The 144,179-nt window shown below is 33.9% G+C and overlaps 5 protein-coding genes and 1 long non-coding RNA gene across 8 annotated transcripts; 1 reads left to right on the top strand and 5 right to left on the bottom strand.

The window, feature by feature from the left end:
* Positions 1–5,969: 5,969 nt before the first annotated feature.
* Positions 5,970–11,317, bottom strand: LOC140046583 (uncharacterized). Its single transcript, XM_072091277.1, has 7 exons — positions 11,146–11,317; positions 10,476–10,750; positions 10,075–10,196; positions 9,209–9,602; positions 7,114–7,630; positions 6,571–6,698; positions 5,970–6,377 (listed from the first exon to the last, which is right to left on the bottom strand). The coding sequence occupies exons 1-7, from the start codon at positions 11,315–11,317 to the stop codon at positions 6,048–6,050; spliced, it is 1,938 nt and encodes a 645-aa protein (XP_071947378.1). The 3' UTR covers positions 5,970–6,047.
* Positions 11,318–24,338: 13,021 nt separating this feature from the next.
* On the bottom strand, positions 24,339–26,805 carry LOC140048012 (uncharacterized). Its single transcript, XM_072093026.1, has 4 exons — positions 26,591–26,805; positions 25,483–25,999; positions 24,940–25,067; positions 24,339–24,746 (listed from the first exon to the last, which is right to left on the bottom strand). Exons 1-4 carry the CDS (start codon positions 26,606–26,608, stop codon positions 24,417–24,419), a joined length of 993 nt encoding a protein of 330 aa, XP_071949127.1. The 5' UTR covers positions 26,609–26,805; the 3' UTR covers positions 24,339–24,416.
* A 16,641-nt stretch (positions 26,806–43,446) lies between these two features.
* Positions 43,447–44,114, bottom strand: LOC140047564 (uncharacterized). The gene has a single exon (XM_072092605.1). The coding sequence runs from the start codon at positions 44,095–44,097 to the stop codon at positions 43,447–43,449; it is 651 nt and encodes a 216-aa protein (XP_071948706.1). The 5' UTR covers positions 44,098–44,114.
* Positions 44,115–45,675: 1,561 nt separating this feature from the next.
* Positions 45,676–46,852, bottom strand: LOC140047011 (uncharacterized). The gene is made up of 3 exons (XR_011844895.1): positions 46,813–46,852; positions 46,359–46,468; positions 45,676–45,797 (listed from the first exon to the last, which is right to left on the bottom strand). It is a non-coding gene; the product is annotated as an uncharacterized lncRNA (long non-coding RNA).
* A 16,672-nt stretch (positions 46,853–63,524) lies between these two features.
* On the bottom strand, positions 63,525–111,532 carry LOC140046686 (uncharacterized). 3 transcript variants are annotated; one of them, XM_072091394.1, is made up of 16 exons: positions 111,361–111,532; positions 97,320–97,371; positions 96,865–97,188; positions 95,406–95,492; positions 94,251–94,505; positions 93,879–93,921; positions 93,442–93,589; positions 91,705–91,792; positions 88,935–88,953; positions 87,306–87,325; positions 85,456–85,584; positions 84,995–85,309; positions 82,273–82,593; positions 80,911–81,240; positions 70,522–70,851; positions 63,525–63,699 (listed from the first exon to the last, which is right to left on the bottom strand). In XM_072091394.1, exons 1-16 carry the CDS (start codon positions 111,436–111,438, stop codon positions 63,653–63,655), a joined length of 2,586 nt encoding a protein of 861 aa, XP_071947495.1. In that variant the 5' UTR covers positions 111,439–111,532; the 3' UTR covers positions 63,525–63,652. The 3 variants fall into 3 exon arrangements, with proteins under 3 accessions (XP_071947495.1, XP_071947494.1, XP_071947493.1); XM_072091393.1 differs by lacking the exons at positions 63,525–63,699; positions 88,935–88,953 and adding exons at positions 67,147–70,059; positions 90,972–90,987; XM_072091392.1 differs by lacking the exon at positions 63,525–63,699 and adding an exon at positions 67,147–70,059.
* Positions 111,533–119,897: 8,365 nt separating this feature from the next.
* On the top strand, positions 119,898–120,401 carry LOC140047563 (uncharacterized). The gene has a single exon (XM_072092604.1). It carries the CDS (start codon positions 119,898–119,900, stop codon positions 120,399–120,401), a length of 504 nt encoding a protein of 167 aa, XP_071948705.1.
* The last annotated feature ends 23,778 nt before the right edge of the window (positions 120,402–144,179 follow it).

The raw sequence follows: 144,179 nt of genomic DNA, 5'->3' as shown, positions 1-144,179 counted from the left end.
AAAGATACAAAATAATATAAACAAAAAGCTAAATCTAAACGATACAATTTAAACAACTAGACAAAATTAGCAGAGCTTTCGGGCAAAACTAGCCCTTCATCAGTGTGTAGAAATCAAGCGCTGCCTGAGTGGACTGGAATAAAAGAAATAAAACAAAAGAGGCATAATGCTGGTGAAAAGAGTGAGATTAGAAAACAATAAAGATAGCTTGGTATATATAAACAATTTAGAAATTGAATTAAAAATCAACTCAAATGGTGGTTAATATTGAAACATTAAATTTAGGTAGTCGATGGAATAATTTTACCGATCTGGGAATATGTTCCTAATGTTAAGTCAAAATATTTCGTGGTTTTAAGTAGTAATTCCAAGTGGTTTTCATGGTCTGCCCTGTCGTGAAAGAACGTCTCAATTGACACATTTTAAAAAAGCTTTTTGGGCAATTTAGGGAATGATACACCTTGTGGTGCATTCGGATTTTCAATTACTTGCAATTATTGTTCATTCCGGATGATAACAAAAACACGTTTGGTTGATTATCTGAAAATTATGCAGTATGCAGTTGAGAGGTTATTTCATGACGGGGCAGAAATGTAGGCTAATAATAATTTGTTTTGCACAATGCATGGTTAATATTAAACATCTTTTTTATGCGATTCTTCCTTATTACTTTCATTTAAACGAAACACAATTAAGTCACCTATGTGCGCTCACTTTGCTTTTTCACTTTGCAATGTTATCGATAACTTTAAACGAAGGGAGCCAACCGAAGCGCACCCGCATCATTTGGACGCAATCATAATGGGTTTTTGGACCGATGTCTTATTAACGTTTCCTTTTGTAATGAAAATTATGTATAAAGGGTTTTTTTTCGGACCGACATAAAAGTAATTCGAGATTCATGACATTTTTCGTTCTTTAATTTTTAAATGCCAAGGAGAACTAAAATTAGCAAAAGTATAGTCACGCGAGGGTTTATGAGTGCTATAGGATGCAAGTACAGCACGTTAGTAAATCAGGAAAGGTATGGATGATTTGTATAATGATATTGTTTGTGCTCTATCTAGTGCCTCCAAAATGTGTTTTAAAAATAAGAAAATAAAAAATGGGACCCACATTCCAGGGTGGAATGAAAATGTCGCAGAATGCCATAATGTGGCTAGAGAATCATTCCTTCTATGGGTTAATAATGGAAAGCCTAAATCTGGTTCATTATTTGAGGCGATGCGTTTTAAATGACAAGATCTCAATTTAAAATGAGTTTACGCTAGTGTAAATCAGAAGAAGAACAGCATAGGGCTGATTCTATGGTTAAGTCTTTATTAAACAAGGCCAACAGCCATTAAGTCGCGTGCTACAATGCATAGTGATACCGGACCGACAGACAAACAGACCGACAGACAGACGGACCGACCGACATAGTGAACTATACTGACCGAAATTACTGAACATGTTTAAAAATGTTGAAATGTTTAAAAACATTTATATTTTTTTAATTTACACGTGCGTAGCCTGTCACTTTTGACGTGCTCGTATAACGTAATTTCGAGTTGAAAAGTAAGTCAAGAAAACAGAAATCGGGCAAAAAGAGTGCGCAATAACATTTAACGCGCAGTGCGCGCACAAAAATCTGCGCACTCATGGCAATTTTGTAAACGCTTAAAATTTCTTGAAACGTACTCTTATTTCATCGAAAATAAATTTTGAAAATTTTAAGTGCGCGTACGCATGCGTTACATGCACTACGCACGTAATTGTATTGCCATATGATGATTTATGCCCTGAAATTTATGAGTACCAAATTTTATTTAATTGTGATTCATGGTTGTTAAGATATGATTACAAACGTGATTTCGTTAAATCGTGCGTAGACCGCGTAATTTTTTATTGCGCACCGTGAAAACATAACCACATCGATTCCTGGCCATAAGGAATATTCTGTGAACAATTGACTTAGCTAGATTTAACTGATATCAAGATAAGGTCATAAAGCGATAAAACGCATAGTGATACCGGACCGACAGACAGACAGACCGACAGACAGACCGACAGACAGACCGACCGACCGACATAGTGAACTATAGAGTCGCTTCCACGCGACTAAAAATGATTATGCTGATTTGTGGAAAAGGTTTATAAGTCTAAATCATGTACTCCTGTTCTTACTTCTTCTTTCTTGGAAATTTAAGAAATACTTACAGAATCTTTGGATAATGTTAATGGTGAATATGATAATTATAAGTAACCACTGGGCAGCTCATTTTGAGGAGCTGTTTAATTGTGTTCATAATGATAGTAATAAGGATTATGTTCACAGTATACTTGTTAATTGTAATGATGATTGTGGTTGTGAGGTAAATGTCCAACAGGTAGCGGGCATTATTAAAGATTTATCTAGTGATAAATTGTTCCGATTTTAAAATCTAAATCAGGTGATATTACGAGTAAAAGCAATTAGGCCTATAGCTTTAGCTAGTGTGGTATCTAAGGTACTAGAATTTGTATTAATTAAATTGTCCGGAGATAGCCTTAAGTCATCTGACCATCAGTTTGCGTTTAAATCGGGTCACTCCACAGATACATGTATATTAATCTTAAAACAAGTTGTTGCATTTTATAGTCGGCAAAATAGCCCTGTATATGCTTGCTTTCTTGATGCCTCTAAGGCATATGACAGATTCAATAACTGGACTCTTTTTTAAAAATTGTTAAACAGAAAGATGCCAACCGCAATTGTAAAATTGTTATCGTGTTGGTACTCACAGCAACAGTTTTGTATTAAATGGGGAAGATCTATCTCCCGATGGTTCTATGTAAGAAACGGAGTGCGACAGGGTGGAATCATGTATCCGTTAATGTATAATGTTTACATTTCCCAAGAACCAGTGGGAATATTAAAAGAAAGCCGATCACGCTTACTAACATCTTTTAAACGGAGTTTTGGACGACGATATCAAATGCCTGTTGCCACTGAATTGGACTGTGACTTTCATATCTTGTTTTTACGTGATATTAGGATTTATTGCTAAAAATCATATACAGTATAACCAAAGTTAAATATAAACTATGAAATATGAGCCTATGAAACATTTTAATTAACGCTTGAACTTTTTTTAAATTAATGTGATTGTAAATAGGGGCCTACCTGATTTGTATTAAAATGTTTCTATAATTATCAATTATTCCTTATATTCATCTGAATATAAAACAAAAGTCTACTTCCGAATTGGCAGGGTCGGAGTCACTATAATGTAATTAGCTACCCCATTTGGACGGAAAATAATAATAATAATAACGTTCAAATTACTAGTATAATGTTCAGATACTTTAGTCTAATACCACCTCAGCCCGACCATGGGGTTGGTTAGAGCATTTTTTAGGAATATGGACATAGCTTAGATTGCTAGCAATTCCACTATTAACTCTTGATAATATCACAGATAAGTTTAAAGTTTTAAAAAACCGCTGATTATAGTTTCAAGCAATAAATAGATAGGACTGGACATGCCCTCTAGAGTAAAACTAGGTAAAACTATAGGAATCCATCCCAAAAACGTATTGGATTTGTTTCCGTTTAAAAAACTTTTCATTTACAATAATTTTTAGTTCATACATTAAATGCCAAGGAAAACTAAATTTAGCAATATTATTTGTTTAGGGGTGCAAATAAAAGTGAAAACTATAGACAAGATGTAAAGTAGTCTAATGTACCGTTTCTTCGATAATCTTAATTTTACCTATACCTATACTTTTATTCAGACATTCCGGATTTTTAATCCTCTCAAAAATAATGTTAGCTAAAAGTAAGAGTGCATTGCCTGGTCTATATTCCTGAAAAAAGTTTTGTCGTCTCTCGATTTTATGATGCTGTGTCCGATTCTATAAATACGTTTTATATTAACACTGGCAGCATTTATCTATATTAACGAACACATGCCTTTTTACTTTCCCTACTTTTGAACCTTCTGAACATAGTCTGGTTATACTGAGATTGTTTATCTAATTGAATTCGTATCATATATTACGTAATATTAGGATATATTGCTAAAAATCAAGAAGTAAATAATTGTTCGGGTTGAGTGCTATAGGATAGAATTACAGTTATGAAAAATGTAACGAACAATACACTTTAGAAGTTGTTTGAATCCCATCTAGTCTACACGCTTTAAACTATTTTAATTTGATCGTAAATACCTATATTCGTGTCATTGATATTACACGATTGCGACATGAATTTTCATCAAAGTATCATACATTAAAAGTGATGCTGGTGATTGTAAATGAAAGCTCTTTTAAATGGCAACCATATACCATACGTTTCTTATAGACCTAATCCGTTAGAAAATTAAAATACTTTTAAAACTTTTAATTTGCATCTCCTATTTAGGCATCAAAACTTATTGTGTGTTGTCCCTTAGATGGAAACCAGGCAATCTAGCACCAAAATAATTTCGTAATTATATACTGTAGGCCTAGTGTATATATTAATAAAAATCACTCGAATAATTACAATACAAGTTATTGCCTATTCCCTATCGAAGTTCAAAGTTCTTCTGTATGACTAAGATACAGTCACTAAAGGCAATATTGTATGTATGTTACCTATTAAATACAAGCCCGTACTTCATCATTCAACATAATTAATAATTTCGCCATGCAAACTTCGAAGTGTTTTTTTGTATACTTTACTAAGTACTTTCCATGTATTTTAAATAGTCAATTAAGCTAAGAATATAGAGCACCGTGTTTTTATAGGTTCAGCTTTTAAATGTGTCTCGTTGTGTGCTTTGCATCTGTTTAAAAAAAAAATCGTCACATTTGTCTTTAAAACACGATTTTGTGCCATAACGGATTTCTACAATCCGCATTATTTATAGAATTTTCCTAAAAAAAAGCTATCATTAGAATTAAAAATATTATTTGAAAAAACAGATGTGGTTGTAAGATTTGTTTAATTATTGAGAAACATCGACAATATGCAAATCCTTGTTTATTCTATAAATTTATAATTCGCTATCATTTTTATAATTATAGAAAAAAACATACTAGCTTTTTTAGGTTAAAATATACTGTCCGTTTTCCAAAACAACAATAGACATTACACAATGAGTTTTGTTCGGATTATGAGCTTCTTATTTAAACTAGGTTTAATGTGCAGAAACTGCTTTTTTTAATAAAAAAATAAATGGTATGGGCCAAAAAAATCTTTATAATGTCCATTTTTTTCGCGAAGTACACACAAAGCAAAGAAAACAAATTTTAATAACTGCAGAATATTTTTAATTTTTAATCATTCATTGTTTTAATACAACTTTACTATAAAGTTCATCTACATGGTCATAAACATTATGACTACAGTATGGTTGAGCTATTGTTATAAAAACTACATGGTCATAAACTTGACTACAGTATATGGTTGAGCTACTGTTATAAAAACTACACGGTCATAAACTTTATGACTACAGTATATGGTTGAGCTATTGTTATATAAACTACATGGTCATAAACATTATGACTACAGTATATGGTTGAGCTATTGTTATATAAACTACATGGTCATAAACTTTATGACTACAGTATATGGTTGAGCTATTGTTATATAAACTACATGGTCATAAACTTTATGACTACAGTATATGATTGAGCTATTGTTATACAAACTACATGGTCATAAACATTATGACTACAGTATATGGTTGAGCTATTGTTATATAAACTACATGGTCATAAACTTTATGACTACAGTATATGGTTGAGCTATTGTTATATAAACTACATGGTCATAAACTTTATGACTACAGTATATTGTTGAGCTACTGTTATACAAACTAGATGGTCATAAACTTTATGACTACAGTATATGGTTGAGCTATTGTTATATAAACTACATGGTCATAAACTTGACTACAGTATATGGTTGAGCTACTGTTATATACAATTATGAAATTGGTTGAAAATTAAATATTTTTTTTAGATTCATTATACATGTAAAATTCCATTAATGTGCACCCTATTGTGACAACCAGTGAGTTGTAAAACTCCCTGCATTAACTTTCATTTAAAAAGTCATCTCTTAATTCTTTTAATTTAACAATAACATTGGTAGGCAATCTACTAGTTGGTGTTAAATTAAATATACTTATCACCTCCTCCTTCGATATTATTTCTCGCCATTCTTGTCCATCTTTTTCACACAGAACAAACCGGGAAGTATACGTTCCAGTGTACCACACTACTTCTACCTCATTGTTATTTATGCTGAATATTTTGCCTATCCGAGGCCATTCTGTGGGATATCTCCTTAAAGCTGTTGCTACCATAGCACCAACATCGAGTTGCTGTGGTGGCTTACGCTTCGAAAATTTACCAATGTGTACCTAGTAGTGTGGGAGAAAGCATAGAAAAGTCATAATCATTTTTCTTACAACCCTAAAAATATAGAATTTTCGTTGATGCATTTGCTTGATGCGATTATGAGATCATATCCCAAATATAAGCACTGCTTTAAACTATGTTGCATTACATGTTTCAAAGATGTAATTTTGAAAATCTATAATATCTTTATCATACCGGTCTTATTTCATTTTCATTATCCGAGTCACTAATGTCTGTCTCGTTTCCATCAGATTCCTCCCTCATAGGGCTTGCATTGTTGTCATTAAAAATGATGTCATGGAGCAAAAATCGCTGTTCATTTCCTAAAAAAAAAGAGTACGCATTAGTTTTAAAAAGTAAATAATATACATTCATACAAAATATCATGATATATTTATGCTGAGGTGTTTGTTGCATAAAAGCTGGGCCAATACATTGCGCACCATGCTAATCAGATGCTGATTGATTGATTTTATCTTATGAATTAATCAGGAGGCATGTTTCTCCAGTGTACTCCACTAGATATCGTTCATGTTATTTGATAATTTTAGGTTCTCACATAAAATTATCAGTGGAAGCATGCATTGGTGAATGTGACCCAACATAGTTGTGTGGAGTAAAGAGTTGAATTTTGGTATAGCTGCTGAATCTATACTAAAATCAAAATTCTCTTGTAAACCAAAAAATATATGTGTAAAATGGTGAAACATCACACATGCAATGTAGTACAGTACATACCTTCTGTGATCTCTTCTATATTATTTAAAAATTCCTCCCACCAGTCACGTTCTTCTATTCGCAAAAAATTTGCAACAGACGCCAGACTTTTTTTTAACTTTGGTATATCTGCATTACTAAAATCAGGAGTACACAACACTGGTATATCAGCAGGGCTTTCCTTGAGCAAATATGGAAGTGTGTCCATTTCTCTTGCACATTCACACCAAGTACAATCCGTTGACCAGTTCTTATAGGACATGATGCATTTTCCGGTTTGAGCCAAAACAAACTTAAACTGGTGTGGTTTGCTGTGGTAACGTATGTCTTGCATGTATGGTACTAACCAGTTCTTAATGTCATGCAGATAGGAAATGATACTTGATGTAATCGGCAACTTTTTGTACGAGTTTTCAACAGCACTTCGAAGATGATCAAGTGTAGATGCTCTATATTTGTTCAGGTATTTGGCCACACATGAAAATAATTGGTCAATATCCTCGTGAGTGTGACCCACCATTAAAAACCCAATCTTTATCTGAAAGAGTAAAAGAAGTAATGATTTAAAATTAAAACTTTTCAAAGCAAAATAAAAAAAATACATTTTTAGTATATTTCCATTTTTTCCTCAGGCCTAAAAAAAAAAATTGTTTGTTTGCTGTCAAGTTTTTTTATTTTGGTAGGGGGGCGGGTGGAAAAATTTTTTTTTTTTTTTTTTTTTAATGTTAATTTTTCTGTTAATTGCTCGCGAATTTGAGAGTAACAAAACACACTGAATAAAACAACGAGCTCAAACATCTATTCATAATTTGTTTCACACTTTAATTCTGTTTTGGGCGCGTTAGGCCCCGTGTCTAAACTAGCCTAGGCTAGGCCTACTACTACACAGTAGGTCGTTGTTAGCAGGCCTAATTAAATATTTTAATTTTTAGAAGTTAGTGTACCGTATATTTCGGTGTATAAGTCGCACCTGTGTATAATAAGACGCACCCGACCCCTAACTGAGAGTAAAATATCGGTATTTTGTATATCGTCGATGTATAAGACGGCCGCGCCCAGTAGCCTCAACAAGAAGGGAAGTCCCCCATTCCGTTAGTTCTTTCTAACTTGTTATGAATGAGTTTCGCACCCGCAATATCGAGTGCATGACCACACGTGTGTGTGGGCTAGCCTCGCTCGATCCTTTTATCGAGAGGCGCACGTTTTCACGGACAATCGTATTCGATTAGTATCTATGTATCCTGAAGTGTGTACGCTAGGTCTATGCTATAATCAACTGGAGAATATACTAGTCGAATACTGTGTAAACAATGTGGTTGCCAAGAAGGGCTCGCTCGCGCTGGGGGTACGACGGTCGTGCGTATAACTATATAATACTATTCCAATCGTAAACGTCGTTTTCAAATGAAATTTTATCGGAGCGCCTAAATCTTTTCATCATATTTAGTACAAAATCACGCTAAAATGCCTTGAAAACTAGCAGGTTGCTGTTACGCTAGTACACTGTAGCTAGGCTAGGCCTACTCTTTAGACTTTAGTAATACTAATAGGCCTTACCTTAAAAAGCCCAGGCCTAGCCAACGAGGTGGCGATATCTGTGTGTTGAGGCATTTATGTTCGGTGTATAAGACGCACCCTTAATTTAGAGGTTAAATTTGCGTGTCAAAAGTGCGATTATACACCGAAATATACGCTACGTTATTATTTTTATTGTTTCATCCTCGCACACTCGATTTTTACACCTTTTCGGCCAAAAAAAATTATAAAAAAAAATTTTTTTTTTAAAGCGCCCTCAACGTAAAAAAAAAACTTTTTCTTATTTCCGCCCCAAATTTTTGGCGAAATTAGGGGCGGCGGATGACAGCAAACAAACTATTTTTTTTTTTTGGCCTCATCTATTTAGACTAGAATGTTATTGAATATTTTATGTCTTAATAGATAATTACCAATAGTAAATTAATTAATGTCCTATTAGGCTGGTGGAAATCACCCAACACAGGGGATATTTTGTGGTGAACGAGAACAGGGTAAATGAATGATGAACTGGGTTCTTTAAAGTGCACTGTGTATACTGTTTTATTATTTATATATCATTTATAAATGTATAGTCATTTACCTTTCGAAAAATCTTTAACTCTACAAGAAGAGCACATAGGGCAAAAACAAATCTGTTTTTATTTTTATCCTTTCCGCTATTGTCCAACTGCAGATATAAGACTGGTGGTAGAGGTTGTATCTCTGACAGCACCGTCAGTATAATGTTGCAGGTTAGGTTTGAGTCATGTGGAAACTGCTTTAGGTCAATGAAGCAGTGCCCATGTCGCCCATGTACCAGAACACCAGTTACATGTGTGGCTAGTTTCCACATCTTCGACGTTTCTTTTGATTCGCAAGCAAAAGATGGTAAATCAGTCTTGCTTTGGTCCATTCCATCGATAATTATTGACAAATACTTGTTGGGATTCTGTCTTGCTTTCTGCATATGTTTATAGTACTTTCGACGTTCAATACTGAAAAATTAAAATCATATGTTTATAGTTTTATTTTGCATTTAATAATAAATTTTTGTTTTGTTTAGTTATATGTTATCTATTAGCCGAAGACAAGATGAGACAATGCTTTACTTCTAATCTATTAAAATTATTGATTAAATGTAGAGGTTTTTTGTATAATAATGATTTTGTTTATCTTTTCTCTTTTTTTGTTTACAACCACTTTTATTCATTCATTGTTCATACACAATAATTATTTTCATTTTCTACCATTTTTCCCCGTTATTTTCTGTTTTATTTCAATCACTCTTAATTTTATTAAGTTAGAATTATTTTTAAAAACACTAATAATACTATAGAGGAGGTATACAGTGGAAGCAATAATTATTTTTCCTATCTATGGTAATACCGGGTATACAAGTTCAACAGAATTTCTTGTTGAAAGGTTTAAACTACTGGTTTTGTACACAAAATAGGTAGGCATACTTACTTTTGTTTTCGTAAATGCTTCTCTCTCTTCATCATTAGTATTTGCCGTTTTTGCTTTTGATTTGTCTTGTGCAGCTCAAATTTAATTCTGGTGCATTTGCTGCATTTTGCAAAACGATTTTCCTATTAAATAAAATTGAAAAAATACAGCACGTAAAAATATAAAATTAAACAAATTTTGCATTCAATATAGTGAATGTAGGGAAGGAGTTGTGAGGCCCATCATACATGCATCTGGATTGTACAGTATGTTTTTCCAGTATTTTATTATGAATGAAAATTGAACCTACAGGACTTTCTGCATAACATTGAAAATACGTTAAAAAATACTTCAGTCAATGAAGATGACATGGATTTTGTCCATTGGTACAAACCATAATAAGTGTAAAAACGTAAACATACCTCAGGTATTACAATATGCTTGAATTCAACACACCAAAACTTGTAGAATGTCGCTAATGCACACACATCTTCATTTCTTAGCTCAAACTCATCTTTCATATGCATGTACACATCATGTTTGGTAAGCGTTGATGGTAGATGGATTTGTCCATTAGTTGGCATTTGATCACCGTATTCATTACAAAATTTAATAAACCAAGCCCGACACTGTTGAGTTGAATTGCTATATACCATCTTTCTGGTGAAGTTGGGTGGTAAAAGATAACAGCATCCTTCTAAAAAGAAATAAAATGTAAACTTCAAATATTAGGAATTTCAAATACTGTACTATTTTATTATTGTTTGGTTTAATCCATTGATTAATGACTTATGATCATTTTGCATTATCTTTCTAACATAGTGTTAAGCATATTAATTTTATTGTGTAAAAATAATTAAACAATAATCAAATGCATTCTATTCATTTAAAAAAAAGTTATTCTCCACTCCTCGTCAGATCCTGCCTATGTCCCTGTATAATACGACTATAAGTATAATGGAAAGTAATCTTCACACAGTCACAGTAATCTTTCCGTTTCAGCAACATTTAAACACATACATTAAAAGTAATATTAACAGCATGTAAAATTAAATAATGTAAAATGTACTGTAAAACTAAACAATTAATTACCAATAGCTTGCTTCCTTATTTTGTAAAAAGTTGACCGGCCAATACCATTTACTAACATCCATGCTTTTGCACAAACTTTGTTAGCACCAACTAGTAGACAGATTTTGGTGGCACCTCCGGATGTGCTGAGATGTTCATTGAAATATTTTAAGGATCCAACAGCGTTGTTCATATTCGGTCATTGCTTGAAAAGCTTCCCTTGTTTGTTTTATTTCTCTAAAATTTAGCATACCAATGCACATTAATGCACAACAGCAGGTCAAATACAAGTTGTGTATTGGCTGTAGGTGATTCCTTTTCCTTTTTTCTACAGAAAGAATAAACTTACATTATCCATTGGCAAAAAAAACAAACAAACAAAATAACAATTATATGGTACCAATTGCGGAAAATGTGATCAGTCAATACGGTTTCAGAAGTTTTGGAGGTTACGTAAAACTAGGTGACTAATTCGCATTAATATATAGATACTTTTAATTCTTTGACAAACAATTTTTTTTTCGGTTCAGATAATTCAATTTCAATTTTCGAGTGTTCAATTACAGGTTGTGCAGGTGCCTTGTTCATTAGACAGTCGTACCTATTTACATACCATACAGACATAACATTAGAACCTGACCATAGAATCAGACACAAATGGAAACAACCAGCAATGTCCATATCTTTTAGGTACAGCACAACCATCAACATCAAGTACTATTTAATAAAAGTAGTTTTAAAAATTAATGACATATCAAACTTACCACTACGCTTACTTGTGTGATTAGAGATTTTAATCTCATCATCACTTGATCCAGATGAATTAAGGTAATTAGTTTCTACAGTCTCTAGGCCTCCTGTATTTCTCTTGCAGGCTAAATAAAAATATAGTAGTTTAATATTTATAGCAGCCTATGCAACATACATGTACAGTAATTCTTCATTTGGGGTAACTGGTGATTGATAGCAGACATTTTCAAATTTTGGATAGTGGAAGATAATATTTTGATCCAGGAGCTATAGGCTTTATGGGAGGTTATTACCATTTATCCTTTTTTTTTCACCATTATTCTCATCGTTATTAATAATGAGGTTTTTGTTGTATTTTGTTATTTCTGAAGAATGCACCTTTGTAATTATTAAGTATGCTAATGATTTAAAGGTGTAGTAGGGAAGTAAATCTAAATAAATAAACTAGCCTCTATAGAGGATACTAATATCTACTGGCTAGTAGTAGTAGTAGTAGTAGTAGTAGTATTAGGCTGGCTGCTTAAAAGGTAATTCCCTATCCAAGCCTAGATGAAGTTTTGTATAAAGTTGGTAGGAGCCCTACTAAGAAAGGTTAGCAAAAGCTCATGGTTAATGTTATTGCTACTGACCTGCTGATATGTCATCATCGGAAGTATCAAACATCGGAAGTATCGACATCTGTTGTAGAAACCTCCCATGCTTTTCTCTCTGCTGCTGGAGGAACTTTGGTAGTTGTTACTAGACAAACAGAGTCTATGTTGTAATCAGAAAATGTGCAATTTAAACTATTATCATAGAAATAATTAGATACATTTATTGTTTAAAAGGGACTGCTAATTTCAATTTTTTATTTTATGATTCCAGATCAATTATTTATTTTACATATCAAAATAATTTCTTTTTTTTCCAGTAAAAAACCCCTGCCAAGGGGACATTATTTTGTTCCTGAAGCCTTAATAGGGGTTATACTGAACGTAACTAGAGGTGGTCCAGTGAAATAGAAAACGTTAACAATGCAAACTTTTTTGTTAAGAACAATCTCAACGCACACAATTGTGTTATAAGTACGGAAAGGTAAATCAAAACAAAAAAAACTATACTCAACGATAAATGTCCCAATCGAATACGACATTGCTACCTCCCAGATCGGGCCCATAAAAACATAGGGATAGGCCTAGAGGCGGCCTCTACTCTAACCTAGTAAATAACTACATAACATGTCATTGTATTGTTAAAGTTACTGACCTGCTGACTCTGTCGGTATGTCATCATCAGAAGTATTGACATCTGTTGTAGAAACCTCCCATGCTTTTCTCTTTGCTGCTGGAGGAACTTCGGTAGTCGAAATCCCAGTAGGTGACCCTTCTGTATCATCAACAGCAGAACATCCATTATTGATTGATTGAATTGAACCGTTCCCACGTACAATTAGGCCTACTTCATCATCTTCACTTGAAGAATAGTAAAGCATACGCTCAGTTGGATAAGCAGTGCTGTGTGTTGTTGTTACTTGACAAACAGATTCTGTATCGTAATCAGAAAATTTGCAATTTGATTAAATTATTATCATACATAATTAATTAGACTAGATGGCACGCTCGCTTCGCTTGCGTACCATCTAGGGGTGCTCACAGATGGTTCTCGAATACAGTAGAATCCACGGACGGGGACTTTTTTGGGACACTAAACAAAAACGGAAGTGTCCCCCTAATTGGGGTATTCAGAAATAGAGACAACAAAACCAATACTGGATTCCATAAAGGACAATTAATTTATGTGGATTAAAGAAATTAGGGAGAAATGGAAATGTATGTACGGGAATTGGGCGGCGGCACGTGGTGGTGGTGATGGAACCGCAGTAATAAAGTTGATTGTATTTATATATTATAAGAACCAAACTAAATAAATAGACCTAGACATTCTGCGAAATGGAAATCGGAAATTCAAGCTCCTATTCAGTGAAAAATTAAACTGTAGTCTACCTAAATATTTAGGGCAAATCATCGGTTGTGGTGTTGAACTTCCTGTAAACATTTGTGTGAACCAAACTGGGTCGAATTTCTGTCATGAGTACTGATTTGTTGGCCTGTGATTTATGACGCCTAAGGGATCTATCTAGACTTATTTTTTAGAATAATGTACGTACCTGTCAGATACAATTGTCTTGTGTCGTATAATAAATAAGTACTGTAATAGTTACTGAAGTTACTATTACAATCTCGTCAATGAAAACACGAAAATGTATATGCACTTACTTATGAAAACGTATACAGTATTATACTCAGTTATTGAAACAGTAGGTTTAAAAAAGTTTCGTTTGTCTGTAAAATGATGTAATCAAGCTGTTTACATGAGTCTTAATTTATAAGCACATCAATAATAAAATAGTTTATCTATCCTGTTATTGGCGAGATTATGGTCGCTGTTGAATGAAATAAAGCCAATCGGTATCATATTTGTACAGAAACGTTTTCGCGGCCGAAGGGTGTAACCTAAATTCGTTGTATTATCGTCAAGAACTAACTGTAACTAAACTTACATAGAAAGTAGGGTATCATAAATTTGGCCTTAGCACTCGGGGGAGTGGCTAAGATGAAGTCCGTGGGACTACTAAATATAAATTGTAATGAACCTCGAGGGACATAAATAGGAATATTTCATGTTTCATTATCAATGTATAATAAATGGAAACTGTTTACCGATTCAAATAATAGAAATTGGTTTTTAACATTTTCCGAACCTATTGCAAGTTTATTCTCAAAGGGCCCATATATTTACCTACCGTATGTGTTAAACCAAGGGCTCATAAATTTACCTACAGTACTTGTGTTAAACCAAACTGGATGTTCCATTCATCGCAAATCAATACATTTGTATAATCGTATATTAAATCTATCAAAATAGTATTTTTTAAAGAAAATCGGCCTGTCTTCAACATTATGATGGTGTACTCTAGCAATCTATCAAAATAGTATTTTTAAAAGAAAATCGGCCTGTCTTCAACATTATGATGGTGTACTCTAGCTGTTCAACCGGTTTTCAGCTATTAAAAACAATTATCGTAGGAGGAGATAGAAAAATGCGAAGCCTCCTCGCATTTTTTTGGCGGGTATTTTTCAAGATGGACATCCATTAGACAGTGTATACCACGATCGGAAAACACCCCTATTTGGGGCAAATCTTTGAACCTAAATTCGTTTTAATCGTCAATAACTAATTATCTAACTCAATTTAATTAGTAAACAGGGTTACATCAGGCGGTTAAAATCAGTACCGAAAGTACGAACCAACTTTACATACCATCGAGTGAAAATTCTAGAAGTAAGGCGCGATTTACCGAATTTTGCCCTTACGTAAATTTATATATAGATATTAAATCAAGAATGATTCCACCGAAATTTTGAGTTAAAATAACGATAGTGAAGCATATGAATAGGCAAACTGCCTAAAAATTGACATGTTTTGAGAAACTATTCTCATCTTCCACCAGAACAGAAAACAACGCCTAGGCTTAAGATTACTTATATACCAATAGGACAGGTTGTATGTAAATGAGGAAGTAATTAGCATGATAAAACAACAAGGAATGTAGGCAACAAACAATCATATGGCAAGCGTGATGCCTATTCATCAAATGCCTCACTATCGTTATTTTAAATAATTAATTATATGCCACACATGGTAAAATATTATTGTAAATGTGTATGTTTGATCTTTTCTTTGGGACACCCTTTCCCACAAACAAGTGGATATAGGCCTATTAAGGGGGCCGGCACACATTTTGAGTGTACCTGGCAAATGGTTGATTACCCCTATATTAAGTTTTTTCTATCCCAAACACAGTACAGTACTACATACTAAAATTTCCATAGGAATAGGCCTAGGCTAGAGCCTATCTCTAGCTAGGCTTAGTAATAAGTAATATTTACTAGGCCCAGGCCTAGGGCCTAGTACTAGTAGTAGTAAATAACTAGGCCTCTAGCTAGGCCTAGGCCTACCTAGGTATGAACATTCATTGTTGTAGGCTAGGCCTATTGTATTGTTACTCACCTGCTGCTGCTGACTCTGTCTGTATGTCATCATCAGAAGTATCGAAATCTGTTGAAGAAACCTCCCATGCTTTTCTCTTTGCTGCTGGAAGAACTTCGGTAGTCGGAAGAACTTCGGTAGTCGAAATCCCAGTAGGCGACCCTTCTGTATCATCTACTCCTAGGACTAGGCCTATGCCTAGGCCTTCTTCATCGTCTTCACTTGAAGAATAGGCCTAGTATAGCATACGCTCAGCAGTTGGAACAGGGTGTTCTGTCGTGCCATCATCAGAAAATGTGATATTCATAATGTTATTATCGTAGAAATATGCATCGTCTTCGCTTGAGTATTGAAGCATTAGCTCAGAGTCGCTTATCATGTTCATGATTTAACAAATTGATAAAAGAAATGAACAATATACGGTTTTATGTTCATTTAACCGTCATTCGCATCTAATCTTTGGAAAAAGCGCGAACGAATTTGATTGGCTGCTGCAGCTGATCAACGTTATATTTCATGTGACTACGTCAACGTCCAATGCAATTACAATACTGTACTTTATTCATTTTAAAACAAACCGAAATTGTCCACTTTTCCATTACTGAAACTGATTTAGGATCAACCTGAGTTTTCGGCATGTATTGAATATAGGACTATTCCATTATTATTTATAGGGGTGTTAGTCAATATGTTGGGTTGGGTGTGCCAGGCTTGTTGAGGCTTCTATTGTTCGTGTCATTGTGCCAATTGTTTTGTATTTCACTGTGTTTGATAAAAACAAACAAAAAACTGCTGCTATGGTTAGCCTATGTGTCTGTAAATTATATCGTATTTTACACTATATTTATATAGCCTATAGGCCCTAACATGTTTTTTACCGTCAACAGTTAAATCATATCATGTTTTATTTTACATTTCATGTAATATTATTATATGTTTTTTTTTCTCAACAGCCGAATCAAGTTATAGGCCTATAGCCTCTTACAAATAAAAAGAAAAAATACATTCAAACGTTATTCACAATAAGGAGAAAACATATACAACTTATTTAATTAACCTAAAGCCATAGAAATGTAAACTAAAATATGCGTAGTGCATGAATATAGAGTAACAGTAACATTTCTAGTTTTTAATCTTTCTCAGTTTACTTTTAATAATGCTTTGTTTTTTTACGTTTTGTTTTATATTTGAAGATATCAAATTTGTCAGTGGTTTGTCATGACAAATTATACTTTTTAAATATTTTTTTTAATGGTTTTTATGTATATATTTTTTTTAATATAATTATGTTTATTTACTCTTGTTGCACATCTCCCTCATTGAGACTGTGCCTCTGATAAAGAGATACAAAAAAATTCATAACATAATTAACTGTACGCCACATTAAATCTTAAAAAAAAAGTTTATATAAACTTTAGATTCTATCATCAAAACACTTCCCCTATTATGATCAAATCATCTTTCATGTAAACTTGGCCTATTTTTCAGAAATGAATATCCTTATAGTAATACGATGAGTGGTAAGTTCAGAGCTTGGGATTTTTTTAGGAAACAATGAGTTTGAAAGAATCCCAATTTGATTGGTCAAAATTATCGCTACTTATACGTCCGCTATAGATGGCGCTTTTTTCATACAGATAACTACATAAACAGAACACAATTGTTAAAGAATAATTAATAATATTAAAGAACCAATTCTTTTAATTATTCCTTGTATAAAAATTGTCCCCATGTATGGCAAGATATTCCTAATTTTATCGTATATCATCTTTAATTGTCTGTACACACGAACCATGTTATCTGTATATTTAAATGATTGTTCACACAATTTATTATATCTTATGTATTTTTATTGTTTTACTAAGTTTTATGATTGAAATGCAGTATAGATAACCAATTCGATAGTGCTTAGCACTCAAGAAAGGAAATTCCCAGGTTGCTTTGTTGCGTTGTTTGACTGCATGAAAATTTAATAAAATAATTCTGTTCGATCCTTTTCCTTCATCTATATGGCTTGTGTTTTTGTAATTTCTGTGTGCATGCTATACATGTTGGCTTCGTCTATGAATTTGTTACCGATTGGCTATTTCCTTTGATTGTTAATGCGTTGGTGGTTGGTTACAATCAGGCCTGCATATTATTTTTCAAAATTATAACATTTTAAATTTTGTTGTAAATTGATGCTTTCAATAATGATTGTAGATCATTTTCACTATTCCCAATGAGAATTATATCGTCGGCCAAGAATGAGTCTTTTTATCAATAAAAAATATTAATCTCTTTCTCTTTGAAATCTTTTGTAAGTTCATTTATATAATTATAATATTAACAGAATTAGAGAGAGAGAGAGACAGCCTTTGTGGGTTGAAAAAAATGGATAATTTTCAATATAAATCCAAATTACTGAAAAAAAGACAATGCTGTGGGTATCAGTGTGGCTGTGGGTATCAGCGGCTTGATCTTAATAAAGATACAAAATAATATAAACAAAAAGCTAAATCTAAACGATACAATTTAAACAACTAGACAAAATTAGCAGAGCTTTCGGGCAAAACTAGCCCTTCATCAGTGTGTAGAAATCAAGCGCTGCCTGAGTGGACTGGAATAAAAGAAATAAAACAAAAGAGGCATAATGCTGGTGAAAAGAGTGAGATTAGAAAACAATAAAGATAGCTTGGTATATATAAACAATTTAGAAATTGAATTAAAAATCAACTCAAATGGTGGTTAATATTGAAACATTAAATTTAGGTAGTCGATGGAATAATTTTACCGATCTGGGAATATGTTCCTAATGTTAAGTCAAAATATTTCGTGGTTTTAAGTAGTAATTCCAAGTGGTTTTCATGGTCTGCCCTGTCGTGAAAGAACGTCTCAATTGACACATTTTAAAAAAGCTTTTTGGGCAATTTAGGGAATGATACACCTTGTGGTGCATTCGGATTTTCAATTACTTGCAATTATTGTTCATTCCGGATGATAACAAAAACACGTTTGGTTGATTATCTGAAAATTATGCAGTATGCAGTTGAGAGGTTATTTCATGACGGGGCAGAAATGTAGGCTAATAATAATTTGTTTTGCACAATGCATGGTTAATATTAAACATCTTTTTTATGCGATTCTTCCTTATTACTTTCATTTAAACGAAACACAATTAAGTCACCTATGTGCGCTCACTTTGCTTTTTCACTTTGCAATGTTATCGATAACTTTAAACGAAGGGAGCCAACCGAAGCGCACCCGCATCATTTGGACGCAATCATAATGGGTTTTTGGACCGATGTCTTATTAACGTTCCCTTTTGTAATGAAAATTATGTATAAAGGGTTTTTTTTCGGACCGACATAAAAGTAATTCGAGATTCATGACATTTTTCGTTCTTTAATTTTTAAATGCCAAGGAGAACTAAAATTAGCAAAAGTATAGTCACGCGAGGGTTTATGAGTGCTATAGGATGCAAGTACAGCACGTTAGTAAATCAGGAAAGGTATGGATGATTTGTATAATGATATTGTTTGTGCTCTATCTAGTGCCTCCAAAATGTGTTTTAAAAATAAGAAAATAAAAAATGGGACCCACATTCCAGGGTGGAATGAAAATGTCGCAGAATGCCATAATGTGGCTAGAGAATCATTCCTTCTATGGGTTAATAATGGAAAGCCTAAATCTGGTTCATTATTTGAGGCGATGCGTTTTAAATGACAAGATCTCAATTTAAAATGAGTTTACGCTAGTGTAAATCAGAAGAAGAACAGCATAGGGCTGATTCTATGGTTAAGTCTTTATTAAACAAGGCCAACAGCCATTAAGTCGCGTGCTACAATGCATAGTGATACCGGACCGACAGACAAACAGACCGACAGACAGACGGACCGACCGACATAGTGAACTATACTGACCGAAATTACTGAACATGTTTAAAAATGTTGAAATGTTTAAAAACATTTATATTTTTTTAATTTACACGTGCGTAGCCTGTCACTTTTGACGTGCTCGTATAACGTAATTTCGAGTTGAAAAGTAAGTCAAGAAAACAGAAATCGGGCAAAAAGAGTGCGCAATAACATTTAACGCGCAGTGCGCGCACAAAAATCTGCGCACTCATGGCAATTTTGTAAACGCTTAAAATTTCTTGAAACGTACTCTTATTTCATCGAAAATAAATTTTGAAAATTTTAAGTGCGCGTACGCATGCGTTACATGCACTACGCACGTAATTGTATTGCCATATGATGATTTATGCCCTGAAATTTATGAGTACCAAATTTTATTTAATTGTGATTCATGGTTGTTAAGATATGATTACAAACGTGATTTCGTTAAATCGTGCGTAGACCGCGTAATTTTTTATTGCGCACCGTGAAAACATAACCACATCGATTCCTGGCCATAAGGAATATTCTGTGAACAATTGACTTAGCTAGATTTAACTGATATCAAGATAAGGTCATAAAGCGATAAAACGCATAGTGATACCGGACCGACAGACAGACAGACCGACAGACAGACCGACAGACAGACCGACCGACCGACATAGTGAACTATAGAGTCGCTTCCACGCGACTAAAAATGATTATGCTGATTTGTGGAAAAGGTTTATAAGTCTAAATCATGTACTCCTGTTCTTACTTCTTCTTTCTTGGAAATTTAAGAAATACTTACAGAATCTTTGGATAATGTTAATGGTGAATATGATAATTATAAGTAACCACTGGGCAGCTCATTTTGAGGAGCTGTTTAATTGTGTTCATAATGATAGTAATAAGGATTATGTTCACAGTATACTTGTTAATTGTAATGATGATTGTGGTTGTGAGGTAAATGTCCAACAGGTAGCGGGCATTATTAAAGATTTATCTAGTGATAAATTGTTCCGATTTTAAAATCTAAATCAGGTGATATTACGAGTAAAAGCAATTAGGCCTATAGCTTTAGCTAGTGTGGTATCTAAGGTACTAGAATTTGTATTAATTAAATTGTCCGGAGATAGCCTTAAGTCATCTGACCATCAGTTTGCGTTTAAATCGGGTCACTCCACAGATACATGTATATTAATCTTAAAACAAGTTGTTGCATTTTATAGTCGGCAAAATAGCCCTGTATATGCTTGCTTTCTTGATGCCTCTAAGGCATATGACAGATTCAATAACTGGACTCTTTTTTAAAAATTGTTAAACAGAAAGATGCCAACCGCAATTGTAAAATTGTTATCGTGTTGGTACTCACAGCAACAGTTTTGTATTAAATGGGGAAGATCTATCTCCCGATGGTTCTATGTAAGAAACGGAGTGCGACAGGGTGGAATCATGTATCCGTTAATGTATAATGTTTACATTTCCCAAGAACCAGTGGGAATATTAAAAGAAAGCCGATCACGCTTACTAACATCTTTTAAACGGAGTTTTGGACGACGATATCAAATGCCTGTTGCCACTGAATTGGACTGTGACTTTCATATCTTGTTTTTACGTGATATTAGGATTTATTGCTAAAAATCATATACAGTATAACCAAAGTTAAATATAAACTATGAAATATGAGCCTATGAAACATTTTAATTAACGCTTGAACTTTTTTTAAATTAATGTGATTGTAAATAGGGGCCTACCTGATTTGTATTAAAATGTTTCTATAATTATCAATTATTCCTTATATTCATCTGAATATAAAACAAAAGTCTACTTCCGAATTGGCAGGGTCGGAGTCACTATAATGTAATTAGCTACCCCATTTGGACGGAAAATAATAATAATAATAACGTTCAAATTACTAGTATAATGTTCAGATACTTTAGTCTAATACCACCTCAGCCCGACCATGGGGTTGGTTAGAGCATTTTTTAGGAATATGGACATAGCTTAGATTGCTAGCAATTCCACTATTAACTCTTGATAATATCACAGATAAGTTTAAAGTTTTAAAAAACCGCTGATTATAGTTTCAAGCAATAAATAGATAGGACTGGACATGCCCTCTAGAGTAAAACTAGGTAAAACTATAGGAATCCATCCCAAAAACGTATTGGATTTGTTTCCGTTTAAAAAACTTTTCATTTACAATAATTTTTAGTTCATACATTAAATGCCAAGGAAAACTAAATTTAGCAATATTATTTGTTTAGGGGTGCAAATAAAAGTGAAAACTATAGACAAGATGTAAAGTAGTCTAATGTACCGTTTCTTCGATAATCTTAATTTTACCTATACCTATACTTTTATTCAGACATTCCGGATTTTTAATCCTCTCAAAAATAATGTTAGCTAAAAGTAAGAGTGCATTGCCTGGTCTATATTCCTGAAAAAAGTTTTGTCGTCTCTCGATTTTATGATGCTGTGTCCGATTCTATAAATACGTTTTATATTAACACTGGCAGCATTTATCTATATTAACGAACACATGCCTTTTTACTTTCCCTACTTTTGAACCTTCTGAACATAGTCTGGTTATACTGAGATTGTTTATCTAATTGAATTCGTATCATATATTACGTAATATTAGGATATATTGCTAAAAATCAAGAAGTAAATAATTGTTCGGGTTGAGTGCTATAGGATAGAATTACAGTTATGAAAAATGTAACGAACAATACACTTTAGAAGTTGTTTGAATCCCATCTAGTCTACACGCTTTAAACTATTTTAATTTGATCGTAAATACCTATATTCGTGTCATTGATATTACACGATTGCGACATGAATTTTCATCAAAGTATCATACATTAAAAGTGATGCTGGTGATTGTAAATGAAAGCTCTTTTAAATGGCAACCATATACCATACGTTTCTTATAGACCTAATCCGTTAGAAAATTAAAATACTTTTAAAACTTTTAATTTGCATCTCCTATTTAGGCATCAAAACTTATTGTGTGTTGTCCCTTAGATGGAAACCAGGCAATCTAGCACCAAAATAATTTCGTAATTATATACTGTAGGCCTAGTGTATATATTAATAAAAATCACTCGAATAATTACAATACAAGTTATTGCCTATTCCCTATCGAAGTTCAAAGTTCTTCTGTATGACTAAGATACAGTCACTAAAGGCAATATTGTATGTATGTTACCTATTAAATACAAGCCCGTACTTCATCATTCAACATAATTAATAATTTCGCCATGCAAACTTCGAAGTGTTTTTTTGTATACTTTACTAAGTACTTTCCATGTATTTTAAATAGTCAATTAAGCTAAGAATATAGAGCACCGTGTTTTTATAGGTTCAGCTTTTAAATGTGTCTCGTTGTGTGCTTTGCATCTGTTTAAAAAAAAAATCGTCACATTTGTCTTTAAAACACGATTTTGTGCCATAACGGATTTCTACAATCCGCATTATTTATAGAATTTTCCTAAAAAAAAGCTATCATTAGAATTAAAAATATTATTTGAAAAAACAGATGTGGTTGTAAGATTTGTTTAATTATTGAGAAACATCGACAATATGCAAATCCTTGTTTATTCTATAAATTTATAATTCGCTATCATTTTTATAATTATAGAAAAAAACATACTAGCTTTTTTAGGTTAAAATATACTGTCCGTTTTCCAAAACAACAATAGACATTACACAATGAGTTTTGTTCGGATTATGAGCTTCTTATTTAAACTAGGTTTAATGTGCAGAAACTGCTTTTTTTAATAAAAAAATAAATGGTATGGGCCAAAAAAATCTTTATAATGTCCATTTTTTTCGCGAAGTACACACAAAGCAAAGAAAACAAATTTTAATAACTGCAGAATATTTTTAATTTTTAATCATTCATTGTTTTAATACAACTTTACTATAAAGTTCATCTACATGGTCATAAACATTATGACTACAGTATGGTTGAGCTATTGTTATAAAAACTACATGGTCATAAACTTGACTACAGTATATGGTTGAGCTACTGTTATAAAAACTACACGGTCATAAACTTTATGACTACAGTATATGGTTGAGCTATTGTTATATAAACTACATGGTCATAAACATTATGACTACAGTATATGGTTGAGCTATTGTTATATAAACTACATGGTCATAAACTTTATGACTACAGTATATGGTTGAGCTATTGTTATATAAACTACATGGTCATAAACTTTATGACTACAGTATATGATTGAGCTATTGTTATACAAACTACATGGTCATAAACATTATGACTACAGTATATGGTTGAGCTATTGTTATATAAACTACATGGTCATAAACTTTATGACTACAGTATATGGTTGAGCTATTGTTATATAAACTACATGGTCATAAACTTTATGACTACAGTATATTGTTGAGCTACTGTTATACAAACTAGATGGTCATAAACTTTATGACTACAGTATATGGTTGAGCTATTGTTATATAAACTACATGGTCATAAACTTGACTACAGTATATGGTTGAGCTACTGTTATATACAATTATGAAATTGGTTGAAAATTAAATATTTTTTTTAGATTCATTATACATGTAAAATTCCATTAATGTGCACCCTATTGTGACAACCAGTGAGTTGTAAAACTCCCTGCATTAACTTTCATTTAAAAAGTCATCTCTTAATTCTTTTAATTTAACAATAACATTGGTAGGCAATCTACTAGTTGGTGTTAAATTAAATATACTTATCACCTCCTCCTTCGATATTATTTCTCGCCATTCTTGTCCATCTTTTTCACACAGAACAAACCGGGAAGTATACGTTCCAGTGTACCACACTACTTCTACCTCATTGTTATTTATGCTGAATATTTTGCCTATCCGAGGCCATTCTGTGGGATATCTCCTTAAAGCTGTTGCTACCATAGCACCAACATCGAGTTGCTGTGGTGGCTTACGCTTCGAAAATTTACCAATGTGTACCTAGTAGTGTGGGAGAAAGCATAGAAAAGTCATAATCATTTTTCTTACAACCCTAAAAATATAGAATTTTCGTTGATGCATTTGCTTGATGCGATTATGAGATCATATCCCAAATATAAGCACTGCTTTAAACTATGTTGCATTACATGTTTCAAAGATGTAATTTTGAAAATCTATAATATCTTTATCATACCGGTCTTATTTCATTTTCATTATCCGAGTCACTAATGTCTGTCTCGTTTCCATCAGATTCCTCCCTCATAGGGCTTGCATTGTTGTCATTAAAAATGATGTCATGGAGCAAAAATCGCTGTTCATTTCCTAAAAAAAAAGAGTACGCATTAGTTTTAAAAAGTAAATAATATACATTCATACAAAATATCATGATATATTTATGCTGAGGTGTTTGTTGCATAAAAGCTGGGCCAATACATTGCGCACCATGCTAATCAGATGCTGATTGATTGATTTTATCTTATGAATTAATCAGGAGGCATGTTTCTCCAGTGTACTCCACTAGATATCGTTCATGTTATTTGATAATTTTAGGTTCTCACATAAAATTATCAGTGGAAGCATGCATTGGTGAATGTGACCCAACATAGTTGTGTGGAGTAAAGAGTTGAATTTTGGTATAGCTGCTGAATCTATACTAAAATCAAAATTCTCTTGTAAACCAAAAAATATATGTGTAAAATGGTGAAACATCACACATGCAATGTAGTACAGTACATACCTTCTGTGATCTCTTCTATATTATTTAAAAATTCCTCCCACCAGTCACGTTCTTCTATTCGCAAAAAATTTGCAACAGACGCCAGACTTTTTTTTAACTTTGGTATATCTGCATTACTAAAATCAGGAGTACACAACACTGGTATATCAGCAGGGCTTTCCTTGAGCAAATATGGAAGTGTGTCCATTTCTCTTGCACATTCACACCAAGTACAATCCGTTGACCAGTTCTTATAGGACATGATGCATTTTCCGGTTTGAGCCAAAACAAACTTAAACTGGTGTGGTTTGCTGTGGTAACGTATGTCTTGCATGTATGGTACTAACCAGTTCTTAATGTCATGCAGATAGGAAATGATACTTGATGTAATCGGCAACTTTTTGTACGAGTTTTCAACAGCACTTCGAAGATGATCAAGTGTAGATGCTCTATATTTGTTCAGGTATTTGGCCACACATGAAAATAATTGGTCAATATCCTCGTGAGTGTGACCCACCATTAAAAACCCAATCTTTATCTGAAAGAGTAAAAGAAGTAATGATTTAAAATTAAAACTTTTCAAAGCAAAATAAAAAAAATACATTTTTAGTATATTTCCATTTTTTCCTCAGGCCTAAAAAAAAAAATTGTTTGTTTGCTGTCAAGTTTTTTTATTTTGGTAGGGGGGCGGGTGGAAAAATTTTTTTTTTTTTTTTTTTTTAATGTTAATTTTTCTGTTAATTGCTCGCGAATTTGAGAGTAACAAAACACACTGAATAAAACAACGAGCTCAAACATCTATTCATAATTTGTTTCACACTTTAATTCTGTTTTGGGCGCGTTAGGCCCCGTGTCTAAACTAGCCTAGGCTAGGCCTACTACTACACAGTAGGTCGTTGTTAGCAGGCCTAATTAAATATTTTAATTTTTAGAAGTTAGTGTACCGTATATTTCGGTGTATAAGTCGCACCTGTGTATAATAAGACGCACCCGACCCCTAACTGAGAGTAAAATATCGGTATTTTGTATATCGTCGATGTATAAGACGGCCGCGCCCAGTAGCCTCAACAAGAAGGGAAGTCCCCCATTCCGTTAGTTCTTTCTAACTTGTTATGAATGAGTTTCGCACCCGCAATATCGAGTGCATGACCACACGTGTGTGTGGGCTAGCCTCGCTCGATCCTTTTATCGAGAGGCGCACGTTTTCACGGACAATCGTATTCGATTAGTATCTATGTATCCTGAAGTGTGTACGCTAGGTCTATGCTATAATCAACTGGAGAATATACTAGTCGAATACTGTGTAAACAATGTGGTTGCCAAGAAGGGCTCGCTCGCGCTGGGGGTACGACGGTCGTGCGTATAACTATATAATACTATTCCAATCGTAAACGTCGTTTTCAAATGAAATTTTATCGGAGCGCCTAAATCTTTTCATCATATTTAGTACAAAATCACGCTAAAATGCCTTGAAAACTAGCAGGTTGCTGTTACGCTAGTACACTGTAGCTAGGCTAGGCCTACTCTTTAGACTTTAGTAATACTAATAGGCCTTACCTTAAAAAGCCCAGGCCTAGCCAACGAGGTGGCGATATCTGTGTGTTGAGGCATTTATGTTCGGTGTATAAGACGCACCCTTAATTTAGAGGTTAAATTTGCGTGTCAAAAGTGCGATTATACACCGAAATATACGCTACGTTATTATTTTTATTGTTTCATCCTCGCACACTCGATTTTTACACCTTTTCGGCCAAAAAAAATTATAAAAAAAAGTGTGATTAGAAAGGTTAGCAAAAGCTCATGGTTAATGTTATTGCTACTGACCTGCTGATATGTCATCATCGGAAGTATCAAACATCGGAAGTATCGACATCTGTTGTAGAAACCTCCCATGCTTTTCTCTCTGCTGCTGGAGGAACTTTGGTAGTTGTTACTAGACAAACAGAGTCTATGTTGTAATCAGAAAATGTGCAATTTAAACTATTATCATAGAAATAATTAGATACATTTATTGTTTAAAAGGGACTGCTAATTTCAATTTTTTATTTTATGATTCCAGATCAATTATTTATTTTACATATCAAAATAATTTCTTTTTTTTCCAGTAAAAAACCCCTGCCAAGGGGACATTATTTTGTTCCTGAAGCCTTAATAGGGGTTATACTGAACGTAACTAGAGGTGGTCCAGTGAAATAGAAAACGTTAACAATGCAAACTTTTTTGTTAAGAACAATCTCAACGCACACAATTGTGTTATAAGTACGGAAAGGTAAATCAAAACAAAAAAAACTATACTCAACGATAAATGTCCCAATCGAATACGACATTGCTACCTCCCAGATCGGGCCCATAAAAACATAGGGATAGGCCTAGAGGCGGCCTCTACTCTAACCTAGTAAATAACTACATAACATGTCATTGTATTGTTAAAGTTACTGACCTGCTGACTCTGTCGGTATGTCATCATCAGAAGTATTGACATCTGTTGTAGAAACCTCCTTTTTTGGTGGTACAAGAGCTGGGCGTGACAAACACACTAAAAACAATCTATCATTTCCGGACTTATCATCAAACTCTCTCTTATCTAAAAACAATATTAAATTTTGCAGTATTAATACAAGATCCGTTCGGAACAAAACAACAGAATTTGTGGATTTCGTTATCGAACATAATCTGGATGTTGTTGCCCTTTCGGAAACGTGGCTTAAACCAGAAGACACATCAGTTATAGGAAATATTACACCCAACGGATACTCTCTCAAACATGCTCCCCGTGCTGGTACTAAAAGAGGTGGTGGAGTTGCACTTCTTTACAAGGAAAGCATAGCGGTTAAATGTTATGACACGGGATTATTACCAAAATCATTTGAACTGCTAAATGTGGAAATAGTCAGCAATGCATCCTCAGTTTTCCTCGTAGCAGTATATCGTCCTCAAAGCAAATCAACGGGTTGCAGTCTAAATGTTTTCACTGAAGAATTCTCAACTTTGGTTGATCACTATGTATTGAAGCCGGCTCCCATACTATTCGTTGGAGACTTTAACATCCATGTGGATATGCCAAATGATGCAGATGCAATTCATTTTCGGAATCTACTTGTAGCAAGCAGTCTTCAACAGCATGTGTCTACACCTACACACCGACATGGTCATACATTAGACTTGCTGATCACTCGTTCATCTGATCCTCCTGTTTTCTCAAACCTTAATGTCATTGATGGTATATCAGATCACTATGCAATCACATGTAATCTCCTTATCAAGAAGCCACCCGTAATCACTAAATCCATCGAAACTCGTCATTGGAATGCTATAAATTTTGAGACATTTTGTAAAGATATCACACAGTCTGATCTCGGAACTTCACTCTCAAATCTTGATTTATCAAGTAAAGTACGACTATATGTCACCACTTTGAGTGAACTTCTTGACAAACACGCACCACCGAAAAAGAGAACAGTAAAGGTCCGTCCAAATACTAGTTGGTATAACAGTGACATCTATGCTGAGAAAAGAACAAAGCGTAAGCTTGAAAAGAAATGGAGAATCTCTCATCTGGAAATAGATCGTCAAGCTTACATTGCACAGAAGAGGAATGTAAATTCCATGGTAAGAAAGTCAAAGGCCAACTACTACATTGGCTTGTGTGAAGAACATGCAGCAGATCAGAAAGGACTTTTTAAAATTGTTAACCAACTCCTTCATCATCGCCAGGTATCACCTCTCCCAGATAGTCTTTCTGACTTTGATCTTGCGAACAGGTTCTGTCAGTTTTTCACAGACAAGATCAAGATCATCAGAGACGACTTCAAGATTGATGACATGTCATTTAATGAGCCTGTGACAGCTGTTCATCAGCATCTCACAACATTTACACCAGCATCTCAAGATGAGATCCGCAACATTCTGATGAAATCACCAACAAAATCATGCAGGTTAGATCCAGTTCCTACTTCTATACTGAAGAAGTGTATAGACGCAGTCGTTCCAATAATAACGGAAATCATTAACCATTCTCTTAATACCGGCATAGTGCCAGATGAACTGAAAATTGCTCACGTTCGTCCTTTAATAAAAAAGCAAAACTTGGATCATAACACGCTGAAAAATTACCGCCCGGTGTCGAATCTTTTTTTTCTTGGAAAGACTCTGGAGCGTGTAGTGACATCACGCATTACTCCATATCTTCAAAAGCATAATTTAAATGAGAATTACCAGTCGGCATATCGTGCATGTCATAGCACGGAGAGTTCCCTTTTAAAGGTACAGAATGATTTGTTACAAGGAATGAATGATGGGAAAATAACGCTATTGGTGTTGTTGGATTTGTCAGCAGCGTTTGATACAGTTGATCACCAAAGACTGATAACCCGTCTGAGAAATCGCATTGGCATAAATGGTGTTGCTCTTAACTGGTTCCAGTCATATCTTACAGGAAGACGTCAGCTAGTCTGTATCAATGATGCATTCTCAGATGAAGCTTGCCTGGAATATGGTGTACCACAGGGGTCAGTAATTGGGCCTGGCCAGTTTTCCATTTATACGCTTCCCCTTGGTGACATTATTCGCAAACACAGTCTACATTTCCATTTCTATGCAGATGATACACAGATTTATGTGTCAGTAAATCCAGTGCAAAGGGATGTTGCTGCAGCAATCAGTAAGATGGAAGCCTGTATAGAAGATGTTCGCAATTGGATGACAACAAATTACCTAAAGTTGAATGATGGAAAGACAGAGTTTATTATCGTCGGGTCTAAATGTAACATCTCCAAAATCAACATCACACATATCAGAATCGGAAACTCTAACATCGCTCCCTCATCGGTGGTCCGGAATCTGAGAATCATGCTGGATAGTAATCTCACTATGGAAGCACAAATAACAACTGTATCCAAAGCGGCATGCATATCGATTAGGAACCTTGGTCGTATTCGCGGTAATCTTAACAAGAAAACAGCTGAATTGATTGTACACTCATTTGTCACTTCTAAAATTGACATTGGTAATGCCTTGTTGTTTGGCATACCAAAATCTCAAATACAACGTTTGCAGCGCTTGCAAAATATGGCAGCTAGAATTGTAACTTATACAAAATCAAACGCTCACATAACTCCTGTCCTGATGGATTTGCATTGGTTGCCTGTTCAACAACGTATTAAGTACAAACTTGCGTTGTTTGTATTCAAGATCCTAAATGACAGTGCTCCTGCTTATTTATCTGACCTTGTGGATCGTTACGAATCATCCCGCAGAGGCCTACGATCATTGTCACAAAACCTTCTTCAAGAGCGTAGAGCGAAAAATCAGTGGGGTCAGAGATCTTTTTACGTTGCGGCCGCAAGTGTATGGAACAGCTTACCAGCAACAGTTAAATGCTCAACTAGTCTAAACAGTTTCAAGACCAACCTAAAGACGTCGTTATTCGCTGATGTTCTCGCACGTTGTTAATGCACAAAGCGCCATGAGCGCCACATGGGTGGAGGATACCGGCGCTATATAAGTTTTCATTTATTATTATTACTTTTCATATCTCAGAAATTGTTGGGCGGATATGGTCTTAGTTGGTGTCAAAATACTCAAGAAGATACATATTTCTATTCACTTTAATGGACAACTTTTGCCAAATTTTTTTGTCAAAATATCAGTGACTGTTGTGTGAATATGGTATACTATGAATACTTTGTATCAGAAGTCCAAAGTAGATAATTCTATTAATTTTAATGAATAACATCACAGTTAAATCTCTCATCACCAAGATCATTATTAATATTTAGTATTATAATTATAATCTAAACTATATCACTGTTTAACAATTTTAAAGAACTCCGGTAAATGAATGACAAATGCTATACTGTTACATATTTTTAAACCATAGTTGAACAATAAAAACAAATCAAAGTAACCGTAGTACAAGCCCGTAGCCAGGATTTTTAAAGGGGGGTTATTTTTTTAAAAAATAAGGGCACATTGTGAATAAAAGCGAAAATTACATTGGATTAATATGACATTGATGTGTTTTTCACGAACTCCTCTTACGTTTGTTTCAGAGCGGTTGAAAATACTTTAGGAACTCCCTTGTGACATAAAAGTATAAATACAAAATCCACAAAGTTGTAAAATAACTCAAAAACAAAGCTTTAATTTCAATCGACTTCGACTTTCAACAATCCAGTAAGCACTTTAAACAACAGCTTTGTCATTTCAGGTCAAGATATAGATATATCCTTACCTGTCCATCAACATCAGGTTCAGGGACGGAATAATTTTGTTGAACTGGTTTCATTTCCTCTGCTGTACACATGATTGGTCTCTGTTTCTTTTGCAATAATAGACATCCTTGCAGCACCTTATTTGTTTAAATTTAAAAAATTATACTTTATAGCAAATTTATAGCTTATAGAAAGAAAGCCATGAAGTTGATTACATATGCACCTACTGTATTTAAAAGTTGCACTGTAAATAATTCGCAATCTATTTAACATTTATACAAAAACAAAATATGCAGATTCAATATTTACTTACCTACTGTAAGTTATGCAATTTCATTTGCAGCTCTCTATTTAACAGTCTATATTCTTTCACTTCAACTGCAAGAGAATCTTTTTCTTTTTTAAGTTTATCAGCTTCTTCTCTATATTTTGCTGCAAGTTTGATTGATTTCATGTACTCAACACTTTCGGTTTTTCTTTCAATGGTAGAGGAAAACAGCGGATGTGCCACCAGTTTCTCTTGCAAGATATCCTGCATCATTTTCTTGCTAGTGGCTGCCTTGGTTTGCTTTTGCTGTTTCTGTAAAAATTCATATTATACATAAAAAGATTATAGTATTTCTTAAAATGCCTGAATATTCGTTTGACACATGTACTGCTAATGCACATATTAAATTACTTACTAGTTCATTCCGGACTGCTATTAAACTAGGTACAATACGCTCCTCAACCTCACTGGATTCCTCTACACTCGTATCCAATACCTTAGAGTCTGTCTGTCTGTCTGTCGGTCCGGTATCACTATGCGTTTTATCGCTTTATGACCTTATCTTGACATCAGTTTAATCTAGCTAAGTCAATTTTTCACAGAATATTCCTTATGGCCAGGAATCGATGTGGTTATGTTTTCACGGTGCGCAATAAAAAATTACGCGGTCTACGCACGATTTAACGAAATCACGTTTGTAATCATATCTTAACAACCATGAATCACAATTAAATAAAATTTGGTACTCATAAATTTCAGGGCATAAATCATCATATGGCAATACAATTACGTGCGTAGCGCATGTAACGCATGCGTACGCGCGCTTAAAATTTTCAAAATTTATTTTCGATGAAATAAGAGTACGTTTCAGGCAATTTTAAGCGTTTACAAAATTGCCATGAGTGCGCAGATTTTTGCGCGCGCACTGCGCGTTAAATGTTATTGCGCACTCTTTTTGCCCGATTTCTGTTTTCTTGACTTACTTTTCAACTCGAAATTACGTTATACGAGCACGTCAAAAGTGACAGGCTACGCACGTGTAAATTAAAAAAATATAAATGTTTTTAAACATTTCAACATTTTTAAACATGTTCAGTAATTTCGGTCAGTATAGTTCACTATGTCGGTCGGTCCGTCTGTCTGTCAGTCTGTCTGTCTGTTGGTCTGTTTGTCTGTCGGTCCGGTATCACTATGCATTGTAGCACGCGACTTAATGGCTGTTGGCCTTGTTCTTCTTCAGTGACATTTCTCCACCGAACAAGATAAGCCTTGTTACAAACGAAATCAGTTTCATTAATTGGCTTAATGTGTTTTTATCATCAATATATATGATCGCCTTGGCCTTGTCTGCCAAGAATCTAACATAAGCAAATTCAATAGACCTAGACATAATTCAAATAAAGTACTACTAGGCCTACAAATTAAAAGATTCTTAAAACAAAATTAAATAATTCACTGCACGACTGAACTGTCCGGTATAAGATTTTTCATAAATTTGTGACCAGGTCAACGATGTGATTTTGGGCTTTTTCTGCCCACATTCTACAGTTGTCGCATATTAGCAAAACATCTTATTTTATAGCGGATTAAATTTATCTGAGTGAATATTTACACATTTAAAGAACGTAAAAATAGGTCTAGTGCCTAGACCTAGTAGTAGGCCGGCCTACAGTAGGCATACGGAGGCTAGGCCTACCTAGTAGGTACCTATCTATAGGCTAGGCTAGTAGTAGTAGGCCCTAGGTTAGTAGTTTATATTTTCCACGAAAATAACATGGAGGGGCATAGCCATAGCCTTGCAAAATCAGGCCTTATTAAATTAAATTGTAGGCCGTGCTACCAACCCAAAAGGCAATTTCGAACAAGCCTTTCTTGGATGGGAAAGGATAGCCTAAAAATAGACTTTAAAGCCATTATATAGCACAAAAAAAAAACAACGTACCTGTACCCGTCTTTTGAATTTTCTTTTCGGGGAGAGATCGTCTCCTACTTCCATTTAATAAAATGGTAAAGGCATTTAGGCCTATTTCGTTGGTAGTATTTTCTTGCTCTTGCTCTTTAGTGCAGTAAAGTTAGATAAGCGACATCTTTAGTATGGCCATGATGTCAACAACCTCATCGGCACTGACTTCGGTCCATCGTCCAGTTGCGTCCGGGCCTATTGACACTTTGTTTAATGTTAGGCCTACTAGGTCGGTGTTAGGCCTAATGACATTAGTGTAAACATCACGGAAGGTATCCGTAGATAGCATTCGTTTAACTATTGATCAAATTTTATTTCTACTATTTGGAACAATGCAAACTGCCACTAACGACATTTTGGTTAGTAGCAGTATTTTGGGTTTTTTGTTTTCAGTGTGTCGCGCGCACAAACACAATCTTTACGTACTAAACTAACCTAGGCTATGCCTACTACACAGTAGACCTAGCATTAGGTCGTTGTTAGCAGGCCTAATTAAATATTTTAGAATTTAGTTTACGTTATTATTTTAATTGTTTCATCCTCGCACACTCGATTTACACCTTTTCGGCCAAAAAAAGTTCCCTCAACGTAAAAAAAAAATTTCTTCTTATCTCCGCCCCTAATTTCGAAATTAGGGCGGCGGATGACAGCAAACAATGTACCTACTATTTTTAGCAGATATACCAACATCCATCCACAATTTAGAGGCAAACTTATTGCAATGATACAACATTATAACTGCTATGTCGGTGTCCGATGCTCGTATGACATATCTCCTCTCAGACCAATACTTTCAATAAACTTAGCATGCAGACATATTTTAGTATGTTCTTCTTCATGATTGCTTCTGAGGGCTGCAACATCTTCTTGAGTAACTACACCATCAACAACTCAAAAGGTAGCACTCTCCAGGTACATCAAGAAACACCTTTTTATCCCGGAATATGTCAGCATGTCTGGTCCTGCCATTCTTTTGCGAGAAATTGATGTTTTGAGATTTAAATGATCTGGATTTCAAGGCATCATTGTTTGGTCTAACTTGTTCTGGTCCTGTTATTAGGTACTCTCTTTCTTCAACTCCTCTTCTACCTTTTTCAAAATCTTTTAGTGATGGTTGTGGATAATCATCAAAGAGCAGGTGGACATTCTTAGTTTGTGTGTTTGCTGATAAAGCCTGAATCAACACACTTCTGGCTAGTCCTCCATAGTTTGGTGGAATGTATTTTTGGTAACGTGTGTAATAAGAATTGGCCATCTATTATGTAAGCATATGGATGTTGTGGATTAATTTATTATTATTTAATAACTTTTGACTCAAGTACACCAAACAGTGAAATTTTTGGTGTTTTGGTCATATAGTTCCATCTGCATTACAAAGAGAAAGCGGAACAGGCGTCAAGGGGTAGCTAAATATATATGGCAAGTCAAGCTTGCGTATGGTCGCTAACAACACTAGTCAAACCATTTGATCTCTGCAACACTTGAGCTCTGCTATGTGTTTATCTTTTGTGCTCTTGTTGCTGGCACAATCATATGCAAATGTCTTTATTGGCGTCTTCTTTATTCTTTGTTCAAATCTGCTAGGATCTTTGACACAAGACTGTACAAACTCCTGATGTCTAGACTGTCCACATTGAGGTATGTCTAGCAAACTTTCCTTTACCACAGTACTGACGGCTTTGCCTGTGTTGATATTAAATAGTTTAGTAGATGTGTCTATCAGTATCACTCTATCAAAAGGATTATGTGTATCCTCTATGTGTTTTATTACAGCAGTTAGATCCCGGTTGTCACGATGTATTCGTGCAGGTTTTATCTCTGAAGCAATGTCGTCTTTTGAAAGCAGTTTCTTGAACAATGCTAACAAACAACTCACGTCGTAGACGAGCACCATAGTTGTTAGTTGCAGATGTTATTCCACTAAGTCTAGAAGCAGCATCAGCATTTACTGTTTGCTCAAGTGTCAGATCTACTGGTATTCGACTAAAAGTATTGTCTGTATGCCGGATACTGAATGCATCTTTCTCTAATACACTCCGGAGTCCAGGATGCAAGTTATCAATATTGGCAAGATCGAGTTGGAATTTTGTTAACCATCATGCATAGTTGATGTGATTTGTGGCAAAAAAACAGACCAATATGGAAGTAAGAGAGTAGATAAAGACTGATGTTATTGGTGCGGATTGACCTCTCTAAATTATGATAGCTATGGATGTAGTCAATGTACATAAGCCAAAATTAAGCAGTGAATCCATGTGCTCCCGAACATGTCAATTCTACAAACTGTTAGTATGCTGTACATGCATGACTAAATGTAGCGGAGTTGATGGCTTTTTCATGAGTTGGTTCATTGGTTAATTCGGTTACCTGTTCTCTGTTGCTACAGTATACTCTTTCATGAATTCCCGAAAATGTAGAATTTCAAAAGAAAGAGCCAATATGGGGTGTAAACGTTTACATCTATTGAAATGTTTTCCACTTAAAAAACCATTAAGTGACCCGGGAGCAAGCACATTAGTATTGGTAAGCATATCAGGACCTCCTGAATTAAAAAAGGCCATTTCCATGGAAAGCACCTAACATGATAAATATGTCATCAAACTTTTTCTGTTGCTTGTATTTGCATAGCTGGCTTTGCTGCATTTAAATTGTAAGTCACAATTCCGAATTTCTGCTGACATTCATTAGTACATCTTTGGGTTATCAAGGGTGTCTTGTATGACATCTAACCTAGTGATTGGTTGTTGCAAATTTGGCATATATCGAACTGTCTGTTTTGGCAAATTGTCTTGATATGATGCAGCATTGTAAACCGACCCACATTGGATTGTTATTCTCTTTCAAAGCATGTTTTAACACCCAAAGGAAGTCCATATTCCATAACACATCGTTTCACATGCTCAGAACACTGTACAATGCAGTGAAAAATGTGGATAACAACTTGTGGGGCAAAGCATTCTCTTCCTTTAAATCATCCAGAGTAGGATTTTCATGAAGGTATTTCTTTTGAATGCCAAGTATGTTTTTACGAAGTAGAAAAGCTGCCTCGGTAACAATGTGTTCATCATTAGATGCATAGTCAAATGCAACACGTACAGATTTATCGGCAGTGTCAGAATTGTAAATAATAATTCTTTGTTTCTGTGTGGAAACGTAGTTTCTTACCAAATTTGTTTATCAAATTACGCATAAGACTCTGTGTACTATTTATGGGTGTTGTTTCAGAAAGTGTACACATATCAGTATATCTGGCAAACACTGATGTCAAAAGCTCAGGTCTTTTGTTGCAGATGATTGCTTTTTCTACTTAGTTATGGATATTTTATATCATGGTTAGTTTGGATGACTCATTTGAATCCAGTTCACTCTGACTTGACATCAAATATGCACTTTTACAAGAGTGGTGATATTTTGCTTCTTTGGCTACTAAGTCAATACCACTTATTTTGGATAACAGTTTAGAATCATTTAAAGCTGAAGCTGCCTCATGGATGCTCTGACCAGCTTCAATTGTCTCACAACTACCAGCTACTTCATACTGACCTTTTTTGCGTTTTCTTGCATTCCCGCGATCGTTTTCGGGTGTAGCTGAACGTAAATGTGGACTCTCAGCAGTGCTTCCTAACTTGTGTGTATGAGGTGCCTCAGTTTCTGAATGTATAGCAGTAAAAATTCTTGTAACACATCACATGATAACCTTCATTTTCGTTTATAGGAGATGACGGTAATTTTTGCACAATGTTGTGATATACAGATTCCACAAAATTATGCTTTTTTGCGTCTGCTTTCTGCTGCCAGTAAAACCGCTTCCCAATGTTTATCACTGAACGAGAGAATATTTCCCCACTTTGATTTTTGTTTGGGCTTTTTAATGTGGAGAATGCAAACGTTGGACGATTTCTTTTGAGTTTCAGCACTACTTTCAGAAGTCTGATCTGGGTCCGTAAACTTTCCATTACAATTACCGTATATTTCGGTGTATAAGTCGCACTTTTGACACGCAATTTTGACCTCTAAATTAAGGGTGCGTCTTATACACCGAACATTATGCCTCACACCACACAGAAGTGTAGTCTACATATCGTCACCTCGTAACGGCAACCTGCTTCTGCCTAGTTTTCAAGGCATTTTAGTGTGATAAAATTTCATTTGTAAACGTTTACGATTGGAATAGGCCAAGCTAGGCCTAGTATTTATTTATAGTTATACCCACGATCGCCGACCGCCGTACCCCCAGCGCAAGCCCTTCTTGGCGGTCACATGGTCTATGGTATTCGACTAGTATATTCTCCAGTTGATTATAGCATGGACCTAGCGTATACACTTCTCGGATACATAGATACTAATCGAATACGATTGCTATATTCGTGTGTCAATTTGATTACTTCATTATGTTAAAAATTGGAATAAAAGACAGGTCCCGTAATTGTACCTATGCTAAACTGTATGTAGTATGTATACAGTATATAGTGTATACTGTTTAGACACAAAATAGAGAGCACACTCGGATAACTAATTCTTCAAAGTGACAAGTTCAAATCTAGTTTGTATTATGTTTTATTTCTATATTTTCAAAGAATGACAATATAATGGTAGATTATTATAGCATACTGCATATTAAAAATACAATATTGATTGTACAGTACAGCTTCTGAATTTTAGTTATTAAATTATTTAAAAATAATACATGTTTTATTTTTTAATCATTTGTTAATTGTAATAAAAATACTGTAATAAATAGCACTTAAATCCATTTTAAAGGCAATACATGGTCCAATCAGCGGTGGCGCCAGGATCTTCCCGACGTGGGGGATACCATCACTAGGCTGGGGGCCAGGGGGCCGCCAAGAAGCAACGCGTTCTAGCGTCATTTGAGGTCATTTTAATCAGATTTAGGGTAGCCATTTTTTCCATTTTTTATAATGCATAAATAAATACTGCGTGCAAAAAAACGATGCGCGATGACTGTTTCAATCCATATTTTTCAATTGAAAAAATAAAAGTTCAAAGAAAATTTAGAAAAATAGAGTTGGAGGTCCCGGAAATTGAACTTATTATACTTCAAAACATGAAACAAAATATATAAGTCCCTATCATGGTTGTGACTGAGCTAAAAAATGTTTGAAAAATAGAGATGTTAGGTCCCGGAAAATGCACTTCTTGTACTTCGAAATATGACCAGCTTTATTGTTGGGGCTGAGCTAAGAAAATGTTTGAAACTAGAGCTGCAGCTGCATTTTATACTTTGGAAACATCAGGCCTAGAGGCTTAAAAAACGCAAGCGTAGACCTTTTTCAGTTGGGGAAATAAGTTTATTCCTCCCAAGTGTATGCGTGCGTACCATCTGGACTTCCGAGTGGTGAGAAATTCATGACATACAGGACATTGAAAATTTAATAACTTAGCTATAATAAGATGTTGGCTAAGCGAAAATGGCATGTTTTTTTGTTTAGTAATGGATGAAATATTTATTTTAGGTTCCCCACGGTACAGAAGGTTACTTTTAAATTAAAAAATTGGTGAACATACGAACAATTAACATAATTCGTTTTTGCTGTAGTGTAGCATACGTCGACACAGTACACAACGTAACCGTCGGTAAACTTCGCCTGGAAAATAACTACAGTACACATTTTGGTCCCTGGATGGAACATGATATCACGCGTCTCGACCCAACGATTCGTACAAAGGGATACCGCCAGACAAGTGCGTACCTAGCTATTGTTTAGTAGTAAGTTAGATCGCTGGCAATAATGAATGCATATAAAGTGCATAATATCACTCTGACGTACTCTCACGGTCAATGAAACGTCGCGGTTTTCTAGGCGCTGAAGCTACGAAGTGAACACGAACGCTTTTTACTGTATATTATATTCCCCGACAAAAAGTACCCGTGTTCACTTCGGCTAGGCTCCCCGACGAGGGGGCTAGAGCCCCCGTAGCCCCCCCCCCCCCCCACTGGCGCCACCACTGGGTCCAATTAGTATTTAGTTGGTTTAACTGGTCCAACTGGTATTTAAGTGGTTCGATTGGTATAGTTGGTTATTTAGTTATAACTGGTCCAACTGGTATTTAGTTGGTTTGACTGGTCCAACTGGTATTTAGTTGGTTTGACTGGTCCAATTGGTATTTAGTTGGTCCACTTAATTATTTGACATATTTTTAATGGTTTTAAAGTCATGATGTGACTGCGACCTCTTTCCATCCCACATTCATTCAACAATTGGTTAGAAAAGCTAGTTTAGGCCTTCTTCGGAAATACCAATTTACCTGGTTGCAAAACCTGTTGGATCAGTTAGGAAAAAAAACCAATTGGACCACACTAAGTTGTGCTTGAAAAAAGAACCAATTGAAAACCAGTTTAAAACCAGTTAGACCAATTGACATTTCCAATTGGTCTCAACTGGACTTTTCACCTGGGATTGGTAAGTTTAACACAGGCCCTATAAGCAAACTTTGATTTGTGAACCTATGTGCTACTGTAAACTGAAATTGGTTAAATATTGATATAATTAAATATATTTTATACTATAGTAAAGAGAATTTTGCATTGGCCTACAAAAATACAATAAATAAACAAACTACTATCTAATCTATTAATAATATTGGATTATATAATTACTCTGGAATATGTAGTTGGGCTATCTTAGTAGTACAGTAGGCCTTGTAGTACAGTGTTGGGTACAACAGTTAAGACGCTAGCTTTAGTAGTAGCATAGAGATATTAATATCTCTATGGTAGTAGTAGGCCTGTTCCCTGTTTGTATGTATAACAAACCAGAATAAAAATGTTTTTTTTTTTTTTTTTTAAATTCAATTTTTTTCACACTTCAAAAATAATACAAGTAATGTGAAACATTAAGGTAATCAAACAAATTTAAACAAAATATATAGAGAAACTTGTACAACAAAGAAGTGTGAAAGGAGGTCAAATAAGTATGGTACTTTAACAAGACTGCAGTTACGGTACATGACAAAAACAGCGCATGAAATATTGATATTTGCTGTACAAAATGCCTAGTAAAAATTGGAGAATAACAAATATCAGTAATAGTTGTGATTAAAATATAATATATAAAAAATAGAATAACAATAAATTAACATAATTAAAAATAATCATAACACCTTATTCATCATATGCTTGGATTAGAGATTGCTTATATGTAATTTTAAAACTAAAAAGTGAAGGTTTCTTTATCAGTGAATGTGAAAGACTTTCCCAAAGTTTAGGTCCGGTATAAAGTATTGAATGACGTCTAATGTGTGAGTCGCAGTTTTTAACAGTGTATACATTAGTATTGGAAAAACGGGTAAAATGTGTATGGGTATCAGAAGGTTTAGTAAAGAGTGAACATAGGTGGGTCGGAAGTAGATTCTTTGTAAGTCGGTACATGAATAATGCAGTTTGAAGTTTATTAACATCAAAGACGTTGAGAGATTTGAAGTTAAAAAATAAGTGTTTTGAATGAGATCTGAATGATGCCCCTGAACAGATTCGGATTGCACGTTTTTGCAATTTAAAAATTCGGTCAATATTGGTAGTTTCGAAACTAGTCCAGGGGCATAAAGTGCTGAACTTGCCAAGTGTAACGGCCCAGGCAATGTTGCAGTATGATATGTACGGAAGAATTAAAGTATTATATAACTTAAATAAAATGTTTGATGGAAGTGTGTACTTTAATTTGTTCATCATACCAGTGTTTCTCGCAATTGTGTTGCAGATTGTATTGATATGATGTTTCCAAGATAATTTTGAGTCAATGGAGACGCCAAGAAATTTGGTTTCCTCAACACGTGTGATTACCTTGTCATTAATTAAAACTTTTAAGTTTTGAGAGATGGATTTTTTGTTTTTATGTTTAAATATAATATAATTTGATTTGGATTCATTTAGCGATAATTTATTGATTTGGAACCAATCAGAAACTTTGCGTAATTCACTATTAATTGTATTAACTAAAATTTGATCATTTTTATGAGAATAAATAATATTAGTGTCATCCGCATAAAGTATAAATTTGAGTAATTTGGAACAGTTGGGGAGATCGTTTATATATGTTAGAAATAATAAGGGACCAAGTATGGAGCCTTGCGGAACGCCGCATAGAATGGAGGATAGTTTGGAGTCAAAAGGGAGGAAAGCAGTGAATTGTTGGCGACTGGTAAGGTAGCTTTTTAAGAGTTTAAGAGGAAGGCCTCTGACACCATAGTGCTGAAGTTTGTGAAGAAGTATCTCATGATTGATAGTGTCAAAAGCCTTACTCAAGTCAAGAAAAATACCAATGGTGTGTTCATTGTTTGAAAGTGCAGAAGTCAGTTTATCATAGAGATCAGTTATTGCAAGGTCAGTGGAAAAAGCTTTTCTAAAACCGTACTGATGCTTAAAGAGGATATCGTATTTAGAAAAAAAAGTATAAAGTCTGTAGATCAGGCGTTCTAAAACCTTGGACAGGCAAGGCAGCAGGGAAATCGGTCTGTAATTTTCAAAGTAATAGGGATCGCCTTTTTTGAAAATAGGAATTACTTTGGCAATTTTTAAAAGGTCTGGAAAAATTCCAGTTTGAAATGATAGGTTAAAAATATGGACTAAAGGCTTGGATATAAAGTTTATGATGTTTTTAATAACTTGATTGGAAAATCCATCAGATCCTGGACTCTTATTGTCCCTAAGTTTTAAGATTATATCAACAATTTCAGTTTCCGTTATTGGAGTTAAATAGAGAGAGTTTGAAATAAAGGAATGATTAAGAAATGATTTAAAATTTGAGTTGCCATTATATGAAATACTTTGCGCAAGGTTGTTCCCAATATTAATAAAATAATCATTAAATTGTTCAGCAATAAGTCCGGGATTAGTAATTTTACAATTGTTTTTAAAAAAGTGAGAGGGTTGGTTTTGTTTTTTATTTTTACCTAAGATTCCATTGATCGCCAGGTTTTATGAATATTGTTGGTATACTGGTTGAATTTTGAGGCATAATACTCTTTATTTGCTATGCGAAGTAAATTAGTTAGTTTGTTTCTATATTTTATGTATTTGTCCTTATCGGTCTGTTTCTTAGATTTGAGGTAGGCAGTATAGAGCTTATTTCTGGTACCAATTGATTTAATCAGACCGACAGTGATCCATGGTTTACGCTCTTTGCGAAAATTACGTTTAATACGTGTAGTTTTAATACTGGAATTGTTATTAAGCATTGCAGTAAGGATAGTAATATAGTAAAATAAAACAATACAAAACAACAAAAGTAGAGCTATAAAAACATTGGTTCTGAGACAGCGTATTGAAAGTATGATGAATGCTGCATTGAGATGTACCGTATGCAAATTTGACAATGTGGTAAGAGTGCTTTACAGAAGTAAATCAAACAGGAGCTCCCGGTATAATAATACGATGTAAAACTATTATAATAGTGAACAGCTAACGGAAAACGATATCATTGCATATTTTAAAATAATATAATTATATAAAGACAAGAAAAAAAAAAGTTCTTCTTGGATAGATGAAGTTGGATATAGTTCATCATTGTGCAATGAGGTTACTACTTAAACGCATGTGGGATACCAGTTGATGAACGCCATTTCCCGGCTCTGAACCTAAGCTTGATTCCTTGATCATACAGGGCTTTAACTTGGGTCTTCCACTTGTTCTTCTCTTGCCTGTCCGTGCGGGTTAAGTCGTCTATAATGTAGGCACCTGAACTAGCGAGTTTATGTCGGTTTTTGAGGATTGTTACTTTGTCCACATATGAAAGCACTTTAAAGAGTATATGGGGCGGCTTGCCTTCGAATCCTAGACCGTCTCGATGGGCTCTCTCAATCGTCGGTTTAATTTTAAAATGAGTGGCTAAGAAATCTTCAACAATGTTGATTGGGTTTTCGTTATCCGATTTAGCGATTCCCACAATGCGAATATTATTTCTCCTGGAGAAGCGTTCAGCCTTGTTCAGCTCAGCCTGCATAGACGCAATTGTGTTGCGAGCTGTATGCAAATCGTCGACGAGTTCCGCCTGCCTAGCTTCGTATCGCGACTGAGCCTTTTCCAGAGCAATAATTCTGTCTTCGTTGAATTTAATAGATTCAGCTAGTTTACTATCAAGGTTATTTTGCGATTTCATGATATTGGAAAGAGACTCTTTAACAAATTCTTCAAAACTTACGTTGTCAGGTTTTTTGGAACGTGTTGTAGCCATTATGAAAAAGTAATATCGGGAGCTCTCGTTCGGCACGTCTTACACAAGCGGAGTCATGAATGCATAAAACTAAACTAGATTTGAACTCGCTTCCATTACTTGTAAAACTCTCTAAATCTTTCTTCATGGATTCTTGGGTTATTTCTGTTGAATCAACTTTACCCTTTGAACTCAAGCAATATAAGCAAAAGTGTCGTCCTATAAAAAATATATTTTTTTTAGTAAACTAGTGTGTTATTTACGAGATATTGCCTAATACTAGGTCCCAGTTTAAGAATTACAGTACTTACCACTTGCTTTAGATAATCCATAAACACGACATTTGTATTTATAGTACTGTAGCTGAATGCAAATAATTCAATTTCTTCTCCACTGAAATAAATAAAAATAAATCAAAACATATAGTGAAATCATAAATAGTAAATACTTTTTATGAATTGTCAGAACTATTATGATATAAAGTACTTACTTCCACACCAATGAGGTCTTCAACTTGGTTACTGATTCTCTCCATCCCTGTTTTTAAATTGTAGGCGCAATCGCCTGCTTCCCATATCAAGATTGTTACGGTATATTTCAAGGAATTGGGCCAGTCAACATTGCCAATTTGCTGCATAAATTTGTAGGTTCCTCCTCCTTTATCGCCTCCTGGTTTGATCCATATTTTTATTTCTGGTATCAAACCGTTAGTGCCAAGTAAGCATATCAAGACTAAAAGCAATAATAAAAATGGTGTTTATATTTTTAATGTTTTGGAAAAAAAATCTAATGAAAAAAAGAAAGAAAATGTGATAAACATGTGTGCATTTATACCTTTGTATAGCATCTAACAATTGTGTTACTTTCACTTTCAAGCTCTTTACTACAACCAATGGCACATCTGCGAGCAACATCTCATCTGCCTTTGTATCTTTAACAAGCAATGGCACATACTCAGAGGTATATTAATGATTTCTGACCATAAATATTGGTTAAATGTTGGATACAGTGCATGCATAAGATGTGTTTCAAATTGTTTTATTATTTTATTTCAATAGTGTCAGTGTCCAGTGTTCTGCTTGAACTTCATCTTGCTGGACAAAAGCATAATTTTCAGCCAAATCCAGTATCATAGTTACAATGCCATCTGATTGGTTGTTCTGAAAAAGGATGCAATTCATTCAACAGTTCACCAACCAGATCACACTCAACCAACATGATTTTTGACACTTTTCTTTCTCTCCAAATCTTTTAGTCAGATCTACTTTGACATGCTTCCACTTTCTCCAGGGAACTGACACTTCGCTAGTATCTGCCAATAGGCTTTTTGAGTGTGCACTTAACTGATGGATTCCACATTTTTTGCAGAGTCACAATTTATGTTATGGTGTTTTAACCCCTCCAATTTGTCACATAATGTTAACTCATTGGCTTTGAAGCAGCTTTCAATCTTGCAGCCTTGACGATTATACTGGGTACACTGTTTATTCAGTACCAGCTTTGGAGTTATGTTTACACAGTACTCGCACAAACATCCCCGTAGCTTTTGTAGTATGATATGCTTTGGTCGAAGCTTAAAAATGAAGACTTGCAGAGATTAATATTTGTGTATTTGGACTTTGTGTTTTGTGTATGCCGTAGAAATTGAAAAGTTTAGCATTGCAGTTTCTTTTAAAGGTTTTCCTGCTAATTTCCTTTTTAAAATCTGTCATTATATCTTCCTAAAAGAAATATATGGAACAATATCGTAAAGGCTTGCTAAAATGTTGCAGAATATACCAATCATGTTACACACGGAACAGCTAGGTTGGTGACACATGTTTTACATTGTCTCTACCTACTGTATTCCAGAAATAAGCATAATTTATATATAGATACCAAAGTAACATTTGACTCGGTTTCTGGTGTTGCATCGGGCTAACTATCATTAAAATTTAATTTTAAATCTTACCGATCTGTCATTATTTCAAATTTCAATTGGAATTTCCAGAAGGGAAGCAAATTATTCTGTATAATATTTATAAAATAAATCATTTTAAATTGTGGACTTTTAAAAACTGGAAAGAAGCATAATGGCCTACCGATGACTAACAGTGGACACCAAAGACATTTGGCACCATTTGGTGTCTTATTTGTAATCCTATTGACATTTTCGTTTATAGAGTCAACTACAAAACTTGAATTTCACTTTAAAAACACAAATATAGTAATTATAGATATTTTAATACTAATATTAAATAAATTTAATTTAAGAGTATCATAAAATTAATTAATATACTTACATGGACATGTTGAATGAACAAATTCACAGCTTCTGATTTGGTCCTATGCTCTGCATAAGCTTGAAACATAATAGTCTAGGCCTCATAAATCAGCATAAGACGACCTAAGCCTAGTGCACAAAATAAATTATGAAACATTAGCAGTTACCGCTTTTTCTGCCTAATTGTGATTATTATACTAATTCGCATGGGATGAGTAAGTATAATAGCGTGATCAGCAGTATGGAAGCATTTGGAGATGACATGTGAAAACATGTTCCAATCATTTCATGCTCATTTAAATATTCAATCCATTCAACCCTATGCAAGCAATTCATTGTTGAGTGATTTATATTTATTAAGTTGAATTTGTTTAAATAATCTGTTAATTGATTCTGTATGATTCCTTCCAGAATTCTTGAAACATGAAAAACTACTGAAATTGGTCTATAGTTACTTAAAATATTTTTGTCACCTTTTCCTTTATATATTGGGATGGTTTTTGCAATTTACCAATCCTCTGGAATCTAACCTGACTGTTATGACACGACATCCCAATCTGGATCAAAGCCTCTATCTGAAAGACGAAACTAAATAATTTACTACAAGCAGCACAGTAAAATAAGCAACTATGTTTTGGAGGCCATGGTAGCCCTGTTTGACTGAAATGTATGTAGAGAGTCTCAAAGATGAGTGAAACTATAATGCCCTTTTTGTACTTTAAATGCCATTAAAAAAATATTTTTGTTGTTAAAATATGTGGCTATTGACTTTAATATTGCTAAATTATGTATTTGGAAATAAAGGTGCAGAACACAGTAAAATAAGTAATGGAGATGTAAAAATTATAGATTTTTTGAGAATTTTGTAAATTAACTTTCATGCATTGAGATTAAAGATAGCTTTAACAAATCTAACTTGTACTACTAGATGAAGGCTTTAAACATGTGTTCAAAAACTGGCTGTATACAACCCCCAATTTAGATCAGAGTTTCTACCTTTTAAAGACTTCTGCAATATCTTATAAGCACGGCTTTGTCTATTCATAGTTTCTTCTGAAAATAAAAAGGATAAAAAGGATAAAAAGCAGTTTGCAGTTAGTAATTAAGTCTAATATAGGCTAGTAAGTAGTAGGCCACTAGGCCCCTAGTATCTTACTATGCCACATAAAATGCCTATTTTGGTTACTACCCTGCCACAGATAACTGACCCATATAGAAAGTGTGGACACAAAACAAATGTTATTTTGCTAGTCTACAGCCTAACTCAATAACAAGATACCAAATATCACATGGAAAATTATTTTAAATAAAATGCAAATGTTTTCTTTCATCTTTTTATAATTGGTATATGCTAGACCATACTACTACTACTAGCAAATATACCGAGATATATAACCATTAGCTTTGTCCCAATGTACACTGCCATTCATAATCCGTGAATAGTCTGGTATGTATGACGAGCGAATGACAATTCTGATGCTAAGTTTGGTTATTACGTGTTGAGATGATGTACGATCTTGTATGCTTGGGTTTTTTAGGATTTTCCTTGGCTTTAAGTTTAACTATTGATTTTGCCCTAATATGAGTGGCTGCCAATTCATGTTTTTTTATTGATTCTAATTTATACTGTGGAGATCCATCAATGAACATACTGTTTTGTAAGTTTTCCTTTCTCTCTTCATTTTCCGTATCTGGCATTTAAAGAATTTATTGTGTCTTTTGATAATTTGATTTAATCTTTGACGCTTCATTTTCTTCATTACCACCACAGCTTTTTTTCCAGTCTTCAGCTGACGTACAGAATCTTCAAGCATTTTCTTCTGCTAATTTCTTGTTGACAAACTGTTGTGTCTTCTGCACAAGAAGGAATGTTTAATCTTCGTTTGATTCCTCTCCTCTTCTTATCATTTGTGTAAATGGTTTTCACACTACCAAGGTCCCCGCCTGACTTCCCACGGCATACTTGGTTGCCTCTTTGTAGATTCTGTGGGTGTTTCCACTTCGGGAATCTTGATATGTTTACTTTGATGTCCTTTCGTAGAACTTTCAGTGAACGACACTGGATTTTTCCATCCAACTAGTTATAACCAGTCTATTTTAAATTAACTGACGACTGGTTTATGGCTTGAAGTGTTGCCCTAAGCCAGCAACCAGATTTCCGACAATGTCCATTAAAAAAAATTCTTCATTTAGCATGTAATAGAATGATAATATTTCCCTGGCAGGGACGGGGTCCGGTGCTATCCCTGTTGTCTACAGGTTGGCACTGAATTCTTTTCTTTGATGATGATGATTTTGATCCTTGTGCCTATGAGAAAAACTTTTGACTGCAAAAATTACACACAAAAAATCTCTTTTGATGTCATTCCTTTACAGTAGTGGTCCTGAACTGTTGATTACATTTGGTTGCACTTCAACATTTTCTGTAAATTGAAAGATAAGAAAGTATTATTTAATTAAGCTTGTCCTGTAACACCATGTATTAAGCCGTTCACGGCAGACAGAGATATCTGATTTCTTGTACAACTGGTTTGAATTGGTTGTTATTTTATTTTTGGTGTTCCAATTATGTTTTAAGTGCAAGAAAGTCACCGCCGATAATTTAATATTGGTGTATTGTGCAATTTCCGACTTTTGTTGGTGGATGAAGAAGCAGTGTTTTCTTCCAAGTTATTGTTAATGGCTGTTCTTCTAAATATTGCAGCATCATTCCACATTTTAGAACTTGAAGCCACAATTTAATGGGCATTCAATATTGACATCTACAGCACCAATAACTGTGCTCAAATTATATTTGTGTATTCTGAACACAAAACTGTCCACAGGGCAGTGTATGTTTCTATAATAATCTTGCTAATGGTGGATTGACCAACTATATTTAATTTAAAAGACTGGGAAATTTGTGAATCGCCATTTAATATTGTAGGTGTCGTAGAGTATAATTATAAGCCTTTGTTCCGGAGTTTGCTCTCAGAAAAAGTTAAAATGAGCAACAACCAATGTGCAACACAAGGCTAGACTGTTTACTGGTTCGAAACTCCTCAAAATCTCTTTAAATGTTGCATTGTTTTCATCCTCTCACTCTGCTACGTCACCAGCCTGTCCAGCCTTGCAGACTGTAATCATTTTTAAATCTGTCCACCCATCACATCTTGATTTCTTCTTCATGACCCAATTCTCTAGAAAATTCTTTGGCCTTAGTGCAAAGTAGCATATATCTACTATTCTTAAACTGGTTAAAGTTCAAATCTATGGTTGGTTCAACCAACTCTTTATTTTATTCCTTATTTACTTTATTTTAGTCTTGTAACCAACAAGATGCTGGCTGGCTTGTTGATATCTACTGATGATATTCTGATCTGCTGGAGTTCTTTATCGTCAATAATTTTGTCCAAATCATCTTCATCAATATATTTAAACTAGGTTTTCCATTAGTATTGACCAGATAAAAACTGTTTTTTGTCGCCTTTTATAAACAGTTGACTGTTTATGATCATAAAATCAACTGGAAAAACTATTTAACAGTTATCTTCAACTTTACATTTCATTCCGTCTACTATCATTGGTTGGAACAAACCAGTAGCAAACAACCAACCAGGTTATATAGCAAAGAACTATACAAAAATATACTATAACAGGAAATATTAATTTAATAATAAATTATTGGATTTAAAATTTCTGAAAATTGTTTAAATATTTAATTCAACTGCTGATTGATTGATTGATTTAATAAGTGAAATATTTTAAAAGAATATCAGGACACATTAAGTCTGCATAACAGTGGTTGACCTATTTTCAATGAGGTCCATATATTAAATTATATCAGAAAGTAATTAAAACGTAATATAGAAATTAAAAACTAGAAAAACGACTACCCAGTTCATAAATCCATCTTGCTCATTATTCTTATATGAATTCTATGACTTATAATACCTCTATTATCTTCAGTGGCAAGAGCACCCTTAATCCACTGAAAATTAAACTTTCTATCTATCCATTTTCAATACACTATCGATGGCCACTGGTTCCTGATTATTCGTTACCACCTGATCTGCCTTAATACCAGATAAAAGAAGAGAAGGCACTAGCCTCTCATAAGGTCCAGGCAACTGTAAAAACGGACAATTCAAAACTGCAACGGAATTACTCCACAAAGACCGAAGGACCTAACCACATACAGCACAAACTACTTCATAGAGATGGCAGAGAGTGTATTTGTGCAACTTCAGAAAATGGAATTTGGAGATGTGAAGGATATTCCACTGTCTATCAAAGCCATTAAAAGGGATAAACAAAAATGAAAGGAAGAAAGACTTAATTAATAAGAGACATAAAAGACAAGAATATTTGAGACCAAATACATAGTTCTGAAGAGTTATGATAGTAATGAAACCACATACCAGGAATCATTACCACAAAGGAAGCAAAGAAGAGCCTTCATTGTCTGCAAATGCTTACACAATCAAATTCCACTGTAGTTATTTGAAAGTGGTGAAATATGGAGTGGCCTGTGTCATGTATTTTTCATTTAGTGAGTGCAACACAACAATTATGCATTTTTGTTCACAACATTTCTCAATGTATTTCTGACCCAAAGAAGATCATTTGATACATATGTAACTTTTTGTATGCTGTTTCTATGATAACCACTAATAGCATGACCAATTTAAAGAGACATATAAGTTTGGCTGTTGATCTTAAGTTATGATAGAGAGTAGACAAGAATCTCCTTTCGCCTGGCTTCTCTAACATAACATTAGGGTCACACTGAGGAGAGCAAATTATCAAGCGCTTATAATACTATGTCGGATCAGGTGGTAACAGATATTCAGCTACCAGATGGCCATGGTTGGTGTATTCAAACTGGAAACAGGAGATAATGGGATGATGAACAAGATGAATATTATGAACTGGGCAGACATATTTGACTTTGATGACTTTATATTATAACTAATAACAGTTAAATTTTCTATAAATATTATTATTTAAATAACTGGTTGCTTGCCCCTGCATTGTTTCAAACCATGATTAGTACACTACTACTATTACCAAATATTTAATGTAAATGATTTTTCAATGAGAAGTCTTCTATATATGTAGGATTTGGAACTTTTAGGTTCACAATTTGATTTTCAGCAGTATACAGCTGTATTATGGTATTGAGAAAAACACACCCAATGATTCTATTGCAGTTTGAAATCTGTATATCCTATCTCAGCCACATCGCTTGTTAATGTACTTGCATTGAATTTAAATAAACCTTGCCTCACCCCTCTACAAACTTTGAACTATTGTAAATCAGTGTGATAAATGGATACAGTACATTTTGGTTTCACTTTATTCATTCTAACAATAAAGTACAACTATTGAGATTGTTTTAAGGAACACCGTTATGAATGTTCCCTGCTCCAGGCAAGTATTTGTTGTAGTTTTTGCACTGTCATTGATGTTTACCATTTCAGAAATTGTTCACGATTCAACCTTTCAAATGTTTTGAATCCTCCCCTACAGACTCAAAGATTTATAGGTATATCAATGTATAAAATGATTTGGACCACTTCGTCCAAGTAAATGTTCTCTCAAAAAAGAGTTCAATTTTATCTGCTTTTTGTTCCATGTTTGATTGATTTATTTTCGAATTTTGCCAACTTTTGGTACATGTTAAATATACCTACATTTACAGAGATTCTTCAGACACTTGGGAATTCAGATTCAGGTACAGTAACAAATATCCATCAATTAGCATTTGGGCAAAGACGCTTCTCTCAACCCATTCTGTGTCCTTATTTAAAAAAGGTATCAGTTGAAAATTATTTGTTTTTACATTACATGAAAATTAACACAATTAAAGAGTTTTCTCCTTTTGAATGCTTTAACAACTAACATGTCCTCACCCAAAACTGCTTTATCTTGAAAGATGAGATAATTTGAGAACTCATCAACACCCATCTAAAGTATAAAAATAAAAAAGTAATAATATAGTAAAAATCACTATACAGCGTCACTTCTTGATTGACAATTAAACTGCACATTGTTAGAAAAATTTGGAAGGAACTTGATCCTGAACCATTGAATTTTTCTGATAGACGAAGAGTCATTCTATATTTGTCTATGTTTTTTTTGGCCTTGTCAACATGTTTTATACTGGTTTTTGATTTGTGGCTAGACACATACTCAATGTTTCTTGCTGCCAAACCTTCAGAAATTAAAACGTGAATTATTGTAAATTATTGTAGTCCGAGGCTGTTTATGTAAATGTTAGATGTTCCTAGTTCTTTCAAAATAGTCTGCTTTTCGGCTCCTGTGTTTTTCCCACCTCATAATTATTTATTGAAAATGATGGTTATAGAGGACGCTATCTCAGTGAAGCAGGTGTCATAAAACTATGCTTTAAACGTTCTTGGGGAAAAAACATGAATGAATCTGTCTCTTAGTGAAAATTATGAGAGACGCCTTTCAAGAAATTTAATATATTTCTATCTCCGTACCCTCCTACTAATCATAGGAGACATTAATATGTTAGGCTATGCACTCGTTGTGCCGATGTTGCCAAGCTTAAGGCAATCAAGGAACACCCAGAAGGTAGGATGGTCAGCTCCAACACAAATTTGGAAGTGGCGGTGGTGCCTCTGTATGTAAATTCCATATTCTGGAATACACAAAACTTTTAGTCCTCCATGTAATAATTGTTGAGGCCTTCTTGTTTAACCTGAAAAGTTAAACATTAAATAAATAATTTACTAAAAATGCAAATCAATGTTGTCTGCGTTGTCACTGTTTGGTGTACATTTTTATTACTGCATATCATTTTTGGGAAGGAAGACGAATAAGACAAATAATAATTAGTTAACCTCCCCATCTTTCAACAATTTATCAGCAAGCTCTTTTCTTAGTTTCTCTGTGACTTGGCATTTATTGATTTAACTGCCACTGTGGTATATTGCTCTGTTTATTGTACACTGGACAGTAATAGGTTTGTTCTCTTCCTATTTGTCTGTTGAGTGTTCCTCAGGAGTTCGTACACGAGAGGAAATATTTGGCCCTCATATCATGCATGGTCCTGAGCTGTGTCGATGCTTTGGTGAATATTTATATACTAGTGGGAGTAGAATAAATAAAGGATTTAAGTTTGGTTTTAGAAATAGAAAATAGATATTACTGCGTCAGTCATACCTTTACAAAAATGCCAGCAATCAAGCTGTGATATTTTCCAGTATTCATCCTTCAAAAGTTTTTGGATTGATGCTGATCTGTTGGTTGTAATGGTCTTGATAGTCCCACCAAAAACTCAAAACTTCTAATGAACACGTCCTTTCCCAGAGCTGGAACATTCTGTTACTTGTAAAGTTGAGCATCTATAATTTTTTCACTACATTCTTCAATGAAAGAATATGTGGAATATTGGCTGAATCTGATCGAGCGTCTCTCAAAGTTGAGATAGACTCATCATTTAAACTTCTCAAAATTAGTTTTTTCAACTTGTTGGTACTTGTATGCTTCATTTACCACAGTCAGATCAAAAATGCATATCCAGATTTATGCAAAATCTGCAGCCACATATTGGGTGTAGTCAAAGAACTTATAACACAAGAATCTCCTGTTCGTCCGAAGCGCGTAACAATTTCGAAAGGCATTGTGGGATAGAATAGAGCTAAAGGGTGGCGCCATTGTGAGCCATGGAGTAGGGCGCCCGCATCAAATTAGAAAGTCAAAATCATAGAGGGGATCTGCTAATACTCTAGGGGGATAGAGTAATTGACTTCCTAGTTTGGAGGGGGCGCTGCTCCATGCTGTGAAATGTGAACATATTGATCTGTCTTTGAAATAGACTGAAGCACAGCAGAATCTGAAGAAATAAAATGTTCTCGTATAGCATTTAAAAGCTGCACTTTCTCGGCCTTCCTCAAAATGTGCTTCTCTTCAAACAAACAAAGTAAGGTGAAAGTTCATACTTCAGTACCTCAGTGACCCAAATATACAATCTTATTGTGTTGGGTTCGAATTGAGGAAAGAATACCGACAGTATAACATAGGGTTATAGTAGATTTCACAAATGACTTCCTTTATATACATTGTAATAACAATTTTTATGTTTTTTAAAATTTGTTACATTTTTTTCTTAGGGCCTCCATACCACAAACAATTGGACCAGTGCCATACTTTAAATCTTTGTGAGTGCCTCATTTTCCTACACGATTAATGTCAATAGGCACCATTGTCTAATTACACTTCTTGACAATTCCTTGGAGCTTAACGTTCCAGACGTTCACAGCTTTATACTTTATTAGGTGATCATTTAGAATAAAATGATCACCTATTGTTATTGTATGAAATCTTTATTCTTCTTTCTTCTTATTCTTATTAGGTGATCATTTAGAATAAAATGATCACCTATTGTTATTGTACTTGCATTAAAATATATTCTTCTTTCTGTACACTTTTTGTGTAACAATTATCTCAAAAACTTGAATGGCAATGATCGCAAAAATTTCACAATGTCTTTCAAATACTTTAACTTAGTCCTAATAAGCTTTTCAGCGTGATCACTCATCCGTGACGTCATTTATACGCCATTTTGTAAAATCACATTATCAATCGTATCTCCATAATTCATTATCACATATTAATGAAATTCACTACACGTAAACTTCAGGTCAAGGGTAATAATATTAGCAAATAAAAACGCACGGGCACGTTTTTTCGGGCACGTTTTTGCGCTCACGATACTTAAAAAGCGTAAAAAATACGAATTTTTTGTACAAATCGCATGTTACCCACCATCCTTAGTACATTCAGCACATTTGAGTCCGTTATGACTTAAATTACCGCTATACGAGCAGGTTAAAAATTACAAATTGCGCACATTAATTGTATCAAAGTGCTGAAAATGGTGAAAAATAGGTCTTTTTTTAAAATGAAAATAACTTTTCAGAATGCAAGATGACCCCTAATTTTTTTAACTTATTCGGGAAGCCATTGAATTGTAGATATGAATTCATGTACATATTTGACGTACAAAATGTTGTGACCTCATCAAATGGCCACTTGAATTTAAAAATTAGGATTTTTTAACTTTTTGTGTAGTTTATCACATTCAACAGAGCGCATCTCGGTTATTTGTGCTCGAATTTCTCAAAAATTTCAGTATGTGCTTGTTTATTTATCTTTCTCATGAGTTGTCAAGTTTATTTTGATAAAAATTAGAACATGATGTGTGTCCCGTAATTTCACCTATGCTACACTGTATATAGATATACAGTATATACTGTACATATTGTATATGGCATATAATAGGCACAACTCAGCACTATAAGCGTATAATAGGATGGCATACATCAACATTTTCCGATCGTATGTTAACGTACGTGCATGTTTAAAAAAATAATTAATTTCGGTAAAATGATAAAAATGACGAATTAAATTCTAGTTTGTTTATAAAATTATATATTTATTTTAGTTAAGATCATGGGACTGCTGACTCTTGTATTTACAGTAATCATATTACTTTAGCAGTCCCTAACCAATTCATCTTAGTACATTAAATAAATGAAATGAAATAAATGAAATAACGTTAAAATAATTTAAAGTCTTCGTTTGAGTGGGACATCGCCCTCTACATATTTGATGTTTGGTAAGGTGACGAAAGAAACAGCAATACCTTCCTAATAAAAAAATTATATGAAAGTTTCTATACAATAAATAAGAATTCATATTATAAAGGTACTGTATCTTACCATTTGGTCCATTGAGCTCATACATCCTTAATAAAAACTTATAGTTGTAATGTAAAAGAAACATGTTATTTACTCATGAGGGTGTTAAAATATCAACCGCTCATTATTGATCAGCCTCACAACAGAGGTAGAAAATATCAAAAATCCTTTCTCTGCTGCATCAATTTTTATGACAAATTCCTCCAAAGAACCATGAAAGTATTCACCTACAATTTCTGATTGTCATTCTCTCATTTTACCTTCCAACTAGTCTAACTATTGGTACAGTACTTGTTGCCAATAAGATCACAGTTAGAGTTCGCTTTTGATAGGTAAATTGGATTGATTAAATTTAAGTTTAATACTGTATTTAGATCATGTCAATTAATAAAACAAATAGAAATAGTTACTTTTATTTGTCCAAAAAGAAATTCAAATTTGACATACAATTGCTCAAAATTAGTGGTGATTCAACCAAACAATCTTATTACACCTAATAAATGTAGTCCTCTCATATCGGACAGGTTTATTGAATTTTGACGCACGAACGAACATACACGCCCACGTACGTGCATCATCATTATTGGGCCTACAATTTGTTCCTATTTATTATCCAAATGTTCATTGTAATCATTTAGTATGAATGCTTATATAATCAATTGTTTGTTATGCGCAATTTGAACAATTTGTGCAATTTGAAATTTTATTAAACGTAAATAAAGAAAAGTTGGTGAAATCATTCTTATTTGTTTTGCTAAATGTATTATTGTCTAAATATTAATATTCATTAAAATTCAGAATTATTCATAGGTAAAAAAATGTGAAGAAATATTATTTTATTAATCCCCTTCCTTTGCACTTTTTGCGTTCCATACTTTAACGGGGCCGAGTTGACCGATTATTTTTTGGCCGAGTTGACGTGAGGCCGAGTTGACTTTGGGCCGACTTGACTTTGGCCGAGACGGTTTAGGGCCGACTTGGATCGAAATCATAACAACTCCCATTATATAATGTTGATATTCAGTTTTCAAAAATATGTCAAGATATGGTTTTTACATATTTTCTTCTAAATTTAGGTTCATTTGCCCATTATTCATCAATTTGTTGGCAACTCAATTTCTCTTTGTATGTTTCAGTGATTTATATACCACCTTTTTTGCAAATTGTTGGACAGGTTCGGTTTGCTATCACCAACAATATCCTGGTTTATGGTGCTAATTACATTTGTTAAAGCATGATACTGTTGTGAATTTATGTTGACTGCATTCATCATATTTGAGATATTTTGCACACAACCGAAATTGCAATTCAACAGTTTGCAAAGACTGTTGTACAAGTAACAATGGCAAACATTATGAAGGTGTTTGTGGTTTGTTTGTATGCTTTAAATTGTATGCAATTAACATGTATGACAAACATATGATGGATGAATGTTTTTATCTTCTACAATGTTAATGTTTATAAAATTTAGGGTTTGTGTTTTGATGCTTTTAAATACTGAATTTTATTTCACAAATTCTACAATATTTAATACAAATTCAGAATGAAAATATAAATATAATTTGTATTATTTGTTCATTTCAGTGTACATATGCCAAAATACCCACAACAAACGTCATTTGATTTATAAAAGCAGTCTTATTTACCAGATGTGTAGAGCTCTAACTAGTTTTTACATCAAAATAAAAAAATTTTAAAAAATTATTAGTTGCGGTGAAGCGACTACATTCAACAGATATCAGATGATGAGAGTACAATCTGAACATGCTTTCAATACAACCAAATTCGTGCTTGAATACCAACTCAATTACTGAACATAGCTGCTGCCCCATCAGAGTGAGTGAGTGGCCGAGCGATTAAGACAGTGGAACCGTAATCACATAGCCATAACATCGGCAGGGGTTCGAGGCTCACTCACTCTATGGTTCTGGTGGTAGAACGAGTCTTCTCGGATAAGGACTATAAACCGTAGGTCCAGTGTACACAACTTGCTCGTGTGCACTTTAAAGAACCTAGTACATCTTTCGAGACGAGTAGGGGTTACCCCGGTGTATTAGTACATCACAGCCACTGATCACCAACTGGGCCCTCTGGGAGATCAGTCTTTGACTGAAGAGGTCACCCAGTATAAAGATAAAACAAACAAAATAACAAACAAACATCATATCCCTGCACTCTTAAATTGGTAATTTGGTATCCTTCATCACATATGCAATTGGGGAAGGAAACAAATTAATCTTGCCGATATGTAGGCCTACTAAATACCAATAACTTTATTATATCATTAACATAGCATAACTATTACCGTATCTTCAAGAATTTGTCTGAATCCGTCAGTTCATTCTGTTACAAGGGCGACATGTACAGTACGTTGGTTATTAGGCTTATGGTTAGTGGTAGTTCTTAGTGGTAATTCTACATGGTACTTTAGCAGCGGTTTGTAAAAGGGACAATACATCTTTTAGAATAGTAATGATACATGGTGAGTAATAACAACAATATAATAATAACATCAAAAGTGTTTTATTTATATTTTCTAGAAGCCACATAATAGATAATGTATAAATCACCCTAGCTATCTATGCCTACCGTACCTGGCTAGGTTTTAGGCCTATATTCAGGGTTAGACACACAGTATGTGGTAGAAATAGCTATATTGAGATAAATATAACTAATTTATAAATGTTCTTCTTTTACACTGTCATAAGTCAGATTCTTCTGCATTCACTGCACGTAGTGTGTAAAACTTAGACCACAAGAAAGTGAAAAATGGTCTGGATGTGTTTTATAACAATTTGCCATTGCTATTTGTTTCAGAACTTGTCTGTCTTTGTTGCTAAACGTACGATACCACTCTAGATAATATAATTGAAAAAAATACAGTATTTTATTTTTATTAATTTTATAGGCTAAACCAACTATACAATTTAACATATAATAAATGTTTGTGAATTTAATGTGGAGAATATATAAAATTAAAAGGAACAGATAGTCTTTTGTGAAAGTACTGTAGGTTTACAATTAATTATCAACACTATGTTCCATGTGTAAAATATTCTAAAGCTAATACTGTACCTCAGTCTTGTTGGGAATATCAATAATTCTTTGTCAACCACTTCTATTCCTCCATTAAGGTGTGAATTAATATATTTTTTGTTACGTTTCCGGCATAAATCTGCCACAGCCTTCTTGAACAGAGCAGAATTCAATTAAACAGTACTTATTCAATCAATTTATTCATTACAATTTGTTTTATACAGCAATTTGCAGCAATTGTTATTTACTGTAAAGTACAGTCTGGACATTCAGACAGTATATTCCTATAATATAAATATATTTTAACTCCAATAATGAAATTTCATTATATGAATGTTGTGAAATATGCATACACTGCAAATCGATAGACGTTACAACTTGTGAGGTATAGTGAATGTTGTGAAATATGCATACACTACAAATCGATAGACGTTACAACTTGTGAGGTATAGTTTCTTTACTTTTATACCGGCTTCAGATTGAGCTACATGCCAGCCGGAAAACATTAATGACACAGAGTTCTTTCATGTGTATGATTTTTTTCATGTCATAATGGCATAATCTTTTCTGTGCGCAATATTGTAACGTATGACGTGCACGTGCGGATAACTAACGTCACAGTGACATGTTCAAATCTAGTACTTTACTTGCTGTTTTCATTATACGGTCAAGTTACTTTTTATTAGTACTTGGGCTATTGTACCAGACAACACAATTTAAAGTTAAAACACTAAGAATAACACTCATAATAATAATATTATAACAACAACTTTATTTCTATGCTCATCTTCACAGTTATGTGGAATTAAACCCGTAAAGGCCAATCACATAGCTTGTCACATGTAGAATCTGTATCTATCTTGGGCAGAATCCGCCGTCAGCTCCATGTTGCATGTAAATGGTCATAGGAATAAAATAAATTTTTATTGCAGTTACCGCTCGTCGGTGTAAATCGTCGTTGTGTAACAGAATCATCTGCGTACTTAACTATACTAACGTTATTACTTTCAACTTTAGTCATTTGTGTACAGAGAGAAGAGAACAGGAAAAAGAACACAGCCTTGAGGAACGCCAGAGTTAGCGTACTAGAAGAACGTCTGCCTATCCTATCAAATATATTCTATATAAAGTCCTTTCACGAGTTACAGGTTCTCTTCCCTTGTTGCAGATCTACACACGTTTTTAATAATTTTGTCTTTTTACTATCAATACTACCAGCTTCATGTTCCTCAAGAAACTTTTTAAGAAACCTTTTAAATCAAGGTGGATCAACTGACGAACCGGCAATATCTGATATTTCACCATTTGTGTCATCATCAATACAATTATTACGTAATAAATTTGTTGCATAGCAATTTTTATTTTTAAGTAATTTACTTAAAATATTCATAATCAGATACAGCTTGCACTGTCTTTCATCATTGTTGCTGCACTCTTTATACGTTAAAGCTTATTAACTTTCTTCGGCAAAGTTGTTAAATTGACTTTTAAATCTGTAATAATTCTACGATAAATTAAACCAACTACGAATTAAATTGTCCGACAGTTATACCACCTCCTAGAAATGATCGCATACACATATTTTCTGAAAATGGTATACATTGCGGGGATAATTTACACTAATATTACAGTAGAGTATTACGATAAACATGTGCACAGACCATTGTGATAATATCGGATAATTTATTTCCCCTGACAGAAACATCGAGATATTTTTTTTGTAAAAAGAGCTAATTAAATTATGCATTTAGTATTGTACCGCCCACCGTAATTGTTTAGTCGTTAGACGCATGTTAGCGTTAAAAGTCGCTTGTTTTATTATGCCTACGTACTGCTGCTGTAGATCATGTAAACGATGTATAGGCCTAGCTGCCTTTCGTCAACATTCAAGAACCGTAGAAAATTATATGAAACACAGAATTTTTTAATAAATATTATTATTACAGTATAGATTGACTAATTACTCACACATTCTATAAAGTGCACTACGTACAGTAACAGTTATAATAAAATAAATATCTTTGATCTGTAACTCTGACAGAGGGTTCTAGATGGCATATAATAAATAAATACCGATTCAAAATAATCGGGCCTTCGAGTTGTTAATGAAGGCTTATCTGTCCATTCCAACATTATCGAGAACTTGTTTGAATAACATGTTTGTATTTCTACCACGCTTCGAGCATTTTTCATCTTGGAAGAATGTTCACATTATAGGCTAGATCAACTCAAGTGTGTGCCAGCCCCATATATGCAGGAATGATGTTGTTACCAGCTTTTTGCTGAGTGCTGGTCGGCATTTTTTTCTTCGCCGCTGTTGTCGGAGGCCGTGTGTATATAACATTTTTAGATTAATTAAATGCATTTAATTTAATATTTGTTTTGATTGTGCGTCGAGGTAGTCTATGAATATAATAATTCAAATTTTAAAATATTTTAACTGTGTTAATTTTTGCCAAATTTCATTTTCTCGGTCATACAGTTTTATTCTATTAACTGTTAAACAGATTATTTTGGAAAGTCCTTCAAGTTTAATGCATTGCTAATTTACCACACAAGATATTATAGATGCCAAGTAGTACTGGTAAAACATTTCAATAATTATTTTCAACAAACACTTTTAATAATTCAGAAATGAAAAAAATAAATAAATTTAAAAATCAATATTTATATTTGTTACGATTTATTTATTAAAGAAAATTGAGTGAACTTGAGTATCTACCGTACTACATTACAATATTTGTTGTCCAGGGCAATAAGCAGTGACGTCAGAATTGTTAAATAGCGTAAACGCAGGACAAATCAAACAAACATCGGTTGTGTCCCAAGATTCAAATTGTAAAACATCATGTAAACTGTAGAAATTGTCCCCATTTTCTTCGAGCATCGGCGATGGAAATCCTCCATTAACTCGTATTTTGTCCATAGCTTCTTTCGCAATTACTGGGTACGTGGTAAAATGGCTACAATCTTCTTCACTACATTTATAAAATTCTGTAAATTTTGTCTGTGAATTTGTTTCAACATGAAGCTTACCTCATCAACAATGTCACTTTCTTTAAACTTTTTGCCACTGTTAGATGACATTATCTCATAGCAGTGTTTAAAGTCACTACCGTATATGGAGTTTCATCTTGACCGGAAGCAATGAATGAAGTTTGAATTTGATTACCAACAAACCTTAAACCACCCCAGTAATTACGTAATCGCGACATAGCAGCGTCGTACACAAGATGTATTTTATTCTGTTGTTCATTCACACACACACATCCCCATCTGTAATTATTGTCACAATAGACTTTCCGTTTTGCGTGTCCTCTTTAATTATTGGTAGGTCATTTACATGAGATGCAACATCACATTTGGTTTTGGGACCCATTTGCGCGTTGGTCCATTTCGCTGAACACTGAGTTTAAATCTCCCATGCTTATTTGAAGACGCTTGAGGTGGGTCATGAAGTGTAAATTTTAAATAGCAACACGGTGTGAGTAGACTTCCATTTCGCGAAGGAAAGTCGTGGTCTAAGTAGTTGGGTCTGTCGTTTGTCGGAAAGAAGTGGCGAATCTTTGTCCTTCTGTCGACGGCAAGTACATCTGTTCCTGTAAGAGAAGAAAACAATTTCCAGTATAGGTTTTCTAAACATGATTTTTAGAGAACAACTGATTTCACTAGCAGTAAAAAGTTTGGAAAGGCCTATATTAGCTAACTATTTAATTGCGAAATAAGTCATCTTTTCTTTGGTAATTTAATGTTATTTTAATTGTATATTATATTATGATAAGCAAAACATGCCAAAGGTACATAATTTGAGAAGATGACCCAAAAAAAAGAAGAAGAAAGTTAAGGTCATACAGAGTCTGGCCACTAAAAAAAAAAGGATATTTGAGCAGGACAAGACGAAAAAAGCAGTAAGAAAAAAATGCATATTTTGTTCTTCTTGTCAATTGAATAAAGTATAATGTGCTAAATTGAAAGGCATATTTAACTCTTGCATTGTAAAAATGACCATTGTCGTTGGGTTTCATACGGCTGTTTTCTTTTCTGGGTACTTTGGCATCAATATGGCCTTTATATCGCGATGCATTTTTTCTTCCCTCGTGCAGGCACTTAAGCATCCGGTGAACAGTGTTTATACCTGAAATAAAATTTTTTTTTTTAAATAAATGATTATACAGAAAAATGTATGTTATTTCCAAGCACATTATAGAAATTCAAGACAATAAAACACACGTCTGTCCTAGTTTTATGACACATTATTTTAAACTAGATTTGCAGTGTTTTCCGTATAATACATCCTCATCCTGGACCTCACCATTTTTAATATGAGACAGGATGCATCCATTCAAATAGTTGAGGGTGAATTGCTTTTTTTTAAAACCACAAATTGAAATATGTTTTACTGTTGCCATCTGCCTTTGTAAAATTGTGTACATGCTTGACTTAATAAATTATCCATTATTCCAGGTGAATTTTTAAAAAGTAGCTGAAGCCACATCCAATCGAAACTATTGTGCAGAAAAAATTAAGTCTTTGGATGCAGACATTGATGCTCAACCAACTGTCGTCAACTTGTTGAACATGACATTTTCACAGCTTGGACACCAGATAAATCTAAAAGATCAAGAAGTTAAAGGCTTGGTAAATATAAATAAAATGTAGTTAAATTAAAATGAATTCAATTAAACGATTTTACTACACATTTTATATTTCCTAATAGCGTACTATAAAATTTGGAACTGGACCTCTTGCTACTCAAATGGATGAAATACTAAAGAAAAACAAAATTCCTCACCAACAATATCACGGAAAGAGTTTTGTTGGAAACCATGTATACAGAGCATGTAAAGTAAGTGTTTTACATTGTCATAGAAAATTGATTAATAATAATAATTTCAAAATACAATGTGCCTTTGATCGTTATATGGAATTAGTCAAGTTTGATTATTATATAAATGATATTAAAAGAATGTGAATATGCCAGTGATGTTTATCTTTCCTGATGTGCTTGTGTTTTTAAGTTTCGATTACGTACCACTGCCACTGGCAAAAGGCTTCCTACTTTCTAGGAGTTTTATCAGATAATCTATATTGTTTTGACAACTCTTGCTGATTTTGTCATTTTTCCTCCAACTGTTACCATTTTGTTTTTGTTTTAGTTTAATGTAATAGACAAACTTGTGGATGGAGTTGAAATCACACTAAAGCAACGACTACATCACTACCCTCATTCATCATTCATCATTTACACATGTTCTCTAAAGAATACAGAAGGATAGCACAAGGGGTCATACAACCAAAGCTCCACATGCTGGAAAACCATGCCATTCCATTTATGAGGGAGTGGAAAGTAGGCATTGGTCTGTTAGCGGAACCGGGAGGTGAACTTATCCATGCTGAATTTAATCGCCGTAAAAGGGCTGCCTATGGTATCACAAGCAATCTGGATCAATTGATGTCAATGATGAAGTCACATTTGGTATTTACATCACCCGAGATTCAGTATGAAGTAACACAACCCAAGAAGTGCAGGAAAGGTGAAGAATGATATGGGTCTTTCCATGAACTTGGGTACACAATTTGTGAGTCATAAGAGTCAAAATTTCAATTCAATTTGTAGTGTGTCCAAAATTAAAACCTATAAGGGCACACCTTTTGCAATATTCATACCAAAATGCCATTTGTATACAACAACACGTGTAACATGGACACCAAAGTTAAAACTTTAACATTCCCTTACCCAATGAGAATATTGATTTTTTAAATTTATATAACATAATTAAATAAGCACAGTGTAGGCTTCTGCTACACTAGAACATAAGGTTACAGAACTTTCTTTTAACAAACCATTTTATTTAGACAGTAGATGGCTGCAAACATTGCCGATTTTCTAAATATTTGGGCATGAACAAGATTCTATATCATTTTAGTAACAAAATCATTCAATTTATTTAAAATATACTGTAAATGCATGCAGGATATTATATGTGTAAATATTCTTCACTACAACATCCTCAGTTAAACATCAGGTTATTTGAATACAATTGTTTGTTAATTGTTGAGCATTGAACCGATTTATTTCTGAAACACTTGGTTCTTAAATGCATCACTGCTTTGGACATAAAGTCGTGGACAGCATGGTGGTCATGTTTCTTGTCATTTGAAATAAAAACCAGCGACTCATTGATGATGTCATTACCATCACACTCTGTCTGTCAGCATCAAGATGAAATTCAATCTGGTTCCATTTTACAGCCCCAATACATCCTGTTGTATGCTATTATTATTATTATTATGCGAAATCCAAAACGATAGCAACGCATCCCTTTGGGAAGGTTCTTAGTGAGGTATGAAAACTGTTGGTTCTGCCAAGCTGCATTGTGGAGGTGCGCACTAATGCTTTGACTTTCCTGAGCCAATTCTTTAATGCATTCTGCAATTGTAGTTTGTTCTTTATCATATACTTTAATCACTTTTCCATTTTCTTCTAGTGTTACACGTTCCCATTTTTTCCATTTGATTGATTTAGTACATTCAGTCAACTTTTCCATATGCATTTTCAGCATTTCTGTTCCACATGTGGTACACTTGCGTTCTATGCATTTGCGCTGGTAATACAGTAGGTGCTTCCTGGTGGCTTTGGACACAGTGACCCTATTCCCTCTCCAACCCTTTCTAATACACCTTAAAACTACTGTTTCACCCCAGTGTAATCGTCCATTAAAAAAAAGCTCAAGCAAGCAGGTAAAGTTTTTTAACCTTCCAAAAGGCTGTTGCAAGAATACAGATTCCTTCCATGCAGTCGCAAATACCCCACAGAAAGTTTGTTTCTGCACGGTTTCCCCTGGGTTAAATTTGGACAGCTTTCCTCCAAGTTGCCTTTAGGACAGATCTAATGGTTGTATGATATGGGAGCAATAGCTAGAGAAACAGTATAGAATGACTGTTATCCCTACACAATTTACAGGTTTCTAGATTTGTGTAAGCCATTAACCCGTCGACAAATAATATGAGTGCAAACTTTACATTTTGTGTTTTGACAAATGGTAAAAAGTGATTGGTGTCCATCCACCCGTTATGGTTTCTCCCAAGGAAGCTGCCTCTCAGACCTGGGAACATCATCATCGGGGAACATATAGTCCCGCCGCATTACAGAATGCTAATACAGTAATTTGAGCACGAGACGAATTACCTAAATGGTATACGTCTTTACAGCCAAGTTCAGCAATCACTCTATCTGACTTAACAGCCAGAGGATTTCCAGATTCATCCTTGTCGGATCTTTCATGGCTTGAACAAGATTTTCTTCGTCTGCATATCGCCAAAAGTTTGTGAAGCAGGCCTCTATTTTTGCAAAGTCAACGATTGCCCTTTCCTTTCCAAGGTGCTCGGGGCGTCTCGTCAAATTTGGATGCCGTTTACAAAATAAATTGAGCCATTTCCTTCCCGGTTGGTTGTCTGTGAAGGGATTTGGACGTCTGTCCTTATATATAATCCTTTTCACTGTATCCCGGAGTTGCCAGTGTGTGAGGGTGTATCTGATCCTCGACATCTCCAGGACGCAGTTCACAATTTTCTAAAACAGAGTATAGTACAAAAAATTGACTGAGAATGTGTTTGTTTTTTTGTTGTTTTATTATATTACCGATGTACCGTAAGTATGTACTAACAACACTAATATTAATTTGACCTCACCTTCTTTTCTGCTGTTAAAACAGTACTTGGACCTGGCTTGCATATTATATGGTTCTTCTGTGGTGTTTATCCCACAGGGTTGAACGTGGGATGCCATACAAAGACGATGCCTTATTTTCTGAAATTTCCCCTTTCTCTATTCGTTCTAATATCGTCTGGTCTGTATACCTTGTATAAGGATGGTTTTTTGGTCTTAACTTTCCTTGCCATAGGTGCCATATCTGCCATATCTAAGACTACAGCAAAAAAATTAAGCTATTGATTTGTTAATAATTGTTTATTTCCCATGTTCTGTAGGCCTACTACTTTATCAATTTATATAATATAGGCAACAGTGCCTGTATTCACCAATCATAAGTGATATATATTTCGTTTGTCTTAAATACCAAGTAATTTAACTTTGTTAATGCTAATGATAGTGTAGTAATACGGGATATTACAGAGCATGGTCGGATGTCACAAAAAGAAACGGCAAAGCACTGGTGGGTTCATATGATTTTATTTGAATAAGAAATACAGCAAAAAGAAAAACCTGAAAATATATAATACTGTATTGTATTAAACTCCATGCAAAAATATGTAATTAAGAATATATATATAATAAACTTAATAAACTAAATTAAATTTGAGCAGCAACGCATAATGTCAACTATAATTATCAAAATTATTTCATGTTCGTATATACCACATACAGCCTATTGTGTATAAATAATTTCGTAGTTATGCAATTATATTATATTCAGTATACAGTAGGCCTATGCTGTAGTTTAAAGGTCAATAACCATACTATCGGCCATTCTTGTACAAAATGTGCCATTATACTGGATAGAAACACACATGTTTTAAACAATTTAAAAAGAAAAAAAATTCATAAGACCACAATTTTCTAAGTTATATTATTATTATATTATTATATTTGACTAATAGTTCAAAGGTCAATAGTTGTAGAATCGGCCATTTTTTGTAAAAACATTTCATTATAATAAATATGAATGTATAGTTTCTGAACAATTTGAGCCCTATTTCGTGTCTCTCCGATTATTGGTTACCGAGATACCATAAATGAAGGTCAAAGGTCAAAATGTCAGAAATAAGACTTGCATCCATTTTTTGAGAAAATGTGTCATTAAAGTGAATATAAAAACATATATTTAAAACATTTTGACACCAAAATTAATTATCTGTGACTAGTGGTTCTCGAGATATAGGTTATTAATTATAAAAAATGGCCGCCATTTTTAATTATGCAAATTAAGGGCTTAGATGGCTGAATTTCGCTTGGGATCCGCCATATTCGTAATCAGCGAGGTCGAAATATCCTAAATCAAGTGGATCCCAGCTTCTACCCAAAAATATCTTTATCTTGTTTTTTAATCTGTTATAATACTGCACGTTTTAAATTGTTGCAATATTGTTGTTTTAATCTACCAAGCAAAGTGAATTTCCATTTTTATGGACAAATAAAATTTCTTGAATCTTGAATCTTGAAATATAAACAAAGAGGAAATGTATAGCCGAACAATTAATCCATAATATGAAGGTGATGGTATAATCTTATAAAACTGCCCACCGTAATTGTTTAGTTGTTAGACGCGCGCAATTGTGACCCCCAATTTTTTAAATTTAATAAGTAAGCAGATATGTTGTAGATATGAATTCATGCAGTATCTTTACCTCTCGGATGTTGTGAAGTCATCGTATTATCCGTATTGCATTTCCCCCGATATTTTAATACTTTCTAGGTCAATCAACTATTTTTCGCATGAGTAAAAAATATTTTAATTTTTATGACGTCATCATGCATAAAATTTAAATTACGTGGGTCATTAATTTCATCTTTACAGTAATTTTTAATCTGTGTAATAAATTACCATTCCCTAACATATAGAGTAACATAGTATTTACATGAACATTCTAGAATAAGATGTTTTGATTTAATAAACCATGTATAATTAATAAGAACAATCAAGAACATTCCAGAAGTGCTATTAATAGAAACTGTAATCATGTAATAATGAGAAGTATAAAGAATGATCTAGAAGGATAGGAGCATCTTGTATATAAAGGGATGTAAACTATTGTAAGGTTGTTGGATTAGAGGTTGGATGTTATATTGTAAAGTCATTGTGAAGCTGTTGTTAAAAGTTGAAGTTGATTGAAATTAAAGCTTTGTTTTTGAGTTATTTTACAACTTTGTGGATTTTGTGTGTATACTTTTATGTCACAAGGGAGTTCCTAAAGTATTTTCAACCGCTCGGAAACATACGTAAGAGGAGTTCGTGACATCTGTTCTAGCATTTAAAAGAGCGTGCATCAATATTTCATGTAATCAAGTTTCTTCTACACGTTAATATGTTGTTGTTGAGATAATATCCTTCTGAAATTGCTACCTTCGTGTTTCATTTTGAAAGTACTGTATTACTAATATTTTTAAATAATAATAATAATATTTTAAAATATTATAAGAATCTCATATTATATTCAGACTTATTAATGTAACAATATTTTTACAATTTACCACGTGTCCATGAATCAATTAAAAAACTTAACTTAACAATAAAATCGCATACGTTTATAATTTTCAAATAGAACTGTACAGCTCAGACTTAAAACTGAGATATTATTAAGCACAAACATTACATTCCCAATCCAGGGAATCAATTTCTTCTGGCGTCAAATCATCAGCCCCGTCTAATCCAGAGCACTTGGCATTACAATGAAACCAGTGCCCACATACGCACCCTATCCACTGGACTGTGTCGTCATACTTTTTTTTTACTTATTTTGGCTGCCTTCTTTAGTTTATTGACTTCCCAGAAATAACTGGTGTGGCTGTTTCGGATATCTTAAATGCTCACTGAATATATTTAGACACTAAATCAAACTGATGGCTTTTTGATCCAGTACCAGTGGCTCTAGGAATTTTTGTGGAACTAGCGTCTGTCCTTACTTAGAGGAAATATTCTGATATTGCGTCGGACTTCGGCTCCTTCCACTTAGTGTACTCGGCATCATCACAATCATAGGCGTTGTCATATCGCCGGTTGTAGAGCTTTAATTTCTCTGTCCCCAGCAATGCTTCTACTATTGCCAGTCGTTCAGAGGCTGTAGGTGATGTATATGATGGTGCAAGATTAGATGAAGCAGGAGTTGCTGGTTGCTGGTTTAGCGGCACTGTTTCAGATATTTTCCTTAAACACTCTCGATGGTGCCACCAACTAATTTCTTCATCCTTAGTTTCATAATTGCAAGTTAAAACCACCTTTTCTCCACGTGTGTCTAAAAAACATAATAAAAAGATAAGATAGATTAGGCCAATATTGACAATGTTCAATAATCTGCAGTAGATAGGCCTACACACAATTGTGCTGAGATTCACTATTTCAATGAATGTTTCAATAAATAATTTTTATTGTATCGTAAAGAACCTTGTACAGTATTATACGTTTTTTTTTCACCATGTGCTGTATTTCTCCTATTCACCATGCTTTTTAAAGCAAATATAAATATGAGTCAGACCGACTGACTGCTAGTCTCTGTGACCAATAGTTACGAATATATGAACGCATATCTCTTGATGTGGTTCAAAGGGCAGAAATAGCATTTCCATTCATTATTAACTAAAATATCCAATTAGACTGAATGAATGCTTGTTTTCTGAACAATTTGTGACCAAAATTACCTCTCTGTGACCATTGGTTGTCGAGATTGAAAGAAAAAGCTTAATAAAAATGTACTTACATTGTACACATAGGTTTGCTGTTATTGTGTTTGCTATTTTGCTATTCGTACCATCTTCAGAAATCACATTCTTACTAAGTTTACACATGTACTCTCCAGCATCAGTTAAAGCTACTTTCTCAAACTCTAAGCATGTTCCATTAACATCACAGGTTGCCTTGCATATTTCTTGCATTGCTTCTGTCTTTTGTGATTCGTCAGAAGACCATATCAATTTGTTTCCATCATTAGTCTTCTTATACCAACTAACACCAATTTTTTCATCCTTAGTTTCATACTTACAAGTTAAAACTGCTTTTTCTCCATGTGTTGCAAAAGAATCAAGCATGTCTATAAAACATAATAAAAAGATAAGATAGATTAGGCCAATATTGACAATGTTCATTAAGTAGATAAGCCTACACACTATTGTGCTGAAATTCACTATTTCAATATGAATTATGCATAAACACAATACATGCAATTAGTAAATGGGTCTGAAAGTATATCTTGTCTACCTTTCTTGAAAATTTGAATAACTTTTGCTAACTTTAAATAATTGGGAAAACTACCTGAAGAAAAAGATGAATTAATACAGAACGTAAGGTGATTAATAATGAATGGAGAAATGAATTTAATTTATTTAATTTATTTTTATTTCAACAATATTTTATGAGGGTGATCCATTCAGCATAAGCTGATCATTAAGGCCAACTCAGACAGCGTCGTACGACGAGGCCCGACGAGACGTCTTGTCTGGACCCGTCTTTCCAAAGTCCTACCGACAGATAATCGTGCCCGACGCGACTATATTGCCTGCGCTTCTGATTGGTTGAATTCAAGATGACGCAACAAACCATGCAACGCGTATGCACGACGTACGTACGTTCGTATGATTTGTAAACACGGAAGTAATAGTAAGTTTAATTGATTAATAATAAACCGATAAATCCGTTTGTTTTACCTAATAAAAAGAACAACAAAATTTAAGCTTATATTTTGTTGAATAATTGAGACTTGGCATATGGGATCCATGTCAGTACAGAGTTGGTAGGCCCATGTATGCCCCTAGCCAGGCCTTTTAGTAGGCATATTAGTTTAGTATCTAAATATCAGTTACCATCTGATGTAACCATGTTTACTAATTAAATTGAGTTAGATAATTAGTTATTGACAATTAAAACGAATTTAGGTTCAACGATTTGCCCCAAATAGGGGTGTTTCGTGGTCGTGGTATACACTGTCTAATGGATGTCCAACTTGAAAAATACCCGCAAACAATAATGCGAGGATGCTTCGCATTTTCCTATTTCCTCCTACGATAATTGTTTTTAATAGCTGAAAACTGGTTGATCAGCTCGAGTACAGCATCATAATGTTGAAGACAGGCCGATTTTCTTTAAAAAATACTATTTTGATAGATTTAATATACGTTTATACAAATGTTTTGATCTGCGATAAATGGAACATTCCAATCTCTGTTCCACAAGTGTCTATTCCCTCAGGTGTCGTAAAGACAAGTACTGTACAGTCATAACAGAAATTCGATACATTTTTTTCCAATCTGTGGAATCTTTTTTTTAACGCAAAATGAGCTAGCCTTTCCAGTTGCCGTCTATTATGTACAATCAACTTTATTATTGCAGCTAAACCACCACCAACACCACCACCCTCCCTGGCATGAGTAGCATTGTAAAGCCAGTAGAGGACAGGCCTACAGTATGAATGATCAGTACATGCCCTAAACGCAGAACAACTTTGGTGGTTAGGAAACAACTTAATTTTCAATACAAGTTGGGTAGTGGGTAGCATAATTGGCTCTATTAAACAATTGACCATTAGGCCTACTAATTAAGTTGAGTTAGATAATTATTTATTGACGATTAAAGCGAATTTACGATTTTCCCCGAATAGAGGTGTTTAATATATTACTGACAGTTCCTTCAGAACGTTTGTAATCATGTAACTTCAAAAAAATATAAACGTCGTATTAGTGATGTATCGTTACATGTACTGTACTATTTCAATCGACTATGACGGTGACAGTTTCAACAAAGTATTAAATCGCAATGTTTTACTGTGTTTACTGGTATATTATTTGTAAAACATGAAAACAATTCATATTTCGTTACTAAATCGATAAAGAATATATTTAAAAATTGTTCGTCTTTGCATCCATCCTCTTCTCCATCCCTCAACCCAAATGTTACATACAAAACACAAATTCAGTTTGTTTCTTATTTTGTGACAAACTTCTTTTTCTTATTCGTTCCTGTAAACAACATGTATTATTGTCCTGCATGTGCATTTGAAGTCGCCAGTTTTTTAAACGCTGAAATTACTATGTATTCGAGAACCATCTGTGGGCACAACCTAGATGGTACGCTCGCGTACCATCTAGTCTATACAATTCAAGTTAAATTTATAATATTGAACACAATTCAATACAAAATTGAATTTAAATTTAAAATGTCCGATTGATAAGCATTGTTGAGAGGTAATGACCAGATCTAACTTTTTTTTTTATGTACAAAAAGTAAGTGGTTCCATTTCGTCATTAAATACATTAAATTAACACACTGTGGCAATGCGCCATACCAACTTTTTGGACATGTTAACCTAAAACTCAACTCATTAACTAGTGATACAAATAACAAACAAATAACTAAATTATTTAAATTAAACATAATTATATTACACTTTTATTTATTTACTACATGTATTTGTTATTACATATTAAATCACAACATACATCAGATTATATTGATGAAACAAAATGTAACCATTTAATTAAAGATGTATTGTCCCTTTGTCAAATTCCCCAAAAATTAAAATTAAAAGATTTCGAAAAAAAAAGTGGGTAATTTTGAACTATCATAATAGTTATTAACTTTCACCAAAAATTAGTCGAAAAAAAAAATCATTTAACTGAAATACAGACGTTTTTTGGTTAAAAAAATAACTTTGACTTCCAGTCAAAGTTTTCGATCAAAACATATCTTATAATGCAATGCGCTTGTTTGGCTACTCTGTATATATGCCGTAATCATAAAACTTCCTCGCGATCTGTGTGAAAACACCTTCTCAACAGTGTTGTAAACAATCCTAATTAGCATCATGCATAATGCATACTCATGGTTTGAAATCTTTGATTACTTTCGCTCACGACTATTTTCCAGACAAAATGTAACACAATTAATTTAGCTGTTAATTACGTAAAATTGTTGTTTTTGGCTTGAATTTTTGACTTGTGAATAACTTTAATATTACTTTGATAGGGCCAATTAAAATTTACGGTATATTTTGACCTTCATTTTTTTGTGTTTCAAGGGACAATACATCTTTAACTTAATGTTATATAATGTTTTTATGGGAAAAAATCAATACATATCTTTAAATAATATAAATTGATGGCAGCAACAATTATTGAATTACTGAGATGTTTTCTGAATTCTTAGATTTACTGAATAATGAAATTTCTTTAAAATGTTGTTTTATATATACAGTATTTACATCATGGTGTCAAATAAACGCAAATCATGTGCTGTTTTACTGCTGTTGCTTTTAAAAAGAAGGCGGCGAAGACGAAGCAGCAGAATATGGTGCAAGCCCTGGATCCTCAAAAGACAGCAACAAGGAGCATATGGAAATTTGATTCAAGAACTGCGGCTCCAGGACCAGGAATCCTACAGAAATTTTTTAAGGATGGATACTGGCACATTTGACAACCTCCTGAGTTTGGTCAAGCCCATTATAAAGAACCAAAACACCAACTGGCGCCAGAGTATTTCTCCAGGAGAAAGATTAGCGATTACGCTTCGTTTTATTGCAACTGGTGAGTAAACGTGTTCAAATCATCAAAAACCCAAATTTATTCTATCCCTTATCCTTTCTCAGGTTTTTCAAGTATACCAACAATCTGATCACCTGTAGTTGCAAATAACCATTCATTTGTCAAACAAATTTCAGGTGAAACATACAAAAGTCTGTCATATCAATACAGAGTTGGGCCCACAACAATTGGTGAAATTGTACCAGACACATGTAATGCAATATACTCTGTTTTGAAAGAACATGAAGGTAAATTACTGTGTACTCTAGGCTATAAATTTAATTTGTTATCCACTAGGAAACTGTAGTGTAAATGGAAAAATGAGTGAGGATTTGACTGGCTAGACAGTACATTTTGATATTATATATATTATTTGAAGCTAATCTAGATCTTTTATCTTTACTTCAAAAATATCATTTTGGATTTTGTTCATCAGAACTGCTTTGGTTTTTTTATTTTGTATTTGTTTAAGTTCTGATGTAACATACTGAAAAAAAAGTAAATCGGCATCTGTTTCTTCGCTTACGTTTGAAGGAGATTCTAATATTGTTGTAAGATTACGAATCAAATTCAATTCTTCATTGTATTGTCTCTCTCTCTTTTTGTTGGTTTTGTTGAACTTTTTTTTGTCTTAACATCGTTTTCTTCGCTCATGTTGGATACATCATCATCGTGATCTGCCTCTAATCCTAAATCTGACAACTGTAAAAAAAAAGCAATGATCAGTCAGTTATGATGTATTATTATTATTTTTTATTAGAAAGTTTATCATATTTTTATATTCATATTTACAGACGCCATCAACATCTGAAGAATGGATGGGAATAGCAAAAGAGTTCCAAATGAAATGGAATTTCCCCAATTGTTTGGGTGCACTAGTTGGAAAACATGTCAGTATTCGGCCACCACCCAATTCAGGCTCGGAATATTTTAATTACAAAAATTCATTCAGCCTGGTACTGATGGCCCTTGTAGATTCATCATATAAATTTTTATATGTCGACTTCGGTACAAATGGACGTGTATCCGACGGTGGGGTGTTCTCAAAATGCTCGTTGGATAAGGGCCTTAAGAACAAAGCAATTGGAGTACCAACCCCGAGTCCATTGCCTGGAACAAATACGACAGTTCCATATATGATAGTAGCAGACGATGCATTCCCATTGCGGGAGGACATTATGAAGCCACATCCTCTAAGGCATTTAACGAAACAACAAAGAGTATTCAATTATCGTCTGTCAAGAGCTAGGAGGGTTTCTGAGAATGCTTTTGGGATCTTTGCAAATAAATTTGGTGTATTCTTGACGATGATCAAAATACTGCCGGAACACCTTCAACCGTTAGTGTTGGCATGTGCTGCTTTGCACAACATGCTAAGAAGCAATAGTGCCTACAATCCACCAGGTTTTGTCGACCTGGAAAATGGGGCGCACAATGTTGTTGAAGGACAGTGGCGACAGCAACCATCCATGGTGCCTGTTCAACTTGATAGGCACAACAATTTTACATCTGCTGCCAAGCAACAGAGAGAAATATTAACCACATACTTTTCATCAAAAGAAGGATCCATTGAATGGCAAGACCAAATGATTTAGATACACAGTATACTGTATACGTGCTACAGAAATTCCAACTATTATGCTTCCTTTTATTTTCACAATTTGTTTTACAGTATTCTCATTGAGGACTCTACTTTATACAACCATCTTTAGGCTATAGTATTACTTACATCTAATGTGGACTGAGACGCCCTCTGCTTAATGTATGGAGTAAGCCAGTCACATCGCTCCAGCACCCATTGCTGCCTAGCTGTTCTCCCACTAGGCAGGCTCTTTCTGTAACGCATAAATTGGGTCCTCAGGGAATTTATATGTTTTTTGATCTCAATGTCTATTAAAATACAAATATATATATACGGTAATTAAATCATAATATATTAATAATCTATATAATCACAATCCATTTTTACCATTTATTTTACATTTACTTGGAATATATACTGTGTATATGATATATGATATTGATACAAATATTAATAATTAAATTACATTATATTTTATACAATTTATTTTACCTTTACTTGGAATGTATACTGTGTATATAATATAAATACAATTATTAATAATAAAATTATATCATATTTTACTGTTTATTTAATGTTTAAATTTACTTGGAATATATACTGTGTATATGATTATATGATATTGATACAAATAATAAATATTAATAATTAAATTACCTATATAGGGCATATAATAAGAGGCGCAGTTTTGCTTATTTATTTTTCTTGCCAATGAAAGTGAATGAATTCATGTGAATGTTGCTGATAATTTATAATATGCCTAGGGGCCTCTCTCTAGGCTAGACCTAGTAAGTAAAGACAAAGTAGTAGAGACTAGTTTATTTGTGGAACTTTTAGGGCCTACTAGGCCTAGGCTAATACTAGCCCATAATATTAGGCCTACTATCTATATATTAATGCTACTACTACTAGGTAGGCTAGTTAGGCCTATAATAATAATATTTTACTATTACTACTAGTACTAACTAGTACTAGGCCCAGGGAATAATTTCGCCAGTGTAGCATAGCAAAAAGCTATATAAAACAACCTTATTGCTACACATTTCTAAAATTGTGTAGCAAAAAATACAATACAAAACTATGTTTCTCGACTAAAAAATCAGTTTGATTAGCAATAATTGCTAAACAAAATTTTAAAATGAAATTTCCTAGTTTAGTCTAGGGGCCTACACTACGCACAGTACAGTATAGTAATAAAAGAGCCTAGTCTAGTAGGTAGGCCTAGTCTCAAGCTTAATATTTAATATTAGCCAAACCTAGGCTAGAGACTAGCATGCCATAGGGACCTAACTAGGCCTAGCCTAGGCTTAGGCCTAGTTAGTTAATTAATAATATTCTAGGCCTAGGCTAGGCTAGGAGTTGTTGCAGGAAAGTGTTTAGGCTAGTGAGTCGAGTGTGGGTCATTCATTTTTGGCAATAATTAATAATAGGCCTAGGCCTACATACACTAGGCCTAGGCTATATTATTATTAGTAAAATAGCTGTTGTGCATAGCCTAGGCCTAGATACGCCCTAGCCTAGCCTAGGAGGGGCCTTAGGCCTATTAATATTATTTGTTGGACTTACCACTTTTTCCTAATATTACGGCGAATTCTTCTACTTTTATTTGCCTAAGCTGTCGATTGCTATACTCTTTGGGGGTAGTGTCATATAGACACATTTCATTCCTCCAAAGGTCAATAAGGCAAGACTCGGCCTCTTCTGACCATAAATCTTCTTCACGTGCACCACCACCACTGACCGCCATGATGATGGAAATATTAATCCCCGCGAAGCACATTACTTCTTCTTCGCGCTCTTCGATAAAAACTTTTCCCCTCGTGACCTGCCGTCATAATTTAAACGCCTGTGATTGGTCAATACCCAACAAACGAGTCGTCCCGTCGGGTGAAAATTAAACATGTTTAATATGCTCACGACGACCTAAAACTACCCCCGACGTTATCTCACGACGACCCGTCTCGTCTGGATTCAAATCAGACAGCACAGACGAGTCAAGTCCAGACAAGACGCCTCGTCGGGCCTCGTCTTATGACGCTGTCTGAGTTGGCCTTTAGGGACCCTCAAACAATACAAACAGAAAATACAAAATAAACTATAAAAATACAAAATTAACAAAGATATAAAAAATAGTAAATATAAAATATAAATATATATAAATATAAATATACAGTAGGCCAACAATGAAAGAAGGATAAAAAGAAATAATATCAGAGAGAGAGAAACAGGTGTTATTTCAAAAGAGATTTAAAGGAGAAGAAATTGTAAGAATTACGAATGCTTAAAGGTAGAATTAAAGAAAGAAGGAGCATTGAAACTAAAAGAAAGTTTAAAGATTTCAAGGTAAGGATGAGGGATAAGAAGATCTCCTTTAGTAACTTGCCTAGTGTTCATACGGCCGTTTGAAGTGACTTTAGTTAAAAGCTGACAGATAGTAAGTGGAGCAGAGTGATGTAGAGCCTTGAAAGATAGACATGCAAGCTGAAAGAGGTATCGTTCATGGAAGTGGAGAGTCTTAGCACTGGAAAAGTGATGAGGAGAGAGATGTGTAGTGGGAGATAGATCGAGTAGTAGACGGATAGCTTTATTCTGGATTTTTTTAAGTTTAGTGGTAGAAGAAGGTTTAGAACCCCAGACAGAGCAGCAGTAGTCAAGTCTAGAAAGGAAAAGTGAATTGTACAGAAGATGAAGAGAAGATTTGTTGGTAAATTTAGAGGTACATTTGAGTAGATAATAGAATTGAGTTTTTTACAAAGGGAAATGTGTTTGTGAGAAGTAACAGATTGAATAGGAGAATCATTAAGAGTAAGGTTAATAGAGTTAGATTTAAGTTTTTGAGAAGAGCCAATGAGCATAGATTTAGTTTTTGCAATATTGAGTGTTAGATTTTAGCCAGGTAGAGAGATGAATTAGAGCATTATTAAGATTCTGTTCAATTAGTTTAGAAGAGGAGTTAGAATAATAGATGATGGTATCGTCAGCATACTTTAAACCAAGCTGTAAGTGGCAGATTTGTTTCTGCTGTTGTTTCTGGTTTAAAAAAAAAAAAAAAAAAATACATGTCAACATGTAGATTAGAGTTATTAGACATTAGAGAAGATGAAAGGTCGTAGAAAGAAAACCAGAGGAAGAAAGAGTTTTTTCAAAAAGAATTTGTTGAGAGCGATTAGAAAGATAAGATCAGAGCCAAGAGATAGTTGAAGGAGAAAATCCATAGTAGGGTAATTTAGCTAGAAGAATATTATGGTCAATAGTGTCGAAAGCTTTTTTGAGATCGATAAAGATAGTGTCAGTAAGTTTCTTGTTATTGATATTGTGAAGCCAGTTATCATATGTGTTGGTGAGAGCAGAGAGTAGAATGATGGGGACGAAATCCAGATTGGGAGGTAGATATTAAGTTATTAGAGTCAAGGTAAGAATAGATTTGTTGGGAAATAGATTTTTCAATAATTTTAGAGCAAAGGGGAAGGATAGAGATAGGCCGGTAGTTGTTAAGGTCATTTCTTTTGCTTGATTTAAAGATAGGAATAACTTTAGATGTTTTCCAGGCAGAGGGAAAGCAATTAGAATTGATAGAGAGATTAAAGATAACAGTAAGATGAGGAACAATAATAGCCGAAGCAGCTTTAAGAAAATTACCATCAATTAAATCTGGTCCGGTAGAAGTATTGGGATTGGTGGAAGTTAATTCAGTTTGGACAAAGTCTTCATCAAGAGAAAAGAAAGAGTTACAAGATGACAGATAAGGAGACGGGTCAGGACAATTAGAGGCGTCAATAAGAGAAGAAATAAATAATAACGTATGGTGTAACTCTATCATCGCCACTTCCTTTATTTGGATCAAGATCATTTATAATTATCATCACTTCATGTTCAGTTACAGGATTTATAAAGAAAGAATGGAGAAGGGGATCAGGAAGATATGATTTAGGATTAATTAAGGAATCTGGCATTGAATTTAAAGTGAAGTGCCAATTTGAGAAAAATATTTATTAAATTGATTACAAATATCTATTTCAGATGTAATGGTATTGTCATTTATTGTAAGTTGTTTGGGATAGTTTCGACTTGACTTATTATTAGGGGAGAAGAATTAATTACTAATGGACCAGGTTTTTTTAAGATTGTCTTTGACCGTGTCAAATTGTAAAGAAAAATAATTCCTTTTTGCAGTGCGGCAAAGCTTATTAAACATATTGTTATATTTTGTGTATGTTAGTTTGCGATTAGGATTTTGTGATAAAATATATTGTTTGTATAATTTTTTTTTTTCACCATGTGCTGTATTTCTCCTATTCACCATGCTTTTTAAAGCAAATATAAATATGAGTCAGACCGACTCCCAGTCTCTGACATGACCAATAGTTACGGATATATGAACGCATGTCTCTTGATGTGGTTCAAAGGTCAGAAATAGCATTCCCATTCATTTTTAACTAAAATATCCTGTTAGACTGAATATGCTTGTTTTCTGAACAATTTGTGACCAAAATTACCTCTCTGTGACCATTGGTTGTCGGGATTGAGAGACCTGTATGCGTTTGTTCATATAACCTTTCACCTGACCTTTTGACCTTTCACAACATATATATTTCAAACAATTACTTAAAACAAACAGCCGTTTGCTAGCGTATTTATGCTGTTTGACTGCCAAACCATCCAACCCAGCAGCTTTACCATTAAAAAGCTTATTTATACAGTCTGTTGTATCTTTTATTACTGTAATACAGTATTATATATAACTTTACTATCAATATACAATTATTAATTCATTCATACACATTTATTCAGTTATTTGACATCATTATTTACAGTTTAAAAGAGCTTGGTAGTGTTGAGCCCATAGATCACAAACGTTCAAAACTCCTCAATAACATCAGAGTGTTTGGCAGACACAGTGGCGAACACAGTGTTTAAAAAAATTAATGATTAATTGCATTTTCATTAAAATTTGTGAAATTTTCAGAAAGAAAAAGCTTAACAAAAATGTACTTACATTGTACACATAGGTTTGCTGTTATTGTGTTTGCTATTTTGCTATTCGTACCATCTTCAGAAATCACATTCTTACTAAGTTTACACACGTACTCTCCAGCATCAGTTAAAGCTACTTTCTCAAACTCTAAGCATGTTCCATTAACATCACAGGTTGCCTTGCATCTTTCTTGCATTGCTTCTGTCTTTTGCGATTCGTCAGAAGACCATATCAATTTGTTTCCATCATTAGTCTTCGTATACCAACTAACACAAATTTTTTCATCCTTAGTTTTATACTTGCAAGTTAAAATTGCTTTTTCTCCATGTGTTGCAAAAGAATTATCCATGTCTATAAAACATAATAAAGAGATAAGATAGATTAGGCCAATATTGACAATGTTCATTAAGTTTTAATCAATAATCTGCAGTAGATAGGCCTACACACTATTGTGCTGAAATTCACTATTTCAAAATGAATTATGCATAAAAGCAATATGTGCAATTAGTAAATTTCTACAACATCCGAATCATACCCTTTATCTATAATTGTTGGTAATGTTTCAATAAATAATTGTTTTCTGTTTTTTTTTAATTGTATCATATGTTTAAGTTTAATTATTAGTATATTAATTATTATTAAGTTTCTTTTTTCAATATTTTTCAAAAATAATGTTTATTTACAATTATTTCATGAATGAATTTTATGAAATAATTGTAGCTTGTGATGTCAATGACTTCATCAACTAACAAATGAAACATTCTAATAATCAATTTCCAACATGAACTAATTAACATTGAAAATGCAGCATGCCATACTGATGCATAATAACTCCAGTTGTAAAAGAAACAGTAGTAAAGTAGAAAAAAAGTGGTGCAGTAGACCTACATGACTTTTTATTATTTAAATGCTGAAAGATAGGTTTCACTGAATTTTGAGATTTTGAAAAATTGGGATAGAATCAAAGGGCATAATTCTGTGTTCATGCTTTTAAACTCAATTTGTATAATTGTTAGTAATATCTCAAGATTAAACACAGTTCATGGCTTGCTCAAATATTAAGTAAATTGCAAAAAGGCAACAGGACACTAATAGTTAAGTCTAATGTTGAAAGATCCGAAGATTTTACTAATTTTAATTGATATATGCAAAATTTATGTCAAAACAGTTTTAAGAGTAAATATACTTATACATCATTAGTTTGTTATGTTGTTTTTTTTCGTTTCAATGTTCTCTTTGTTTAATATGATTTCTTTTAATGTCTTGATATTCTCTGGCCAGTGTATTTTTAGTTCAAGTTTTGTGTTGTTAAAAATATTAGGCACTATCAATTGATGTGTTATTCCAATTAAAATTATCATTATAGTTATCTACTATACTTACAGCCTAGTTGTACTACTTCTAATTTACATATTTCTGAGTAAATATAATTTCCCCCTGTCAAACAATGGCACCGATATTCACCAGCATCAGTTGTTTGAACGTCAACAATGTTCAGAAAGCCTTTCAAGTTGTTTTCCATTGTTATACAATATTTGCCAGTACGTGTTGAATTATCAGCAACTGTCTTCCATGTATTTGATTCAAGTTTTTGAAAAACAATTTGTTTGATATGGTAACTTATTGGTAATATAATGTAATGAATTTTTGCCTCTCCTCCTGCCAAAGACTTGACAACAGTGTGTATCATCACCAATGATGTAGCTGTAATAGACACAACAATTAATAATTTAATACAGATAAAAACAAATTTAGAAATGAAAGCAACCGAAATGAAATAAAAAATTAAGTTTTCAATTTAATTCAATAAACTTTATTGTCAAACTCATGAATGGCTTGAAACTTTGGCTGAAAGTACACACATTAAAATTGTCTAAAAACATTGTCGCACAAACAGTAAAAAAGAATAAAATCACATAAAACAGAGAACAAGATGTAATATAAAAAATTTAAAAGAGGACACAAAAAGTACAAATTAAGTTAAAAATACAGTTAAGATACTTATTGCAGTTATCGTTGTCCACATTAAATTAAAATGCCTCATAGCAGATGGGAGAAAGGATCTACGTAGGCGTTCAGTGTTCCAGCGAGGATATGTAATGCGCCCAGATCGGCTTAACGTAATGTACTGGTTAAGGGGGTGGCTAACATCTGACATAATAACTTTAAGTTTATTTGTAAGTGCGTTGTTAACAACTTCATCTGATTTCTTAATATCATTTCCTATTATCTTTTTGGCAGATTTACTTATTCTTTGTACTTTTTTCCTGCATTGCTGGTTTAAATTGTTGAACTAAACTATTGCATTAAAAGTTAAAACAGATAAAATAACAGATTCATAAAATAAAGTCAAGATCCTATTGCACACATGAAATTTCTTCAATCTTCTCAAAAAGTACAGTCGTTTATAACAATTTGTGGTAACTACCTTGTTTTCCTTCCAATTAAGTTTATCATCGATTACTGTGCCTAGATACTTAAAGTTACTAACAACTTCCACTTCATCGTTTAATATACATAGCTTATCATGTGTTTTGTTACCTTTTCTAAAATCAATGATCATTTCTGTAGTCTTGTTAACATTTAATTTTAGATAGTTATTAGAACACCAAGTAGAAAAATAACTGACGTTATCAAAATATGACTTAGGGTCATCATGTTTTATCAGGCCAACTAGACCGGTGTCATCAGCGTATTTCACAGTAAAGCATTTGGTTAAAACTAGATCATATGAACATTTAAAATCATTAGTATATAAAGAAAATAAAATAGGAGATAAAACACAACCTTGTGGTGCACCAGTATTGCACATAAGTTTTTCTGAAATATTATCATTAAAACAGACGAATTGTTCCCAATCTTTTAAAAAATCATTGATTCATAAAATAGTAGCTGGATTTATACCCAAGACATTCATTTTCTCCATTAAAATATGAGGTTGCAAAGTGTTAAAAGCGGACAAAAAATCTAAGAATAAAACTCTGGCATACGAATTTGGCCTGTCAACATGACCAAGTATTTTATGTAATAAAGTTGTAACTGCATCTTCTACCCCCCTTTTGGAATGGTAGGCAAATTGACAGGGATCCAAGACTCTCAGTCTCACTTAAAATCTCATTCTTAATTAATTTTTCGAAACATTTCATAGGTACAGCGGGCCTATAGTCATTGAGAGCTTCAGGTTTATTATTCTTTGACAGGGGGTGAATTAAGGATTTTTTTTAAAAGTTATAATAATAACAGCAGCAACAACAACAACAACAACATTAATAACAACAACATTAATAACAACAATATTAATAATAATAATAATAATAATAGGAAAGATGATAAGAAAATGTTTTTTTTTAAATTAAAAAAAACAAAAACACTTCTAAATTCTGAACTGATCAAATCTTTTTAATGCCAATGGTTTTACTGACAATACTGCATTTGAATGCTAAAAGAATTATCAATAATGATGTGCCTGCTTTATACATTAATTAATGTATAGTGTTATTATTTTATAGTATTATCACCATCACCACCACTATATTTGGAAATAGCCACTATATAGTTTTTGCATTTCTTCTTTATTTTCCTAATAAATTTATAATCCACAAAGTATCAACCTTAAAATTGTTTTATTAATATTTGAAGTTATCAAAATTAGCCAAATCTAGAAATTTCTCTGACAGTCACCAGTTTTACAAACAGCATTGAATAAATATACAATACAAATTACCTTTCCTAAATGTTAGATGTGTAGTATATACAATACAAATTACCTTTCCTAACTGTTAGATGTGTAGTATATACAATACAAATTACCTTTCCTAACTGTTAGATGTGTAGTAATACAAATTACCTTTCCTAACTGTTAGATGTGTAGTATATACAATACAAATTACCTTTCCTAACTGTTAGATGTGTAGTATATACAATACAAATTACCTTTCCTAACTGTTAGATGTGTAGTATATACAATACAAATTACCTTTCCTAACTGTTAGATGTGTAGTATATACAATACAAATTACCTTTCCTAACTGTTAGATGTGTAGTATATACAATACAAATTACCTTTCCTAACTGTTAGATGTGTAGTATATACAATACAAATTACCTTTCCTAACTGTTAGATGTGTAGTATCTTCCAGCTTCTTCTCTCCATCAACTGGCTTCACTTCACATTTATAATTGCCAGCATCACCAAGTATAACATTCTTTATCTTTAAAGACAGAATGCTATTTTGGTAACTTGTTACTACAAATCTATAATCTTCTTTACAATTCCCAATCTCTGTTGTGCCATCTTCCTTAATCTTCTTCCACTTGTAACATGCTACTGGCATATATTCTGCTGGTCCATATCTGCACTTCATTTCAAAATTACTGACACCTTGTTCTGCTGAGTACTTTTGATTTACAACCTCAATCCCTTAAACATACAATTATAGATACAAATATTATGCAATTGATTTTTACAAATGTTTAATTTTTGTTTAAATTGGTAACTGAACTAATTTTATGCTGGGATACATTGTTTCTGTAGTATTTCAGATTGATTCAAATTGATAAACTCACAATAAAAAGATAAATTGGATACTCCTGGATACTGATGTCTTCCCTCAATGTTGCAGTTGTACTCCCCTGAATCAGATCTCACAGAATTTGGAAATGCCAGGCTGATGCTTCCTCTACCATTTGTAAACACTAAAAACACATTATTTAATTTATTTTTATACTTAAATTTCAAAGTATAATCAATCAATTTGTTTTTTGTTGTTTTTTTTTTGGCTATCCCACAACAGAAAGAAATAATATTTTCTAGTGACTTGTATAACTCCCTTAGATTTTTTAACCAAGATCATTTAACCTGTCAAAATTGTAATGAGGTATTTACACAAAGGCTGTGTTCAAACTCAATTACATGTGGTTTTTTTTTTCAGTTACGTTTACCAAACAACGCAGGTGCTTGTCAGTTTGGTAACCATTTAAATGTAAAGTACAAACATGGCAGACAACAATCATACACAAAAAAATGTGTTGCCCACGATCGGTCAGGACAAAAACAGGATGGTGTTTGTCCTTGGAGACCTCTAGACCGATCATGATATGAGCGACTCAGTATAAAATAGGCCTTTTTGTTCCCCCCTTTGTCTTTTTTAGTAAGTACTCAATATAATTTCTTTTTAGCGGAGTATTGGGATTTTAAATTATTGGTTTTATAGAGTGTGTTCTAAGTATTTGGTCTGTGATGAATATGGATCTATGACATATTGCAAGTCTGTAGAATGGTATGCACATTTTCGTTGAATTTCTAAGGGTTTTTGTGCGTTGCCTTTTTTTAGTTGCCTGCACTATGGCTATTGGTTGGTCGACCAATCGGTAAACACTAATAATAATACTGTATTAAGATTTATACAGCGCACATATCCACTAAAGTGCTCAAATTTGTGCACGCGACTGCAGCTTTCACACAAGGGAGGGGGTAATTGTCAAAGATGATATTGAGTCATGAAACATATTGCCTGTAACTTATTTAAATCAAAATTGTGATTAGGTTAAATTGTTTAAATAAAGGACGTGATCTAGTATCTCTCTTTGAGTTCGTTATTATTTTTGTAACTTATGTAGTTTTCCAGTATGTGTTGGATAATCAATCTGCTTAAGATACTGAACTGAAGTTATTCAGAGACTTGTTTAAATGTTAATTACATCCGGTCAAAGTAGTAAGTTTCCATTGATTATGCTTTATAATATGTTTGAATTAATGAATCAGAATTGAACATGAAAAGAATAATGTTAACTATCTAATGACAAGTCATTATTGAAAGGGTTGAGGATTATGGATGCATTAATCTAATATTGAAATAATGTTTTATGTATGTTTTCTATTTACATGAGCTTTTTAGTCAGGTTGACTTTTACTGTAACCTTTGTTTTTTATTCAATCTTTACAGAATTGAATGGTGTTAAATAAACACTCATACATTAAGATCGGTTGTGATATTGTACTTTACTTCTGTCCGCCTTGCCAATTGGTATTTCAAAGATTTTGAAAAAAACTGATAAAACTGATATCGGGTGGTAACTTGTAATTTCATCAATGTTTTCTTTTTTCTAGGTGGCCTCTACCACTGGACACCTGTGCAAGGAGTGCGGCTGCAGCTGCAAAAAGGTTTTTTTTAGCCTAGGCCTGACATTTTCCAAGTATAAGTGCAATTTATGAGGAGCTAGCACCTCTATTTTTCGCATTTTTTTAGTTCAGCCCCAACCATTGTAGGCAGGAAATGACTAAACATGTATTTAATGGACTTGTAAATGTAACTTCAGCAACTAATTCACTTTTCTAAATAAATCGCCTAAAATAACATAATGTGTGTCTAAATTTCATAGTAATATAAAATATAATATAGATAGTAATTACTTACTTGAGTAAGAAGTTTGAGATCTAAAAAAAATGAAAACAATTATTAGTACTGTGGGGACTAAAAATTTGCTTAAATGGTTGGAGTATAGAGAGTATAAATCTATATCTAAAAAGTTTCTAAACTAGAAAGCCACTCCGAGAGTGCATACCTCCGCCTACTGTAAAATTCTCCTACATAAGATTTCTCCGGGAAAAAATATATATTATATATTTGTGTGTGTCTTGATGCTGTTTGTGATTTAGGCTAATTTCACTACAAGCATGTGTATTTGGTGTAATGATTATGTAACAAGCCTTTCAATTAACAATAGCTTCAGTTGACTAAAAATAGAACAGAAACGCGAAAATCAAATGAGTGAATTTGAAAAGAAATAGGTTTTTTAAACTACTCGCATCAAAAAACTTGCACATTAAATCAAATTATGTTTTAAAGTTACAAATCACAAATTATAACTTTTGCCTCAAAAATGAAGTTTTTTGAACAAGTAGTTTTCGAGAAAATGCAATTTCAGCTTACTTGATACTTTAAGACTGCTCACCGGCTTTTGAAAAATTCTGTCCTATCTTTTAAAACTAGCAGGTCTGAAAAGTATATTAAAAAGTGGTCCAGAATTGGGACCATGGTCCCAAAATTTAATGGAATGGTCCTTGACCACATATCTACCTGTATATTCATTTTGTTAAAGATCTTGTAATTACTTTTTGAGTAATCCTGCTAACAAACAAACAGACAGACAAACAAACGCGACCGATTACATATACCTCCTTGGCGGAGGTAAACAAGCATGTATACTGTACTGTACCTTGTAATGTAAACAAAAATACATTGTAAATATTCGCAGGGATTTATAAAATGAAATCATCCTAAACTGCAAGATTTATCTACAGAAAATACATCTATGTTTTGCATGCTACTATCACAACTGAAGTAGAAATGGTATACACAAAATATCAACATTATGTAATGACTTTTTAGACATAATATTACCTCTGCCCATGAGGTTATTAATTTTAAAGAAAAATATAAATATCTATCTTGCGTTTACATGCAATTATTAATTAACCAAGGAGTTATGAAAAAAATACAGCTCAATGCAGTATAATCAATTATAAAATATTAACTGATAACAAAACATGAAAATGTCAAGCAAATTAGTAGAAAAAAAAAACAAAGCATTTAGCCAAAAGGAAATATACACAAAGACACTATACGTTTAAATGCTACAGAACACAGAACGTGTAATAAAATATTTGAACAAATCTTCTTCGAGTGAGTGAATTCAATGGGAGGTGCTTTTTTTTAGAGTGACAGTGTACTGACTAATTTCACTACTGTCTGTTTTGATAATTTAGTATTGAAACAATGTAAATACAGTAGGTAAGAGTGAAAAGCATATCAAATTAGGATTCTATTTGGTATAGCTTTGCTGTACTGTTCACACATGGTATTGTGGTACAGACATAAAATCAAAAGGAAATAAACATTAAATTTTTAGAACTGCAGCAGCTTCACCCACATAAAATGGATTTTAAATTTTGCCTAGAAATTATTTTTTAACTAATTAGAGCAAGCAATTTAAACAAATTAAGATTTGCTACACTATTTCAAAAATCATATCAAATCCATTACCTTCCATTTGAGTCTGTTGCTAGAACAATAAACATAAAAATAATACAATCTTTTAAAATGTTATGGTTAGATGTGGTGAGGGCAGGGCCAGGTTTTCAATTAACTGGACGAAAATTTTAAATTTGGCACTATATAAAATAGTGTTTGAAACTTCTTGATTTCTTTATATACTCCCACTATAACATTATTATCCATATTTGAATCAATCAATCAATACCATCAACCAATTAATCATACAGCTTTGGAATAGGCCTAGATAGAACAATAAAATGATATACAAACTAGAATTTAATTTGTCACTTTGATGAATTATAGGTGACATTTAATTTTTAAAAATGATGCACGTACGTTAAAATACAATCGCAAAATGTTGATATATGCCATCGTTTGACCTGATGCCTATATGCTTATAGTCTTGAGTAGGTGAACATTTTTTTGGTATGATGACGTTATAAAAAAAAACTTGAAGATTACAATTTCGGATGATAATGAATAATAAATATAAAATTTGGAAGAAAATTTTGAAATTTGTATAACTTTAACGAAAGAGAAAACTACTTTTTAACTTCAATTGGCCATATGATAACGTCAAAACATTCAATAGTTTCATTGAAAAATATTTTTTGTTCAGAATTTATGAAGTCAAATAACAAAGTTTCCTGCACATCTACAGCTATAGGTCAATCTTTTTTCATAATTAAAACATTTAAATTAAAAAAATGATTCATATACGTTAAAATACGATTGCACAATGTTGATTTATGCCATCTTACGATTTACTTGATATAATGACGTTATCAAAAAAACTAATGACAATTTCGGAAGATAATGAATTGAGAAAATTAATATAAGATTTGGAAAAAAATTGGCAAGTAGAGATGAAAAAACTATAAAAAAAATGGTCATATGATAACGTCACAACATCCGAAAGGCTTAATTTTTATATGAATTCATATCCAAATTTCATTGGCTTTGATAATGAATTATAATTATCAAGGCGGTGATTATGAAGAGCTGTGAGATATTCAAAATATGATGAAGGTGAAATTACACGACCTACGTTATTCAAGTTTTTACATGTGATGATGTCATCAAAATGAAACCGCTGGCAACTTATGAGAAAGATAATTAATTGAGTAAGCACATACTGAAATTTGAGCACAAATCAGGTTCAAAATAACCGAGATACTTAATGTATGTGATAATCTATGACTATAGAGAAAAAAATTGCCATTTGATGATGTCACATTTTGTATAAGTTAAAAAAATAAGTTAAAAAGGAATTATTTGTTTTCCACCATTTTCTAGCTAATTCTGTGTTTTCTAACGATTCCATGCCTTGTAGAGTTGTCCCTTTTATGTATTCAAAATCATACAAAAATTCTAAAGCCAAGTTAAATGATTTTTTGGCCTAAATTAGTATGTATATCTCTCCAAAAATTCTGTCAAGAAAAAAGGGTCAATGTTTGTTATTGTTAACAATATTGGCAGATCTGTTGGATTTTACGTCCATAATCACAGTAATGTTTGGAAATTTCTTTTTGTATGCTAAAAAAAGTACTAATGAACGACAGTGAAGCATTTATATTATTTTAACTAAATATTATAAATTACTGCACTATAACTTGTTCAAGATAAAGATTCATTATAAATTAATTATTTTATAATAAATTAACTCAAAGATTATATTTGCCATTTATTAGTTGTTAAAAAACATTAAAAACTATAATAAAAATGTAGTAGTTACTGTTAGTGTTACATTAACATGATTTTTTGCATATAATTGCCTTTTTAAAGCTTTTAAATTAAAAAAATATTCTTAATTTGAAACTGATACTGAAGAGGAGTCCTTAAAACCAAGAATAAGAGAATTACTTTACCTTCAATAATAAGTTGCGCAATGGAGAAAGGTTTAAGGGAACCTAAGAATAAAACTTTTTGTTGGATCAATAAACATTAATACAAACACTAAAATTAAAAATAATAAATATTAACTGTGGAACCAAATGAATATATATTTTCCAATACAATAAATACCTGAAGTTTAAATTGCCTAAAGATTAAATAAAAATGAGTGATTTAATAGAAAAAATTAAAAGTAAAAATGATGGTACATATTTAATAACACATCCTATTTGTCGTATTGCTATGCACGTTTAATTTTTGACGTTTTGTAAAAATACTGCATATATTATTATATTTTTATATATATTATATTATTATATAACTTTAAAAACATTGAACCTGCAGTTCATTCCTGTTATAAATGTATGTTTTATGGTTAATTATGATAAAAAGAGAGAAACAATGCACTAATATTGATTGTCCTCCCTTAGTTCTGTAGGCTTCTGGGTAAAAAGTGGTAATGACGTAGTAGTTGTAATATATTGCTATGCACATCATTGATCATTGATGCTGCTCAATTGTGTTCTGTAATATATGATTTCATGTTCTGGATACCTAGAAACCGCAATGTTTGTGTCCAGTGTCACATTTATTTAGCTGTACAATCTACACAATTTAACACCTAAAATATTACAGTAGTTATGTGTAGTGTGTGACCTTAAATTAGGTTGAAAAAAACATAGTTCTAGCGGTTTTAATAACAGTTACATTTTTGTGATAATAATATAATGTTTTTGTTTGGTTTCATAGATTATTTCAGAATGCATAAACTGTCTATTGATTGATTGATCGATGGATTGGTTTAATGATCTGAGGTTAAGTGCAAGAATTAATAAATTAATAACACAATAATGGCAACGTTTACCTCCTTCAGCTGTGTTTTTATCATTTCCATCTGATGTTTGTTGATGTTTTGATAAAAGATTACTATATTCAGTACCATCTGAACTTTTCTTTGAAAAAAAAAAAGCAAACAAAATAGTTTATAATTAGGAATGATTAAAAAATACAAAAAAATGAAAATTTTATTAATTCATATAGTTGATTGATTGCACTGGTATTTAATCTTTAACTATATTGTATAAGTATATTTAATATGGTCAAATTTAATCGTGTATAAAACCACTGTTTAGTTTTAAATTTAAAAAGTTGCTAGTGTAAGCTGTTGATTTCATAGTACAACTGCGAGTGATTTTGGTGAATAATTAATTGCTTAAGCCTGTTTTCCAGTCGACGTTGGGTCAACCTGATTCAACAATTTTATTGGAAAAAAATCAATGCTAAAAAAATATAAAAAAATCATTAATCGCGAAAAAATGTCCAAGGCTGGGTTGAAAGATCAAAGCTTCTAACTTTTGTCAATTTTAAATGGTCCGTGTTTTGGAACACTTCACGTCCGTGTCCCAGCAATGCTGGGAAAGGACCAAGAAACCATGAACGATCACGTAGAAATGTGCAAATATTAGCGGTCTGGTTCACAACTTTGCATTTACAAAAATTAGATGCAACTCCGATTGGAAAACAGGCTTAAGCAAACAAAATAGTATACAAAACTAGATTTAACTCATCACTATGACGAATTATAGGTTATATGCATTGATTTAAATAAAATTTTGTCAAAATATTTAATTATTTATAATATATGAAGATAGGATCTTGCTAATGCAAAATACAATAGCCTGTGTCACAATCCGATCAAAGATCCCTCCACGTATAATACCCTTGTTACATAATAATAAAGACATAAATTACTGTTTCTCTAGATTTCATTATACATCATGCGTATACTATATACACTAAGAAATAAAATTGAACAAATAATACAGATATATATGTTTACATACTTTATACCGCTCACATTCGGTTGAGAATTAGGTTAGGCCCCTCTCTAACTAGGCCTAGCTAGAAAGTATTCAGTATGTGGTGAATATTGACTCAACAAAGCTCTTATTATCAATACATTACATTTTAGCATTTTAAATCAAAATGTATCATAGTTTTTAATGAATAATAACTGAAATTCGTTCAATTTTTAATTCCATTCGATGTTATTTTCCATCGCCAGTACCCATGACTGTTTTAGGTAGCGCATGGTTGATTGGTCTTTTTAGGGTCACACAACCAATGATTTACGTCATCTACCACACACACGTCATGATGACGTCATTTCTGGGTAGATGCATAGGCCACGCCTCCATAAAGGTTATCAGCCAATAGGGAAAAAAATAGAAAAGCTTTCGGCACTTTCAGCGTGTCACACACGATCTAGGGTGGAAGGTCAGATCCAACGGTAACGGACTGAAATGGCTTTATTTTCTGATTGATAGGTGTCATCGATGTTGTTATTTTCGTAAACTTAAGTTCAATACATCATTGATTTTTAACTGGGGGTTCGGTTACATTTGGAAATGGATTTTTCTACAGTAAGAATAGGATATTTTTTGGGACTTTCAAAAACGGCAGGTTTAGCGGTCGGTTGAAAAAAATAATTTATCCAAAGATTGATTTTAAATCAGTGAAATCTATTATATGAAACCAAACTCAAAGACAACTGATTTGGTCTTGTTTAAAGTTTTCTTTATCTTTTGTAATCATAGCAAACCTTGACTTCAAATTTATCAGGAACTGTTTTTGGTTGTTGTGCAGCTTCAGTTGCTTCAGCTGTGTTAGGTGAACTTGATTTAATTATAACAGGAACCTCTGCAGGAATTTCTCTTTCAATGACCATCATTTGGTGCTCTTCAACATTACTTTTAACACAATAGAAAGCAAGTATTGATTTTTAGTATTTTTAAGTATTGCTAATATAGGCCGGCGGAACACATACATACATATTCAACACTATTTACAATTTTGCGGGCCAAAATGAACAATGCATATTTTGTCCTTGGGGAAGTGCCATGAATTTGCGTGTTCGATAACCGGCGGCCGAAATGATCAGACACCTCCCACCTGTAACCGCAACTTAACCGCAATTTTTTAATCATGCATGTTAATATTTATTATGTATTTAAAAAAAAAAGTTTGTAATAAACTCACCTGCAGCTTTCATGTTTCTTTTTACCTTTACTTTTGTAAACAACTGCTTAAAAAATGAAAAAATTGTGACTGAATCTTACATTTGAGGCATTGATTGACATACAAAGCCGTGTTCTTCATTCAAAATTCACAATGTGAAGTAAAAAAAGTGCAATACATAGCATTGAAAAGATTGGAACATAAACAATGAGGACCCTTGGAAACAGCTTTTAGGCTTATTTCTTAATAAAAAAAAGTTTATTGACAAATTTTTGAATTATTGTATTTTATTTACTGAATGAGAGCAGTTTATTAATCAAATAAACACAACTTAATAAACGGGCAGACCAGTACTGATCTACTCAATAAATGAAAAAAAAATATATATCTCACATGATTTGTTATAGTATTCAATACAACAAAATCCACAAAAGTAAAGACAGCAATAACAGACAAACTGACAGACCATTTTACAACTACTGAATTGTGTTTGACTTGAACCAAGCACCTTGTCTTCTTTCTTTATTTCAAAAGTCTTGAACCTTGCAATACTTGGACGGTATGTCCAACTCATCATAAATGGTTCATCACTTTCAACTCTATTAATATCTTTATTGCTCAACTCAATTTTCTTGTAATACATAAAATCTATAAAAAAAAATGTGTATAACAATCCTTACACTTACAGGATCAACATTATAAAAAGGACAAATAAAATATATTAAAATTTAAACTTTATACTTTAAAGACCTACAATTGTTGAAGTTTTGTAAAAATAATGCATACTAATATTACTTTAAAAAAACATTAAACCAGGTAGTTCCTTGTCTTAAATGTATGTTTTATGGTTAATTATGATTAAAGGAGAGAAACAATGCACTACCTAGGTAGCGCTTGTGTCGAATGTCCTCTCGTAGGCGGTTTTAGGCCTAGCCTAGCTAGGCTTAGTATTGCAGGCATAGCTGGGTTATGCTTGGTTTCCACTAGAACGTAACGCAAGGACGTAAACGCAACGCAAGCATTTTAACCAATGACAAGCGAAGTTATAAACAGTTAGCAATCACAAGCGAATAAGCCATCGCTTGTGATTGGTCAATTCACTTGCGTTTCGTTACGTCCTTGCGTTGCGTCGCTAGTGGGAACCACGCTTAAGAGAGGTAACGGTACGGTAGCTATATGCCTAGCCTTACGTTGTCTCATTGCTGAATTAATTGTCTTTCTTTTTTTTTCCAGAATCTGTTAATACAAATTGGGGAAGACCTGGTATTTTCCCTGAACAGTTACGGTTCTATTATATATGTTTACTATTTCACACGATCGATTGAAGTGGGTGTATCACATCACAATATGAAAATATAAATCTGTGCGGGATGCATGTTGGGATTTATAGCTTAAATTATTATGTACAGTATTATTATAGTATACATTTTTACATAAAATTTAGTATGTGTCCTTAAATTAGGTAAAAAAAAATCATAGGTCTAGTGTCTTTAAAAATGAAAAATATATTAAATTAATATAGATTAATAATTATAAATTTTTACTTACAAACAAGAAGCAGTAACCATAGCATCAAAGCAACAAAAATCAAAATAATCAGGGTGATGAGGAATGATCCTAAACCGTCTGAAATACCTAAATAAAAATATGATTTACATTTCCATTATCATATTGGCTGACTTTCTTCAATTTTAATGATAAACACTAAAAAAATGGCAAAAAATAACAGTAATTTTACTTCTAATTGGCCATGTTTCGCGGGTTGTTTCGTACGTCACATATCAACTAAGCATGCCTCCTTTGTTGTGTACCGTATACAAACACCATACCGGGTCGCAGAATTCAAACAAAGACTGATCGCATCGTTGGAATTTTAATTACTGTAATTATTACTCGAACATAATGAATTTCGTGAATCACAGTTAGCTCAGTGAGTAAAACGCTGTGGCCATTGCTATCAATGCTCAGTACAGTCAACTTCGAATCCGTGAAATGTGTAAATAATAAATATCATCGCTTAAAGTAACAAATCAAAACTATACTCTAACCACAATACAAAAGTAGCAAATAGGTATTAACAAAGCTCGCTCACCCTCTAGTGAGTGTATGTGAATGGTTCTCGAAAACATGACCACGCCCCTGGAACCAGAGACCCGGGCAAGACCTACGCATATGACTACTGAATTATGCATGTGTTTGACGTTTCATGCGGAGTCCCCACATCTACAAAAAAACAAAATACAGGGAGATCGCAAAGTGGACCAGAGCCTAACTTTACGGCCAAAGTTTAAAAATCTAACAATTTTATTTTAAAACCTTTGATAATATCTTCCTAAGACAGAAATATGGAACAATATCGTAAATGCCTCTAAAAAGTTGTAGGTACACACAAAAGAGCTAGGGTGAGAAACCGACACAGAGTTGGTGACATGTGTTTTATACTGTGTATACCTATTTCAGAATTAAGCATAATATATTATATTTATATAGATATTTAATTTAATCTTAACTAACTTTACTAACTAAATAAATATTTTCACCAACGGCCAAATACTTAGTTGAAACCAGGAAGTTGCAAAGTGATGACTCACTGACATTATTATTTACGAAATTATTTCTACCGCATACGGTTAAAAATCTACCGAAGAAATCAGAAATTTTGTTTTAAAACCCTCTATAATATCTTCCTATAAAGAGAAATGGAACACTATCATAATATCAAACACTAATGTTACTCAATCTATGTTTCGCGGTACATCTGAGATATATACCATATCAGCACTGTTTCTATAATCACAGTATGATTTAGATACTGTAAGGTGAAGATCATTACAAAAGTTTTTCCATTGTGCTCACCTATTTCAGCATAACTTATATATAGTGATTATAGAATGATTTATTTATGACTCAAAATGATGCCTTTCTAGTTTGTATTTTAAAAATTAATTAAATAAAGTAGACAATTTCGATTGATATTTAGTCTATTAAATTATGATATTATACTTACTATATACAGTTAGAATAGATGGATTTGAGCTTATAATATCTCCATCTGGTGTTCGTATCTCACACTGAAATCTTCGTTGAGAATCAGATCTCATTGGCTGTGAGATCACCAAGTCAGCTTTCACTGGTGATATGTTTAATGTAAAACGACCATTTTCTAACTTCTTATCATTTACAAGGTTAATGGTATTTCCATTTGCATATACTTCATCCCATTGTATTTCACCAGGTGCAGAAGTAACTTTTAAAAAATCACAAGTCATCACCACTTCGACATCACCTTCCTTAGCTGTCTGGTCAGATATTGTCACCAACTGACAATGCGCTTTGAAAAAAGAAAAACAACACCAAATATAACAATTGAAATGAAATTTTATTGATAGAAAACAAGATAAAAAATTCCAATAATTTGTTAGAATATATAAAATATAATAAGTTACATGAAAAACAGCTCACCTGGACTAATGATATCCAGCAATATTACTATAAAATACACAGCTACTAAAGACTGAAAAAACAAAAACAGAAAACCCTATTAGTTTTAATTGTATGACACTTTACATGTCATGTTTCAAAATAAATGTTAAGGCATTATAAGACATAGACATTTACCGTTTTCCAAAAGGAGATAAATACCTACAGTACATGATGATATTGTTTCTTACTAATTGTTCCAAGTGACAATCCCTTTAAAGATGTATTGTTCCCCAAAAACACAGAGGTCCCAACTTGGGAAAGTCCATTCGCAGGAGATTTTGTCGTGAACCACATTCAATTCATCGGGGCGTCGAAAGTCAACGCGCGGGGAATCGAAAATCAACACGCGTGTCGTTTACGTCTCTTAATTAACTAAATATGTTACATATACAGTATATACAATATTTACACATAAGTTGGCTTAATTTTTACATAGGTTTATACATCAGTATTTTTACATTCTAATATTTTTTTTATGGACACATCCTCAGTACAAAAAATGTAAAAAATATATACTGTATTTTAACTAAAATTCAGTATATAAAATAATTTAACTTAATTACATAATGTACAATAAACACATGATAGTATTGCCCAATAGAATTTACTCATTTTTTTTAGGCACAGGCCTAGGCCTAGCCTAGGGCTTCTACTTCTAGGCCCTAGCTAGCTACCATTTTAAAACCCCAAAACAATCGAAATAACTATTCCGAATCCGTCTTATGCTACATTACGCGAGTTAACATATTATTTCAGATGAAAAACATTGAGTTTTATATTGTTTTATCCATACGTAATTACACTGGCATTAAAGATATAACATTAAAATGTAGGCCTTTTATGAGCTATTTCGCCGATTTCTTATCGCTGGGAAATTCCCCACCAGCGACATTGACCGATCGAGGAGTAGGCCTAGCTAGGTAGGCTAGAGGCCTAGCGTGCATGCCGGAACGGGTGGATTATTGCTATATAAATAACTAGTTTGAACAAAAGAGCTTACGAAAATCTTAGGTAAATTTTTATTAAACGTAGGCCTACTTGCTTGGCGAATCCATGCCTTTTAAATCATTTAACATGTTCGTATTATCGGATCGTACAGTAAAACCAAATAAAACACCGCCTCAACAACCTCGTGCGATGTGCGATCTGTTGTTCTTTGCAGCGGATCAACATTGGTAGAGTTCATTAATTATGAGGGTGTTTAAAAATGTAATAACTATTAAAAACGTGTCTCAACCACTGTGTAATCAAAGCGTTTATTTAGTTAAAACTTGGATCCTCCCAAAATTGATAATCGCGTATTCCGGTTACCACGTGATTGATTCACGGTTGGTTGCACGCTTCTTTTTTTTCTACGTCCGGCGTGTAGTACCGTGCAGGTTTATATTGTTACGGTTTAACAAAGGCAGTGCATACAAATAAAAATACAATAATAGACCACGGAGACTGCATGAATAGACATTGTTTCAACATCCTGCCTCACTTTTGTCTGGTGACTATTGTTGACCTGGGCTGAGCCTGGGTGTAACCGTAAATCAATTTGGCCAAAAATATGGGGAAATTTGAAAATGCGGTAAAAAAATCAAAATGCGGTAGAAAACGTCGAGATAGCGGTAGCGCGGTAGATGGGTACTAAAAGCGGTAGACTACCGCGAGTAGCGGTAGACTTGGGACCTCTGAAAACATGAAAAATGAAGATAATTAAAATCATTTTCAAGTTTCAATCAAGTTACCCTTCTTCAATTTTCACTTATAAAATGAAAAAAAAAACAGTTAAATTTAACCATTAAGACTATAAAAGCAGAAACCGAGACAAAATATGGCATCAATCAGAGGTGATTCGATAGGGTAGGCACAATTTTTAAGTAAAAGAAAAGCCATGTGGACGTGGAATACTTCGGTTCACTTCCATTTGTAAGAATAAACATTTATAGGATGATTTATGTAGGCTATAACTATATTGTTATATCTTTATAACATTTGAAGTGTAGGCTCTACGTTAATTGTTTTCTTTCATTCTTAGTGTGCAAAATTATACATTGGCTAAATGTTTTCTTTTGTTAATTCGCAAAATATTTGTATGGCCATTTTCTTGAACAGTGGTCATACGGAGTCTCAACTTTTAGAACTTGTTCATTAGAGTGTGATATAAATATTTTGATACTAAGCAAGACAATATCCGCTAGTTATTAAAAATGTAAGTGTGCTCCACACAAAAATGTTTGTACGAGCTATAGGTTAAATATCAAAATAAAGTGTTTTTTAACATTTTGTGTATTTCTGTTATGTATTGTTAGAGCAGATATAACTATATATTTTGTTAGTAATTTGAGACTAAAATTATTACTGGTTGCTGAGAATAATACTTTTCTTGACCAATGGTCAAAATTAAACAACAGTCATTTTTAGCAAATGTTGAGAGTGAATAGAAATAGAGTATTTTGACACCAACTACGACCATATCCACCCATCAATTTCTGAGATATGAAAATTGTGCTCTAAGCCAAAAATGTTTGTGCCAGTTATATGTCAAAGGTCAAAATTAGGGGTTTATTGACAGTTTTATAATTTTTATTACATTAGAACAATTGTAACCATATGCTATGTGAGTAATTTGAGACCGGAATTATCACTTTTTGACCAGTGGTTGCAGAGATATTCATATGGCCAATTTCTTGACCAGTGGTCAAAAAATGTGTTCACTTTTGGCAAAAGTTTTCAATCAGAGTGCAGGGCTCGCAGAATTGCTTGCTCGTTTGATCCCCGAAGCTATCCCAGACAGCAGTGATTTCAGTAAGATCTTGGATGATACTGTTAAGTACCTTGATGTGAGATTTACAAACTTCAACGAAGAACCATTGTCTTGTTTCAAAATATTTAACATTTCGAAATTGCCCCATGATAGGCAGGCTATGTCAACCTATGGTGACAGAGACATTGAACTGCTTGTAAAGCATTTTGAATCAGTGTTGACAGATGATGAATTTAAAGCAATCCCTGATAAATGGTCAGATTTAAAAATGTGGATGTCAGCCCACAGAGGAGTTGGACGATTTCTTGATTTATATGGGGATCTGCTAAGAGAGAATCCACCTCATCTGAGTAAAGCTCTTGTTGTGATGCAGGCCCTTCTCACTCTAAGTCCATCCACAGATGCTTGCGAAAGGGGTTCTCCACTATGAATCGGGTAAAAACATGCCACAGAACCTCCCTATTACCGGACACATTAAACAATCTAATGCAGATATCTGCAGATGGATGTATTGTTGAAGAGTCAGGGGATTGCAATATAAAGACTTCGTCTTAGGCTTAGATCTAAGCCTAAGCCAAGCCTAAGCCCCTCGCAAAAGTCTTAGTTAAGCCTCTCAGCAAAGTCGATTGCAATATCGCGGTCTAAGCTAAGCCCAATAGAAAACCTTAGTTACCACCGTTGAGGGCATTATTTGTGTTTACAAAAATAATAAAAGCTATCGTAAATAGATAAACGCCCTCAAGCTATAGACAAATAACACATGGGTAAAACTCGCGCGTAAAAAGTGCTATCAATCATTAAATGACTTTTCTAACAACCAATAACAACACGCCATTTACTACAAAAAAGGGATGATTTATGAATATTTATGAGACCCCGCAACTGTGTACATTGCACGTGTGTATTTTAAGGTGTGTGTAATTGTAAACGAAATATTAGAACAAAATCGAAACACATTTTTATACCACTGACGGCTGAATATTAATTACATATAGGCCTAATTAGTAAGGTTTTATATTGTTTATTGCTACTACTTTACTCTAGGCCTAGGCTCCTCTCTATCTAGGCCTAGCTAGTAGTATTATTAGTAGTACTGTACTGCATATAATACAGCCCGTGGCGTAGCTAGGCCCTAATTAATTAGTGTAGGCCTAACCTTTCATTCAAGATTAAATTGTATTGTGTAGCCGGCAAATGTACTAACTAGCCTGTAGAGAGACTATAATAATAGACTCGCCAATTAATAATATTTCACATTATATTATATATACTGTAGTACAGGCGCGGATTTAGCTCAACAGACACGTTTAATATTTGTCTAGACAAGTCAGAACATTCCATTTTCAAACTCATATGAAAATATACGGTTTATGGGGGGGTTGCCGATGTTTGGGTTTAATAATGATATGTCCCAATCTTCGGCAGGTAGCATTAACAGCAACAGCAACTAAAATCAAATTTGTTTGTAATATTTATATATTTTTATTATTTCTAACAATATGTGCTGTTAAAATAAAGTTACTATTGTTGTTTTGACTCATTTATTTCACAACTGGACCTGCTATCATCAGTGACTTCGCTGTTGGGTCATCCGCCGTTCAATTGTGTTCTACAGCCGAATCAAATCTATAAATATTCATTTCACTATCAACCATCCACTGCTGCTATTGGTGAGTTTATTTTTATAATAATGATGTGCCAATGATGATCGTGATTGGTTGGATTATACCTCCATGGTTACTGTAATAAAAGGAATTGGATTCTGTACTACATGAACTAGACCTATATATTGGTATCAGCTCTCAGCGGCCACCAATCAAATAAATAAAATAACCATATCATTAAAACAACCTCTAAACTAGACATGTAACTCGTCACTTTGACGAGTTTGGTTATCCGCCGCGCAAGTGGTGAAACATGGACGTTTAACAACGTACCTTTTAACATTAAGGGATAGGTTGAGGACAAAAGGAAGTGTTCACGTTGGCATTATGACCTGAACTGAAGAATATGTATGATATGTTGTTACCTTCGCGTTTTAAAATGAAACGCGAAGGTAGCAATTTCGGAAGGAAATTATCTCAGCAACAACATATTAACATCTAGAAGAAATTTGAATAGGTGAAATATTGATGCGCGCTCTTTTAAATGTAATGAATTATGACGCAAAAGATGAAAATACGACTTTTTTCATTTAACTGGCCATATGATGACGTCACAACATCCGATTGGCAAAATGTTCACATGATTTCGTATCTACAATCCAATAGCTTCCATAAAACGTTTTAATCGTGATTATCAAATTTTATTCTTACGAGCTATAACAGATTAAAATTTACTGTAAAGATGAAATTAATGCCACACGTAATTTAAATTTTTAGGCATGATGACGTCATAAAAATTAAAATATTTTTCACTCATGCGAAAGATAGTTGATTGAACTAGACAATATAAAAATCGGGGTGAAAATGGAAAACGAATAAGTGGAGATGCGCTCTATTAAATGTGATGAGCTATGACGAAAGATACAAAAATCCTAAATTTTATATTCGCGTGGCCACACGATGACGCCACAATGTCCGGTTAGCCATATTAATACATGATCCGATATCTACAACTCATCAACTTCCAGAAAATGTCATCCACAAAAAGTTGACCGTGCAGTTTAGAAATTACGACTGTTTAAAAAAAGGCATAATTTTGACGATTTTTTTAACTTTTTCATCAAAAACACGCGCAAATTGGCCAATTCGACGTGCTCGTATGACGTTACTTTAAGTCGAAATTGTTTAAAAGTTGGTAACATTACTTGAAAAGGCTGGAAAAACATAAATCACGCGAAAAAAATTTGTTTTTAATGCTACGTGCGCACCGCACACATAAAAATTTGCGCACGCGTGGAATTTTTTACATGCTTAAAACGACATGAAACGCGTAGAAAGTTGATTAGAAATTAATTTTGCGCATTTTGAAATATTAAATGCGCGTGCACGCGTAACTTTGTGTAAAACACGCAATTTTTTTTCTACAGAAAGTTAGCGCATGATATAAATTAAACTTTTGCAAAGTTTCAATTCGAAATGTTATTTGGTTTTCGACCATGTTAAATACGAGAAAATCGTTAAATCGCGCGTAAGTCACGTTGCGCAATTGTAAACGTCATGAAAAGCTTCGCTTGACGACGTTACGTAAATGTCAATATGTTACTGTAAGATAGTTAACAAAATGTTATGTTTGCAAGTTTTAGAGAAAAGCGTTACACAAAAATCATACAGAAAGAAAGAAGAGTGAAAAAAAAGATGATGATGATGATTACGTACAATCACAAGAGGTTATCCTGCAACTTCGTTGCGGATAACCAATAAAGACCACTTATCTGATTTCTCAATATTAGGATGGAAAGGCCAATAAGGCTACATGTCATAATACAATTATTGTAATTAAATTTATATAGGCCACTTACAGTTTGGATAGGCACTATATTTTGGACCCCAATGCCATCCATGATTAGAAGGGAAACCACTAAGTAGTACTGTAGGCTTACAGTACATGGGAAATAAACAATTATTAAACAATCAATAGCTTAATTTTTTTTTTTTGCTGTAGTCTTAGATATGGCACCTATGGCAAGGAAAGTTACAACCAAAAAAAGTCGTCCTTATACAAGGTATACAGACCCGACTGGAACGTGCTATGAGAACGAATAGAGAAAGGGGAAATTTCCGAAAATAAGGCATATCGTCCTTGTATGGCATCCCACGTTCAACCCTGTGGGATAAACATCACAGAAGAACCCCAATAATATGCAAGCCAGGTCCAAGTACTGTTTTAACAACAGAAGAAGAGGTGAGGTCAAATTAATATTATTGTTGTTAGTACATCGGCCTACTTACGGTACATGGGTAATATAATAAAACAAACAAAAAACCGAACCAAACACATTCTTAGTCGACTTTTTGTACTATACTCTGTTTTAGAAAATTGTGAATTAGGTGCTGGAAATGTTGAGGATCGGATACCCACTCGCACATTGGCAACTCCGGGATACGGTGAAAAGGATTCGAGATAAGGACGGACGTCCTAATCCTTTCACAGACAACTGACCGGGAAGGAAATGGCTTAATTTATTTTTTAAACGGCATGCAAATTTGACAAGACGCCCCGAACACCTTGGAAAAGAAAGGGCAATCGTCGACTTCGCAAAAATAGAGGCCTGGTTCACGAACTTTTGACGATATGCAGAAGAAGAAAATCTAGTTCAAACCATGAAAGATCGTTAATACGGATGAATTTGGGTTTCCTCTGGCTGTTAAGTCAGATAGAGTGATTGCTGAACTTGGCTGTAAAAACGTATACCGTTTAGGTAATTCGTCTCCTGCTCAAATTACTGTATTAGCATGCTATAATGCCATGATGGTGTTCCCAGATCAGAGGTTCACATAACCCCCTACAAGGAGCCCCCGAAGGCAGCTTCCTTGGAAGAAACCACAACGGGTGGATGGACACTGAAATCTTCTATGAATGGACTGCCAATCACTTTTTACCATTTCTCAAAACACAAAATATACAGTTTCCACTCATATTATTTGTCGACGGGTTAATGGCTCACACAAATCGAGAAACCTGTAAATTGTGTAGGGATAACAGAGTCATTCTGTACTGTTTCCCTAGCCATTGCTCCCATATTATACAGCCATTAGATCTGTCAGTATATGGTTCCCTAAAGGCAACTTGGAGGAAAGTCGTCCAAAATTTTCAATTCGATAAGCCAGGGGAAGCCGTGCAGAAACAAACTTTCTGTGGGGTATTTGCGACGGCATGGAAGGAATCTGCCACCAAAAGAAATGCCGCTGCAGGATTCCGAAAAGTGGGGCTGTATCCATTTTCCCTGGCAGCTATTGACTAAAAAACAAAGTGGCACCATCTAGAGTGTTCAGGGAAACCACGGAATCTGAAACAACTGCTTCATCCAATCTTTCATCCACCTACAACCTCTGAACGACTTGCAATCGTAGAATCATTGATGGGGACGGATAAATTAAATTTATATCAACGGCGATATGACAACGCATATGATTGCGATGATGTGGAGTATACAAAGTGGAAGAAGCTAAAGTCCGACTCCATATCCCACTATTTGAAGTCGATTTCATCTGAGCAGCAAGGACAGGCGCTAATTCTAGAAGAATGCCTAGAGCCAGCTATGCCGGGTACTGGATCTAAAAGCCACCAATCTGATTTGGTTTCAAATATATTTAAGGAACATTTAAGGTACCCTAAACAACCACACCAATTATCAGCAAACGAAATAAAGTCTAGGGAAATGCCAAAGGTGCTTTCTGGTAAGCAATTTATTGCGTATTCTGAAGCTAAGGCTGCGGAAAAGGCAGCAAATGAAGAGGCTAAACGCAAAAGCAAAGAGGAACAGGAAGCCAATAAACAAAAGAGGTGGCCAAAATTAACGAGGGCATCTGTTCTGCATGTAAAAAAAAATACGACGACACCGTCCAGTGGATAGGGTGTGAGTGTGGCCGCTGGTTCCATTGCAACGACAAGTGCTCTGGAATAGACGGGGCTGGTGATCTGACTCTAGACAAAATTGAATCTCTGGATTGGGAATGAAATGTTTTTTACTAATAAATTCAATAATATCACAGTTTTAAAGATGTATTGTCCCCAAAAAATATGAAAAATGAAGATTAATTAAATCAGACTTTGAATATACTATTTTGTAGTTTTAATAAAGTTAATCAATTCCATAGAAAAAAAAAACCGAAACAAATAATGTTTTCACTTATAAAATGACAAAATAAATGGTTAAATTCAACCAAAAATCCATTGGCTGACAGCTTTTGCTTTAAATTACATTTTTTTCAGGTATATACATTTTTTAAATCCAATTTTTGGTCAAAGTGGATAACATTTATGTTACATTAAAATAGAATATTCAACAAAAAACGTTTTAAGAATTATTTTTTAAGTTTGTATCTGTCTGTATGGTCTGGTATTAAATTGCCGTACATGTTTTAATTACTGTGTGTTAATTAGTATAGTAATTAGGTAAATCACATTGTAGTTACTACTTTATTGTTATACGGATCAGGTGCTGTTTTCGGCCACCTCGACTTGTATGGACTATACCATTATAAAAAGGTGGGAAAATAGGGGTGTCCCATTTATTAATTGAGTGTGCTAATGTGTTAAAATACTACTGCTGTTTAGTGCATTATGTTTCAGCAACAAAGGGAAAAACAACTACGCCCTGCACGCTGTAGAATTAATTGCAGTTTTCAAGTTAATAGAATTTATTATTGCTCTTTATTTCTATATGATTTTTTAGATATCCTTCCCTAATATGGATATTAGGTTGAAATTGAATAATTTTTTCGGATTTATAGATACAGAAAGTATATTATTAGGTAATCAGTAAAACAAATAAATATTATAATTATGTCAATGAATCTGTACCATTTTGTTCCCAGCAAATAAGCAAATACAGAACATTTGTTAAACGTAATCAAAACATTTCAAATTGCATGTTTTTAGGTTTGGGTTTTTCTATAACGTTTCAATTAAATTTCTGTGTAGAAATACATGTTCTAATTGAACAACGTTTGCATCAAAACGTTATAATAACGAATGCAAGATGGAGCTGATAATGTCGCCATGAAGAGGATGATTGGTGTCTTCCAATATTATACTGTATGTGTTGTAGATAGTTACCTTTTTTTAGCACTGAAAGTGTCATTCAGTATAAAGACAGAATAAATAAATAATTTGGTCTTTATCCTCCTTACATGCCCTTACTGATATTCCCAGCCCAACATACAATATCCCCAAATAGAACATCATTGATTAGTAGGCTTAACACATAAACATTATATAGTATATATATCCTGCTTTACCTCAAAAAAATCGAGTTTCCTTCTTCTTAACTTCTTCTTCGTCAACGTCCACCCATTTAAGCTTTAGCCAAACACTACTAGTACTCCCAGATACATATTATTGTTTACAATTCTACTTCCTTTCCTTTAATTAATGTATACTGTCAGATTAATGTTTTCGAAAATCAATCAGTATTTCTTCAAGAAAATTGTTGCCACAATAATCGTTAAATCGAATAATCTCATAATAAAGGTACAGAGAATAATCGTTGTTATAAGTTTAACTAGTATAGCCGAGTCAAACAAAAATCCCATGAAGATCCAGAAGACAGATTCAGAAGAGACGTATTTTATTTTATATACGATAAGATTATTAATGAACTTAAAAACAGATTTGCTGATTTCCATAACCGGGTTAGACCTTAGCTGCTTAATGCCTGCTAATTTGGGAAAGATTGACATGTTCAGTGATTTAGCTAGGTCATACTCGGAAGATATTGATATTGGACTAGCTGAAAAAGAATATGAACAGTTTTGCTTGCTGTATAAAGAACTTAAACCTGAGAAAGGAACTATTGAAACATTGCAAGATATGGTGCATTGGGTTTTCAAAAATAGTTTACACACTGCATATCCAAACATGGGAATCCTTTTTCGCATATTTGCAACAATATCGGTGGCTTCTGCCACAGCAGAAAGATCATTCAGTATTAAAGTTGAAACTCGTTAAAAACTACTTGCGGTCCACCATGGGAGAAGAACGGCTATCATCATTAACCCTAATATCAGTTGAAAGAGACCGTTCCGAAAATGCAAACTTTTACAGCGTTATCAACACATTTAGTCGCATGACAGTTACAGGAAGACGAAATGTTCAACTTTGAATGCTTATAAAATTCAAATCATCACAGGCAAAGTGGACAATTACTAGTAATGTAACACTTAATGTTTATAGACTACTGTATAGTTTATTATTTAGTTCAAACACACGAGTATGGCTAATCTTAATATACATTGCGTTAATATGTCATATTTGTTTGTGTTTTTTTTATATACGTTGAAGAGACAGGTTTACCAAGCGCGGTTCCGGTCCATAGAACACGCGCGGGCATCTGATACGCAATTGTGACGCTGTGCTGTGCGTGTGAGGCCACCTTAAAAAAATACACTCCTACTAATCATATGTAACGCGCTAGCGATCAGCAAAACGAACGTACTTTCGTGGCTGGCTGTCGCTCCAATACTCAATCTTTCAGTCTTCTAACCGGAAAAATTACTACCTTTGCCAGGCGCGGATCCAATGTTAGATTGGGTTTTCACGTGTTCAAATGTTAAGTCGCCCGTATTTTTAACGGTGGAAAATGTACGATCATTTTGCCGCCGATTGCTGTGCAATAAATGGGAGTGTTATTTCCAGGCCAACTACTACTAGTTGGAGGCACCATTTATCATGAATTTTATGTGCGAGAGTACCATTTACGACGATCTAGGGGTGTCATTTACCAAAATTCGCTTCGCCACAGCCCCCACCATGGGGGACTGTGGCTCAAGTACTTGGTGTCTGGAAGGATCAGCCCCTGTTTGCCCCCCTGACGAGACCCCCTTGTTACGCGGCTGAGCAAACATACATAATAATTACGTCAATGAATCAGTTACCATTTTGTTTCTACGGTATCTATATTCGTTTCATTTATTTACATTTAACATTAAATGTATCCGGTAATTAGTAAAAAACAAATAAACATATAATTATGTCAATAAATCTTCAATTATTAATTATTAAACCACTAATAAAACCAATTTTTGTATTGTCTTTTCGATAGTATGAATTTTAACGTATTTCTGCTTAACCTGTCGAAGACTGGTACATCTACCCGATCCTATATATAGGCTAGGCCTAGCCTACTAGCTAGGGAGTATGGTCGAAGCGGCCGCCAACCAAAGTGGCCGCCAGTTTAATATCGTCATTTGTATGGAACGCCATGTGCGCTTTAATCTTTGATTGTCGTTGTCAACGCCATGGCCTATGGCGAGTTGAGTTACAGCTGTGTGTATGGTCAAACCAATAAATATAATTATAAGCCAAATCATGTACTATCAAATCTTTATATTTCTATAATAATTAAGTTTGCCTGCGGATAAATCAATGTATATTTTATTTGTATTTTAATATTAATAACTAACTAAAAATATATTTACATTATATATTATCGAATCATTAATAATTTACGTTTGCATCATAATCTACATACTATTGAACCTCTATGTCTCATTTATTACGTACTATTTATTTATTTGTTTATTTTATCTTCTTGACCCGACGTTTCTTGAGCACTCTCCTATCGAATCTTTATACAGTATTGCATTAATAATTTACGTACGGTATTGGCGAATATTTATATCTCATTTACATACTATCGAATCTTCATACAGTATTGCAATAATAATTTACGTACGGTATTGCCGAATCTTTATATCTCATTTACATACTATCGAATCTTTTTACAGTATTGCAATATAATAATTTACGTACGGTATTGCCGAATCTTTATATCTCATTTACATACTATCGAATCTTTTTACAGTATTGCAATATAATAATTTACGTACGGTATTGGCGAATATTTATATCTCATTTACATACTATCGAATCCTTATACAGTATTGCATTAATAATTTACGTACGGTATTGCTGAATCCTTGTATCTCATAGAATCTTTTTACAGTATTGCAATAATAATTTACGTACTATTAAGGTATTGCCGAATCTTTATATCTCATTTACATACTATCGAGTCTTTATACAGTATTGCATTAATAATTTACGTACGGTATTGCCGAATATTTATATCTCATTTACATACTATCGAATCTTTATACAGTACTGCATTAATAATTTACGTACGGTATTGCCGAATCTTTATATCTCATTTACATCAAATCTTTATACAGTACTGTATTGCAATAATAATTTACGTACGGTATTGCCGAATATTTATATCTCATTTACATCAAATCTTTATACAGTATTGCATTAATAATTCATGTACGGTATTGCCGAATCTTTATATCTCATTTACATCGCATCTTTATACAGTATTGCAATAATAATTTACGTACGGTATTGCCGAATATTTATATCTCATTTACATCGAATCTTTACAGTATTGCATTAATAATTTACGTACGGTATTGCCGAATCTTTATATCTCATTTACATCGAATCTTTATACAGTATTGCAATAATAAGTACGTACGGTATTGCCGAATATTTATATCTCATTAATTTACATCGAATCTTTACAGTATTGCATTAATAATTTACGTACGGTATTGCCGAATCTTTATATCTCATTTACATCGAATCTTTATACAGTATTGCAATAATAAGTTACGTACGGTATATTGCCGAATATTTATATCTCATTAATTTACATCGAATCTTTACAGTATTGCATTAATAATTTACGTACGGTATTGCCGAATCTTTATATCTCATTTACATCGAATCTTTATACAGTATTGCAATAATAAGTTACGTACGGTATTGCCGAATTTTTATATCTCGTTTACACTGTATTATTATTATTCCATTGTAATGTTTGTGTTTTCAATGAAGCAACGTGAAGACGAAAACGCGACCTTCTACAGCACTATTCCTGGCCGGCCGCCAGTCGAGTTATTAGCAGAAATTCACGTAATTAATTACCGTACCGTACAGGCACTTGCGTCTTATTTTAGTATTTAAAACTAATTTTAAATTGATCAATATTTATATATCTGAAGGTATAAAACAATTTAGGATATTAAATAAATAAATTGATGTCATCATGTTATTGTAATTAAATTATGTTTGCGAACACGTACTACTTACAGTAGTTACTTTACTAATATATTAATATACAATAACAAATATATATATTTTGATTTGATATATTTTATTGAAAAAATATATATATTATTCTTAATAATTGGCATATTATATATTATACAATAAAAACACCACAATGTTTTTTATTGACTTTATTAAACATATATATCATTTAGAACAGTTAAAGTAAGTAATCATCGATTCGCCATTTCGTTTAAAAGAAGGTATCACATTCAATCTGTCAAAAAAGAGAATATATTACATAATATTAATAATGTAAGTTGTTATTTACGTCCGAGGAAAAGAAAACCTGACGATCGAAACAATGACAATCAAAAATGACAAAACAACGACAATCAAAGCGCACACGGCGTTCCATACAAATTACCGTTATTGAACTAGCGGCCGCTTTGGTTGGCGGCCGCTTCGTTCGACCGTAATCCCTAGCTAGGCTAGGCCTAAACATTAAAAAGAAAGCGGCAAATCGAACCAAATTAAAACCTGCTTACTTACTTTGTGTCTGGTCTTAGCAGGCATACTACCACTACTAGGAATATGCCTAGTAGTGGGCCTACTGTTTATTCCAATCATCTTCTAGCTGGGCTTAACTTGAAATTCAATAGACACATTTCACGAAACCGAATTCATCTTCGATCGACGACGACGACAAACAATGCTGTGCAGGGAAGCGTAACCAACTGAAATAACATAGCGTTTTCAGGGAGTTCGATTTCTACGAAGCCCCAAATTGGCGAGTAAATCATGTTTTACTTTAAATTAAATTTATACGCTCTTCCAAAAGGTCAATTGTTAGTTATACATACAGACTATATTAAAACAATGATTTTGAACACGTAGGGCATTTCTTTGAATTCTTTCCTATCGTCGTTTTGTGGTAATTTACAGGGACGTACATAATCAATTGCGTCTGCCTAGACTACAACTTCCGGTAGTGACGTAATCAGCACATTTTTGGCAATAACACTTATCACAAGAAGAATGAGTATTGCGCGATTTTTGCATGAGCAATTTGTAACAGAGAGAGCTCCAGTGAGTGATGCCCGCCCTCATAAGGGCGGATGTATACATACTAAATAAGACTTGATTATACATGTCACATTAAATAGAATTATGATAATAGTTTTTGCAATTGTAAACTATTTTATAATACATATTTATTAACAAACTAGTGTACATTCACTTTTACAGACAATTATTTACTAACATGCTAAGTTAGTTCACAAAAAAGGCCTAACACAGCAACACCAAAATCAACGAATCGTTACTCAGCACGGCCTATTCTTTACCATTGCCGTGTACTACTCTACGCCCGGTAAATTAAGTATTGTTTTTATGATATAAATTAGTATAAAATACATGTTATTAATAGGACAAAATGTTAAATGTTATTAACATTTATTTGTTTTACCAGAAACAAGTTAAATATAGGAATATTATTAAACTATCCTTCGTGAAATCGCGTAAACAGCAACACGCCCGGTCACGCTGTCGTAGCGCCCGGTTGATAAAGCAAACTTTTTACAATGCAGTTTTTACTAAATAAATTGCATAAAACGAACATTTAAATATCCAAATAGTATTTAACATGATGTTGGCATGTAGTTGATAACATTTTTTATCATGAAAATACTACCGGTGGTCCAGCCTTTGATTAGTGAAACCGTCACAAAAAGTTGTATACATCCCAGATACATCCACACTTATGGCGGCGCCCTACCACATGGACAATATTACTGTTACATGGAAAATCGCGGATTACTCATTCTTGTGATATATATTCTTTGGTACTAGTATAGTAATCTTCTGATATCAATTCGAATGGGACTTTTCCGTGGAGTATTGTTAGGCCACGCCCACTATGCGCAGTGGAATTTTGTACTCAACGGAAACGTGTAACTCGAATACATCAAAAGGAAAAGGTGCTTAACGATTCAAAAACACGTGTATAGCTAGTAGTATAGCTCCATGATGGCGAACACAACACTTAAATCGTTTTTGGCAATTTATTTGTTGAACGAAGAAGTGATGGCGATGATGAGGACGATCAGCGTATTGCCGTCTGTGCTGTTTAAAGCTTGGTTCCCACTAGAACGTAACGCAAGGACGTAAACGCAACGCAAGCGTTTTAACCAATGACAAGCGAAGTTACCATCGCTTGTGAATACGTCTGGTATTCAAAACGTTTTTAAATTGGTAAACATGTTCTATGGGTTGCTCTCAAAATGTATGGTCTTTCATAAGTGTGAATTTTTAGAAATGCAAATTATTGAAATCATCGATTTGTCTTATATCTTATATTTTTTTTGTTTTATAAATGTAAGAACCTATATTGAACATTATCTACAAAATGTCAAACGTTTCTTAATACGATACGGTTTTTTCGCGATTAATTTATAATGTCGCTTCAAACTAGCGTTAGGGTAAAGCAACCTAACAAGTATCTATTCTTTATCACTACAGTATGTTTAACTGTGTACCCAAATTGGTTCTAATAAAAAACAATGATAAACTATGTAAATTGTATGTTTCATATTACATTTTTGCAAAAAAAAATATTAGGAATGTCAAATTTCTTTTTCATGACCATCATGATCATATTATATCTACAAATTTCAGAAACTTTTGAATACGAGTATTTTACGCAATGTTTCTTCGTGAAAAATCCTCATTTTAATATTTTTGTAATTTAATTCACATGCACAAAGTTTTGTATTCAAACATTTGTTATTCTTGGTAGAAATGAGAAAATAAATAAATATCGTCACTCGCCACACATATTTTGTTTTGTATTTCGAAAGTATTTATTCTAAAGAACAATTGATGCAAACATCAACTGCGTATCTTGTTTCATTAATTATATTAATATTATAATTTGGCGATTATTCGTCACATGAAGCGTCGAATCGATTCGTCTCGTCATGATGGGAGGGAAACGTGCATTGCGCACACTGTTTACGCGCCTCAACAATAAACGGCGAATATGCGATTCGTCACTAATTATGGAACGCCGTTTACGCTAGTTTTTGGCAATGATGAAATTGCATCGATGATGAAAATTGCGTCGATGAAAATTGCATCGATGTAATGGAACTTGCGTCTATGCAATGAAAATTGCGTCGATGCAATGAAAATTGCTTCGATGCAATGAAAATTACGTCGATGAAAATTGCATCGATGAAAATTGCGTCGTTAAAAACTGCATCGATGAAAATTGCGTCGATGAAAACTGCATCGATGAAAATTGCATCGATGTGATGAATTGAATTGATTATGAAAATTCCATTAATGGTTTTAATTCAATCAATGATGAAAATTAATTAATTGTTCTGCTCTTTTTGTACAAATCTATACTACCGTATGTTATGGATGTTGTAGTACTGTTAAAATCATAAAATCTCTGGAAGTGTGTTTTACGAGTATGTCCGCAAATTTATGCGTTTACGGTTTTAAAATGTGAGTTTTAAATAGCGAACATGATCTTGTTAGGTGCACTACGCACGCAGTATCCCAAAATATCTTCACTAATTGGGAGAAAATCATATTGTATCATATCATATCATATCCATGCTTTATTAGTGTGCTATAGAAAATAAATTACTATTTAACTGTCTTTTATCATAATTAATTTTATCCTATTTGTTATCATTGTGTGTAACTGTATCCATGCTGTAACCAAATTGGTTATAGTAAAACACAGTGCTAGATTGCTATATAAATGTCATATATCATACTATTAAATGATTCCTATTCTATATCATTGTGTTTTACTATAACCAAATTGGTTATATAGTAAAACACAGTGATAAATTGCTATGTAAATGTCATTTATCATATTATTAAATGTTTCCTATTCTTTATCATTTGTTCAACCGTAACCAAATTGGTTATAGTAAAACACAGTGCTAAATTGCTATGTAAATGTCATATCATACTTTATTATTAAATTCCTATTCTTTATCATTGTGTTTAACCGTAACCAAATTGGTTATAGTAAAACACAGTGCTAAATTGCTATGTAAATGTCATATCATACTTTATTATTAAATTCCTATTCTTTATCATTGTGTTTAACCGTAACCAAATTGGTTATAGTAAAACACAGTGCAAAATTGCTATGTATATGTAATTTATCATATTATATTAAATGTTTCCTATTCTTTATCATTGTGTTTTACTCTAACCAAATTGTATTTGTTATAATTTATATAGTAAAACACTGTGCTAAATTGCTATGTAAATGTCAATTATCAAATTATTAAATGTTTCCTATTATTTATCTGGTTATATAGTAAAACACTGTGCTAAATTGCTATTGTATTATGGATGAGTTCCGAGAAGAAGTATTCAAAGCTACAACCAATCAGAACAGTGTTAATCAATATAATCCATGGCTAAAAACGTCCAAATCGCAATAACCTAAAGGCTAATAGCAATTATTGGCCCGAGTAGCCTTTTAAACTGAGACGTTGCGAGGTTTAAAAAGTAAAACATGATTTACTCGCCAGTTTGGTACAGTTTATATACCTGCCATTGGGGACGGATATGTGCAAAAAAAGCCTCCGCAACTTAAACTAGGCTAGTAATCTAACATTTTGAACGAAACAAATTGCAAACAGAGTGACACTTCTGTCACTCATCCCGATGATATGCAAATTAGCTGAAAATTAGGGTGAATTTGATTTCTTCACTGATTATTATATTAGATTTATTCAGAATGTATATATATTTGCTTTAATGAAACATTTCACGAAAAAATTACCGAAAGTATAACATTTTTTACCCTCGACCCCATTTCTCAATTTGCATACATAATGTGACTAAACTTTCTGCAGAGACTTTGTTTTGCCAATGGCCTCAAATGACCTGGAAATTGCACTTATATAGGCCCATATTGATAAATGAAACGAAATTATAAGTCTACAGGACCAGCCCGCTATGGATGGTTGGGTGAAGCTAAGAACATTTTGAAAAATAGAGCTGCTGGTCCCTGCAAAACATTGAAATACGAAACGAAATTATAGGTCTACAGGACCAGCCCACCATGGTTGGGGTGGAGCTAAGAACATTTTGAAAAATAGAGTTGCAGGTCCCGAAAATTAACGTATTATACTTCGAAGCATAAAACAAAATATATACCGGTACGTCTCCAGAACCAGCCCTAACATGGATATGGAAAAAAAATTGAAAAAAAAGAGAGCTCTATGTTCCCAGACAATGCACTAACTGTATATTGTACATCGAAATATGAAACGAAATGTATAAGTATCCTTGACCAGCTCTATACTATTGGGGACGATTGAGCTAAGACAATTTTGAAAACTAGAGCTGCAGGTCTTCAAAAACTACACTTATGACTTAAACAAATTCAGGCCTAAAGGCCTAAAAAAGTGCCCTTTTTTACCTTTTATTTGGAGGGGAATGCGTCCGCAAGCGTAGACCATTTTCCTTCGGAGAAAATCAGTTTATTTCCCAGATGTGAATCTGGAATTTCGATGTATGATGAGCAGTTCATGACATACAGGACATTGGAAATGTAATAACTTAGCTATAATAAGATGTTGGAAAAATGTTTGTTTAGTGCGAGTGTTAGTCGAGCCTACAGTGAAACGTCTATTTTAGGTACCCCATGGTACAGGGTTAATCGTAAATAAAAAAACAATAGATCGCGAACATAATTCGTAACCTTTTGCTGTATAGCGTACGTCGATACACAGTTCACAACGTAACGCTTCGGTAAAGTTCGCCTGGATACTAACAGTACACATTCTGGTCCCTGGATGGAACATGATATCACGCGTAAAACCGCAATGGGCCGGGCCCAATGTTAAACCAGGGAGTTGTAATATTTTACAACTCCCTGGTTAAACGATTCGTACAAAGGGACACCGCTAGTGCGTACCTATTGTTTACTAGAAATTAATAAAAGATCAATTTTTATTGAAGGACCAACATACTGGAATAAACTCCAGTCTACCCTAGAACAAAATCACATGACCTCACTCCCTATGCTAAAGTACAATATTAAAAAGATGATATTTGAAACATATTGCTAGCTACTATTGCTACTGCAAAATTGGGGTTGTAAACATTTGGCTTAATATCACTTTGTTGTGTTTGTGTTTTTTTTTCTTTTTCTGTCTCAAAATGTCATTTTTTGTTAATGTAATGCGTCCGTATAATATGTTTTATGTTTATGCTTAGGACTACAAAGACAAGCCACTTTGGCTTCTGTGTATCTTAACCCATAAACTTTGTAAAATATTGAATATTGAATAAATGTTGTTGTATAGTTATTAGATCGCCGGCAATAATGCATTCAAAAAAGTGTAATAGCTCTCCGTCCGACGTACTAGAAAAATGGAACGTCGCGGTTTTCTAGGCGCTGAAGCTACGAAGTGAACGCGAATGATTTTTACTGTATATTATATTCCCCGACGAAATTCCCCCCCGCTGGCGCCACCACTGCCTCTGACCACAACATGATCCAGCTATTGAAGTCCACGAAACCACAAGACAGACGCATTAAATTATGGCATCCTGAGAGAATTGAACACCTTCAAGATTGCCTTGACAAAACGAATTGGGATTTATTTATTGATTCTGCTGCGGATATTAATGAACTAACAGAATCCGTCTTTTTCCTAATGATAAACCGTGGGTAGATAAGAGCGTTAAGGTTGCTCTCCTCAGAAACAAAAGGTTAGCATTCAAAAGTAATGATAAAAATAAATTAATACAAGCAAAACATCAGTTAAAAAACAGTATTAAAAAGAGTAAAAATAAATTTTAAAAAAAGGTTGAAAAACACTTTCAGGATAAAAACACGCGCAAAGCATGGAATAATATAAGATTGATGACAGGTTCTAAAAAGAAGGCTCCTTTTGAGATGCTCTACGGGTTTGATGAAGCAAGCCTGGCGGAATCCTTAAATAAATTCTATACCATGTTTGATGAGTCAAACTTCGAGAGTAGATCAACTGAGATTTGTAAAAATTGAGTTTCTGAGACTAACCCATTGATAACCTATGAGCTAAGAAATCTTTTTCGCAGGACTAAATCGAAAAAAGCCGCAGGCACTGACAGACTTGGTGGAAACTGATTGGAAGTTGTGCTTCGGAATTGGCATATTTTTCAGCACATTTTTCAAATTGTTCCATCTATTTGGAAACACTCACTTATTGTTCCTGTTCCAAAGCTGTCACCTGTTAAGGCGACAGCAACGATTTTCGTCCCATTGCATTAACTTCGCTAGTTATGAAATGTCTTGAGAGGTTTGTAGCTAGTCTGATTAAACTAGTTGTTGAAAATAAGCTTGACCCAATGCAGTTTGCATACAAAGCGCATCGTGGTGTAGAGGATACTACAGCAACACTCCTACATTTCATACATAAAAATATAGATCTAAAAGGTACTTATTCAAGAGTTTCATTTATTGATTCGATTTGTTTACACCTAAAATTACACTTATTGCGTAACTTTTGAAAGCGGGACCGGCTGAATTTGTGTTAATCTAATTATTAACTATAAACTGTGTGAATATCTTCCTCCCCCCCGTTAGGAGATCACAAAATTCGTTTTCTAGGCCTCTTTTTGGCTCATGCCCCATAGCCTACATGTTCCTCGCGTGGTTGCTGAACATTTCGATTCGCACGAGTGCTCATGAAAGCGTCATAGCTCATTTCCCGAGCTCTGATTGGTTGCCAATATTTCGCTTCGCAAAAAGTAGAAACAATTCGAACTAGTAAATTTCGCTGAAGCGAAAAATCAAAGGAACAAGAATTCGTCGCAGAAGGGAGTATGACAGACAGAAACTTGAATACGCATGCGCATAGCATGACGCTTTCGATTCGCGCGAACAAATAATTTTCTCAATTACAGTTTTCAACAACACCGTTACTAAATAATTTGGTTATGTTTAAGTAATTTATTGTGTATAACGTTTTTGTGTAATTTTGTATAGTGTATATAATATTCTTATATATTTATTCGTTCTTTAAATAGTCTACAAAAAACGAATTTCCAACATGTTTTATTGGACCGAATAAATGCTGTGAGAGCAGCGCATTATTAATATTATTAAATCAGCAAACCACATTAATTCCCTAATCCTAATTGGTCAGATAAGTATGGTGGCTCATTTCCACCAAAGAAAACAATTATTTTATACTAATACGGCGTTTTAATGCTGTAATGAGGGCGTTATCCCGTAAGAAAAAAATCTATAGAATTTCTATAAACAAATTCTATATATTTTACTATTAGATTTCGTATAGAAACAACTTTAGAAATAGCTTAAGAAATAGCTTTAGAAATTCTTTAGAATATCTTTAGAAATTCTTTAGAGTTTTTGTTGAGTTTTGTATAGAATTTCTAAAGGTTTATCTATACAGTAGTTATCTTCTATATAATATTCTATATGATTCCGATAGACTTTTCAATAGAGTTGTTATAGATTGTAATGTGTATAGATATTGTATAGAAATATCTTTAGAAATTCTTTAGAATATCTTTATACTGTACTTTCTTATAGAGTTTCTAAAGATTTCTCTGTACAGTACAGTTATCTACTACTGTATATATATTCTATAGAATTCCGATAGACTTTTCAATAGAGTTGTTATAGATTGTTCATAGAAATTGTATAGAGATTGTTTAGAATGTCTTATCGCTGTTGGTTTTGATTGAATAAAATAAAAAATAAAATAAAATAAATATATCTTATATAATATCTAAACAGTTTCTAAACATTTCTCTATATACAGTTCGGAACAATTCTATAATAATTCCGATGAACTTTTCGATAGATTTCGTATAGAACCTTTATAGATATTTCATAAAAATATCGATAGAGTTTTTATAGATTTAACTTCTGACCAATTAGGGCCACGGTATGCCGAAGTACCCAATCTACACCAAACCTGATGATGCTGGGCAGGGAGGTATCGACACCACCCGACCTCATGTTCGGCTCTTCAGGGGGCACAACAATTACTGATCCATACTCATACACCACTGGCCTAGTAGAAAATATGAAGTTAGTGCACGATATTGCAAGAACACACCTAAAATCAATGCAAAAGCGCAATAAGTATCAATACAACCTCAAGCTACTAGAGCGTACATACGCAGTCGGGGACAAAGTCTATGTGTTCGACCAGACCAAAATAAAGGGGAAAAACAAGAAATTGAATGCGCCATGGAAGGGTCCGGGGGTAGTCACTGAGGTGCTGGCCCCGTATGCCTTCCGTGTACGTCTCCGTATTAAAGTATTTGTAATCCACCACGATAAGCTGAAGCTCTGCCGGGATCGGGATTTGCCAAATTGGATCACCAACCTTGATCTGGCGAATTCCGACTCCGACGGGGATGACGAAGATGACGGCCTTTACTGTACTTGTAGGAAGCCATGGGAGGGGCGTTTTATGATCGAATGCGATCTGTGCGGTGAATGGTACCATGGAGCATGCGTCAACATTACTCCAGCAGAAACTATCGATATCGATCGATTTAAATGTACCAAGTGTGCCGAGTAGATCCGCATTCAAACGTCTCACCCCGGGCTGACTAACACTGTAATTCATATTCACCATGATTGGAAAGGTGCTTTTCATTATATTTTTCAGATTTTTATTATGGAGAAGAGTTATTCAGAAGCCGTGACGCCAATGGACTGGGCAGAGCTAGTGGAGAGGGAGTTTCCTTCTCTGCCTGCCCCTGCCCGGGCCTCCGAGAGGGCGACCACTCCGCTACCCTCCGGGGGAGAAGACTCTCCACATCGGGACGGGTCCGGCCCCTTGCCTGCTGGGCAAGGAGAGGGCCCGCCGCCGACAAACACATCTGCCGTGGCCGCACTCCTTTTAGCCCCCGGGGCAGAGGACAACAACCGAGAAGAGCCACCAGCACAAAGAAGAACGCCAGCGACGTCTCCTCTACTTCTAGAAAGAGGGAGGCGCCAGCCAGCGGAAAGTGTTTCCACCTCACCAGAGAGGCCAGCATCGCCGCTCCTGCTGCGGCCAAATACTGATCCATTGTGAGGCTTCAGAATGGCACCGAGTTCGAAACCAACATCGATATTGCGGGGTTGCCGCCTCGCCAGCCACTCGACTGCACCGCTTGCCTCCTGGCTCAAGATCTGACCAGGGGCGTCGTGGCAGGTCGGGTGATCCAAACGATCGGACCGGATAGAATAACTTGCCGGTTGGAGGGCCCAGACCTCGGCACCCTGTCTGTCGGGGGCCTGGTCGGGAAGAGGATGGCCCAGGCAGAGGATCCGATCTTTGGGGCAACGGACGTAAGGTATAAGAAGCCCACCGATCATCTGAAGGAAGCGGCACCTCGACAATCGATGCAACCAAGCAAGCGCGCCTTCCGGTCAGATAACAGTTGGGGAAGTCATCGCCGAGACGAGTCCAGTCAAGGACGCCCACGGGGTGGTCTTGGCTCTGGGGCTCAAGTGGGACGCCAAGTGGCGCCCACGGGAGCAACAGAAGCTAGCCACACGACCGCCGAAAGGAGTCAGACCAGAGGTCGGGGACATAGTCCATCACCACCGAAGCTGCAACGACTGCTGCGGACGAGCTACCCCTGCCCTATCAAAGCATGTACCGTGAAACAGGGCACATCCAAAGATCACCTGTTAGAGGAGTGGTCTCCCTGTTACCCAGGCAGGCCTCGACTTTGGAGGGAGCAGTGACGCTGTGCCGACCGCTCGGGCTGTGGGATGCGAGGAGCCAGCAACGTGGGTAGACATCACCAAGCTGCAGTGTCCACTGGCGCTGCTATACCCACATTGTTTATTGGTGCTCCTGGCCGAGGCTTGGGAGGCGAACCCCGGGGGGATGGTCGATCTCTTGGATCGATTCACTCCTCACCGTGGGGCGTCTCACAGAGCCAACCCGCCTCCAAATATCAACAGGAGAAGGGAGGCATCCAGATCGAGGCCAAACCACCACCAGTGTCGGCAGAGGCCGGTCGGAGTGAAGCCCTTGGGACGCACCTCGAACCGACGCCCGAAGACAGACGTCTCCTCCAAGAAGCCTACAAGGCAAACCAACGGCTGGCTGATTGTCTCCGACGCTCAGCCCACAAAAGGACAAGGGAAGCGGCGGTCCGAATGCTGCAAGTATTCCTGGACGGGCTGACCTTGGAACAAGAATGGGGCAGCTCAGGACTGACGACAAGCAGAACAATCACGCCACTGGAACCGTTGGTTTGGGTTTATTAAAAAAAAAAAAAAAAATAAAATAAAAAATGTGAATAAAAAAAAAAAGAAAAAAAAAGAGAGTAAAAGAACTCAATTCTTTAACAGGACTCAATTCTTCAAAACGATTATTACACCACACCGTTCTAATCACTTAAATACAGTACACCCCTTCTTGGTGTACTTGCGTATAACATTTTTGTAACCCCAGGACAATTGTCTGTCCTTAGTTCACCGCACGCCCAAAAAATTGGCGGAGAGCAAATCCTCTTCCCACCCCAAAATTTGAGGTCCAACATGTCCTCAACTTATTTAGCTGGGACCGTAAGTCCCTTGTTTCAATTACGATTGTCAGTGCGGTCTCTTTTTGACGATTTCCCTTATAATTGGAATATTTTGTATACACACAAACAGTCAGCCCTATATACTGGAATTCCAGAACAAAATTTTACTGTTGTGTGCTAAATTTTTGCCAATCCCAATAGGCTTGTGCCTTCTTTTCTCGAATCTGTAATTCTGTACCCCAGATTTTTTCTCTTCCGGGGGGCTGTCAGGTGCCAGCGTTCCCTGGAACACGGTGCCGGGCAGCAACCCGATGGATACCCTATGCCACATGGCTTGAAGGGATTTGATTTTCTTGTTTTTCAATTGTTCGTATGTATTGCCCATTGTTCGATTGTTATGGCAACATTTTTTATTCGGGACTCTTTAGTCCCCTGTTGGCTTTCATATGTTCAAATTGTTGGGGTAATTCCCCCACCTTGACGTTCTGGTGTTCCGTTTTTTCAAATCCTGTTCTTGTTGGGGCTGTGCCCCCCGTTGTGTTCCATGTTATAAAAAAAAAAAAAAGAAAAAAAAAAGGAAAGAAAGAAGAGGAAGGAGTGGAGGACCCACCATGGAGAAATGAACTTAAAATCAAAATGCACCTTCAAAGGAACTATCAAATGAACTTTAAAAGGAACTGGAAATCAAAGGAACTTCAAATGAACTTGAAATCAAATGAACTTTAAAAGGAACTGGAAATCAAAAGAACTTTCAAATGAACTTGAAATCAAACATCAAATTGGACAGCAATGTCAGACACTGACGGTGAACTAAAATGCACCTGCCTCCCTTTACTTGGGAAGACCAGTCCGAGAATAGTCAGGGGGGCAGGAAACCAAGAAAATAAAACGAAGAGGATTGTAGTGCCTGGCGATTGGCTAGTGGTTACGTCATCTATACGTCACAGCCAATCGCCGGGCCTACGCGCACTCAACCCCCGAATCCGGCCCTGGGACTGGCCAGTGGCGAGATACGTCACGACCAGCCCAGGCGTTGAATGTGCGAGAGGCAAAATTCGCTCTCTTGAAGCGAAGACACAACGGAAGGAAGACACAAAATTATACCCATCAAGTTACTAACCTAACGATTAGGTGAGTACAAACGATGAGTGTGTAGTTATACCGAAGAGACTTAATTGTCCTCCTAGGCTAATGAACAATACAATATAAACAGTCTCTTTACTAGGCCTACTACTACTAGCCCATCATGATGGAGGCAACCTCCATCCACATGGCCCACAGCTAACTAGGCCTAACTTTTAATTGACTAATCAACAGAAAACAACGAGTTAGTGAAGGTGAGAATTATATAATAGGCCTAGGCCTATATATGTTATACATAAATCCAAATTTATTATATAAATTCAATTTACTGAAAAAATGAAAATTGAAACCACTGCAAGGTATATATCTTCAAATGAATTATGGGACTAACAACAGGATGCTGAGCTCTGAAGACCAAAGGTTTTATCTGTTGCTGTGACACATCGCAGAGAATATGTACATAGTACAGTACTGTTGTAATTTGTCGCAGCCCGACATAAGATCGAACAACTGTTACTAGTTCCTGTCAAGGCAAGCTCACTTTCCTGTTCGTAGATTGCCTTGGTGGGATGATGGCCAAATTGTGAATTTTCATTATCATTAGTATTATTATTGTTAATATTATTGTTATTATAATACAGGATGCTTATATTGAAAACAGAGAAGAAAGTAGCAATGAAACGATAAGTAAATTATCCAAAACAAAATATTTAAATTGCTAATTAATTGTAGATAATTTTCTGAACTGAACAATCACCAAAAAAAAATTACCACATTTATTAATAGTAAAGGGTATGTAGTTCTCAAACTTATAGTACTACTTAAATTATTTTATCATTTATGTAGGATACAGCAGATACTAACAACACTGAAAGTATCAGTGAATTGGTAAGTAAATTAGTCCAAACAAATTATATAAACCAGTCAATAATATTGTTTATGTTATATAGCCAATATTATATAAGCCATCATCCACAATTGAACTAAATCACTACCTTATATCAACAACATGGTTAAGGCCGTTTATACTATGGAGATAGGTATATATGTGCCTAAAAGTAGGTTGGAGGATGTAATTTAAAATGATTTATTATATATTATTGTTTTATCATCTCCTTGTGCAGGATACAGATACTGAAACTGAAATGGAGTATGAACAGTCTCAAGAAAGCAATGAATTTGTGAGTAAATAATGAAAGAATAATTTTATGGCAAGAAAGGAACACTTAACCGGCAAGCTGAAATTCTAGAAATAAATATGATGAAAGTCCACTGAAAATTGACGGTGAAAGAAATGTTGCTTCTACTTCTGTAAAGACTTTATTTTATTTACAAAATGTACTTCTTTATTAATTGAGCTTAGACTGGATATTATTTTCATTTTTTAGGATCATCAATTATATGATGACTGCTCAATAACTAGAAGAGAGAGCCTCCTTCTTATTATGTCTCACATCATACGGCATAGTACCAGTGGAGCGGCGTTGCACAGTTTATTACAGCTTATTCAATGTCATTTGCCCAAAGGCACATTTTTTCCAGCAAGTCTTTACTTATTTGAACAATATTTTAAGGATATTAAGGCATCTCTTCAATATCATGCATATTGCCCAAAATGTGTATCGTACATTGGACTTAAAGACATGGCATGAAAGACATGGCATGTGAAAAATGCAGGGTTGAGGTGTTGAAGACTGTATTCAGAAAAGGCAATTATTTCATTGTCTTTGACATCAAGGAACAGCTGTCCAATTTATTCAATAATAAAGATCTTTTAATCGGAACACAGCGTAAATCATGTGATACTTATGCTGGTGGACTCTATAGAAAATTACCTCTTGGTGAATATGATATAACGATCACATTGAATACTGATGGTGTGAGTGTGTTCAAGTCCTCGAAGTATGGGTTATGGCCCTTAGAAATAATGGTAAATGAACTTCCTTATCATTTGAAAAGGAACAATATCTTTCTTGGTGGACTTTGGTTGGAAGTTCAAAACCTAATGTGAACACTTTTTTAAAACCGATAGTTTCTGAAATTAACAGGTTGTCAACAGATGGTTTTAAACGGAAAGATAGCATAGGAAAGCATAGAACAAAGGTAATTGCAACAATGTTTACATGTGATGCACCTGCAAGGTGTATCGGACAAAATATACATCAGTACAATGGATCGTATGGTTGCACATGGTGTTTGGCTCCTGGAGAGAGGCACGGGAATGGAAATGCTCGTGTATATACAGCTACAAAACTGCATCAATTAAGATATTCAGACACAACTGATGGATCGCCCTCTGTTTTATCTGAGTTAAATAACTTCAACATAATTAACAGCTTTGTGTTTGATTAAAGTGTGAAAAACAGGATAACCACAAGCAAGCAAAGCTTTTAATCTGTGGCACCCTAACTTAAAATATAAATTTACAAATATATTACAAAAATGTTTTCATGTAGTAAATAAATGAAGGAAAATACAACATACTATAATATAATAATAATAATGGAAATGCTCGATCAGCATGGAAATGCTTAATCAGCTCTCGTTGTGAGCGGACGTGTATCGAGCTCCGCTAGGCTACCCATTGTGTGGATACTAGGCCAGTCAACGTAGGCATACTGTAGTCAACATGATGTGTTCGACCGGGCTACTTGTGCCGCTACTTATTTTGAACTTATTTCTTGGCCTCTATTTTTCAAGTTTTAATATGGGATTTTCATCCAGAAATCAATGGCTAAGGCCAGTCGATGGATACTCTGAGCCGGTAAGCTGCAACATTCCTAGCACCGTTGTATGTAAATGTTGGAATTTGTATCTATGCGGTCAAAGCAGTACGACTACGAGTGTTGTTGCATTCCAACGTAGCAGCAGACCGTCAAGGAAGATCTACAGTGCACCACGTTTGCTCTATTCTAATTCCACTGTTACATTCTGTATTCTTTTAAGTGGCGATGTTGAATCGAATCCAGGTCCAGGTAATACTCATACATCTTCAGTTAAGGTATACTATCAAAACGTACGTAGCCTGAAGAATAAAATGGACGTATACAACTCAGATCTGAATGCACACCTAATTCAGAGCAATTTGGATATTGTTGCACTTACGGAAACATGGTTAAACTGCAACGTGCTCGATTCTGAACTTTCCGTTTCTAATTACACTTTATTTCGACGCGATAGAGATACTGATAAACGCGGTGGTGGTATCCTGATGCTAGTGAATAACAAATTTACCTGTAACCGAGTGGAACGCCTAGAAAGTGATTCAACGGAGTTCATGTGGATAGAGATTCAGCTAAAGCGGCGTATTAGCCTACTTGTTGGATTATTCTATAGACCACCGAACGCTACACTCGATGTCCTCCGTCGTTTTACTTCGTCTGTGGAAATCGCTATGCTCTACTACAAAAACAGTGAATTCCTCATTCTTGGAGATTTCAACCTGCCCGAAATTAATTGGCGTAGCAACCCTTATTCTGCTCCAGCTCAGTCCATGGGAGAACACTTACTTGATGTATTGCTTTCTAGCTGTGGCCTATTTCAATGCAATACGTATTGTACAAGAATGGATAAAATGCTTGATCTTGTTATTTGTAGTAAAAACATTTCCGACAAAGTCTATAATGCTAACGATATTTTTTTATCTGACCACTCATCTTTGAGAATTGATTTCCGTTTAAATTTTGATGTTAATTGTAGTAATGATAATTTGAATCGTAAAAGTATAATTTACAATTTTAAAGCACTTGATGTCAATAATCTATGTAATACTCTTAACTGTGTTCCATGGAGTGTCTTAATTGATTTTGAAGGTGATTTAAATGAAGCTTTGGATATGTTTTATAATTTGTTAAATGCTGCCGTCAATGACAGTGCCTAAAATTAGAAAGCGCAGAAAGCTTCCTCCGTGGTTTGACAATGAGTTGAGAAGTGCGCTTCAACTCAAAGAAAAGTATTATAGATATCTGAAAAAAAATAATAATCGGTTAGCCCAAAGTAATTTCAAATTTGCTCGCGCGTCTTTTAAAAAAATGTGCAATAAAAAGTACAAAGATTACTTGGACTCTTTGGCTAAGCAAATTGTCACTAACAGTAAAAGATTCTGGAGCTGGATGAAAACTAAATACAAGTCAAATAATCTTCCTTCTGTCATGAGTCACGATAACATTTCATTCCAGTCTAATTATGATTAATTCTTCTTTTCATTCTTTTTTCAGTGAGCCTTCTCCGGACGTTTCCCGGGACTATCCAGGTCTTCCTGACTATGCGGTGGATAACTTTAGTTCTCTGTCTGTGAATCAGCATTCTGTGGAAAAGGCACTTAGTAACATTGATATCAATAAAGCTACTGGCATTGATCAGATTAGTAACGTTGTCTTAAAGGGTGCCTCCTCCTCACTCTCTTATCCGCTTTGCAAATTGTTTCAGCTATCTATTAATTCTGGGGTTTTTCCTTCATCTTGGAAACACGCTAATATTGTCCCAATTCACAAGAGTGGTCCCAAAAAACTAATCTGTAACTATCGTCCTATTTCGTTATTGCCTACTATGTCTAAGATTTTTTAGCGCATTGTGCATGATGGTTTGTCATCACATGTTGCTAATGCTTTAAGTCCTAGGCAGCATGGTTTTGTCTCTGGGAGATCATGTCAAACCAACCTCGCACTGCTTCTTGCTACATCATACGATGCAATTAACAGCAAGAAGCAGTGCGATGTGATTTACACTGATTTCTCTAAGGCTTTTGATTCCGTTTCCCATGATTTGCTTATTTTTAAACTTTCAAAATTTGGTTTATCCGGTTCACTTTTAAGTTGGTTTAAAAGCTATTTAACTAATAGACAACAGCGTGTTGTCATTGGGGGAGAGACATCTGATTGGCTCCCTGTGTTATCGGGCGTTCCGCAGGGCTCGATCCTCGGCCCGCTTTTGTTTAATTTATTTATCAACGATCTTCCTTTAAAATTTAATCATTCCGAGTCTCTTTTATTTGCTGACGATCTGAAATTGTTTAAAGTGATTACCACTCCACAGGATGCTTTTTCACTTCAGGAGGATCTGGATGGTCTCGTGGAATGGACGGACAAGTGGGGGATAAAACTTATAGATAAATATTTGCATTTATTAGCATTAACACTTAAAAAAAGGCCTGTGCTCTTCAATTATAATCTGAATGGACATGATCTTGAGATGGTTTATGTATGGAAAGATTTAGGTATTTTTATTGATAGTAAATTAAATTTTTGTTCACATATTAATCATGTGTTGTCAAAAGCTAATAGAATGATGGGCTTAATATGGAGAAATTGTAGGTTTATGAACGACGGCAGGGCACTTTTATCTTTATACAAATCTATTATACGTCCTCACCTTGAATATTGTTCCGTAATTTTCAATTCAATTTCTCCATGTCAGGCCCGTCGAATCAACACTGTTCAACGGAAGTTTGTTCGATTCCTGTCTTATAACTGTGTTAATTTTGCCTTTTCCATTGATTCTGTCAGCAATCGTCGAACGATATCTGATATGGTTTTTTTATATAATATTTTAAATTCTAAATATGACTGTTCATTAATTTCACTATTTAGTTTAAATGTTCCTGGTCGTACACGAAATAGACATTTATTGCATATTCCTTTCAGCCGTGTCGACTGTACTAAGAGGGGACTTTTTCATAGACTACCTTATACATTTAATAATCTAAATAGCAATCATATCGATATTTTTAATGATAGACTTGGTTATTTTAAGAGGACGATTATGTGTTCACTTCTTGAACAGCCTGCATAACCTGTTTTAATTGAAGTTGTTTATGGCTTGCCGATCTATGTTTTATATATATATATATATATATTTTATCTGTATTTTATTGTTAACCGTTTTTGATGTTGTATTGTTTTATGTTTCAAACCTGTTAGTGGCGGTATTTATCGCTGTTGGTTTTGATTGAATAAAATAAATAAAAATAAAATAAAATATATATAAATCCAAAGGCAAATTACTGAAAAAAATGACAATGCTGTGGGTATCAGTGGCTGGATCTCAATGGAGATACAAAAATAAAAAGCGAAAAGCTAAATCAAAACGATAAAGTAAACAGCCAGAAAAGTTATAATATATACAGTATATATATACTTCACAGTCTCAGAATATATACGAAAATGTAATTAATTAAGTTAAGGTTAGACATATTTTACAAATGTTGTTTTCGCAAAGATATATTGTTTCCCATATTTATACAAATCAAATATATTAAATGTGCCCGTTTTCACAAAGAGCTGAGAAGAGGGATGATGAAAGTCTACCTTACAAATGATCCTAAGAGCTTTTTTCTGAAGCAATAGAAGGCGATCCAAATTTTCTTTGTTTCCCGCACCCCATACAATAATACCATATGTCAACACTGGTAATATAAGTGTCTTGTATATGGTAAGTAACACTTCAGTAGATACTAAATTTGTTATATGACACATGGCACCAATTATTGAGGATGCTTTACAAGAAACTGCATTTGTATGGTGTCTAAAGTTCAGTTTCTCATCAATGATGACACCGAGAAATTTAGTATATGGTACTCTATCTATTGAAACTCTATTTATTGATGTACAAATTGGGATGTGTCAATGTTGGTATTCTTTCCACTAAATAACATATACGTAGTCTTGGTTGTATTAATAGTTAATCTATTAGTTTTACACCATTTCTCAATTTTATTTAGTTCATTTGCCATTATTGTAAAGGCAGTAACGATATCATTGTGTTGTAAAAACATATTCGTATCATCTGCAAACATTATTAAATCAACGACATTACTTACAGAAAACATGTCATTTATGAAAATCAAAAACAGCAGGGGTCCAAGGATTGACCCTTGTGGAACGCCTTGTTTTATTATTTTGGTTACAGACTGACACTTCCCAATTTGTACGAATTGTTGTCTTTCTCTAAGGTAGCTTCGGTACCAATCAACACACCAATTAACTATATTGGAGTAGTTCGTACTCTCACAGAGTTATGGGTAGACAGTAGACACCACCACTGAAGAATATTATATTGGGAAATCAATTCGTAATCTTGATCAAAAACTGTCTAGCATTAGACCACCATCTGAAATTTCACGTTTTACACCATCACTTAAGTTTTGGAGACATTGGAAGGCCAGTGAATGGAGGTCCTGGTTACTCCATTATTCAGCTGTAGTAACCCGTGATATATTACCACGCCGATATTATATGCATTGGATGCTTTTGGTATCTGCTATGAATTTTTTTTTTAATAATGTTAATGAAGAAACACTCAATTTATGTGAAAGTTTAATCATAGAATTTGTAGTCAATGTAGAATCTCTATATGGGAAAGAGTTAATGAGATTCAACTTACACCAACTTCTCCATATGGTTACTTGTATTAGGAATTGGGGGCCATTGTGGTCATATTCGACTTTTGCCTTTGAAGGAATGAATGGAAAGTTAAAAAAAATGTTCCATGGTACGCAATTTGTGCATGAACAGATTGCTACGAAATTTATGCTTATAAGCAATTTACCATCCCTCTCTGTTGGAGCGTTTTGCACAGATTCGCAAGCAAACGCTTTTTATTGTCGAAATGTGTATGGATACGATAAAACAAAATCAAAATCAGATATACACTCTTGTGGTTTACCAGTTATCTACAATTTAAATCATGTGCAGATCAATTCTCTAGATGCTATTGGCGTTAATGTGAACAATAAAGTGTATGCATATCGTAAGGTAATAACAGATGGAGGTTTGACATTATCATCGAAATTGATTTTATAAAAAAATCTATAAACATTCTATCAGATTTCTATAGATGAAATCTATAGATTAAACTCTTTAAAATTCTACCAAAATATCTATATAAAATCTATAAAACAAAAAATCAATATAAACGTCTACCGATATTTCATAGATATCTTGGTACAATTTTTATCTAAACTTCTATAGAAAATCTATCCGATTTCTATAGAATAAATTAATGAATGAAGAAATGCCAAGTTTATTTCTATAGATTAAAAGTTTATAGAAATTCTATACATTCTCTATATAAAATTTCTATAGATTAAAAAGTTTATAGAAATTCTATACATTCTCTATATAGATTCATTTCTTTAGAATGTATTTGTATATAAATATCTATTAAAACATGGTTCTATAAACATTTCTATGAACTCTATCTATTTTTATTTATTTTTATTTTATGTCTTTAGGCAATGTGGCCAAGGATTACCAATAGTGAATTAATCACTGTCCTATCAGATAGGTGGTAATCCCCCTGATTCTGATCCCCTATCAACTTTCTATAGAATTTCTATAGAATTCTATCAAGTATTTTCCTACGGGATAATGCCGTATTAGGGCGTTAAAATGGCGTAAATAACGCTGTATTTACGGTGTTATAACGCCCTAATTATACAATCCGTTCACACGTACATGTGCATGCATAGTATATCCGTATGGCATTTGTATTAATGGATGCATTGATGAATTTTCAAGAAAACTACTTTGGCTTGAAGCGAACAGCACAACAACTAATATTGGATGTTTCTTCTTGAAAGCAGTCGAAAGGATAGGAGGATGTCCTACTCTTGTCAGAACAGACAAAGGAACAGAAAATGGGCATATTGTGGCATTTCAGATGTTTCTCAGAAATCATGATGACATGTTTGCTGGCAAAAAAGTTACTTGAGTGGCCAAAGTACGGCAAACCAAAGGATAGTCTCTTGGTGGGGACAATTAAGGAAGCAGTGCACAGAGTTTTGGATTTTGATTTTTAGATTTCTTATTCATGAAGGCCACTTCTCTGGTGACTTATTGCATTAACCAACAAGTATCCAATGTAAGGAAGGCATATTCCACTCATAATGCCTGTTGATCATCAGTGCCATCTTCATGTAGATGTAAAAAATCAATTATAATAAATAATATAAATGGAAGGCATATCAATTGTGGTTATAGGTTTTTTTTCCTAAAAAGAACGCTTTTAAATTTTAACAAATGTAGTAGTTTATTGCATTTTTTAAATATTGGTTAGCTATAAATACATGGATGCCATTTCTGAGAAACAATCACTGTGTAGTACGGAACTAGAGAACCTCGCTTATTCGGTTTCAAGCTTGTAATACGTTGGATTTAGATTATGAATTATGTATTTATGATTACCATTGTCTACATTTATGCAGGATGATCTTGATAGAACAGCGGAGTTATGGGACACTCATTTGATAAGAAGGTCTAAGCAAGACAAACAAAAAGCTGGAGTGCCAAAAAGTACATAAAGAAGTAAAAATTTTCGAAGACATCTTGTCCTTTGTAAAACCATTTATCCAACACAGAGAGTACTGTAAGTAAAATCTAATGTTAATAATAATAATTAATTCAATTCTGTATTGATAGTAAACAACATAATATAATTACTAATAGTAGAGGAAGCAAGCCCCAAAAAGTGGCTTAATTAAGGAGTTAGTGCAACTGGCAAATTAACTAGCTGAATTATATATCAAAATGTTTATATTATAGGCTTTCAGAAACTGCATGATGACACTTTCAAAATTGCTGGCGTTTTTTATTACAACCCTTTAAAGACAACTCACTTTTTTATTCTATGAAAAAAATCCACAAGTAGTTTTAAAAAGTTTTGTAACTTATCATTATAAAATGGGGAAAATATGAAATTTGTTTTTCCGGTTGTAGATTTTTATATCTTCACTTCTATTTCATGATAGGTTGAACCTGCTATTCAATATTCTCTAGGTACTCCTAACTAAATTTAGTCTCATCAATCGTTTTTCAAAGCAAAAAAATAAACAAAATTTCTTGATTAATTTAAAAAAAAAATGCGTGCTAGATTATTATTTATTTTAAATTTATTTCAGGCTACAGAATCACAAAGAAAAAAAATTTCTCAACAATTCCAAGAAGAAAATAATGAAAAAAAAAATTAATGTACAAATTAAATTTTTCATAACACTTCCCGATGTGGCAGATCATTGTAATCACTTGGTAGGCGAGGTATGTATAACATGGCAAAATGCACTTAAACTGTGGGTCAACCTGTCAACTACAGTAACTATGTTTCCTTTGTAATAAAATGGAAGGAGATAGGTATAGTCTCGTCATTGTTGTCATCATCAGTGTCATCGGTATTATTATTATTACATTATAGCGTTATTAAAGACACTATCCATATATTTAAAAAAATCTAATTTAAGGTCACAAACTGCATTTTAAGTAAAAATAAATATTTTTTGTCAAATAAAATTGTGAAAAATAAGTTGATTCTAATAATTTAAGTGACCCGTTATATGCATGCATGCATGCATGCACCGCGCGCGGATTCATAACCATTCTTGTTATTAGGCTGCAGGAGAAAAACCCATTCCCGAGGTTATTAAAGAAATCGAGGCATTGGCTGCGCAGAAGATCAGAAGAGTATCCAATGTGATACAATATTTAAATGTTTTTGTGGAAGAAACGCTCTTCAAAGATCAGAAGCCACCACCCAGGACATGAAGAGCATATTTTCTACATCTAAGAGATGTGGCAAATATAATTTATAGATTCAAATGTTAAAAAAAGAACATCTCCTATGGATCAGGAAAACCGTGAAAACAAACCTTCAAAAATTGAAAATCAGAAGCAAGGACAAATCAAATAATTTCTACTTTAGAAAGTCTGATGATCAAAACAAATTGCTATTTTGTCACCAGACTTCACAACAGCAACGTCTTTTGGAACTATGGTGAGATGGTTCTTGACGATGCTACCTACAAAACAACAAGTATGCACTCCCTTTCCTTTTTCTTTGTGTTGCAACTAATGTTGCCTATCAAGTTAGCACATTTGTAATCCAAGAAGAAAAAACGATATACATCGAAGAAGCACTATTCATACCTGTACAGTATATTATAATTTTTTTTTTTGTAATTTGTTTTATATGTATTTTAAATATGTTTTATATGGTCTTTTTATATTTATATTTTTGCCAAGGAAGACAATTTTCATAATGTAATTTTATTACGACGAATAAAATTCTATCTATCTACTACGCATCTTTAAAAATTGGAATATTAAATGGTCTGCTAAGTACTTCATGTTAGACTTCTGCCAGGAGGAACACACTGCTTTTCTTTTTTAACAAAGTTTCCATTGGGAGTACATTCAGTGGCAGATCCAGGATATTTGTTCGATATGATTATGAATTATTATTACACACCAGATACCTTACAAGCAACAGGGAAAATGCCGCAGTTCTATCGTCGCTACGTTGATGACACAATCGTATCCATGCCAAGCCAGGTTTCAGCACAGAATTTTTTGAACATTTTGAAAAATTCACATGATGCATGACATTTTCCTATCAGAGGTTGATAATGTAACAAAGGTTTTTCAAAAGTTGAATTATCCTTTAGATCTTATTAGTAATATTGTTAAGGTTTTCCAGCAATCCATTAATACTTGTGTGACTCCTAGCAATACTAATGAAGATATGCTTAATGCTAACTGATGAATCTCCCTAGCCTATTAGGATTGTAAGATCAAACTTGTTCTAACACGGTTACTAAACAACTTAAACAACTTAGTGCAAAGATTGAAAATGATATTTTACCAGTATTTACTAGTCGTACGATAGATGACACCTTAAAACCAAAAGAAATGAAACCCAGAATCATTAATTCACAATGCGTTGTGTACAAATTTCCGAATGTGGTTTGTGTGATACAAACTATGTCGGTTACACTTGCCGACACCTTTACAAACGCATTAATGAACATAACAAAAGTATTATAGGCGACCACCTTTAAGGTGACTGGTGATATCTCAGAATACTTTAGAGTCTTATCTAAATGTAAAAATAAGTTTGATTGCCTAATTAAGGAGATGTTGTGGATCAAAGAGATAAAACCTACACTCAATAAACAATCGGATTCCATCAAAGCTAAATTGTTTATCTAACTCAGTAGGAGGAGGAGCTAATTACTTAATTAGCCCTCAATTAGCATTTCCTGTCACCAACTTTGGTGCTTAGTGCACATAATTATTATTGTTTTGTATTCACTTGATCTTGAAAATGGTTCTATGATGGTTCAGAAACAACATGTTAGTTGCATCAAAATTAAATTCAGAAAAATTCTTTTATAAAAACTAGACAGACTTGATTTTCAGTAGTTTAACCATATCTGGTGACTCTAGAAAGTGAAAAAATGCAAAAAAAGTAAAGTATTCAGTGGATAATTTTTCTTATAGCAAGAAAATATAAATATGAAGTTGAAAAAAAAAACTATACAAAGAGACGTTGTACTTGCAAATAAAAATGCAAACTAAATTATCCTCAATATCTTTAAACTTATAATTGAAAATTTTTAAACTCTAATTTTTATTTATTTTTTCTTTCAACATATAAAATGCACTATTGTTTTATTACGTACAATAATTTCTTAATGAGCGAAGCTCACTTAAATACAAAGAATATAAATGTAGGACTAAACGATTCCAATGCTCCCCTATACCATCAATGGTTAAATTACTAAACGAATGAATGAAAAAGAATGAAAATGAAAACTATATATTTATATATTTATATTTCTATATTTATTTATGTTTATATATTTAAACATTGTATATTTTTAAAGATATTTTTCTACTAATTAATTGACTATGTACCGTAACTTAACTATTGTATTAATCTAAACTTGCTGAAACCATTAGAGAAAAAGTGGCTGTTATTTTGTGTCGTGCAACAGCCTTTTCCGTGTTGAGCGATGGATCTCAACCTAAAAAACCGGTTCAGAAAAAGAATTAGTCCTTGTGAGAACTGTGCGAAAGGGTATAACAGTTTACTTCACAATTGCCCTACAAGATATAGATGAATTTGGAGATGCGAATGCAAACAACCTTAAAAGATCACTCGATGAAGCATTTATTTCGAAGCTGAAGCTACCACCTGAAAGTGAGGAATAATTTTAGTTTATACACAAACAGTAACAACATTTTTAAACAATTCAATATATTTCCTGACATGTGTATTTTAAAATAAAATGTCCAGTTAGGTCTTCAATAAAAATAACATTTATTTTTTTGGATTAAGCCAACTGTTTTTTCGCATTTTACAGATTCATTAACGTCACGGTCAGGCAGGAAGCAGAAGCCCGCAAAGAAATCTGCGTCTGCGCCCTCGGCAACCGAGGCAAGGTTGGCTACACTTGAGGACAGTACGGCGAAAACAAACAGCCTACTTATGCAGCTTATAGAAAATGTGAGTAGTAGACAAAATCATATTACGAAGACATCAGATAGTTATACCAGAGACATTGAGAGGAATTGGCTCATGTAGGACACCAAGGGATCGTAAAGACTAAAGCATTGTTACGTGAAAAAGTGTGGTTCCCTGGAATAGATAAAATGGTAGAACGACAGGTTAGAAAATGTCTAGCATGTCAAGTGAATGCAGAGAAACCAGTTGATTTTAAAGGACCAATGCCAAATGGAAAATATTTGCTTGTTGTATATGATATGTATAACAGATTTCCAGAAGTCGAGATAGTTCAGTCGACTTAAGCGAAAGCAACTATTCCGAAATTAGATGCGATATTCGCAACATGACATACCTAATATAGTATTGTCAGATAATGGACCTCCATTTAACAGTCATGAGTACGAGCAATTTGCAACATACCAAGGGTTTAAACATCGAAGAACGACTCCATTATGGCCGAGAGCAAATGGGGAGTTGAAAGATTCAATCGGAAACTAACCAAAGTGAAAGGGAAGAAATCCGCATCAAGCGTTATATGAATTCTTTAGGCAGTATCGAGCAACCCCACATTCAACCACAGGAAAAATTTCAGCCGAGCTACTGTATGTAGAAGTTGCAAACAAAGATAAAGAAAAGAAGAAAATGAAAGATAGCGGAGTGGAGTTGTGGCTTGGTGGTTATGATGCTTGGCTACCAATCGAAGGGTTCTGGGTTCTGGGTTCAAGCCCGTCACATGTCAGGATTACTTCTGAGGACAAAATTACAACTCCACTCCCAAAGACTTGTAATAAGACTTTGTTTATGTAGAGCATCTTGTGTATATGTTTGTCTTGTGAACCTCTGAGGGTCCCTAATGATCAGCAATTGCTGGATGGATCACCCTCAATAAATATGGTCCAAAAAACAAAAAAGATATGTATTTACATACAAAAGAAAGCACTTTGAAAGTTGGAGATAAAGTGCTTGTAAAGCAACAAAAGAAGAATATGTTAACAACCCCGTTTGACCCAGATCTGTATATTGTAAGTTGGAGAAAAGGAAATGCTATAATTGCAGACAGGAACGGTATCAGAATCAGAAGGAACATTTCTCATTTCAAGAAAATAAACAGTTTTAATGATTATGAGTCGGCCAACGATGATGATGTAGTAGAAAACCACAAGATTTAAATGATCAACAAGAACCAAGACGACCGCAAAGGAATCAACGAATGCCAAGATATAATGATTTTGTGTTGGACATTTAAATTTGATTTTGAGCAAAGTATTGATTTTGAATTACTGGATATAGAACATTGATTATATTTGTTACAAGAGACATAGTCCAGGGGCTTATGTCATTTTGTAGGCTTTTGATGTTAATTGTTGGCACCAACGTTTTAAAATGGTCAAATATAATAAGGAAAAGAAAATACAAATGGACTGGACATATGCTAAGGCTTCCGATGGACACTCCAGCCAAATTAGCGTTGACAGAATCCATTCGAAAAGTTAAAAGACCAGTTGGCAGACCAAAAACTACCTGGATAGGAAACATAAATAAAGAACTCAAAAAAGCAAATACATCGATCGCAAAATTAATGACAGACCATCAGACCACCGAAAGAGAGTCATGGAAACGATTAGCGTACGCAATGTCTACCCAAGACGAATAGCGTAACGGATGATGATGACGACTACGGTATAAACTGTACAACAGTGTTACTTAAACCACACTCCAGAAAAAGAAATATCGAAATTTGCTGAAAGAAGCAATTTTAACACTGTTATTTCAAAGTTCAGAACGTCCATAATTATTACGGAATTTTGGTCCAATATTACGGGCATGGGAAATGAAGATATACCTTTGCATGATGCACAAGCATTCTACTAAACAGTCAGAAATTCATTCTGAGCATGTTCACAAACATAATTATCTACATAATATGTGCGCGGTATTGTTGACTGCTGGTTAATTGTACGCTGTGGTCTGTCAATTTACATATAGGCTCTTATATATGATGAAATGGGATCTAAATTTTAATTTATTGGCAAAAAACATTTAGTATGAAATTAAGGGTGTTGCAACACCCTGTGTCCCCCCCCCCCCCCTGACTATACATGGTGGCATACTGTAGGCTTCATTTATACAATACATAGTATAGATAGTCATTTTGTATGTTAAATCCCCAAGACCTGCAATTGTTGTCGTTTTGTAAAAATAATGTATATATACAGTATATAATTTTAGAACATCGTACGCTTGTTATATGCTTAGCATGACGTTGTCTCATTGCTGAAATAATTTTCTTTCCTTTTTTGCCAGAATCCGTTAATACAAATTGGGGCAGACCTGGTATTTTCGCCAAAAAGTTATGGTTCTCTTATTTGTTTTCAAGATCGCCGACCGAAACTGGCCGTGCATCCATATCAACACGAAAATATCAATGCCTTGTGGGATTTAGCGGGCCGATTAAATTATTAGTCCGCCTAAAAGGTAAGCTAGTACGCCTTGTGTAACAATAGTAGTACCATTGCACTCTCAGCCAATTCACAACAATGGCCTCTGTGTCAGGAGGATACGAATTATCTGATATGAAAGATTTTATTTACTATTGGTAAACCTTGACCATGTGCCCTAAAGACATAGAATTAAATAAAAATAAAAAGAGAAAATTGGCCTTCAATTTGATATCAATGGTAGTAAATCAAAATTTTTAGGAATTCTATACTTAAACAACCATTCTAAAATTGAGACTGTATTGTGTATTTCAGGAGGTGATTGAAGAACATGAACAATATAACGAGCAGTGTATGCAACCATCAGTAGATATACTTGTAATTAATAAAGACATGAAAATTACTGTTGAAGTAGAAGACAGGAAATGGGATTTTCAGGATAATGTGAAAGTAAAATATAATAGTGCAAATTAAAAAATAAAAATATAAATTACTATTACACAAGTTATATCAGTATAACTTTTTTTAAATAATATAAATTAAAAAAATAAAGAGTATAATGATCAAGCCCTTTGATATGGTTTCTATTGTTCTAGAATATCCCTGCTGACTACATATGGGGCCCGTGGGGTCAAAGACCACACACGAGATTTGAATTGCAAAGTAAATCGGAAAATCTTTTAAATGCAACAATAGAGTGGTCACAAGAGGACAACAAAACTCATTCAATAAGAGTGATTGGTATGTATTTAAAATGGTATGGTACAATTTATGTAACAAATAAAGTCTACAATTGATGTAACAAATAAAGTCTACAATTGATGTAACAAATGAAAATGGAAGTGATTAAACAAACATCAGACATGTTCTTTCTCTCTTAACATTGCTTTTTGAACAAAGTTTTCATCTAATGCAAGTGACCTCTAAGTTTCAAAACTTCTGTGTTGGTGATAACCACTCAAGTGGATGTTTAGAATGGAACAAATTTGAAAATGGGCCATGTATTGTCAGTGATTGAAAATGGCACTCAAATGTCACACTAAATTTACATGTACACATAATTGGTTCAGTACTGTTGTACCATGCCAAACTTTATTTACTTGCAATTTAATTAATTTATTTTTTTCAGAAAATCCAGAAAATCCATGGTAAGTAGTAATGTAATGGTAATGTAACCACACCCAAAGTAACTCAGCAACACCAATTGTTGTTAAATGTGTAAATTGGCAACAAAAGAATAAGTTGTACCACTAGTCTTTGTTACTGATTTATTTCTGAAAATGTTTTAAATTAAAAGTGTTAGCAATAAGTCATGATTAGTACAAGTATGATTTATTAACGTTTTAAATATGTGTACATTTTCATTTCTAGTCTGAAACATATGAAGTCTTATTGGAGGTTTATAAAAAAAGTAAAAAGTATCATTGATGATGAAACACATCCTCTTCACAAACAATTTGCTCTCATGAATTCTGGCATAAGACTACGTGCACTTAATACCAAAACAAAACGGTTTAGGTGCTCGTTTGTACCTAATGCTATACACTTATATAACTCCAGAGTACAAAGGTAAAATGTAATTGTAACCGATAATTTTTATCTAATTTTAACAATTTTTAGCCTCTTAACTTTTTGTGTGTGTTTTTGTAAATTGTATTTTATATTTTTGTATTTTGCCAGTTTTCAAATCACATTTCTGTTTTTTAAATGGACAATAAAGTATATATGACTATGACTATGACTAAAAGGTATTTAACTTTTCTTATTTTTGTTAGCTCAGTGTCTGTAAGTTGTGCTTAAAGACTGGATGTAGTTTGTAAGAAATATATTTTCTTTAAATTTAACTATAAATTATTTTAAGCTAATTTTAGTAAGTCGTGTAACTGGGGCCTTGGGTCAGGGGGCTCAAAGATAATAATTTTCACAGTTACTAATTTATCGCCTGGTGTAATACCTTTCCTTAAAAAAAATATGTAAGAAAACTTTGAAAAATGGAGCTTATAGGTCCCTGAAAATTGTCTCCAGAGAATTTTTTTAATAGAGGTGCTGCCAGAAATTACAATTATACTTTTATTTGAAAATGTCAGGCTATGTTGGAAAGAAAAATAGGCCTGATTTTAGATACACTGCAACCAATTAGTAACTGTTTGACTACGACTAGGCAATAGTATTTACATGTTTTCGCGCCTGGGAATTTCCTTTTTAAAATCAGCGAGACAGTTGCAATCTATGCTGTCACAGCTTATATAATACTTGGTACTTGTACAAGTAATAATACATAATTTCCTTTTCCTTCTCCCTTCTTTGACTTCCCTCACCTTCCCTTTCTTTTTTTCTACCCAGCCCAGAAAAATCCTTCAGAGAACCCCTTTTAATAGTAACAAATCTAAATGAAAGATCTTTAAAAGCTCAATCAAAAATATTTTTGTTCTACTTTGATTTCAGAACACTGGTGGATAGTTACTGGATTTTTTTTTTTCTACTTGTAATCGCTGTAATCTTGATGATTTGCTTTCCTAAAGCACAAGGAAGAATTGGCTTAGGTGCTAGTTTGATGTTTACAGGTGGTGTTCCATTAATCTGGTTATTTCATAAAAAAATGACTCATGCTCAGCAGTCAGAAAACACAACAGGCAGACAGACAACAGTCTAAAACAAGAACAATAGATATGGCATAATCAATTAACCGTATGTGCAAATACATCTTGTCATATTACACATTTTAAATGCAAAGAAAGAACTTGTAAGAATGCTAAAGATAGATGTGAAATTATAAAGTGTGTGAAAAAGTCAACATAGATGATTGTAAGAACAAAGAATAATTAAATGGAAAGGTGTCGTGTCATGTAAGAAAATATTCCAAAGTCATATATATTTATATAATAAGTAGAATAAGTACAGTAGTAGTATAGCTTTTATTGCTTTGTAACATGAAACACCATAAAGAAAAAAAATACTATAAAAAAATTACAAGAGGTCAGTATCATATATGTGTAAAATACTGACAGGATTGTGAAGCTTGTCATAATGATGTATGGCTAAAAGCTCTAGAGGGTTTAATTTGAAAGCATCTAAGGTCCTGTTTCTGCTGCACGAAAACAATCGGTTAAAAACGGTGTGATAAATTAACTCCAATTTCTTGGGAGCAGAAACAGGACAATTTTATGGAAACAGGTTAAAAGGCATCGCAAAATAACCGGTTAACATCACCCAGTCAATTCGGTGTTTTAACCGGTTATCGCTGAGCAATTTTTTTTTTTAACCCTGCAGTAACGTTAGAATTAACCACCAGGACCAATTGCATTTTGGGTAATTCTAACGACCACCCACTGATTTAAACGTTAATTTTGGAGCAAAATATAAAAATTACAGTTTTGAAATTATCGGTTTATTCAGCGCTATGCAGCAGAAACAAACCCTAAGGTCCTGTTTCTGTTAGATTATTAATGGTGTGAATAAACTAACCCCAATTTCTTGAAAAAAGAAACATGACAAATTTTCAATAACCGGTTAAATGGCAGCCTTAAAATAACGGTTAAAAACACCTAATTGATTTTAGTGTTAGAATGTTCCGGTTATCGCTCTGTACAACTTTTAGCTGCAAAAACAGTTATTTGATTGACAGCCTTTGACACTTTGATAACGTTTGAATTGACTGTTTGAGTACATTGCATTTTGGGTACTGCTAACGATCACCCACTGAGAGTCCAAATTTAGCAGAAATGCAGTTAATATAAAATGTTTAATACGGGTTTAATATTTTAAAATAAATGATTTATTCTACGTTATGCAGAAGAAAGAGACCATAAGGAAACCAAAGAGTTTTTACTCCCTGGTAGTACATTGATTTCAAGTCCTAAATTGGACAAACAGATATGCTTGCTATTTTGTCTAGGTATCATACCATGTACAGTACATATAAATCAGTACTATTATTATTGCTTATTACTAGTATTTAGTTACATAACAATAGAAGGCCCTACAATTTGCTTTTCATAGTCTGTATTGAAGTGACTGATTGATGCCTTTGGTTCCTCTAAGTTTTTCCCTTCCTTATTTAATTTCATTTGCTGTTAACTTGTTGTTTTTGTCTGCACCAGAAGGAGAGTACTCACATAGTGACTTCGTCACTTTTCTACAATCCGCCAGACTGGTGTCAGTTTTCTTGTGTTTGTATTTTTAATTGTATTATATGTCTTCTGGAAAATAAATGAATTGAATTGAATTGAATTTCAACAATAACATGTAAATTAATGTCAGGTATCGAAAGTTTGTCATTTGTTGTGTCGTTTGGTGGCGTTGGAATGTAGACCTAATTTACATTCCATGAGTCACTCCCTTTATAATGATTGTGTAGCAGAGAGAAAACATTTTGTTATTCTTCTTTTATATTTATAATATTCATATGGTTGCTCACATCATGGAGTAAAGAATAAGAGGAGACACAACTTGAATAGTTCAGTCAGTTCATCGTGTTTACCGCTTGCTTAAGGCTATGCTTGTAATGAGTATTTAAGGAGGTGCTAAACACTGCCGTTACGTAACCCAATTAGCAAAGAGTTACAATGTTTACTGCCCGCGGTCAATTTTGGTGTTAGTACACATGCGTATTAGGACGTCACAATACTCTTGCTAGGCGATGTGCGTTCAAGCGTGAAAGGTGTACTATATACTGTTTGTAGACCTACTGAACTTGTATTCCGACCTTGTTTATTAATTTTTATTAAAAAGCAGCGCTATATATATATTCTACTGGATATCTTTTATTAATAAATTAATAATACGAGTTTTATACGGCACCAATAAAGGAATTATATTTATATGGTTTACTGTGTACTAAATGTTGGTAATTTCTCCAGACAACTTATCATGAATCATGATGAATTAATGGGTTTAATAAGGACCAGTGGTGGTGCCAGCGGGGGGCTACGGGGGCTGTATCCCCTCGTCGTCTCCCCCCCCCCTTCCCCTCTTCCCCGTCTGGGAAACGCGAGTACTTTTCGTCGGGGAATATAATATACAGTAAAAATC

Source organism: Antedon mediterranea, chromosome 4 (assembly GCF_964355755.1).
Source record: "Antedon mediterranea chromosome 4, ecAntMedi1.1, whole genome shotgun sequence".
Classification (NCBI taxonomy): Eukaryota; Metazoa; Echinodermata; class Crinoidea; order Comatulida; family Antedonidae; genus Antedon; species Antedon mediterranea.
This window is presented reverse-complemented; position numbering and strand designations above follow the sequence as displayed.

Coding starts and splice junctions, on each gene's coding strand:
- LOC140046583 (XM_072091277.1), bottom strand. CDS start 11,317: ATGAACAACGCTGTTGGATCCTTAAAATATTTCAATGAACATCTCAGC. Junction 10,197..10,475: donor AGCATATTGTAATACCTGAG/GTATGTTTACGT, acceptor TTTATTTAATAG/GAAAATCGTTTTGCAAAATG. Junction 7,631..9,208: donor AGTTAAAGATTTTTCGAAAG/GTAAATGACTAT, acceptor TTACTCTTTCAG/ATAAAGATTGGGTTTTTAAT.
- LOC140048012 (XM_072093026.1), bottom strand. Junction 25,068..25,482: donor TATAGAAGAGATCACAGAAG/GTATGTACTGTA, acceptor CTTTTTTTTTAG/GAAATGAACAGCGATTTTTG. Junction 24,747..24,939: donor ATGAAAATGAAATAAGACCG/GTATGATAAAGA, acceptor CCACACTACTAG/GTACACATTGGTAAATTTTC.
- LOC140047564 (XM_072092605.1), bottom strand. CDS start 44,097: ATGGCTACAACACGTTCCAAAAAACCTGACAACGTAAGTTTTGAAGAA.
- LOC140046686 (XM_072091392.1), bottom strand. CDS start 111,438: ATGATTGGAATAAACAGTAGGCCCACTACTAGGCATATTCCTAGTAGT. Junction 82,594..84,994: donor ACATCTAACAGTTAGGAAAG/GTAATTTGTATT, acceptor TGTCTATTACAG/CTACATCATTGGTGATGATA. Junction 70,060..70,521: donor AGCAAACCTATGTGTACAAT/GTAAGTACATTT, acceptor TATGTTTTTTAG/ACACACGTGGAGAAAAGGTG.
- LOC140047563 (XM_072092604.1), top strand. CDS start 119,898: ATGAAGTTAGTGCACGATATTGCAAGAACACACCTAAAATCAATGCAA.